The sequence below is a fragment of the Bradysia coprophila genome, unplaced genomic scaffold (genome assembly GCF_014529535.1).
Source record: "Bradysia coprophila strain Holo2 unplaced genomic scaffold, BU_Bcop_v1 contig_94, whole genome shotgun sequence".
Taxonomy (NCBI): Eukaryota; Metazoa; Arthropoda; class Insecta; order Diptera; family Sciaridae; genus Bradysia; species Bradysia coprophila.
This window is the reverse complement of record NW_023504022.1, coordinates 7,328,707-7,472,885: the sequence shown is the minus strand read 5'-3', so window position 1 is coordinate 7,472,885 and position 144,179 is coordinate 7,328,707. Positions and strand designations below refer to the sequence as shown.

The 144,179-nt window shown below is 37.0% G+C and overlaps 12 protein-coding genes and 2 long non-coding RNA genes across 15 annotated transcripts in view; 9 read left to right on the top strand and 5 right to left on the bottom strand.

The window, feature by feature from the left end:
• The window catches only part of LOC119085206 (GATOR complex protein Wdr59), an 8,581-nt gene extending 2,551 nt beyond the window's left edge, over nt 1–6,030 (top strand). Inside the window, exons 10-16 of the mRNA XM_037195517.1 lie at nt 1–75; nt 133–301; nt 397–523; nt 4,926–4,955; nt 5,310–5,452; nt 5,534–5,855; nt 5,923–6,030. The exon at nt 1–75 is cut by the window's left edge and continues 58 nt beyond it. Of these exons, the coding sequence (XP_037051412.1) occupies nt 1–75; nt 133–301; nt 397–523; nt 4,926–4,955; nt 5,310–5,452; nt 5,534–5,855; nt 5,923–5,994 (938 nt within the window). The 3' untranslated portion in view covers nt 5,995–6,030. The remainder of the gene's footprint in view (nt 76–132; nt 302–396; nt 524–4,925; nt 4,956–5,309; nt 5,453–5,533; nt 5,856–5,922) is intronic.
• Nucleotides 6,031–8,641: 2,611 nt separating this feature from the next.
• On the top strand, nt 8,642–10,884 carry LOC119085205 (cell cycle checkpoint control protein RAD9A). The gene is made up of 7 exons (XM_037195516.1): nt 8,642–8,785; nt 8,933–9,171; nt 9,231–9,382; nt 9,440–9,598; nt 9,833–9,967; nt 10,024–10,267; nt 10,361–10,884. The coding sequence occupies exons 1-7, from the start codon at nt 8,752–8,754 to the stop codon at nt 10,787–10,789; spliced, it is 1,392 nt and encodes a 463-aa protein (XP_037051411.1). The 5' UTR covers nt 8,642–8,751; the 3' UTR covers nt 10,790–10,884.
• A 4,733-nt stretch (nt 10,885–15,617) lies between these two features.
• On the top strand, nt 15,618–16,328 carry LOC119085204. Its single transcript, XM_037195515.1, has 2 exons — nt 15,618–15,800; nt 15,860–16,328. Exons 1-2 carry the CDS (start codon nt 15,671–15,673, stop codon nt 16,201–16,203), a joined length of 474 nt encoding a protein of 157 aa, XP_037051410.1. The 5' UTR covers nt 15,618–15,670; the 3' UTR covers nt 16,204–16,328.
• A 4,912-nt stretch (nt 16,329–21,240) lies between these two features.
• Nucleotides 21,241–21,930, top strand: LOC119085202. Its single transcript, XM_037195513.1, has 2 exons — nt 21,241–21,414; nt 21,474–21,930. The coding sequence occupies exons 1-2, from the start codon at nt 21,285–21,287 to the stop codon at nt 21,815–21,817; spliced, it is 474 nt and encodes a 157-aa protein (XP_037051408.1). The 5' UTR covers nt 21,241–21,284; the 3' UTR covers nt 21,818–21,930.
• A 3,751-nt stretch (nt 21,931–25,681) lies between these two features.
• LOC119085203 lies at nt 25,682–26,201 on the top strand. The gene is made up of 2 exons (XR_005089253.1): nt 25,682–25,985; nt 26,056–26,201. It is a non-coding gene; the product is annotated as an uncharacterized LOC119085203 (long non-coding RNA).
• A 2,475-nt stretch (nt 26,202–28,676) lies between these two features.
• Nucleotides 28,677–30,543, bottom strand: LOC119085199 (protein angel homolog 2). Its single transcript, XM_037195511.1, has 6 exons — nt 30,311–30,543; nt 29,984–30,231; nt 29,746–29,925; nt 29,416–29,671; nt 29,203–29,354; nt 28,677–29,137 (listed from the first exon to the last, which is right to left on the bottom strand). Exons 1-6 carry the CDS (start codon nt 30,399–30,401, stop codon nt 28,760–28,762), a joined length of 1,305 nt encoding a protein of 434 aa, XP_037051406.1. The 5' UTR covers nt 30,402–30,543; the 3' UTR covers nt 28,677–28,759.
• A 3,482-nt stretch (nt 30,544–34,025) lies between these two features.
• On the top strand, nt 34,026–36,274 carry LOC119085198 (lamin Dm0-like). Its single transcript, XM_037195510.1, has one exon. It carries the CDS (start codon nt 34,324–34,326, stop codon nt 36,079–36,081), a length of 1,758 nt encoding a protein of 585 aa, XP_037051405.1. The 5' UTR covers nt 34,026–34,323; the 3' UTR covers nt 36,082–36,274.
• Nucleotides 36,275–38,718: 2,444 nt separating this feature from the next.
• LOC119085201 (zinc finger protein 54-like) lies at nt 38,719–40,562 on the top strand. The gene is made up of 2 exons (XM_037195512.1): nt 38,719–38,974; nt 39,038–40,562. Coding segments are annotated over exons 1-2 (1,266 nt in total). The 5' UTR covers nt 38,719–38,972; the 3' UTR covers nt 40,302–40,562.
• Nucleotides 40,563–42,111: 1,549 nt separating this feature from the next.
• Nucleotides 42,112–43,404, bottom strand: LOC119085197. Its single transcript, XM_037195509.1, has 3 exons — nt 43,334–43,404; nt 42,673–43,260; nt 42,112–42,573 (listed from the first exon to the last, which is right to left on the bottom strand). The coding sequence occupies exons 1-3, from the start codon at nt 43,386–43,388 to the stop codon at nt 42,209–42,211; spliced, it is 1,008 nt and encodes a 335-aa protein (XP_037051404.1). The 5' UTR covers nt 43,389–43,404; the 3' UTR covers nt 42,112–42,208.
• A 3,219-nt stretch (nt 43,405–46,623) lies between these two features.
• Nucleotides 46,624–52,488, top strand: LOC119085195 (vacuolar protein sorting-associated protein 45). The gene is made up of 6 exons (XM_037195506.1): nt 46,624–46,834; nt 46,923–47,663; nt 47,737–47,877; nt 51,446–51,841; nt 51,906–52,030; nt 52,103–52,488. The coding sequence occupies exons 1-6, from the start codon at nt 46,742–46,744 to the stop codon at nt 52,323–52,325; spliced, it is 1,719 nt and encodes a 572-aa protein (XP_037051401.1). The 5' UTR covers nt 46,624–46,741; the 3' UTR covers nt 52,326–52,488.
• Nucleotides 52,489–52,503: 15 nt separating this feature from the next.
• Nucleotides 52,504–58,762, bottom strand: LOC119085196 (metaxin-1 homolog). Its single transcript, XM_037195508.1, has 5 exons — nt 58,545–58,762; nt 58,311–58,457; nt 57,983–58,243; nt 52,660–53,040; nt 52,504–52,596 (listed from the first exon to the last, which is right to left on the bottom strand). The coding sequence occupies exons 1-5, from the start codon at nt 58,623–58,625 to the stop codon at nt 52,519–52,521; spliced, it is 948 nt and encodes a 315-aa protein (XP_037051403.1). The 5' UTR covers nt 58,626–58,762; the 3' UTR covers nt 52,504–52,518.
• Nucleotides 58,763–61,788: 3,026 nt separating this feature from the next.
• LOC119085194 (guanine nucleotide-binding protein-like 1) lies at nt 61,789–64,058 on the bottom strand. 2 transcript variants are annotated; one of them, XM_037195505.1, is made up of 7 exons: nt 63,898–64,058; nt 63,500–63,843; nt 63,292–63,438; nt 63,024–63,234; nt 62,220–62,966; nt 62,040–62,156; nt 61,789–61,981 (listed from the first exon to the last, which is right to left on the bottom strand). In XM_037195505.1, exons 1-7 carry the CDS (start codon nt 63,974–63,976, stop codon nt 61,902–61,904), a joined length of 1,725 nt encoding a protein of 574 aa, XP_037051400.1. In that variant the 5' UTR covers nt 63,977–64,058; the 3' UTR covers nt 61,789–61,901. The 2 variants fall into 2 exon arrangements, with proteins under 2 accessions (XP_037051400.1, XP_037051399.1); XM_037195504.1 differs by having other exon boundaries at nt 63,500–64,032.
• Nucleotides 64,059–86,825: 22,767 nt separating this feature from the next.
• LOC119085192 (myogenesis-regulating glycosidase-like) lies at nt 86,826–89,366 on the bottom strand. Its single transcript, XM_037195503.1, has 6 exons — nt 89,125–89,366; nt 88,083–89,029; nt 87,750–88,020; nt 87,335–87,667; nt 87,228–87,263; nt 86,826–87,169 (listed from the first exon to the last, which is right to left on the bottom strand). The coding sequence occupies exons 1-6, from the start codon at nt 89,294–89,296 to the stop codon at nt 86,913–86,915; spliced, it is 2,016 nt and encodes a 671-aa protein (XP_037051398.1). The 5' UTR covers nt 89,297–89,366; the 3' UTR covers nt 86,826–86,912.
• Nucleotides 89,367–91,746: 2,380 nt separating this feature from the next.
• Nucleotides 91,747–102,244, top strand: LOC119085191. Its single transcript, XR_005089252.1, has 3 exons — nt 91,747–91,985; nt 97,969–98,170; nt 101,953–102,244. It is a non-coding gene; the product is annotated as an uncharacterized LOC119085191 (long non-coding RNA).
• Nucleotides 102,245–144,179: the final 41,935 nt, after the last annotated feature.

Sequence of the window (144,179 nt, the reverse complement as noted above, 5' to 3'; positions counted from 1 at the left end):
ATGACGTTTCCAAAATATTATTCGTCAGTCGAGATTTGGCGGAGAATTACATCATCGACTCAAAGAATGTTGCCTGTATGTTGTCCAACGGTAGGTGCTAACTGCTCATATTAACCTATCGATCTTTTACAGACATGTGTCGCCACAACAAGGAAATAGCTCAGCAATTTGGCTATCCCGAAATAGCGCAATGCTGGGAACTAGCCGAAATAGTCGCTGCAACGACAAACGAAACCGAATCGGAATCGGATGACATGGTGTTCAATCAAATTCCATTCCCGAAAAATATTTTGGAGTCACTGTGAGTGAGGGTGGGTCTTTGCCCACCTTTTTTTTAGTTTTTATTAATTTCACTATTTGCTGACGTGAATTCAAATTCGATGGATCATTTGTCAGGATTCTGCATCATGCCCAAAATTATGACATACAAACGGCGGCGATGATCTGTTGTGCTTTTGGTCGACATTGTCCACAGAACGAATTGTCGAGAACTTCTAGTCTCAGCAATAAGTCCAATCAAAGCGTAAGTTTTTACATAGATTTCGTTTCTGTTTCTTCTTTTGGATAGATCTTAGATCTTTTGACCGAGATTTTCATTTTTTTTAAATTTAACTTTTTCAATTAATTTTGCTCAGGTTCTACTTTATCATGTCTTTTAGTGAACTAACACTCTCATTCGTTAAACTCTCAACTTGTAATATAACATCAGGGTTGAGGTATTTGCCAATAGCGTTAGAGTTGTAGTCATTCTAGTTAAAATCACTAACCGAATTCTCTTCGTTGCTAACTTTTTGGTGTTTGGCACACGATATAAAAACTGAGCCTTCACGTTGCACATAATTAAAGTTTTAAGGTATTGACGTGACGTCGTAACTTCAACAGCTCAATTTGTAAATATTTTGATTCTTTCTCTGTATAAGAGAATCAGACGTTCAACAAACTACTTTGGAGACAATGTAAATTTGATAGATAAAACAAATGAAAGAAACGATCGAGTAATGTGACATAGCATACTACTCAGTTGCTTGTATCCAATAATTCGGAGTCCCTACTACTGGTAATGAGACATTTTCCTTATACAAAATGGGGGATGGTTTGTTATGTTCGTAAAGAAGACAATTTCGTAAACTTTTGACATTTCTTCCATATATTAAACGTCAAAATATTACGAAATTGACTTACTTACGAACTTAACAAACCATAATGGTCTACCCTTAATATGTCATTTTCCGTATCGTTGTGAATCACGCCGGCGTGAGATTCCTAGCAGCCCCAGTACTACAATCCTGTTCTCAAAATAAAATCATTTGAATGGATGGATTAATGATAGTGAACGCTTTTTGCTGGAAACATCAGCAAAGTGTCCTCGGGTACTTACTTACTTACTTAGGCGGGCACTACAACCTACTATTGGTTTTGGCCGCTTCCAGCAATCTTCTCCAGTCGGACCTATTCCGCGCCAACGTTCTCCAGTCGCTCACTCCTAGTACTTTCAGATCAGACTCAATTGCATCTTTCCATCTCGCTCTCGGTCTTCCTGGCCTGCGGCTTCCATCGGGATTTGTATTTAGCAGTTTCAGTGGTACACGTTCCTCGTTCATTCTTTGTACATGACCGAGCCATCTTAATCGATTGATTTTGATGAATTTGACTATATCGGGCTCCTTGTAAAGCTGATACAGCTCATGGTTGTATCTTCTTCTCCAGTTGCCGTTCACATTGACACCTCCAAAAATTGATCGAAGAATTCTCCTTTCAAAAACCAAAAGTGTCTGTTCGTCACTTTGTGTCATGCACCAAGCTTCCGATCCATATGCTATAACTGGTCGAATCAGCGATCTGTACAGTTCGCACTTAAGGTTGCGGTTGAGTGTTTTTGACCGGATGAGTTTTTGAAGACTGTAGTAACTCCTGTTACCAAGCGTTACCCTTCTACGTATTTCCTCACCGATGCTATTATCACTATTGACCAGCGACCCAAGGTAAATAAAGCTGTCGACAGTCTCGAAGTGTTTTCCATTCACCTCCAGCGTATGATCCGTTGGTCTGCCATCAGACAATGAAGTTGTCATGTACTTGGTTTTTCTCTCACTGACCTTGAGACCGAACTCAGCACCCCCTATCTTCAATTTTCGTGAAATTCTCTTTAACGATGTCAATGTTCCGTCCAATTAAGTCTAGGTCATCAGCATATCCTAACAACTGACTCAACTTTCTGAAGATTGTACCGCTGGTTTCCACGCCGCTCTCTCTTATCACCTTCTCAAGAACAATGTTGAAGAATAGAGCTGCCAGTCCATCGCCTTGTCTAAGTCCTTCCAAGGCTTCAAAGGTAACAGATAGATTGTTCCGAATTCTGACCTTGGCTCTCACATGTGACAGAGTCATTCTAGCTAAATGAATAAGTTTTTTGGGGTAACCAAGTTCCACCATCTCATTCCATAGTTTCCTCCGAAAAACCCTGTCATATGCCGTTTCAAAATCAACAAACAAATGGTGTAGAGCAACATTGAACTCTCTGCATTTCTCCATGATCTGCCTGATGCTAAACAACTGGTCTGTTGTTGAGCGATCGTTGCGGAATCCACCCTGATATTCACCAGTTGTTGGTTCCGAATACGCCATGAGACGCTGCCGTAAAATATCCGCAAATATTTTGTACGCTGTGTTCAATAGATTAATTCCTCTGTAGTTGCTACATTCCAATTTGTCACCCTTCTTATACACTGGACAAATGATTCCGAGTTCCCATTCTTCTGGCATTTCTTCACGTTCCCAAATCTTCACAATCAGCTCATGTAACCGTGCACACAGCGCATCACCTCCATATTTAAAAAGTTCTCCAGGTAGATTGTCTGATCCAGGGGCCTTGTTATTCTTGAGCTTGAGAACAGAAGCCCTAACTTCCTCCAGTGTAGGTTCCGCCACACCTTGTGCGCTCAATTGTGAATCCGGTTCCGCTACTTCTTCTGTTGTTACTGTTTGACTCTGGCATAGCAGGCTCTTGAAAAATTCTGTCCATCTTTCCATGCACTGTCTCTCCTCTGCTAGCACTACACCATTTGAATCCTTGCACAATTGGGGCTGTTGACTGTATCCGTTTTTAACGTTTTTTACTTTTTGGTACAGCTTTCGAGTGTCCCTTGTTTCTGCTAAATTTTGTATTTCAACGAAAACCTTCCTTTCACTTTCTGCTTTTTTCTTTCGGAGAAGTTTTCGCTCATCGTTACGTTTGGTTCGATATTCTAATGTGTCTGACCGTGTTGCTCCAGTTTGCAGAGTCCTCAACCTTGCATCGTTTTTCGCTTGTGTTGCAAGCTTACATTCGTCGTCATACCAATCATTTCGAATACCTCCAGTTTTCCACCCAATGGTCTCTGTTGCAACAATCTCTATTTCTTGCTTAATCATGCTCCATGTATCATTAATTGTTGTCGGTTCTGACTCCATATCTGCAATTATCCGTTCCTCTAGCTTCTCCACATACAGTCTCCTTGTGTCCATGTTCTTCAGATTATCGGTGTCAAATCTCCTCACCACCTCTCTGTTTTTGACCTCAGCCCTGATCCTAGCTCGAAAGACCACCCTAACCAGGTAGTGGTCAGAGTCAATGTTCGGTCCTCTGCAGCTTCGTACATCAAGGATGTTAGAGTTGTGGCGTGAATCGATGAGCACATGATCTATTTGGTTCGCTGTTGAGCCATCCGGAGATATCCAACTGGCTTTGTGAATGTTTTTATGGGGAAAGCAGGTACTACTGATAACCATGTTGTTAGATACCGCAAGATCAATCAGACGGCACCCATTATCGTTTGATGTGTCATGAAGGCTGTGCATTAGTGTCCTCGGGTTCCGGTTTCAAAAATTTAATTCGGGTTTGCTTCGAGTTTCTTCGGGTTTCAAAAATTTTCGGATCAATCTAGCTCGGGTTTTGAAAATTCAAATCGGGTCGGGTTCGGGTTTTGAAAAAAGGTCGACCCGCTGACAGAGTATGTAATCGTGAAAAGGTTTTCACGAATTTTCACGAACTTTCGTAATTTTTGAGATTTTAGAGAATCGTTAAAATTCGTGGCAATTCGCGAAGATTCTTGAATATTCGCGAAAACGTTTACACAATAAAAGACTCTGTTGGGGCATGTAATGTTACATTGTAACGACAGGTTATCACATTCTCAGTGTTGATGAAAAATAAACAGCAACAGCACTAATATAATGGTTTTTTGACATCCTACCCTTTTCTATGTGTAAATTCAATACTATCCGGCAGGGACTTTTTTTTTATAATCAATTCTAATATTTTTGAGAAAGTTAAAGAAAAAAGTAGGAAAGTCAAAGGAAAATTGAAACTCGGGCCATTTGTTGTGTCCGCGCGTCTGAATGGGAAAATCAAAGAAAAAGTGAAGACATTCAAGAAAATAAAAAAAAAAGTTTTCCCAAAAATAGTCTCTGCTATCGATTACCCTTCCACCTTTTTCTTATTCTGAGGAACAATGAGCGAAGAATCATAAATTCTACATTGTACAGAGGATTCCTTAACCGATTTGCCATCACATCCAACAAATATTTCAAATCAAGGAAATTGTTCGCCGAAAAATTGCGCAAAATTCTCACATTTGTAACAGTGTGGGTAGGATGACCGATGACTTCGGTGGAACCGATGACTTCGGTGGAATATTTATCTTTCTTTTGCAAAGATTTTTTTTTAAATTTTGTGTAATCTAGTGGAACATTAGTTTCTTCTTGTATTGCCTTTAACTATACTCGGACTAAATTCAAGCGGATCTAGAGGCAAGTGGGGCTCGTAAATTTCGTGAACTCGGCCTACACAAAACTTTTCCATTTAATTTTTCCTATAATTTATTTTTGTCAATAATTTTATTGTTTACAATTATTTTTTTTAACTTATTTGGGTGTCTTGGTTGTAGCATATACGTAGCGGTCAACGAATATTTAAGGTAAATTTCTTTTATTTCGCTTTCCATTTTGTATGATTTTTTTTGTTACCACTGTTCGTTATGTGTATGTGTGTTGATGTTGGACATAAAAACTTAAAAATTAAAATTCAAAAAAATCAGTGACATCATTGATCAACTGATGATGAACTATAGCGGTGAATTGATCAGCTTTAATAGCGACTAACACAATGGGTTTTTACCTATAAAATGCTTGAATCCCTATTAAATAGAATAAAAAATCGATTAAATCCGACGAATTGACAAAATTCTGCTTGTGCTGCCGCCATACTTAAATGTGATTGAAACGTAAGATCAAAAGAAACCTTTTGCATAACAAAATTCCCATTAAAACAGCAAAGTGGATCGCCGTACCACACAATACTTCCGGTCGATTCAAAAACAAACCAATCATGGGGAGCCGCCTTATACAAACAATTTCGCAGCAATTCATGGTCGGATTCGTTGGATGAATGCCGGACGGGATTCGAACTGAACAGGCAATTTAACCGCCAAATTTTAAATAATTTTCTGAAAACCTGACCTTCCTCTAATTATGTCCATCTCTTCCCTGTGAGCAGAACGATTCTGGGAGATTCACAGCGTCACCTCTACGACAACTTTAAGCGAGCATATTCGGAGATGCTGTACCGTTGGGGCCTTTTAGTGAATCGAACCAAAGTACTGAAATATCTGTCCAGCAGCAGTGATACGTTTCGTGGCGTTGAATTCGTCACCGAGTGCATCAAATGTGCGAAAGTTACGCAGGCGCCAATGTGCAGAGATTGTCATAAACCATTGCTGTATTGCTCGCTATGTCGGTTGCCTGTTAGAGGCTCTGCCAATTCATGCTTGTTTTGTGGACATGGTGGTCACCTGTTACATATGAAACAATGGTTTGAAGTAAGCTATCAAGTCTTTTATGTCCTCTTATCTTTCTATATCCTATAACAAAATTGATTTTTCGCAGAAAAATGAAGTTTGTGCAACAGGTTGCGGTTGTTATTGTCTTAAGGAAAGTTCAAAATTAGTGGAATTATAACAAGCCATTCGAATAAACTGTTTCGTTATGCCAAAATCTGTTTTTTTTTGAATTCTTGTCTGACCATCCAACATATCACTTCCACAGGCTCCACAGGTGACATTGAAATTGAAATCAAATTTTAAAAGCCGAAACAGGTTTGGGTACACAAACGGTCCCTCGGTGCCACGGTGACCTGAATCAGAAAAACGCATCCCTTGGTGCCAGTAATGTCTGTTGTCCCGCTGCAACCGCTTCACAAAAATATTTCAAAAGTAATGGGAAAGGGACAGTTATTGTTGCAGCAGGTATCTAGAGTGCAGTGAATTCAAACAACCATTCCAAAGGTCTTCACTACCGATCGTTAGTACAATATCGAAGGAACACTGTGACCGAGGCTGTGTCTTGCTTTTCTTGTAGGTGTACCGAAAGAATAAACATTTTTAAAGCAGCATCGATCCCTATTTAATGGTGGCGGGACATTTCGACACCGTCAATATCGTCAGGAACGATATTATCGTTTTTTTGGACGATAGTATTATCATCTAAAAAACGATACTATCGTCTAAAAAACGATAATATCGTTTTTAGACGATAGTATCGTCCAAAAAAACGATAATATCGTTTTTTGGACGATAGTATCGTCTAAAAAACGATATTATCGCTTTTTATACGATACTATCGTCCAAAAAAACGATATTATCGTCCAAAAATTTTTCATCCAGGACGATAATATCGTCTAAATTGGAAAATTCTAAAATATTGTCTGGACGATAGTATCGTTTTCTGGACGATATTATCGTTCAGAAAACGATACTATCGTTTTCTGGACGATATTACCGTTCTAGAAAATCTAATGGATATTTTCGTTTTCTGTACGATAATATTGTCCAAAACGATAATATCGTCCTGGGCGATATTATCGTTTTCTTAAACGATAATATCGTCCAGGACGATACTATCGTTTAAAAAAACGATAATATCGCCCAGGACGATATTATCGTTTAGTTTTGTGTGGTAATATTGTCCAGGACTCAATTTTACTCAGAGGTGCAGCAAGAACCGAATTCTCTTCCAAAATATCGAAAAACAATTGTCAGAGGAAATCACCTACACATCAGTGTTTAAAAAAGGCGTTTAGTTCGTCCCTAAATAATTCATCTTTTTACGAAATGAATACCAACTTAGATTGTACAAAAAAAGCGTTTTAACACGCCGAGCGATCCGGCCCATTGCCCCGGAGCGAAGCGGAGGGCCGCAATGCGAGCCGGGCGCCGGAACGGTGTCGGAACTTAGGAGTTAATTTTTTTTCTCGCATCGTCTCATAATTAGTCTGTGTAATTTTTCTATTATAAAATTTAAATTTACGGAACCAAATGAACCAATTTTTAATATATATTTGCCGTCTATAAAAAGGTGTTTATCTACAAGATTTTGTGTTTCGTCTTCAACAACCATCCAGAACGATAATATCGCCCAGGACGATATTATCGTCTAGAATTTTCATTTTAAATAAATTAAAAACGATATTATCGTCTCAAATTTAAAAAAATTAATAAATTAAAAACGATATTATCGTCCCAAAAATTATCGACCAGGACGATAATATCGTCCAAAATAACGATAAATTTGTTCCATAAAAGAAAATAACGATAATATCGTCCAGCGGATATTTTCATACAGGACGATATTATCGTCAAAAAAACGATATTATCGTTTTTTGAACGATAATATCGTTTTTTAGACGATAGTATCATCAAAAAAACGATAGTATCGTCCAAAAAAACGATAGTATCGTCCAAAAAAACGATATTATCGTTTTTTAGACGATACTATCGTCTAAAAAACGATAATATCGTTCCTGACGATATTGACCGTGTAGTTATGTCGCCTCACCCTATTTAATTAGTGGAGCGTTTAAATAGATTTATATAATTGAAATAAATGAATCTGTTCATAGAGTCAAAATTATGCGTCTCTACCTATATCGATGCTCTCTTGTAGATAGATAGACCATTGTCAATACAAGGCAAGTGTAGAGAGTAATGCTTGCTTAGTTTACTCTTTCCAAAAAAGTACTCCGCGTGAGAGACAAAATTGAATTTTTTCAATTTTTTCTTTGTTTATTTGACAGTTTGCTCTCTCACGGCTCTCTCAGGGAGTACTTTTTGTTGAGTGGAGTGGACACTTAAAAGGGAATAAGAAATACAATCAAACAACGCCATTTGCCGTACAGTAGAGAGTTTGAACCAACCAGATGATACCATTTGCCTTATGGGAGACAAATTACCCGTTATTTGCACTTGATTTATACTAGGGGCTCGTAAAGTCCGTGAATATGGCAATTTCGTAGACTTTTGACATAAAATATATGGGAGAAATGTCAAAAGTTCACGAAAATGCCATACTTACGAACTTTACGAACTATAATGGTTTACCCCTACTATACGCGAGGTAAGTAAAAGCTAAGGTCGCTGACCGTGATTTGAGGATGTAAAAATCGGTATTTAAAATTAAATAATTTTGGTTTAACTACGAAGATGAATGTCAAGATACCTTAAATCACTGTCAACTACCTAACGTGAATGTATTTTGCCGCGCACCATCCAAAAAATGACAGGACTTGGCCACATGTTATTCGGTGTTAAATGACATAATCTGTCATCATTCCTCCTGCACCGAACGTAACCCAATTAATCAAAGTTGTGAAATTTGTAAACAAAAATACCGAAATTGCGCTAACAGTTTTTGCAACGAAAGTTAAGGTGGAAGTAAAAGATGAAATGTTCTTTAAATGGTCACAACACAAGAGGTACGCAAACAACTAGTTTGTTAAATGACATCGAGTTGGTGACCATAGAAATGCTTGAGATATTTAAGAATGAACATAACATGACTGCAAGACTAGCTACGCGGTTTTTATCCTTAAGTCGGCTGAACAGATTGTTTCCTTTTCCAGTGCTATCGAAGGCGATCAATTCATTTTCTCGAATTGGCAGCGAATTGTATCTGGAAGCCACTCAAAATGGACTAATCTTGCGCACGGTGAACGATTCCCAAACGGCTTTTGCTGTGATGAGCTTTGAGACGGGTTTTTTCACCGACTTCAAAATCGATCGCTCCAATTCCGACGAATATTGCAACAAATGCAAAGTGTCGATGAAATCGTGTCTGGGCGTTTTCAAGAATACGAGACAGGTACGCCGTACGGTCTACCATGCAATTGAACGGAGAAGTTTTGAATCGTGTGATTTTAGGTCGAAAAGTGTCAGATCACATTGAATCTGAAGACGTCAAAGTTGCTGTTCCAGTTCAATTGCCTTTTTGACACAATCAAAACGCATAATGTTTCGATCTTGGAACAGGAGTCGTTGAATGCCGTTTATATGACCGACAATCCACCGAACAGGTTTGCTATTAATCAGGCGATCTGCTAGGCTTATCACTCAACTAATTTCATTCGAAGGATGACTGCGCCGAATAAAATGTTCACGGAAATTATCAGCAACTTTCGAATGTATGACAATGAAATAACGATTGAAGCTGCAACGGATTTGGTTGTTCTGAAAAACAACATCGACATGCACACGGACAAGCATTTGATGCGCACCAAATTGACGTTAAAGTGAGTGTCTGCGGTAATGCTCGGAACGGGTTGGGTTCGGTCTGACCAGTATGCGAACCTGATTTAGGGTTCAACCCGAACCGGACCCGAATCTGAATTTCAATTGCGAGTTTGACCAGAACCTGACCTGAACCCGAAATTCTCAGGATGGATCAGGTCGGGTTCGGGTCACAGCAGACTCTTTTTCACTGTTCACCTTTTATAACGATGTAACGTGCAACACTTCCGTTTCAGATCACAGGAATTCACCGACTATCATATCTCCGATCCGACGACCATAACATTCTGTTTGAAAGAACTGCGAGCAATATTGAATTTTGCCGACGCATTGTCATTGGATATGACCATCAATTTTGAGTCGGCTGGAAAGTACGTTAATGTGCAGTGCCATTTTCAGCTAGGCGTAAACGAAAATATTTTTCCAGGCCGGTCGTTTTTGCTTTTGGCAGTCTGGATACGTTTACAGCGAATTTTGTCATGTCGACCTTGCCACCGGATGATTCGTCGCAAGTAGACAGGAGCGTAACGCGTCCCATTACAAAGGAGAAACCAGCAAATCGAAGAAGCGACAAAAGTTTACGAAATCAATCCGAATCAAGAAACTTGACGATAAGCCTAAGCGAAGTAGTTGATCTGGACGCTGACGGTAATGTTCACATTCCTCCAACGGTAAGAATTCTTTCGTTGTTTTTCGTCGTATTCCGATGGTTAAAATGTGGAACGTCCGCCGTGTTTATCCTAAAGTTTCACTTCGCTTTGCAGATGACGGCAGTACCATCACAATCGACCGTATTGCCCAGCACCACGACCAAAACACACATAGAAAATGTGGCTGATGGTGTCGATAGCACCGAAGCAAATTGCATTCCAACCACACTGGCCACTACTATAGCCACCAATAACAATTCTCAGGCCAATAAGCTGAATAATCGCCAGAGATCGCGCAGTCCAATTCATGAAGCAGCTAATACAAATTCAGTACGTGCGACAGCATCGGACGAAATATGCGTCACATTTCAGCCCGAATCGACTACTGCAAATGAGAATGTCGACGAAGAAATGGAAGTAATACCACAGTCGCCGCAACCGACTAGACGTCGTCGATTTAAAATATTTCCGAGATTGTACAGCCAGACACAGTATCTGTCCGAAGGTAGAGTGCTACAAGAGAATTCGGATTGTGAACTGTGAAAATTGGCGGAAAATTTGGAGTTTGTCGGTGTGGTTCGTGAAAGTGAAATGTGAACAGTCCGATGACGTTGCGAAATAAAGGATTTTTTATTTTGTCAAATTTGTTCTCGATTAGAAGATTTGACGTGCCGATTCGGTCTTCAGAAGCTATTTAGACGCTCGAAAGTTTCCGGGATTTTAAATGCTCCTGTCGCCTAAACTCTTCTAAATATTCGAATTATAAGGCAAAACAAGTTTGTGAAACTCTGCTCCCTTACCTGAATATTGTAGGTAATAAGATGCCTTTTTGACGCTGCGTTAAAAATGTTTCTCACGTTTTCTTTTGAATTTTGGCGCAGTTGCAGCCTGATTTTTAAAATTTGTAACAAAATAAATGAAAACAAATATGAATTATTTGTGGGGGAGCAACCACTCACTGGAAAAAGGCTGTGCCAACAATTCCATGTACGCAACGCATACTATTCAATTCCAAAAAAAATCCAGTTTAGCATTCTACAGATTTAATCGTTCCACATCGTTGCACATGTTGTCAGCAAAAGAAGCGTAAGGAGTCTAGGTCGATATGTCGGAAAAAATGGCTCCGTACGATTTACGTTATTAAGAAATTTTCTTTGTCTCATCTTGTTTGCCATAAAAAGTTGCGGAACAAAATTTTTTATGGAAAATGGAAAATAGTTTTTCCGGCCGGAAAAGCCATTCATATGAAAACCTTCGAAGTCGAATATCTCCGAAAATACAATATTTTTTTGAAAAATTTCTTCCGATATTTAATAGAAGAACTTTTTTTGGAGGAGTCGAAATCGAGTCAGTATTAGGGAATTCTAACGATTTTTCTGGTTCCCTCCTGGTTTTTCCTTAAGCTATTACCTTAACCATCGAGAGAATTCAGACAGGAACCAGAAAAATCGTTAGAATTCCTTGCAGTTCTATAGTTCTGGGATTGGGAAGACAGTGTACCATGAAGACGTCTCTTATTTTTAGGAACTGACCTCTGGTGACTTCAAACTCGGTGAAAGTCCAAATGTTAGCCGAAAAAATGACCGAAAACGTAAGAAATGTCTAGTGTCTAGAACATAGAAGTGCTAGGCACGTCGGGATTCGACATTTTTATGGATTCCATATACAGTCACAAAAACGATTTCATCCTGGAACGGGATCAATAAAATAGTTATGTCGCACGAGCTTTCGTAAATTAAATTGAATTTTTAATAGGGAAAATCGCCAATAACATCCGAAATATGGAACTTTTCACAATCCTTGATCCTAAATCAAGGAGAGGGGAAGTAGATACGAAATGTATGTGCAAGAAACACTGGAATTAGTATCAGAAATTATAGCAACGTATCTTTTATTGATCTAGAAATAACTTACAAAATCCTTAAAAGGGCATCCATGACTTTCCCAGGCCATATCTCAGGCTCCTAAACATGGATCATGGCCTGAAATCAGGAGTAGTTGAATGTAGCTTCCGAATGACACCACTTATATGGAAAAATAAATTGGAAATGGCCTCAAATTTGATGAATTTAGGGAGAACCCTAATACCAACTCCATTCCGACATTATGTATCGGTAATGAGCCATACTGGTGACGGGTATTATCGCCCAGGGAATTATCGCCCAGAGAGATTTTTTCAAAAATTAATTGGTATTATCACCCGGGGAATTATCGCCCAGGAACTATCACCCAGCTCGATAGGAATTATCACCCAGGGAATTTTCGCCCAGGAATTATCACCCAGCTCGATAGGAATTATCACACAGGGAACTATCACCCAGGAATTATCACCCAGACTAACTGGGAACTTTCACCCGGGGAATTATCGCCCAGGAATTATCACCCAGCTATCTGGTAATTATTCCCCAGCTAGTTAAAGCTGAGGAATTACGGTCCAGTAAATTTAGAATTATCACCCAGCTATTAGAAATTGAGGAATTATTGCCCAGTGAACTTGGAATTATCACCCAGCTAACTGAAATTGAGGAATTATCGCCCAGAAATTTGTGTTCAAAGTATTACCGAGTCAGCAGTAACTTCTCAACTATGTTAAAAGATTAATCACATTTTCGATATACACATCTTTTACTCCTATTAATTTGGTAAAACATTATCTATAGTAGAGAAAGATAACTTCCTCAGTGTGTAAACTTTAATGCGAATTTACGTCTGATCTAATCAATTGTGCACCGTCTTGTGTTAATCTCATTCGACCTAATCGATTGTGCATCGTCTTAGGGGAATGCACATTTGATTCAATCGATTCACCTAAGACAATGCACAATCGATTGAATGAAACATTTAGGGTAACTAATTGTGCATCAACTTAGAAGCACCTACAATTAGTCTAGCAATTTGTGCATCAACTTAGAGGCATCTACAATAAGTCTAGCAAATTGTGCATCATCTTAAATGGATGCACATTTAGCATAACTAATTGTGCATCAACTTAGAGGCATCTACAATTAGTCTAGCAAATTGTGCATCGTCTTAAATGGATGCACATTTAGTTTAACTAATTGTGCATCAACTTAGAGGCATCTACAATTAGTCTAGCAAATTGTGCATCGTCTTAAATGGATGCACATTTAGTTTAACTAATTGTGCATCAACTTAGAGGCATCTACAATTAGTCTAATTAATTATGCATCAACTTAGAGTCATCTACAATTAGTCTGGAAAATTGTGCATCATCTTAAATGGATGCACATTTAGTTTAACTAATTGTGCATCAACTTAGAAGCACCTACAATTAGTCTAGCAAATTGTGCATCAACTTAGAAGCACCTACAATTAGTCTAGCAAGTCTAGTTAAACTAAATGTGCATCCATTTAAGATGATGCACAATTTGCTAGACTAATTGTAGATGTCTCTAAGTTGATGCACAATTAGTTATGCTAAATGTGCATCCATTTAAGATGATGCACAATTTGCTAGACTAATTGTAGGTGCTTCTAAGTTGATGCACAATTAGTTAGGCTAAATATGCATCCGTTTAAGATGATGCACAATTTGCTAGACTAATTGTAGATGCCTCTAAGTTGATGCACAATTAGTTATGCTAAATGTGCATCCATTTAAGATGATGCACAATTTGCTAGACTAATTGTAGGTGCTTCTAAGTTGATGCACAATTAGTTAGGCTAAATATGCATCCGTTTAAGATGATGCACAATTTGCTAGACTAATTGTAGATGCCTCTAAGTTGATGCACAATTAGTTATGCTAAATGTGCATCCATTTAAGATGATGCACAATTTGCAAGGCTAATTGTAGGTGCTTCTAAGTTGATGCACAATTAGTTAAACTAAATGTGCATCCATTTAAGATGATGCACAATTTGCTAGACTAATTGTAGATGCCTCTAAGTTGATGCACAATTAGTTAACCTAAATGTTTCATTCAATCGATTGTGCATCGTCTTAGGTGAATCGATTGAATCAAATGTGCATTCCCCTAAGACGATGCACAATCGATTAGGTCGAATGAGATTAACACAAGGTGCACAATTGATTAGATCAGACGTAAATTCGCATTAAAGTTTACACACTGAGGAAGTTATCTTTCTCTACTATAGATAATGTTTTACCGAATTAATAGGAGTAAAAGATGTGTATATCGAAAATGTGATTAATCTTTTAACATAGTTGAGAAGTTACTGCTGACTCGGTAATACTTTGAACACAAATTTCTGGGCGATAATTCCTCAATTTCAGTTAGCTGGGTGATAATTCCAAGTTCACTGGGCGATAATTCCTCAATCTCAGATAGCTGGGTGATAATTCCAAATTCACTGGGCGATAATTCCTCAATTTCTAATAGCTGGGTGATAATTCTAAATTTACTGGGCCGTAATTCCTCAGCTTTAACTAGCTGGGGAATAATTACCAGATAGCTGGGTGATAATTCCTGGGCGATAATTCCCCTGGTGAAACTTCCCAGTTAGTCTGGGTGATAATTCCTGGGTGATAGTTCCCTGGGTGATAATTCCTATCGAGCTGGGTGATAATTCCTGGGCGAAAATTCCCCGGGTGATAATTCCCATCGAGATGGGTGATAGTTCCTGGGCGATAATTCCCCGGGTGATAATACCAATTAATTTTAGAAAAAATCTGTCTGGGCGATAATTCCCTGGGCGATAATTCTGGTCGCCCGATTTTCCATTTTCAGGGAATAGTACATTCGTACCGCGGACTAAAAGTCTTTTTTAGCGTGTGAGAAGTTTCTAGACAGAGCCGAAGGCGATAGCATCAAAACACACAAATGCAATGAAACATCAACAAATTAAATTGAAGTATAGCAATGCACTTCAAGCATGAGTGATACTCTCAATAGAGAAACGGGACAATGTATCAAACACATTTTGGCACTTTAAAAAAATCTGGAAAAATGTTTCATAAAAGTATTCGTAACCACAACAATCCTACATATTCAATTCAATTTCCAGTTGAAATTCCAATTTTCCATATTTCTTATTCCCCATTCAACAGTCGTAACCCCCTCGATTATTTCGATTGGAAAATAAGTTTTTCTTACTTTCCATCCGTGACTCAAATAATAATTAGATTTTGCGATGTCGTGAAAAGGTAAAATTTCTTCATGACGAAAAAGACTCCCAACAATAAAAGAAGTCGTGCTGTTTGATGGCCGGAACATCACGAATACAATATTTCACGGTGCACTAGGGCTACCCATAAATGACTATAAGTAACAATTAGTGTTACATTGCTAATGTTAGTGTTAATCAACTGATATATTAAAAATCGCCATGGAATTCCGACCCCAATTTAGGTCTTTCCACATTGACCTGATTATAAAAGCGCTGCGACTTGTGTAACATTATTCATTGAGAAACTAGCATCCACATCGGAAGTAAATCAAAGATGGTTCGTGTTTTAAGCAGCCTATTAAGTGTACTATTGTTGGCATCGTTCGCATCGGCTGACTACCAAACTTGCGGCGATTCAAAGTATACCACATTTGCCAGTGAACTGCAAGATGGAGAAACGATAGGTTCTAATAAAATTCGAAAAATCAAAGAGATTTTAGTGAATGTATAACATTATCAACAGACGGCTTTTGTTCATGCTTGCGAAAGAACTTGGAAGCGGATAAAATTATACCAGCAGGACTACCATATAATTGTGGCGAAAACTCCGATGTTGTGGCAAAATTGGAATTAAAAGCGACGCCCCTTCCGGTCCCCCAATGTCCAGATTGTAATAATGGTACTACTACGTGCGAGAATCTTGTTGGTGATCCGGATAGAATTTGTGCAGTGGTCAAAGCTACGGAGAGCCCAACTAATCCGATTGTTGTGAAACCTGTTACCGCCGCAGCTCTGCGAATCAGAATCATAATTATAATTATTATTAGGACACGTAGGGTGGACGTTTATATTGGCATTCAGTGGTAATGACAAGCTGATGTAAATATTGTAAGCAAAAAAATTTTTGTCTACGCCTTCCGAGGTGGACGCCACTGTAGAAATAGGTGGTACATGCCGATGGATAGAATTTTGGAAATAAAATGAATTTTCTTGGAAAAAATTGGAATTTTTGGAGGAATTGTAAAGGAGGTCAAAGTATTTGATTGAGTAGGTTGATTTGTCTGGTTGGATGTTGATCCTTGCGATGATTAACAAAGAACGAAAATAAGAGTAGACAATATATTCAACCCCCGCACCGACGATAACGAGTTCGTGCGCCCAATCTTTTAACGATTTTAGGAACGCTAACGTTTTGAGCAAATATTTTATTTTTTAGCGAATTCGATTCCAGCACTCGCCTCCGGCTCGATCTGGAAGCCTCTTATTCGCTAACACTTTTCATCTTGGATTACCAAAAATGTCGCATTTCCTCACCAAATTTAGTAACAAAACAGCAACATTCTCCCCAACTTTTTTCTCTCAGTTTTCATTCCCGCTTATGTCATTTTCGATCCTATCTTTATTGTTTTCATGCCTTGGCATGCAAAGTTGTATACGCATCTGTTTTGGACGGTAGGTCTTAGGAACTTACGCCTGTCGCCCTCACTTCGATCGACTTCGTTGGGACTACAACTCGCGAAATTACCTAAAATCTTCGTCCAAAACAGATACGTAAATAACTACTTCCAGATGTATCATGAAATTTTTCTTACACATGTTACACCAGTTACTACACCACTGACTGCTTTTGAAAAAGAGCCGCTATATACAACTATAATACTTTTGACAATTGCCAAAAAATTATGGAATGTAACAGGGCCTATTTTACGGAAACATGTTTCTCAAGTTTTTGAAAGTTTCCAAAAGGATTATATTAAACCGGGAGATAAAAAAATCAAAAAGGGAAATATTTTTGGAGATAAAAAATTCACAGTTATGAAATTCATAAAAGGAGTTAAAAACAATTAATATAGGAGATATAAAAATCAAATTTCGAGATAGAAAATACAATCTTGGAGATAATAATTTCGTTTTGGAGATAAATATTTAAATTTTGGAAATAATTAAAATAGTAAAAGAGATAAATTAATTGAAAATGAAGTTAAAAAACATAAAAGAGGAGATAAATATATATTAAAATGGAAATATTTAATTTAAAAAGGGAGATACCGAAATTAATAAAATGGAGATAAAATAAATTCAAAGTGGAGATATAAAATTCAAAAAATGGAGATAAAAAAATTAGAAATGGAAGTAAAAATCGAAGATAAAAAATTCGAAATTGCAGATAAATATTTAACGCGTTTACAATTGTGGAGCGGTTTGACAGATGGAAAGTTGGTTTCTTCGGCAAAGTTGTTGTCTGAAAGTGACCACACCACAGTGTACGCTTCTATGTAATAGTGACCACCCCTCGATTTTTTTAACTTTTTGTGTGAAGCAGATGGAAAGTTGGTCTCTTCGGCAAAGTTGTTCGGTATTGAAACAGTGGTTGTGGTGTGGGGTGTAGAAGGGTACGGGTTTCACCAAATTGATGGTTTTCAACAAAGGGAAATGGAAAAATGTGTACGTGAAACGGAAAAATGTCTACGGGGAACGAGGTGTTTTTCGATAATAGGTGTTTAACACGCCGAGCGATCCGGCCCATTGCCCCGGAGCGAAGCGGAGGGCCGCAATGCGAGCCGGGCGCCGGAACGGTGTCGGTAACTTAGGTGTTAATTTTTTTTCTCTCGCTTCGTCTAATAATTAGTCTGTGTAACTCATTGCAAATAAAAAGCGTTTTAACACGCCGAGCGATCCGGCCCATTGCCCCGGAGCGCAGCGGAGGGCCGCAATGCGAGCCGGGCGCCGGAACGGTGTCGGTAACTTAGGTGTTAATTTTTTTTTTTCTCGCTTCGTCTAATAATTTTTCCGGGGCAGAAATGTGCTGAAATTACTGCGACTGGCAGATGGAGTGTTTATTAGTCACAAACCCTTAAAGGGCCTTTTTACATAAAGCAAAGTCAGCTTTTAGTGACCATTCCCTCGAGCAGATGCAGAGTTAGTTTCTTCGGCAAAGAATTATTCTGTATTGAAAGAGAGGTTGTGTGGAAGGGACCAAAGTGTAAGCTATTGAGCTATTGTGTGTTACTGACCACCCCCTCGATTTTCGTATATCTCTTTTAAGCAAATGTAGAGTTGCTTTCGAACAGGTGTTTCTCAATAACAGGTGTCTGCCCGGTCTAGCTTGCTAGGATGCGACGTGGCACGAAGTGCCACGGGATGCAGACTAGTTATTGAAGAGTTGTAAGGTTGCAACTTCATTTCAGCTGCGGTCTGTTTTCTAGTTTTCGAACTCAAGGAAGATAAAATAGTTACAAATGTGAGTCGTTGTTCAAAATCCAGATACAAACCCTTGTGAATGGGTTATCACAATTCACCTTAATATCCATCTTAAGATATATAGTTCCACTGTTCTAACTCAAGTAAACAACTTGAAGCGCTGCAGGCTAATTTTTTAAGATTTTTCGATTTACCACTCATGTGTGCTAGACTCGTCTCTAATGATAACGATCTTCAACTTTTTTTTACAAAAACGAAAAAAGAAAAAAAAGTAAGATTTTGCGGTGAGGGTCAAACTTTAAAAGTTTAGGCTTTTTATAAAGTCGAACAACTATTACTAAAACCAATACTTTAAGGTATAGATTCTTAGAAATTTTATATTGTATCAATACAGTTAGAGACAATGCAATTTCAGGATGAATTTGCTTCAGCTGTTTTTAAGCTAATCCAAATATAAAAACAAAACTGTTTATAGGTTTCTTTCATCGTACAGTAAAAACCCAATGAAAGTATACTCAATAGGTGGGTAAATCCACGTATTTTGTGACAGTGATTTTTCTCTTTCACTCTCACAACATCACCACTGTATTGTAGCGATAGCGCTCTACAATATCCATTTTCACATTTGGTAACATGACTTACGGTGTGTTTTTTCGCATCTTCTTTGGTGCATATTCGTAAATTGAAAAGAGACAAAATTCTGTTTTGGTAACATGACTTACGCTGGAATTTCCCAGGTATGGTCTAATGTCAAAATTTCTATGGAGTGTAGGAAATAGCAATTTCATATAAACAAACTCACCTTTCAATGATTTTAATTGAGAGGTGAATTTTTTAGATAAAATCGCTATTTCCTCCGGATTGTATGGACATTGGAAAGACTGACTCGAAGGAGTGACGAGAGCAATTTCCTCAATCTATTTTACATCATGAAAACTAAAAAGGTGTTTCATAAAAAGAGGCCCTAGAAACCAAAATGGTCCAGGGCGCTGAATATGCTGGATGCGGCACTGTGCCTGCCACTACAATTTTGCACAATTAGAGCGCTTGCTATGAAAACTGACTCAAGTTTCAAAAATTTGTATGCACATTACATGACGTAATAAAATTCAAAAATTGAGATAATTTTCACAAAATTTTGGAATTAAAAAAATTAATTTTGGAAACAAATAAAATAAAAAAGATGATAAAAAACTAAATTCTGAAAATGAAAAATTTAGTTTTGGAGATAAATGAATATATTTTACAGATAAAAAATTTAATTTTGAAGATAAATATATATTAAAATGAAAATTTTAAATTAAAAATTGGAGATAACGATATTACAAAAATGGAGATAAAAAATAATTAAAATGAAGATATTAAATTCAAAAAAGGAGACGGTATGACTCCAAATTTAATTTTATTATCTCCTGTTTTTAATTATTTATCTGCAATTTCAAATATTTTATCTTCGACTTTTAATTTTATACCTCCATTTCTGTTTTTTATATCTCCTTTTTTGATTTTTATATTTCCTTTTTTGATTTTTATATTTCCTTTTTTGATTTTTATATCTCCCGTTTATTACTATCCGTTTCCAAAATGTTTCTGAAAAGTTTCTTAAAGTTTCTCAAAGTTTCTTAGTTTCTAGAAAAGTTTCCTTAAGAAACTTTAAGAAACATTTTGGAAACTTTCAAAAACTTGAGAAACATGTTTCCGTAAAATAGGCCCTGGAATGTAATGTGGATTGGATTTATTTGGGTTTTAAGAATTAGACTCTGTACACTAGGTCCCGCCTTTGGCCCTTGACTGATTTTGTGTATTCGGGCTGCTTCTGAATATTTTCGGTTTTGAAACAATTTAACTGAAATATATTTCATTTCATTTATTTCATCTTAAAAAAAAATCTGTTTACATGACCTGCGTAACTCTAGTTTGCACTAAACAATTCAAAAGAGCTGAAATATATACGTGACTTGACTTGTTGACTACACATTTCATTTCCAAGTCCTATATTCCGATATTCCGATTTCAATTCTATTTCGTCACACTTCCATTCCGTGTACCGCTTCTGATTCGTTGTGGTGAGTTCCTTCAACCACTTCCAATTCTTGCGCAGTAATTTACCATATTCGTACAAAACTTTTTTTTACCAAAATCATGTTGTCGTTCGAAAATACTTCGAACCAAACACTCACATGCACGTGTGAGCGTACGAAGATTTCATTCTTCTTTCTTGCACTGCACAACACTCGTACGAGTTTTTGTAGGTCAGCTTTGTGGTAGCTTGAAGAAGCGCAATGAAAGTTTACTTTCATTTCGGTTATGATTCGCTAGACTTGTACATTTTACTTTTTCTAATACATGTTGAAGACAAGCACATCGTAAGATTTTTTTGATTTTTAAGTGCCAATAATGTCGAAGAATAAATGATGTACCGTTCGATTATTTCAAATTTTTAATTTTTTTTTAAATTTTCCATCCGTGACTCCAATAATAACTAGATTTTGATAGTCGTGAAAAGATAAAATTTCTTCATGACAAAAAAGTGAAGGAAGTCGTGCTATTTGATGGCCGGTACATCACGAATACAACATTACACGGCTACATTGCTAATGTTAGTGTTAATAAACTGATTTTCTAAATCGTCATAGAATTCCGACCCCGATTTAGGTCTTTCCACATTGACCTGATTATAAAAGCGCTGCGACTTGTGTAACATTATTCATTGAGAAACTAGCATCCACATCGGAAGTAAATCAAATATGGTTCGTGTTTTAAGCAGCCTATTAAGTGTACTATTGTTGGCATTGTTCGCATCGGCTGACTACCAAACTTGCGGCGATTCAAAGTATACCACATTTGCCAGTGAACTGCAAGATGGAGAAACTATAGGTTCGAATAAAATTCGAAAAATCAAAGAGATTTTAGTGAATGTATAACATTGTCAACAGACGGCTTTTGTTCATGCTTGCGAAGGAACTTGGAAGCGAATAAAATTATACCAGCAGGACTACCATATAATTGTGGCGAAAACTCTGATGTTGTGGCAAAATTACAATTGAAACCGTCGCCTCTTCCAGTCCCACAATGTCCAGATTGTAATAATGGTACTACTAAATGCGAGAATCTTGTTGGTGATCCGGATAGAATTTGTGCAGTGGTCAAAGCTACAGACAGCCCAACTAAGCCAATTGTTGTGAAACTATTTAGAGCTGTAGCTCTGCGAATTAGAATCATAATCATAATTATTATCAGGCCACGCAGGGTGGACGTTTATATCGGCTTTCAGTGGTAAATATTGTACGCAGACAAATTAAAAAAAGAAAAAAAAATGTTTACGCCTTCCGAGGTGGACGCCTCTGTAGAAATGGGTGATACAGACCGATGGATAGAGTTTTAGAAATAAATTGGATTTTCTTGGAAAAAATTAGAATTTTTAGAGGAATTGTAAAGGAGGTCGAAGTATGTGATTGAGTAGGTTGGTTGTCTGGTTGAATGTTGATCCTTGCGATGATTAACAAAGAACAAATATAAGTGTAGACAATACATTCAACCACCGCACACATGATAACGAGTTCGCGTGCCCAATCTTTTACGCTTTTAGGAACGCTAACGTTTTGAGCAAATATTTTATTTTTCGCTTCGTTTTGACTGGAAAATGCAAGCATCCGTAGATAATAGTTTTCGAAGTTAAAGGTTTTAAGGCCCTTAAGGCCTTAGTCATGAACGTTAACCAAGCACTTACAAGTGGAACTCTTTTACATAAGATTGTTCATCGCCAAAATAAATAAAATAAAAGTATAAAGCAGAGACGGAAGGCAGCGCCGAAAAGTGGCTTATATCAACACCGTGTCCAAATGATTTCTTCGATTCTAATTTTTTTTTTCTCTATTTGAATTGAAACGCAAACATTAATGTACAAATTAAGCTTTTATTTTCACATACTTTGGCTTCTATTTATAGCTTCAGATAGCGAATTGTAAAAAGTGGAGACGCTTGACTATCACTGATAAGTTAGAGCAAATTGGACGAGTGTAGAGTACATGGCCAACATGAGGAAGCCTTTTATGCATTGTTCTTGGCATCATATATCAGTATCAGGCCCCATAATAATGATTTCATTGTTTGATGTGGAAATTATACAACTTTTTAATTCACACTCTCCTATGAGCTTGTCTTTATATATCGAGAGTCCTACAGACTAGGCCCCACCACTTGGGTGGGTCATTTCCCCTGACTGACTATCAATACTTTCAATAATTCCAGTCCCAGTTGTCTTACCATTTTTAAAAAAGCTGTTGTTTTGAAAAACACAAAATTATAGTCAGATGAAAAAGTCTCTTAGTCTCTTTGCTACATCATCACAACGCTTTTAAAATGGCATATTTCTTGCCTACCTCTTGAATAAATTAAACTCGTGTGAATTACGGCCCTCGCTTCGCTCTGGCCGCAAAGTTCACACTCGTTCAAATATTCATAATCCTAAGCATGGAAAATAGGAAATTATAACACGATGTGATCAGGAGAGGCATTTTTGAGTATGTTATACATATACTGAGAAGAATACAAACAAACAATACTTACAACGATTGAATATTGTCTCCTAAAAAGCGCAATGAGTGGAAGGTCTAGCGAAGTACGTTTAACTCCTGATATGAGTCTCCTATATAGTCTACTAAAGGCGCTGAAAAGGTGGCGTATTTCTTGCCTACCTCTAAAAAAATTCTTTTTAAGAATACGGATTTCACGCAAAAATTGTCGTATATCCCAGATTACTAGTCCAATTAAATTCCAATGTTCGAGTTTAACCACATGAATTACGCTACTGGTCGAAATTGATTTTTGAAGCCTCTGAGAATTACTCGAGCTATCGGTTTCTCAAGCAAGCAAGCAAAAACTCTTTTGGGAAGTACTTCTTAATTGTTAGACCAGAAATCCATAATTTCACAACTCGTCAAATAAGAAATTTTTCTGGAAATCCGTTGCAAAAATGTCGTGGTATAACAAGTTATGTTTACAATTACTCCAAACTCACTACTCCAATATCATTCTCTGTCAATTAAAACAAAACGAGCCATCAGAACAGTCGGAGCGTTTGCTGCGACTGAGCCCCGTACAAACCCGTATATCTATTGCGTACGTGACCCTAGTGCGTCTGTCACCCTACTTTGACCGTAAGCCTATTGCGCCGCTTAATGTAGTTAAAGTAAAATTATTATGTAATATGTACATCTTACAAATTGCGCATAGCGCAATTACGAAGCCCCGTACGACGTTCCTTTCAAATGAAACAAAAATTTCAAATCGCCCTAAAATTTTATTTTTTTGAAGGGCCTAGTATCGGCCTCAGTCCGAGGACCCAAATTTAAAATTTTTTTCAACTACATTCTATTCGGCCTTTGATTACCTCCCAAATGAAACAAAAATTACGAAAAACGGATGAAATTTGCTCGAGTTGTATGTAAAATACACATAGGGCCCTAGTAGTGGCCTTAGTCCAAGGACCCAAATTTAATTTTTTTTACAACAACATTCTATTCGGCCTTTGATTACCTTCCAAATGAAACAAAAATTACGAAAAACGAATGAAATTTGCTCGAGCTATATGTAAAATACACATAGGGCCCTAGTATCGGCCTCAGTCCGAGGACCCAAATTTAATTTTTTTTCAACAACATTCTATTCGGCCTTTGATTGCCTTCCAAATGAAACAAAAATTACGAAAAACGGATGAAATATACTCGAGTTATATGTTAAATACACACAGGGCCCTAGTAGCGGCCTTAGGCCAAGGACCCAAATTTAATTTTTTTTCAACAACATTCTATTCGGCATTCGATTACCTTCCAAATCAAACAAAAATTACGAAAAACGAATGAAATTTACTCGAGTTCTATGTAAAATACACATAGGGCCCTAGTAGCATTTCACTTCTAAGGCCCTAACTCACGGTCCACTCAACCGATTTAAAAAAACTTTTTTTTCCTGGATTGGTATTGACAATACCTATCATTTGCCGTGTCATTAACATTTATCGTTTATTTTGCCATAAATATCACCAAAAGACCTTAAATCACTTAGGTGGCCCTAACTCACGAAGGGCCGACCCGAATATGCCCATCTTCGAACTTAGCCTCACTATTTCGACTATCTTTCAGGGAAAAAAAATAATTTTGAAATCGGATTTGATTTACTCAAGATATCGACGTGACAGACGGACAGACGGACAGACGGACAGACAAAATTTTTATTGCAGATTCGTCATCTATGAACATAGGCAAACACTTTGCCCTTACAGTCTGCTTCGAATTCCATCAATTACACACGGCATCGTAATCCTATAAGCCCCTTTGTACTTCGTACGGGGCTAAAAAATTGAAAATCGGGTAAAAATTACTCAAATAATCGCGCGGTAACAAGAGAAAGCGTCTGTGTAGAATTTCTCCCATCTCGTTGTTCGAACATTATCCATCTGCAAACTCAGCCTCAAGAGTTTCAATATACGTCGATTAAGACAAAATCTTTGAAAATCGGATAAGAATTATGGAAGTTATCGCGGTAACAAGTAAAAAATTCTCTTGAGAATTACTCCCATCTCATTACCCCAATATTGTCCATCTACGAACTTAACCTCATGATTTTCATTCTCCGTCGATTAAAACCAAAATTTTGCAAATCGGTAAAGAGTTACTCGAGTTATCGAGTCCATAAGTGTACGGACGTTTTCTGTATTTAACGTTTTTTGCCAATGTAGAACATTTTCAAAATATCAAAGTGAACTTAACGTTACGGACATTTAAGGGTATTTTCTTTCATAAGACCCTGACTTTCAGTCAAGGGAATAAAGCAAAGCGAATTGGGATAAAAGTTGTTCAATTACTCAGGGTACAACAACGATACCATCGAGCTATTAACCAGTTGGAGATGGAGATTTCGCAAATTGACTCTTAATGTTTCAAATCAAAATGCAAAAAGATTGTGGTGGTAAAACCCATCTGCGTAAATGTTTATTGTCGCTAATTATTTTGGTGGATTTCCAGAACCTCTGTAAGACATCATTTATAATCACACTTAGAGGTGATAATTAGCTTGAATTCTTAAGAATTGATATCCCACTTTCTCGTGCTTTTCACATTATATAAACCCAGCCTCATAAAGTGTTTGTTAGTATTCCCAATTCAATTCAACCAAAATGAAAGTCATTGTAACGCTTTTGTGTCTAGTTGCAGTAAGCTGTGCGCTGCCAGTAAGCGAGTTACCATCGAGTATCGCGACAGTATTTCCGGATTCGGTGGGATTGAACGACACGACTGTGTTGACGGAATTGAATAAGGAAAATGAAGGGAATGCAAATCGAACGACAAGAGACATTATAGATACACCAACTCCAGCGCTTGTAGTTGGTCCTTCTGGAAGCGTAGGCATTCCACTCGGACCTAGCATAGCAATTTCAACTGGACCAAGTAATTAATTTTTTCTTTTTTGAATTCGATTTACAAATTATTTTTCAATTTTTGTTAATTAATTTTTCAGATCCTTCGAATCCTGGTGGCCCGCCAGAGGTATTTGCATATTGAATGTTTTTTCTCAATGTAATTCAAAGTGAAATGTTTTGAAATTCTATTGTTGAAAACCGCGGTTTCTTTTAAATAAATATTAACTCGAGTTTTGCATCTATTTTCAACGGTGTTTTATTTTAACTTTGCAAGGTAGATTCTTAGACGAATTATACCTAGACTGGATATTACGAACAAAATTACGTAAAAAATGTGTCCCCGATATGAAATATGGAATGTTTGATAGTGTGAGAATTGATGGTCAAATTAGCGCAAAGAAATTGAATTTGTTTACCACACAAAACTTCAGATATTGTAGCAAATTTTAAAACACTGGACCCGCCTGACTACGAGGGTCACCCTAAAAGTTTCGGGAATCGGGTATTTCCGACGCATAAAAGTATTTAATTTGAACATATTCAACATTTTTTAAGTAAAATGACGTCTTAACATCGTAAAAAAAAGATTTTGATATGAGTTGAGAAACATTTATAAAAAGGCTTGTCGGCCATTTTTGAAAATGGAGGAATTCATTCTCTGAAGTGCTGTTCGTTTTTTATTTTTTCTTAAATAATTATTTTTTCTTAAAGTATTTTTATGTTCTCATGTAAAGTATGGTCCATCTAAATGGTAATAAGTCATATACGCGGCCTTCAAATGTTGACACTTCGTAGTAATGCGATAAATTAAAAACACCTACTGCTGACGGATTCAGAGCTCCACAGATCTGCCTCAAAAACAGGTTTTGATAATTGAAAGTACTTTGCTGTTGCATTGAACTCTCAGCTATCAGAAAAGTCATAATTCATGTAAAATAATTTGATATACGCAGATAAAACCAGTTTGGTCTTAGTCAGTGTCCCTTGGCTATTGTTTCACTAGGAAACAGGTCATGTTACATCTCAAATTTTAGAAATAAACTGATCCATTTTGTAGGGCCGCTCTCGCAGTGAAATTGCATGTGAATCTAATTCTTTCGATTTTTCCCGAAATTTCTGATGAAATCTGTTAGGATTCCTTAGATACATATTTTTAGGATTCTTTTATCGAACTATGCTGGTATTACATCGATACTGAGACCCAAACAACAGAAACCCTGGTCTAAACTTGCCAAAGTCGTGAAATTTTAGTTCATTTTTTAATGATAAGCCCTAATGTCTGAGTACACCATTTTTTCGAACTGAGTTGGCTATTTACCTTAAAAAAATGTTGAAATTTACGAATATGTTCAAATTATGCATCGGAAATACCCGATTCCCGAAACTTTTAGGGTGCCCCTCGTATCATGGTTTTAAGTTTGAAGATAAGGTTATAAGTGTAGAGTTGTGAGATCATTGTACATGACTAGCATGACATGGCTGCAACCATGTAATCGTTATAATGAAAATGCTTTTTCTCGACTCAGTGACCAAAAGTTAAACTTTCAATGCATTGTATTTTTTGAGAAAATCTTTGTATGCAACTCGGTGGTAAACGATTTTTTATGCATACGATGTGAATGTTTTGTCCAAGGTAAATATAGTGAGGAGGTAATGACATTCAGACCGGCCCAGCACAAGTTTGATGAAATGATGCCAATGACATCTTTTTTTTTAAATGGTTCTATCTAACTATCTCACAACAAAGGATGAGATGGCGTTTTTATCGAACTTTCGTGCTACCGCACATCTGATTCGGTTATATATGGCATTACCTCCACACTATATTTACCTTGGTATTGCCACACTTGGTCTGCGATCTCGTGTGACAGTTCACGCATCTAGTGCCTAAAGAAGCATTTATCACTCGATTGCATAAATAACTATTTTCTGTGTTATAAAAAATCGGGTCGTCATAAAACACCATCAACTTTTGTATAGTTAGAGTGGATGCAAAAACAACATTACCTGAGTTTACTTCAAGTTTATCGTGAGACACATTTATTCCTAGGAACGATCGTAATTCTGAGATGTGATTCCAATTTTATAAACCCTTTACCACTCTTCACTCTTCACCTTGACTCATTTTGTTCCCAAAACCATATTCGAAAAGTCAATACCCAAAAAACGGTTTTAGAATACCGGTGGGGTGTTGGTAAAGCGAGAAAGGAATGAGATGCATGCACACATATAATTTCCCGTTTTCGATAAGAAGTCGTTAAGGCACTTGCCATCTAATGATGGTAAATCCTTATCTTAGAGTTCATGTCACCCGAAGGTGCAAAACCTGAGATTGATATAGAGCGAACAACCAAGGATATGCACCCTAGTCTCAACCAAGCCGGCCAAGCCGCAAGAGCATAATTTAATATATTAAAGGGTCGATTAACGGGTGGAGCGATCTATTCTGTGCAGATGATGGTTAAGCTTGCAGTAGTTTGTGATTGCACCAACTTCTAGCCTTATTTCTGATCTCGTAAGTTTAAGGAGTTCATTACTCCTGGATTTCCTTGGTCGCTCTCGTTGGCAGGATAAATCAAATGCAAAGGTCTTTTTCCCGAGGCCAAATGAGCTAAAGGATTGCTCAACATCCAACATGAATGGAAATTACATTAGTATAGGTGTGATCACCGGACACTGGGGGCTGAATCGGCACTTGAGCCAGCTAAGACAGGCGAAATTGTAAGAAAAAAAAATTTATTGGAAAACTCAACAACAGTTCTTCTCTTCACAGCCTTTTAACGCATTTCACTTGTCATTACCTTATCTGGTATCGTCTGAAAATGACACTAAAAATTTCGCAGCTAACGCAAAATGATCCGAACCCTGCGAAGCATTCGGTATGCCACCGTATGGCAAATGGTAGTAGCACTGTTCCCGGGAAGGCAATTCAAATCGTGCCACCAATTTTATGTTCTTTTCGACCGAGTGGTTTGTCATGGTAGATTCTCTGCGATAAAATATGTAGTCCACAAGCACCCATTGGTCTTGGTACGTTGAAGCACTAACAGCGTCGTCGTATACCGAACCAAAGTTTAGTCGATGTTTCAGCATTCCGGTCTGGAATGGGAGCTGAGACTCATACAATTTTTCAACGGGTGCGATGGCTCGTTCGCTTGTATGGTTTTCATGGCTATGCAGCTGCAGAAAGACATAAGACTTCAATGACAAATGAATTGCGTAAAATAAAATCGCTTCTCACTCACCATCGGTACATTTCGGTCGAAATGCTGACAATCGTCTGTGATCCCCAATTCAATTGGCAGTAAGATGTCACCGAATTTCGGTTCGTATGGTCTGGGTATTTGCAATCTCTTGCTGAGCGAACTGTACGTCAGATAACCGTTCACGATCAAAGCTGAAACGAGTCGTGACACAACGATCGAAGTCATGACCGATCCAAAATCAATTCAACTTACAGTAGGGAGCTGTGTTAGGTTGAAAATTAAAGTCTCCCGTTAAGATGACGGGCGAGTAGCGAGCCCGGCAATGTTCATCGATTCCCTGATAAGCGATCCGATCAATTTCAGCAAGCAGCACTTGTACCTGAGCTAAACGCACGTCCTGCCGCCGGGGATTGTACAATAAGTGCGTTGTGGCAACGACAAGTTCGCTGTATGGACTCGTTCTGAGACGGAATTTAGCAACAATGGCTACGTTTGGTCGGTTCAGCACCTAATGCAAGACATAGAGAAAATGGCGTTGAGTGGTGTGTGTCACTTTCCAATTGGAGATCTGCAGCGACTTACATGAACATTCGGTTGAAAGTACTCCACTTTCTCTTCGCTTACCAGTTCCAACAAGTCGGAATTGAAAAATATCGCACATCCATCGGTGAGATCGTCCTGCGTTCGCTTTTTGAAAATAAGTTCTTGTAGATCAATGGAGAAACATTTCAGTTTGAAGTCCATTACGTGACTTTCTTGCATCTGTCGGATTGAATATTGAAATGAGTTGAAGACAAAACTTTCGTTCGGATACTATTACCTCTTGCAGGCAAAGAATGTCCGGCCGAATCCGCTTCATCTCGTTGATCAGTCTCTGCGATCGCACGTGATATGTCAGATCCGGCCCATTATGTGTGCTGTACAAATAGGTATGCTTGTCAATCAGATCTTGTGCGAGCAGGTTGTAGGACATTACGGTTATCTCGGTTTCATCAGCTTTTGGCTTATAGTTTTGATAGGATGGATTTTTAATCCATTGACGTTCAACGCCACTGTTGTCCATTGAAGCTGAAATGCATTTAACCGAAATTGAATAGTTGTCATCCTGAAGCAGGCTTGACCCCCATCTCTGTGCTTAATAACTTACATTTATTCGACGTCGTTGATCTTACATTAATGTGAAATAAGTTAACCGAAAATGAATGATTGACGAAATTTTGCCTTAGCAATTTTAGCATTACAGCGATCGAATGAACTGTGATCGCAGGTTGCGTTGTCTAAATAAATCGCTGAAACTTAGCACATAATTTAATATGTTTCTCGTAATCTATTGAGAAATTTCAAAATACTTTTCATCATACCCAGAAGCAAACTGTCATAAAATGTCAGTTTTTGTATTAACATGAGCAGTGTTGACATCCGGTATTTTTACCTTACATAACAACAGTGCGGCAAAAAAAGAAGTTTACTACGGCCAGTATATCGAACGAAGGAAAACAAAATTTCTTACACGTTTTTTGAGTGCTAGGACTCTCGCTCGGGCCTAGTGCATCAATGAAATTAGAGACTAGGTGTAAGTAATTAACCGATTCACCATGTAACGAATTACATTACAAGGCCTCTATGTGCTCCGGACCGACATTCGACCAAATCTCGTATATACTTTCATCGTAAAGAAAACCTCAAAACCTCAACTTGCCTAGATTCTCAATGAGATTACCTATTCATACATACGTCACATGCCATTATATGTCATGAATTTTTATCTGTCAGAATGGAGACTTCAATCTCTAACATGCAAGTGCAATTTTCAAGCTACATTATTCGGCGGTTAATTTTGATAATTTAAACAAATATTAGACACACTCATTGCAGATTACGTCAACTTGATAAAAATATTTTTTTAAAGATGCCATTTCATACAATCTGTAACAAAACTTTGTCAAAATTTGTGTGCGATCCACCTGCTCTTTCAGAACCTTGATCTCTAATTCCTTTATTATACCCATTGTCTCCGCTCCGCTTCGCGTCGCTCCATCCCTGGACGTTTTCACCACCTGGGTCTAAAACACACCTTTTTGATCCTTGGTATGTAACATACTATTTTCCACTCTGACGACATTTCAGGTGAGAAATGATTTATTTTCTCACCCCTTGTTTCTCACAAGTGGTGCATCTTGTATCTTTGTAACTGTCACTTTGCTTTTGTTTTGAAAAATGGTGAAACAAATTGATGTGATTGTTTTGTTGAAGGTCGTTTTCACGACTTCCTATTGTTGAATTTATACAAAATAGTATTTTACATAACTAGGGATAAACAGATGAAAAGTAGAGTTTTCGTGTGAATTTTGTTGATCCGAGGCCAAGGTCAATAAACACACTAAAACGAGACTTTTCATTTTTATCCCGAGTTATGCAATGGATTTTACATGCTGAGGGCTTCGACAGAAGTGCTTAAAACATGAAACACGGCTTTTGACTAATGTAGCATGTAAAAGAAATAAACCCTTTGTAAGGAAACCCTTTTGTCGCAGGTTTGAAATTCAGAGGTTTTTAGCCCCGTACGAAGTACAAAGGGGCTTATAGGATTACTATGCCGTGTGTAATTGATGGAATTCGAAGCAGACGGTAAGGGCAAAGTGTTTGCCTATGTTCATAGATGACGAATCTGCAATAAAAATTTTGTCTGTCCGTCTGTCCGTCTGTCACGTCGATATCTTGAGTAAATCAAATCTGATTTCAAAAAAAAAATTTTCCCTGAAAGATAGTCGAAATAGTGAGGCTAAGTTTTGGGACTTGACCGTCTTTCTGATAGACGCATTCTGAGTCGTGTGGTTTTTTTGTATGACGTTTTAAAGGGAAGGGTTAGTGCACCTGATCTTTGCGCCCAGTTTGACTCTTACCGTAATGCGCCATCTCATTCCTACGGACTTCGTGTGATTGATATGTTTCGCCCACCCCAGCACAGGACCGATTATGGCTTCAATGAGCCAATAACTGCGAGTTGCAGAGAATTCGAACCTTTCAAAGCAATTTATGAGAACAGTTATACTCGCCAAGATTTTCGTTCCAGGGCAAGATCGCTGATCACATCATCTACTTGACTCGTCCTGCACAAACTTTTCGTTTCTCACCACGATTATTGCAATGGTCACGCTGTTGGACATGAAAATAGTCTTGCGTATGGCTCATTTGGCACATAGTGTACTACATAAAGCAGAGGGTGGTTACGACTCCGACGGGTCGACTGGGTCGTTGCCGCTTCCGCGTTGCTGGTTTCGTTTCGGCTCACATGCTAATTCGTTTTAACTTACACGCATTGTCAGCATAGCTTCGTTATTGACTAAATTTTGTAAATTTGTATTCTTTATGAGGCCGTTTGATAATAAACTGTTAAAAAAAAAAAAAAAAAAAAAAAAAAGTTCGAAGATGGGCATATTCGGGTCGGCCCTTCGTGAGTTAGGGCCACCTAAGTGATTTAAGGTCTTTTGGTGATATTTATGGCAAAATAAACGATGGAAATGTAAATGACACGGCAAATGATCCAGGAAAAAAAAGTTTTTTAAAATCGGGTGAGTGGACCGTGAGCTAGGGCCTTAGAAGTGAAATGCTACTAGGGCCCTATGTGTATTTTACATAGAACTCGAGTAAATTTCATTCGTTTTTCGTAATTTTTGTTTGATTTGGAAGGTAATCGAATGCCGAATAGAATCTTGTTGAAAAAAAAATAAATTTGGGTCCTTGGCCTAAGGCCGCTACTAGGGCCCTATGTGTATTTCACATATAACTCGAGTAAATTTCATCCGTTTTTCGTAATTTTTGTTTCATTTGGAAGGTAATCAAAGGCCGAATAGAATGTTGTTGAAAAAAAAATTAAATTTGGGTCCTTGGACTAAGGCCACTACTAGGGCCCTATGTGTATTTTACATATAACTCGAGCAAATTTCATCTGTTTTTCGTAATTTTTGTTTCATTTGGAAGGCAATCAAAGGCCGAATAGAATGTAGTTGAAAAAAAATTTGGGTCCTCGGACTGAGGCCGATACTAGGCCCTTCAAAAAAATAAAATTTTAGGGCGATTTGAAATTTTTGTTTCATTTGAAAGGAACGTCGTACGGGGCTTCGTAATTGCGCTATGCGCAATTTGTAAGATGTACATATTACATAATAATTTTACTTTAACTACATTAACCGGCGCAATAGGCTTACGGTCAAAGTAGGGTGACAGACGCACTAGGGTCACGTACGCAATAGATATACGGGTGTGTACGGGGCTCAGTCGCAGCAAACGCTCCGACTGTTCTGATGGCTCGTTTCTTAGACGTTTCTCAGATTTTAAACATCATGATAAAAACGGTTAATCACGCCACGTAACGGATAAAAAATTAGGTGTTCACCTCGGAAAAATATGAAATTACAACTCAAGCTAATTAAACAAACATTCGCTCTTATACCCTTGTCCTATCTTTGGACATATTTGTCCAACCCTCAAATGCGTATTACGTGATACTTCAGTCTTCATCGATATTCAAGAAATATGCATTATCAAGAGAAATTTAAAGGCAAACGTTTCGATACATTTTTAAACTATCCAATTTTGCAATAAAAATAATTAGGTTCTAGATTGACTTTTTGAAAATTGGATTATTGTTTAAAGTTTTTTATTAACCAAGCTTTCGACAATCAACTGTTGTCATCATCAGGTAAAACTAGGTTCCTAGTTTTACGTAGATTTAAGTCATTTTAAATAAAAATAAACAAATTCCGTTCGACTACATGCAAATATTCCTGACGGCAACACTGCGTACTTTATAATAAAAATGTATACGCAATACGGGCTTGCGTTAAAGACGTCGTGCGACGCGTGGGGGCTTGTAAAACGCTTGGGCTTGGCATGACGCTTCATTCTGAAAGGTTATGTGTAAAGAGACTGTATCACACGCCCAGTCTGGAGCAATAATTTCGGTTTTTTTGATAGAAAAACTGTAAAAAAGTTAGTACAACCAAAAGTAGTGATTGAAGTGACTGTTTGTGTTATAAAAACGATTGTGACTGTTCAGTTCCGTATCGAAAAACCATTGAAAAACGTTCATTGTTTGTCGCAAGTACTTGGCGGCATTTTGTTTTTTGTTTGTTGAGAAAAGGAAAAGTTTAACAAACTATGGCCAGTAAGGCAAAGCGAGCTGGCGCAAGTACGCCAGTCCCGACCGCTCAAGCACCACCGCCACCAAATGTTCGTCCAGCGAGTCCATTGAGTCCAACCCGGCACAGTCGTCTTGTGGAAAAAGTTGAACTTCAGAACCTGAATGACCGCTTGGCGGTATACATTGACCGTGTAAGATATTTGGAAACTGAAAATGCACGGCTCACCGTTCTCATTCAGACATCGACGGAAACAGTAAATCGTGAAACCAGTAACATTAAGCAGATGTACGAACATGAACTCACCGATGCACGTAAATTACTCGATGAAACATCCAAAGAAAAGGCTAGACTGGAAATCGACATGAAGCGGTTGTTTGAGGAGATCGACGACCTGAAACACAAATACGACAAAAAGTGTAAAGAAGCTGACATTGCCGAAGGTGCTGCTCGTTCATACGAGTCTAAGTACAATGACATCAACAACAAGTACAACAACGCTGCTGTTGAGCGTAAGAAGGCTGTTGACAGTGCTAAAGATCTGGAACGTGAATTGAACAAGCTTCGCAAACAGCATGAGGAACATCGAAAAAGTTTGGAAGAGGAAACTCTGGCTCGGGTCGATTTGGAGAACACCGTTCAAAGTCTTCGTGAGGAGCTTTCTTTCAAGGATCAAATACACACCAGAGAACTGAATGAGACGAGAACTCGCCGTCAAGTGGATATCAGTGAAATTGATGGACGTCTTGCCGAACAATACGAAGCCAAGCTTCAGCAATCACTACAAGAGCTTCGTGAACAATACGAAGGCCAGATGAGAGCTAATCGGGACGAGATTGAGTCGTTGTTTGATACAAAAATCAAAAACGTTCAAAATGCAGCTCAACGGGACAAACAAGCTTTGAGCTCTTTATCGGAGGAACTGCGTCTCAGTCGTTCCCGTAGCGATGGAGTCAATGCCCGAATCAGTGAATTAGAGCAGATAAATTCATCGTTGAATGAACGCATTCGAGATCTGCAATTGATGGTGGATGGCGAACGAGCTCGTACCGCTGAAAGTGAAGCCGAAATCAGTCGTCTTCGTGAGGAAATGGCACATCAACTACAAGAATATCAAGATTTGATGGACATCAAAGTGTCATTGGATCTGGAAATCGCAGCCTACGATAAACTTTTGCGCGGTGAAGAACAACGATTAAACATTACACCCGGGAATGCGGCCACTGCCAGCGGACTATCGCAATCATTCTCACGTTCCGTTCGTGGAACGCCCAGTCGTCGTACACCAGCCGCTAAGCGTAAACGTGCAGCCTACGATGAATCGGATGAGATCACCTACGAGTACGCCGTCGACAGCACATCGACTGGAGACATTGAAATCACCGAAGCCGATTCCGAAGGGAAATTCGTCAAGCTGCACAATAAAAGCGACAAGGAAGTGGCAATTGGTGGATGGCAACTGAATCGTAAAGCCGGCGACAATGAAACCGTTCACAAATTCCATCGTTCCGTCAAGATTGAGGCCGGTGCTGATGTTATTGTTTGGTCGGCCGACAGCGGTATAACCGCCTCACCGGGTAACATAATCATGAAGTCGCAAAAATGGTTTGTGGGCGAAGAAATGCGCACAACTTTGGTTAATGGTGACGGCAAAGAGGAGGCTACTAACGACAGAGTTCGTCGTCAAGTTGCAACACGTTCATCACGTTATCGAACCAACAGCGGACAGATTCACCAACAAAACGGTCAAGGTCAAGAGAAATGCAGCATTATGTAATCGTAATCTGACACATTTTTCTTGAGAAAAGAAATTTTTCATTTCATTTTTTTGTCGACGCATTCAGTTGAGTTCATTTTTATTGATAATAATTCATTGCCTTTACTTTTCATTAATTTTTTGTCGAAATGAGGAATATTGTTTCAATTGTAAGGATTAAAAGATTTAAATAAAAATTCTATTCTACATAAGACACACTGTCTGCAAATGGTTCATCGGTTCTATCATTTTCCATTCATTCAGCATCCGGACTGTCCTCGATCAGCTCACTTCTCATTTTTGTCGAATCTATTGTGCGATGACGTATTTCCATTCTCGTCTTTCTGTTATCCAACAAAAATGTTCACTCTTAATTGATACAACAACAACGCACATCTCAACATCATCCATAAATACAAACAGGCTTCGGTGTATTACAATAAAAACTAAATTTCATGTTTGTCGCAGATAAGATTGGTGTAGTCGCGGTAAGTATGTAAGTTGTTTGTTTTTCGTTAGATACATAGGTACCAGAATTTCTAAAAATAATTTTTAGTGGAAGCACGCAACACAGAGGTTCATTGCCGCACAACATAATAATTATGTTGATACTGTCGGCGGTTAATTATACCTGGCCTGATCTGAAATTGCTCTAATGTGAATGGGATGGACGACGAAGAAAATTAGTTGAACAGGAAAAATAAAACCGAAAATCGAGCAGAGACTTTTGCATTGAAAATTTGCATTTAGACGCAATATTGGGCCAATTTTAAGGTCAGAAAAATATAATTTCTGGGTAGGATTTTAATCATTTTCTACCAAATTGAAGGCCGACTCCACAGGGTTGAAGAATTTTTCGAAGTTCGACCTGACCTGATTCAGGACCTATTTTTGGGAAATTGATTTCCGAAATTTTCCAAAATTTTCCAATATTTGCTAGCTAGAATTTGCCATTAGAAAATTTGGCAAATTTCGGAAAATCTTAGCAAATGTTGGCATATTGTGGAAAATCGATTTCCCAAAAATAGGCCCTGACTGAAAACTGTCGCTCAGGTCAATATGAAATAGTTTAAGCCCAACACACATTAGCACATTACAGACGGCTGTCATCTGTTATCGATAACGACAGCAAGAATAAACGACAAGCTCTGACTGATGAGTTCTTATATAGCACAAGTCATGTTCAGAACAAATGAAGTAAAAGATTTCTGAAATCAATCTATGAAAATCTTCGATCGAATGAAGTAATAGTTTGAATAGTAAAACTGTTAATATTATTGCCGTCTGTGACAGATTAATATACACTCATTCGACGCCTTCAGCATCAGCATGTAACATCACCTAATTACTGATAAAAGACGAAAAGTGTTGGTTTCGTGTGTCCAAGTTAGAAATTGCATTTTCTGGGGTGACTTTCTATGCTCTGTTAGTTTTCACAAATATTTTACAATACACGATCATCGCTTATTTTAGTCAATAACAGATGGCATCAGATGCTTATCAAATCACCACTGGATGATGTCTCTATTCTAACATTTTAAGGACCTAATCTGCGCCACTTTCCAAAGAAATTTTCTATTTACCAACGGACTCGCATAAAAATTTCAGATACTTTGTTGAATATTAAAGAACATATCCTACTTACTTACTTTACCGGCACTACAACCCATTAAGGGTCTTGGCCTTCTCCAACATGCTTCTCCAACCGGACCTATCCGCGGCTAACGATTCCCAACGTGTGACACCGATTGTTTGAAGATTTGATAGGACTGCATCGCACCATCTGTCCTTTTGTCGACCTGTACTCCTCTTCCCTTCAGGTTTGGCTTTCAATATTTTCTTCGGGATACGATTTTCCTCCATCCGATCCACATGACCGAGCCACCGAAGTCTATTCAGTTTGATGATCCTGACTAAAAAACATATCCTCGGCCTGTTAAACGATCAAAACATTTACAAGTTTTGTTGTTGATCGAGGGAAACTGGAAGCGTAAATCGATCATGTCCACAGAATATAATGCGGTACCCACGGTACGAGTAATATTTTGGTTATGAGCTCTGGTCACCATAACTGTCTTCTGTGATATTCTATCCTGTGCTGTTCTATTTCGTGGTGTTCGTAGCAAACGTAGGTCTCGTAAATAGTCCATTGTCATGCTGGTACCACCATACCTTTTAAAGTATCGAAAATGAATGGAAGACGCTTCAAAGACTTTATAATAAAAATCGGGCACTTCTTTGGAACGCATAGGTCAGGGAGTAGGGATAAAAGTGTGAACTGAACTGAAGCCTCTATCTAAACTTTTATTAGCAAAGTTTTGCAGAGAAGGAACACCCCATTTCTATCACTTTCAGAAAAGTGTTTGCAGTCTGCTTCACAAAATAAAATTGAACGAGCCAAAGACCTGAAACATCGGCAAGCCTCGAAGTTGTCCCTCATATGTCAATAATCTATTTTATTGCCTTTTCTATAGACCATAGCACTGTAGCTAGACAGTGCGTTGTATAGACCTATTCTAAGGCCATACGAAACGTCAAATTTCATCCATAGAGACATAGCCTCATCAATGTTTTGTATGAAAGCCGATCTCTGTGGATGAAATTGAGCTCGTTCGGCTAGTCAAAATTCGTGTTTACAGTTACTTGAAACCTATATAACTTTCTTGCTGCCAAATTTCAAATGTAGTTTGACATCTTCCGAGTTATTCCACCTGTGGCGCTAGTTCGAAAATCTGCTCGATCTGCTCCGAGTCCATCGATGACAGTGACATGTTTTCATTCTCGCATTGGTTTATTTACATCTGTATTTTCAATTTAACAATTTAACCAAGGAAAAGGGAATTTTTATAATTCGGTGAACGCACGAACGGGTTTTCTTTGGAACTGTTTTTTCGTAGAATTTCCGTTGGACAATGTAAGGAACAGTTGGTTATGGTGTCACAGTTCAAAATACAGAGACTTTGTCATTATGTTTTAGGGACTTAAAAGAAGCGGTAAAAGGACGATCGGATGCAGTGGATAGCAGCGTATTACATGCCAGTACACATGTCGGACATATGGTCAAAGTGAAACAGGAAGTGGACGACGAATTTGATGTGACTGGGCATAATTTCCAAGAAGTAACCAAAACAATAAAGAAAGAAGCTGAAGACGATGCTGCTGCTGAAATTGAATACACAAACGATGGGCCATCACCAATGCTAATGTACGATTCTGATCCACAATCACTGGACATCAACGACAGTTACGATCAATACGAAATAGTCATAAAAGCGGAACCCCAACTGGACATAAGTGACGAGTTAGAGAATGAACTGATCGACCAATTGGATCCTAGCCAGAAGTATTCGTGCAGCCATTGTGACTTTGAGACCGAACTGAAATACTATCTAGACATCCACAATGAAGTGATGCATCCACAAGATAAAGGCTGTAATCCCGTCGATCCATCCGACTTATCATGCCCGCACTGTGATCACGAGGCAAATAGCAAGTTAAGCCTAAAGCGGCATATAACAGCGAATCATGTGGTCGGCGAAAAACGATACGCGTGCTACATCTGTGATTTTAGCACTGGCAACCTTCTCATTCTACAGTCTCATCGGGCATGCCATAGAAGCGACGAAACATATTCCTGTCCACGCTGCAAAACATTCAAATCTACGCAACTGGCCGTGATGCGTGCACATGATCGCAAGCACTTGTCGAAGATGTCACAACAGAAACTATTGTTCTGTGGAGAGTGTGACTACCGAAGTTTCTTCAAGTACAGCTTGAAAATGCATTCGAAAGTGCATTTGATTGAGAGGCCACCAGAGCCAATACACTCGTGTACGCTGTGTGATTTTCAGACAAAACGACTTCGCGTCTTAAAAGTACACCACCAGCGCATACACCTGCACGAGGAACCATTTCGTTGTCGCATCTGTGAGAATACGTACTCGTCGAATGGAAGCTTGAGTAGACATTTGAAAACACACTCGAAGGAAGAGCATTTTATCAAGTGCACCGAATGTGACTATAAGACACTACAGTACAGCTCAATGAAAGGTCACATGAGAACTCATTCGAAGCTTCCAACAAGGTATACGTGTGATCATTGTGACTTTACGACACTACGTAAAACAATTATGCAAACTCACATGAAAATGCACAGAAAGGCGATGACCTGTTCACACTGTGACTTTAAGACATATGTGAACTCAGCCTTCAAGAAACATCGTTGTCCCGTCGGCAAATAAAGAACATCATCGAGAAGAGTAATGGCACAGCTCTGCTCCTAGCATAAGCATACGAAATATCATGAGTTGTTACTCATACACACTTATACATGCTTGAAAACTTTGAGTTTTTTTTGACGTTGGAAAAATGAATGTTCGTGCTAAGAGCAGTGCTATGCTACTACACATAATATAGGATCAATGAGTTTTGGTTAATGTTTTAATCGGTTAACTATTCAACCTACGATATTTTTGTAAAATAAACTTTTTTGATTTCAATAAGTGGGTTGCATATTCCATTGCCAAGACCTACTTCTGATGTTTCGTGCAGAATTCTTTCACATGTCATGTTCGTATATTGACATGTAATGTTCAACTTTCGCGTGGGACATACAGTAAGGTTTTTCTACAGCTACTTGCATTTCTGAATAGTACGTGCGGTAAGATTGGTAAAACTGCGGTGATCGTCCTTCTAAATTTTTGTTTTATTGTCAGTGTATACGGTGGATGCGTTGCTTAGGACTCGTTTCCATATTTAACTTGTTACAGACGGCAAGCATATGACCAGTATGGTTATCTGGTCTATTACGTCCATCGATCAAAGTATTTTAAATCTGTTAATTTCAAATCTTGTACTTGAATTTTTTTTAACATGTATTTTACTACATAAAGTACCATGTTGCCCATAGCTTGTCATTATTTTTGTCATCGGTATCGATAACAGATCAAACCCTTAAAGGGTAAATGTGACGCAAGTCCTTTATCTTACTTACAAAATAACTGATATCCCAAAATCTAGAAACCAATCTTGGAACACCCCACTCATGTCGAAAATAACCAAAATCCATCGAAAAATCCGATGGAAGTTAGGAAGTGCCAGAGGAATCATCTGTCATCACAAAATTTAGGAACCAACATTGGAACACCTCACTCATGTCGAAAATAACGAAAATCCATCGAAAAATCCCATGGAAGTTAGGAAGTGCCAGAGGAATCATCTGTCATCCCAAAATTTAGGAACCAACATTGGAACACCCCACTCATGTCGAAAATAACCAAAATCCATCGAAAAATCCGATGGAAGTTAGGATGTGCCAGATGAATCATCTGTCATCCCAAAATTTAGGAACCAATCTTGGAACACCTCACTCATGTCGAAAATAACCCCAATCCATCAAAAAATCCGATGGAAGTTAGGAAGTGCCAGAGGAATCATCTGTCATCACAAAATTTAGGAACCAACATTGGAACACCTCACTCATGTCGAATATAACCCAAATCCATCGAAAAATCCCATGGAAGTTAGGAAGTGCCAGAGGAATCATCTGTCATCCCAAAATTTAGGAACCAACATTGGAACACCTCACTCATGTCGAAAATAACCAAAATCCATCGAAAAATCCCATGGAAGTTAGGAAGTGCCAGAGGAATCATCTGTCATCCCAAAATTTAGGAACCAACATTGGAACACCTCACTCATGTCGAAAATAACCAAAATCCATCGACGCAAAACCGGTGGAAGGTAGGATGTGCCAGAGGAATCATCTATCATCCCAAAATTTAGGAACCAACCTTGGAAGACCTCACTCATGTCGAATATAACCCAAATCCATCAAAAAATCCGATGAAAGTTAGGAAGTGCCAGAGGAATCATCTGTCATCACAAAATTCACAGGGTTTTAGATTCTAATCGACACACGTTTCAGGGTTTCACGCACCTTCATATAATGAAATATAAACTTATTTTTAGCAGCTTGACCAGCTCTGAGAAATCTGAACAGTTTATGAAAAGGACTAAAATTCGCTTTAGACAAAATGAATGTAGAACATATCACACCTTGTTCTGCAAACGTTTATTAACACACTAAAAGCTTTATGATATTCAAATAATCACATACGAACTGAAGGTTCACGATATCACCTTCTGTTTATCCGCTCCTCCTCCATATCCGGATAGCTGAATTCCGAGGTCTAACTTCAGCGGACGACACTGTAAAAGACATTCCCCAGTGGTTGGTGGCACCGGTGGCGCCGACGGAAAGATTTGGAGTAGCAACACCAGGTGCAACCGTAATTGACGATGTAGCAGCGCTTAATGCAATTCGGCCGCGAACGCTCGTCAATCTTGGACTGCCCTCGGTTTGTATTTGTCCAAATGCTGCAGAACTTCCTCCTTCAGCACGGAAAAAGAGTCCAGCATATTGTGATGTAACTTGAGTCCACTGAACGGTTGGCCATAATGTTGATGGGAGCGGTTCATTCGACAATTGTACATAGATAAATCCAATTGGAACTATAAAGTATGAGATGCTTTGTGGTCATGTCTTATCCTGTATCTCTAGCAAATGACAGACAAAGTGCAAACAATGTAGAATTTGTGTGTGACACTCACCTGGATTCGCTTGCAAATGTGTAAGTTCTGTTTGCGCCACTTCTAACTGTCGCTTCATATCGGTAATCTCGTTTGAGACGCTGTAATCGGAGTCTCGTAGTTCCCTTCTTAAGTTCAAAAGGGCTTGCTGCACATTCTCAGGTGACCACATTTGCAACTTTTGGCAAATAAACCAATTCGCAATAACACAAGCGATATCCACCCATTCCATGTCAGAGCGTTGTGTCCTCGACAATTCCGATCGCATCTGCACACAATTTCGCCCAATACTATTGGTAGGATGTCCGGTAGCCCATGACGTGTATCGTCGAACAGTGGAACCATCATTCCAAACAAATTCCGAGCTATTGCCTGACCGTCGTTGCGCCCCTATCCAAACATTGATGGCATTGGATGAATTAAGAACTAATTCGGTCAGAACCCGTTGATGTTCTTCCGACATAACCGCGACCAGTGTACCGCCATGCGTCTGACAAACATCTTCTGCCTGTTCACGAGTTGCAAATGTTTCAAATAATCTAACACATTTCTCGTCTTCGAGTGGGATCCAACCGGTGTCACAGCGACTGTTTCTTTCAGCTCCTTGAATGAACATTGTGTAAATTGTTAGAAATAACGAACATAAAGACGATCACATATGTACATGTTACGTTACCACGAACGGTGGTGATAGAGAAATAAATTAAAAATAAGCAGAACACAGTAGCTCTCATCATTTTGTTAACAGTTCAGTAATTAATACAGCAAAATAGCGTCTTTACAACGTCGGTCATTCGTTTTTATGCTACTCGATGGCCGTAATCTGTAATCTTAATACTTGAAATCGCACAGAAAGTAGATAATAAATTTGAATAGAGCAAAAATTTAAAAGATTCAGTTTCCGCTGGATTAGATGACTGCTAATTGATTGTAATGTAACACAAAATCGATAACGACGCACAATCGATAAATTTGGAATTGTCTACTCGTTTTCGTCTTTTATCAAGTTATTAGATTACCCGTATCCACCATCTCGGAACTCGACACTTCAGTCCATCTATGATTTAAATAGTTTTGAGGTACCTATATTGGTCCTAAATTGCTTGCAAAATGTATCATACAATATACGAATTGAATAAAAGCAGTTTTACATGGTGCAGTTAATGCTCGGAACAGGTCAGGTTTGTCGGAATGCTCGGAATTTGTCAGGTCAGGTTCAGGTTCGACCTGATCCTGACCTGAACTTGATTTTCGCGCTTCAGGTTTGACCTGATACTGTCCTGAACCTGACCTGAATTTACTCAAAATAGATATTCTTCATACAATGATGCCAATAGAGAATAGTGGACGAAGTCACATTGATACCATGGTGTAATGGTCAATTGTTGGTCTGGGATGCAACATGTTCGGACACCTTAGCGCCTCAGCGTCTTAGTTGAAAAAAGGCTGGTTCATTGGCAAAAAAACGAATAAAACTAAACCGTTATAAAGAACTTTCCGATCAAGGTTATATCATTTTACCGTTCGCGGTAGAGCGCTCGATCCTTTGTGTGAGGAAGAGACGCTCGGTCTTTGGTGTGAGGAAGCTATTCGGTTCGTGGATATTGTAAGCAATTTGATCTCTGAAACAACTGGTGAAGCAAGGTCTAAGACTTGTTATGGGAACGTTTAGGGAAAATGAATTCGAACGGTTGGACGAGATTTTTTATATACTGTGATTGGTTTGTTGAGTAAGTTGTTAGACAGTTTTTTTTAGTTAAGTTTATAGTTAAGACGAATCTACACATGGCTAAATTGTTGCCTACTTTTCGGGGCAAAATTATTATTATTTTGATGATAATTTTGGATTCGTATTCTTTTTGGAAAAAGTACGACCATCGTTTGGTGTTAAAATGTGTTAGCTTTCAGTAAAAATTTAAATATTTGTGGTGATGTAACCTCAGTCTGAGAAAACTCAATATTTCACGAAAATTGACACATATTTTGAGTTTTATCGGAGTTAGGTTACATCGACACAAGCATTTAAAATTTTCCTGAAAGCTAACACATTTTAACACTAAACGATGGTCGTACTTTTTCCAAAAAGAATACGAATCCAAAATTATCATCAAAATAATAATAATTTTGCCCGGAAATGTAGGCAATAATTTAGCCATGTGTAGATTCCTCTTAAGCCTTTCTCCTGTTTCTCCTGAATCAGGCCAGTTTCCATGGTTCTGGATAAATATAATAGGGAAATTTTTGTTTAGTATAGAAGCCTCTACATGTGCTTTGATAAGAATTTAGGATATTTAGAGCGCTCACCCCTTGGCAAAATTCTAGCCTACATTTGTGCGCAAAAATATTCTTTTTTTTGATGATTTCTCAGAACGAAATTTATTTTTGAAAAAGTAAAACCATTAAAGCATGCAAAATGTTTTACTTGGGTTTCTCCAAGTAGGTAAAGTTACAAACAAATTTTTCCTTTAAAAGTAACACATCGTTGCATGCTTCAATGGTTTTACTTTTTCAAAAAAAGATTTTCGTTCAGAGAAATCATTAAAAAACGAATATTTTTGCGCAATGTAGGCTAGAATTTTGCCAAGGGATGAGCGCTCTGAACTATATTTAAATAACGGATTCCGTGTAATTCACTAAAAAATAGGAAAAATTAGTCCATTAAAATAGAGAAAATGAATTCTGTACACTATTTTACCAACATTTGTAATCATATTTGGCAAAAAATTAAATCAGATTCTGTGCATTTACATCATCTCTACTCCGAGACTTTGAGAAATTCACTTTTTTATACGACAAAGCCAAGCTCAGTTCGTACACAACATCTTTGTAAATTGCCCGCTCCGATTTTAGGTATTTAAGTTCGGAGGTATTTCAGCTGGCTTAAGAACTCTGTTGGATGAGGAGTTTGACATGAAAGTGAAATTGGAATTCTGCAACTTTATTCATGAAAATGGTTCTGTTTGAAACATCGCAGCCACTACGTTCGTGCAACGGTTGCACAACGGTTTCACCAAGGTAAATATTGTGAGGAGGTAATGCCTTTCAGACAGGTAATGCCTTTCAGACGCGCGTTGTAGCACATAAGTTCGATGCCTTCGATAAAAAACATTTTCTTCAAGTTGATTTCATTATGTGTGAACTGAGTGCGTTTATTGATTTCGGTGTCACCTGCCTGTGAAAAGCATATCATCAAAGATACTCCTGATGAAGAGGTGGCTCCGCAAACTAGTGAAAAGCATATCATCAAAGATACTCCTGTCGTGGATGTCTTAACCAAGGTTCTGAAAGAACAGGTTAAGACAACTCTGAGTTGATCACGAAGGCGGTGACACACAAATTTTGACAATTAGATGCTTTTTATTGAACAGACTCATTACAGATTGTTTGAAATGTTAATTTGAAGAAAAAAGAAGAAGTTTTTATCAAGTTGACATTTCAAACGATCTGTAATGAGTCTGTTCAATAAAAAGCATCTAATTGTCAAAATTTGTGTGTCACCGCCTTCGTGATCAACTCAGAGTTGTCTTAACCTGTTCTTTCAGAACCTTGGAGGAGATGGCGTTTTTGTATCGAACTTTCGTTCCACCGCACATCTGATTCGGTTATATATGGCACTACCTCCTCACTATATTTACCTTGGGTTTCACAAACTCTAAATGCTACAATTAGCATATCTTATTCACAGTACTATTTTACTTTTAGTGTTACTATAGCCGAGTTGAGGTCGAGTGGCAGCTATTTTATGTCTAATTCCAGATCTATGAATTCCAGGTTTCGTAAAATATTCCCCAACCTTCATTAAAGTTCTCAAGTTTCGCAAAATTTAGTTAAATCTCACAAATAATAGGACCTGGCTCGCAAAGTGATAAAACTTTTCAAATTTTTTCCACCAAATAAAGTCAAACGATAAGTAAAACTGTCAATGCGGAGTATGAGGAGTTAGTGATGCGATGTCAAAATTTAATTAATTTAAAATTACATGACAGTAGAGGTGTGTTGTTTTGCGTCTTGTTAGTAATCTTTAAAATTACATTTAAGACCACAATTGGTTGAACATTTTGAGAACATTTCAAGGGATAAATTCGGCACAATGGACGTGATAACTGCCATCAAACTTTACGTAAACAAAATGACAAACGAATCAGGTCCGGGCATGAAAATTATGCTCATGGACAAGGAAACAGTGAGTTGATAAAAAGTTACTTTACATATGGTGCAACCGATTGCAGTGTACCCAGTGTCCCGAACTGATGAATCACATTCAATTTCAGACCAGCATAATATCAATGGCCTTCAGCCAATCGGACATGATGCAAAAGGAAGTGTATCTGTTCGAGCGATTAGACACAGCCCATTCCAATGAACGATTGAAGCATCTGAAGGCAATTGTGTTCATTCGACCGACCAAAAACAACATCGCTCATCTCTGCAACGAACTGCGAAGTCCACGGTACGGTTCTTATTACATTTACTTCAGCAACATATTGCCACGTACGGATGTTAAACTGCTAGCCGAAAGCGATCAAACCGAATCGGTGCGCGAATTAAAGGAAATCTACGCCGACTATCTCTGCGTCAATCCGAACCTATTTTCGCTGAACATTCCGAATTGTTTGCATGGTATGAAATGGGACCAGGACTGTTTATCGCGCAGTGTGCAAGGCGTTACTGCGTTACTGTTATCGCTGAAACTGAAACCAGCTATTCGCTATCGGAATGGTAGCGAACCTGCCATACAATTAGCCAAACAAATCCACGAGAAAATATCCAAAGAATCGTCGCTGTTCGATTTTCGTACGCAGGACAATGGTGCTCCACCGCCGTTATTATTGATTTTGGATCGGAAAGATGATCCGGTCACTCCATTGTTGAATCAGTGGACGTATCAGGCAATGGTCCACGAACTGTTGACGATCAACAATAATCGCGTCGATTTGTCGAAAGTGGAAGGTGCACCGAAAGACTTGAAGGAAGTGGTTCTGTCGTTGGAACAGGACGAATTTTATTCAAATGTAAGCCGTCTCATAGTCCGTACATTGGACATTCGATCATTCGATGGATTCAATCAATTTTCTTTGTGTTCAGAATATTTACTCCAATTTCGGTGAAATTGGGCAGACAATCAAGAGTTTGATGGATGAGTTCCAGATTCGAGCCAAAAGTCAGAAGAAGGTGGAAAGTATCGCAGACATGAGGAACTTCGTTGAAACGTATCCACAGTTCAAAGTAAGTGATTTTTAGTGAGTTCGTATCCCTAGTTCGTCCGTGATCCTATAGCGTAGTTGACCATATTTCCCGCGTAAGCCAACGGCGACACGTACAAGTATACATTTGGAAATTTGCGGTATTACGAAAAACCGTACAAAGTGACCAAGAAAGCCAGCAAATCCTTTAAATCGCTCCGAATTCTACAACTGGGAAGATGATAGATTGGAAATCAGGGTGGAATTTTGGGAACCAACGCACCTATTAACCTAAAACTATCAGAAGGGAATCCCAAAGAACCTCACAAATCTTCCAAATTTCTTGATTTCCACAAGTGGGAAGATGGTGAATTATGGTGGGGCTGCGGAATTTTCGGCCAACCAACTCAATAATCCAAAAAGTTTAGAAGAAGAACCCGAGAAAACCTCAGTAATCTTTCGAGTTCCTTGAATTCTAGAACAGGGTAGATGGGAGGCCATGTGGAGTGCTAGAATTTTGAGAACCAACATGCTACAATGTCAATAATACCAAAACTCCAGCAGGCGCGCCGACTTTTGTTTTGGGTGTTGGGTGCTAATGCTCCAAGATAAATTTTCATTGCAAAGACTCTTAGAAAGCGTAGAACGATGGTCAGTTAAAATTTCAACAAACACAGATGTTCCTGTTATGGCATAGCGTCGCATCAATAATAGCTCTGAGTATTCTGAATATTAAAATCCGATAAATGAGTGATATAAAATTGAATACTTTAGCGCCGCAGGCGAATTTTTTACAATGGAAATTTAGGAAAAGTTCTCGGAGTACGGTGACAAAAATTTAAATTTCATACAATGATGACATTAAGACGTCACCAGACCTATTGAGCTAGGGCCCTTATTGACCCTTATTTGAGCTAGGGGTTTTACATCCGAACTTTGTAGGACGAATTGATAGGATGACAAAATCTTAGATAAAGATTAACAAAATCTTAGATTTTCTTCTACAGCTCTTGAAACGATTTTGCTAACATATAGCAAATGATCACTTTTCCATTTACTAGCTCGTCACGATATGAACTACGAGCATTAAATGCACCAACCAGCGAACTATTAAAATTCGAAAATCTGAGAGTCTGAGTATACTTTCCCTAATTCTTAAATTGAACACCATCACTCGATTTTTTGTTTGTTTTCCTTAAGCTATTATGGAAAAGATAATGAAGAGAAAAATGGGGCTGGCTGAGTTTTCGCGTGCCATCGTCTAGGTCTGATTGTCTATGTGGCTGAAGTTAGCACAACCAAGATTTTTTACAATCTCGAGCTAACACAAGATCACAAAGGATGAAATTGTTTTATCTTTTCCAGAAATGATCTAAAATTATTTTAAGTTATTCTTTAAAAATCACAATCTTAGATTTTTTAGAGTTTTCAATATCATCGATGTTTCTATTCAATTAAGTTTTTCCCAGTCTAAGATACCTTTTCGTGAAATTTGAATTCGCTAAGAGATTTTCAAATTTTGTGCCTAAATATCAAAGACTTGAAACACTTTGTTAAAACTCTAAAAAATCTCAAATATGTTCCGAACTAAAAAGAACCCATTGTATTGCTGAGAGTCCTAATGATGAGAAATGTTTAAGTCTGTTTCGTAGTTTTAGGCCACTAGAAACTTTGCTGGGTGTGGGGTCCACTACTCGTATATTTTGCCATTTCGATGCTGGGATTTTCGGATTGATTCACTTAACTTAAATGGAAACCTCAATAATGAAGGATCATGTTCCCGATTAATGAAAGTAAAACTATTTTTTGTAATGTCACGGCCGTGCAACAGGCATTTGAGTCACCATTCTTAATGTGAATAAAGTTTTCACTGAAATTACATAAGGAATGGTGACTCAAATGCTTGGCTTAGTTTGGCTTTTTTTCATGAATCGGGAGCATAATGGCTCTTCTTCTCCACTGACATCTTTAGATACTTTTAAGAAAATTTATGGAACAAAGTATAAGTGAATATACCAAAAATCTCAGCATGGAAATGGAAACATAAACATATGGGACATTCTCAAGTTAGTTGGAAATATCGTATATTATGAAGCACTCACCGGAAGCTGTTGACTAGGCCCGTAGTCTACATCTTCAAATTCACATTGTCATAAAAATATGAACAAAAATAATAGACTGACTGGCAAAACATAGCCAACATAATTCACTGAATGCTTCAATATGTACGAAATTTGTAACTTAACTAACTTAACCATATCCCATATAAGTATACTACCTGCATATTCTAGGAGTTAAAATTGTTAAGGTTGTGTCGACAAATTCTTATCGTTGCTTTCTACTTTCTACAAAAATTCTAATTAGTTGTAGTCTGTACTCTTGGTTTGATTTGTCGGTTTTGATAGAGTAGAATAAGTCATTTCAAAGAAAGAATGAATAGCTCCGATAGTGAGAAATACATAGAATTGCCTAAGCTATGACAATATGAGAATATCAGTTCTGGCTAAAGTCTGCTATTTCGTTGGGTGCTACACAAATTCTGGTGTTGGGTGCTTCGGCACCCAACGCCACCTAGAAGTCGGCGCGCCTGAACTCCAGAAGGTAACCCAAAACATCTCAGAAATCCTTCAAAATCCAAAAGTTCTAAGAACTGAGTTCTTTTTCTGCAATTTAAAGAAAATGAAGCTCAGAGTCGTTCTACACCTAGACAGGGCTTATTTCTAGGAATTTAAATTCTGAAAAATTCGGAAAATTCCGAAAAATTATGAAAAAGTTCCGGAAAAAATCTCAAATTTGTTTTCGGAATGTTTTAGACGTTGAAAAATGTTACTGCGAAAGTTTGTGAGGAGTGACGAGTCCGTGAGGAGACACTCACAGTGTGAGTAAGAATTTTTCTTGTCTAAAATGTGTGATCATCGGCTTGGTCTCGGATTTTATAGATGGTCTCGGTTAAGAGGTAGCTTGGAGCAAACAAGGCCTATTTTTAATAATTTAATTCTTACAAATTCATATAAAAATTCTTAAAATTTCAAAAAAAAGAAGAATTTTTAAGAATTAAATTCCCAAAAATAGGCCCTGAGCAAGCCTGGAAGTAATGCCTTGTTGCGCAGATGATTATTGTTTTAGGAGTTGATTTGCCAGTCTGCGAAATTCTTAAAAAAATGATTTTTTTTTCAATCGATAAGGCTGAACGGGCAAATTTAGGTCAATACATAATTACCTCAATCGATTGAGCTGATTAATCGCCTTGAACTAGGCAGTAGATCGAATTTAGTAATCAATCGCGCCAATATAGATACGGTCTACGTTATTTCAGTGCTAATTTTTCGGAGTTATTTTGTAAAATTCGGAAAATTCAGAAAAATAAATCGGAAAATTCCTGCGTCATGCTGTTTCGGCTCAACAGATTACTCATAGGAATAAGTTAATTTTAAAACCGCAAGTCATGTCACACAGTTCCCTTAAATTACAAAAGGATTCAAGACCTCACCCTGTTGAGTCGATGTTGCTAATCATTGGCTTCCCTCGCCACTGCAGTTAATTTATCATCATTAACTCATTCACACCAAAACAGGCGAAAACATTTTTTTTTAAATAAAAATTCCTTCCAGAAAATGTCCGGAACAATAACCAAACATGTGGTGGTCATCGGTGAGCTATCCGTTCAAGTGGGCAAAAAACAATTGCTGGAAGTATCCGAATTGGAACAGGAAATTGCCTGCCGGGCCGATCATTCAGCTCAACTTCAAAGAGTTAAGAAATTGGTGGCCGATGAAAATATTGCCATTCACGACGCCCTTCGCCTGATTCTGTTGTATTCGCTGCGCTATGAACGGCATGCCAATTGTGATTCGGTTGGTCTGTTGAATTTGTTGAAGAAACGTGGTGGTCCGGTTCACGTTGTACCGAGAATGCTTGAATATGCCGGGCAACATTCACGCCAAGGCGATTTGTTCAACAACGTTAAAATCATGGATGCTGTGAAATTGACTAGAAGTTTGATCAAGGTATGGCAGAGATCTTCTATCAATCGGTACCGAGAGAGTCTTATCTAAACTACTTCGATTTCAGGGATTAAAAGGAGTCGAAAACGTCTTCACACAGCACACATGCTGGTTGAAAGAGATACTGGACGATGTATTCAAAGGACGCACCATTGATCCCCTTTATCCGTGCTTTGGTTCCGAGCCATTTAGGTTAGTAGCGAGGCTATGCCCGAAATCATTCCTCCAATTATTTCATCCGTAAATCAATTGCCTTTTTCCCAGACGTCCACCACAAGAGGTCATAGTATTCATAATTGGCGGAGCTACGTACGAAGAGGCTCTGTCCGTTCATTCACTGAATGTAGCCGGATATAATTGCATTTTGGGTGGCACAACGATCCACAATTCCGATTCGTTTATCCGGGAAGTGCTGGCAGCCACAGAAGGTGTTCCAATAAAACATTCGCGATCGCTGATGAAATTCCACAATCCGGAAGGAATCTAAACGGGACTGTGAGGATGCGACGGAGGCAAATTTAATTTATTTTTTATTGTGATAATTTTGTGCAAAAATTCAGTTTTTTTATTGAAGTCAATGTTCTCTTCTTCTACTGTACACCGCAACCGGTATCATACCAACTATTATGAAATATACAAACAAAAGTTTAGCCAACCATTTTTGAGATGGATCATTTTCACTAACTCTCGTCGAACGTTTCGTCATCATCCTCATTTTCGAATCCACTCACATCGTAGTCATCATCACTTGACGAAATCTGAAAGCGAAGTCGTATTAATACGAAACCATCGAACGAAGAATCAATAGTGTGTTAACCTACCCTGAATATTCCATTCCGAATAGCAAAAGCGGTCATTACAGTCAGTGCAACAATGACGGACAGAACTTTCGGTCCATGTTTCGACAACCGATCTGCGTCACTGTTCGTCAAATCGTTTGTGCTGAGATTGGGTCGATCCTGTTCGTACAGCTTCAGTTCGGTGGCCATGAATTTTTTGCCAAATTTATCCAAAAATTGCAACAAATTCGGACATTCTTGGATGTGGCTTTTGATGGGATTGTTTGCCATTGGAATGTGATACAGAATGGATATGTACGCATAGATGGTGGCATCGATTTCCGTGGACATTTGAAACAGGTACGGTTTCGATCCGATTTTCTCGTTCAATGTGTTCAGACATTTTTTGGCTCGTACGATTATCTGAAATTGGATGAGAGAAATATGTCTATGTAATCGCTGCATGAATAACCATTGAATTGAGTAGGGCGGGTTGAATTTTCCTTTTTAGCCCCGTACGAAGTACGAAGGGGCTTATAGGATTACGATGCCGTGTGTAATTGATGGAATTCGAAGCAGACGGTAAGGGCAAAGTGTTTGCCTATGTTCATAGATAACGAATCTGCAATAAAAATTTTGTCCGTCCGTCCGTCCGTCTGTCCGTCCGTCTGTCACGTCGATATCTTGAGTAAATCAAATCCGATTTCAAAAATTTTCTTCAAAATCTTTTTTTCCTGAGAGATATTAAAAATAGTGAGGCTAAGTTCGAAGATGGGCGATTTTGGGTCGACCCTTCCGGAGCTGGCGCCCAATAAGTGCCTAACTGTTTTTCGACGATATCTCCAGACATTTAAGCACTACACTTGTAAGTGATACGTCAAATGAAAGGTATTTACAATACCGATCGACGAAAAAAAAGTTTATGAAAATTGGATGACCGACTCGTGAGTTAGACCCCTTGGTGTGAACTAGGTACAGGGCGGCAAGCCGTTTTTGCTTGTAGGTTGGCCAAATTTGAACGTATTTAGATGGATTTTGCTTTATTAGATAGGTATTGACCGTACCAATCAGGGAAAACAAGGCATCAGAACAGTCGGAGCGTTTGCTGCGACTTAGCCCCGTACGATCCGTAATCCTATTTCGTCCGTAACCATAATACGTTCGTAGCCGTAATACGCCCGGAACCCTAATACGTCTACAACCCTCTAATGCGTCTGTTACTAAAATGCAAGTCAAGTTGGGCATGGTCAAAATTACTGAAAGTGTTCATTTTTAAAATTGCGCATAGCGCAATTACGAAAGCCCGTACGAAGTACCTCTCAAATAAAACCAACAATTTACGACATTATTTTAGAAACCCAAATTTTTTTCCCAACTTTCCATTGGGTATTCAATTACCTCTCAAATAAAACAAAAACTAGCAAAATCGGTTGAGATTTACTCGATTTATGTGCAAAAAGCACTTAGGGCCGAGTAGCGGCCTTAGTCCAAGGGCGCAAATTTGAAACTTTTTTGCCATCATTCTATTCGGCATTCAATTATCTCTCAAATGAAACAAAAACTAGCAAAATCGGATGAGATTTACTCGATTTATGTGCAAAAAACACTTAGGGCCGAGTAGCGGCCTTAGTCCAAGGGCCCAAATTTGAAAAATTTTTCGCCACGTTCTTTTCGGTATTCAATTACCTTCCATAAAAAACTAAATCTAGCAAAATCGGATGAGATTTACTCGATTTATGTGCAAAAAACACTTAGGGCCGAGTAGCGGCCTTAGTCCAAGGGCCCAAATTTGAAACTTTTTTTGCCATCATTCTATTCGGCATTCAACTATCTCTCAAATGAAACAAAATCTAGCAAAATCGGTTGAGATTTACTCGATTTATGTGCAAAAAGCACTTAGGGCCGAGTAGCGGCCTTAGTCCAAGGGCGCAAATTTGAAACTTTTTTGCCATCATTCTATTCGGCATTCAATTATCTCTCAAATAAAACAAAATCTAGCAAAATCGGATGAGATTTACTCGATTTATGTGCAAAAAACACTTAGGGCCGAGTAGCGGCCTTAGTCCAAGGGCCCAAATTTGAAACTTTTTTCGCCACGTTCTTTTCGGTATTCAATTACCTTCCATAAAAAACTAAATCTGGCAAAATCGGATGAGATTTACTCGATTTATGTGCAAAAAACACTTACGGCCGAGTAGCGGCCTTAGTCCAAGGGCCCAAATTTGAAACATTTTTTGCCATCATTCTATTCGGTATTCAATTATCTCTCAAATAAAACAAAATCTAGCAAAATCGGATGAGATTTACTCGATTTATGTGCAAAAAACACTTAGGGCCGAGTAGCGGCCTTAGTCCAAGGGCCCAAATTTGAAACTTTTTTCGCCACGTTCTTTTCGGTATTCAATTACCTTCCATAAAAAACTAAATCTGGCAAAATCGGATGAGATTTACTCGATTTATGTGGAAAAAACACTTAGGGCCGAGTAACGACCTTTGAGCCCTCCCAACAAGCTCGCGTTGCATCCTACACAAAAACAATGTTCAGCAACTTTGTTCTACTCGTCAATACCTTTCATTTGATATATCACAAGCAGCTATTACGTGCGTATTTCGGTAGATATCGTCGAAAGACTGAAAAACACCTATAGGGCCCTAGCTCTGGAAGGGCCGACCCTACCATGCCCAATTTCGAACTTGACCTTACTTTTGTCGATACCAATCGGGGAAAAAAAGAATTTTGAAAAAAGGTTGTGATTTGCTCAAGCTAGAGGGGTCACGGACGGACGGACGGACGGACGGACATTTTTTTTATTGCGGATTCGTCATCTATGAACATAACCAAAAGCTTTGCCCTTACTGTCTGCTTCCAATTCGACGTGTTACAAACGGCATATTAATCTTATAAGCCCCCAGTACTTCGTACGGGGCTAAAAAAGTTTATGAAATTCGATTCACCGGAGCGTGAGCTAGGTCTCTTGGAGTGAGCTTATATGTGGCTACTCGGCCGTACAGTGAAGGTGGTGTTTTTTGTTAATATCTCGAGTAAACTTTGACCGAATTTCAAATTTTTTTTTTTGTTTGAAAGGTACTAACGAATGTAAAGCAGCCGTACTACTTTCCACCTCCTAACAAAATGGCCGTCGGCCGCCATTTTGGATTTTTGTAAAATCAATATAAATCGGTGAAAATGATACTTACTTTATTTTACGTCAATTCGAAATTTGTGTTACATTTGAAAGGTACGTCGTACGGGGCTTCGTAACTGCGCTATGCGCAATTTTTAAGACGTACACATTTCATAAGAATTTTACTTTACCGACGTTTACGGGCGCAGTAGGCTTACGGTAAGAGTAGGGCGACGGACGAACTAGGGTCACGTACGCAATAGATGTACGGGTTTGTACGGGGCTCAGTCGCAGCAAACGCTCCGACTGTGCTGACGGCTTGTTTTCATTTCTTAAACGTTTGACAAAAGGCTGCACGCAGAATGGTCTAGGATGAAGGACCGTGTTCCAGTTGACTACAACGCTTGGTTTTTGATTCGCGTGAAGGCGGGTTCTGCCGACTCTGGTGTCGCAGATTTATCGAATTTATTAGTGTTTTTGGCCTTGTTTCTTTATTCTTTACGATTGATCATATGAAGCTGTTGGTCATCTTTTCCTTCGAAACGAAAGCCAAGAGGTGGAATCTCGATGGTTGACTCGCGTTTCTATGTTAAGCTTACTGAATTGTTTTGATTACAATAAATTTCTTTGAATTTTGAACTATTTTTTTGAAAAATGTATTCTGCTCTAGAAAGTGTGGCTCTCATCGATATTTTTCTGATGAGGCAGAATAGAGTAGGTGTGAGGTTTTCCAACCAAAAAGTGTCCCGCAAAATTCAACTACTTTTGATTCTATGTTGATGGCCTTGGTAATGTCAAGCCCAATCCTTATGGGATCAGGCACCTCGTTCGTTTACCAAGAGTCAGAAGCCTTCAAAAAGTTCTCTTAGAAAATTCAGTGCTCTACCATACAAATTGGACATTTGTACCCTAAACTCAGTTTCAAAAATTGAAAGTTTTCTAAAAAATGATTCAAAACAAAGTATCTGAGTGAGTGTACCAATCCTCGGACAAGAATGAGTCGTCCGACACCTATTGTTCTCCCATTCATAAAAAAAGTTTATGAATGAATAGGTGTCGGACGACTCATTCATGTCCAAGGATTGGTACACTCATCCTATAACAACGTACTACATCGATAAAAAATATTTATTTATTTGTTTAAAGATCAATAAACAGGTCTTTCAACCTAATAGCATATCAATCTGTCAGAAAAAATATAGGTGACGGGGCGGGTTCATAAATTTACTGTAGATGACGTGTACTTACTCGGGTATAGATTGCAGATTTTGTATGAAAAATTTATCGACTTTGCCGATAATTCAGTGGACATTTCTTAACTAAACTCAAAACTAACCTAATTTCAAAACCAACTGGAGTGAAACCAAATGTTTCAATTATATTTTGCAAAGAACATTGGATTATGATCGGATTTGAATAATATTTTAGTGAAAAACCGACACTATCGGTAAGTTTTCCATGCAAAATCTGCAATTTATACCGGAGTAAAGAAGTGAGCTTTTTAGCTTTTGAGCTTTGGAACTTGGACAATCAGTCACGAACTCAAAAAATATTTTTTTGACCTGATCGTTTTTGTGAAATAATCTGTGAAGTCTGGAGATTAGATTACCATGTGGACCCAACTTTTTATGTACACTGAGCCCACCGTAAAAAATCGATATATGTGACATGGACCGAAAACGAAATTTTCAAAAATCGATCTGGCGGCAGCACAAAATTAAAGTTTGATTTTTTTTTTCTTTTATAAAATGATCAGATGGACCAGCTGAGTGGATTTCCGCCTGAGCCTTAGAAGAACTAAGACATTTTGTCAAAACCGCTACACCCTAATAAGAAAAGAGCATGTTTTCGATTTTTGACCATCTCCCACTAACCACAGAAGCATCGAGAAATTTTTTTGACGGTACTTTTGGTTTCTATAGGGACCAATACCATTCGGTGCACATAAGTATAAAAAAGGCCACAGGAAAATGCCTCTGATGTTCTGGTAACCTCATTACCGGGAAATATTTTCGCTGAAAATTTTGTTACCGGTAAATCAAACCATCGTCGAGAAAACCACCAGGAAATGAATGGACCGGAAAGTCAGTACTACGTTTTTGGTAACCAGAAGAAAACATTATTTCCATACCCGAGATACGCTCAATTTTTCCAGCATTAAACTAGAATCAAATCTCTCGAAATTCAAGAAAATATTCTCATAACCGGGACCCTAATAAAAATTTTCGCACTTTACTTACACCGATTATGCTGTGATCCTCGAATTTATCGTTCAACGAAAACTGTTCCATACTCATCATCAGATCGTCCACTTTTTTGGCATACTTTTGAGGATAGTAATAACTCAACGGGAATATCATTCGCTTGGCGTACAGCATTCTCGTATTATCACTGTTCGTCTGATCGCCCCACAGAAAATATTGCAGATATGGATTGAGATTATCGTACAGGTAACTGGTGTATGCTGGTGACAATCCATTTTTCGAGGATGTGTCGTAGCCCTTTTCGTCGAAGGAAAAGTTTCGTTTTAATAATGCAAATAACATTTGGTAAGTGTTGACCGCCTACCTTAACTTGTAGGTACTTGACGATTTTCGTGAAACCGGCAATTTTTTCATCATTACACTTTAAGTACGGTAACGAACCATTTGGTGATCTGTATGGGTTTCCATTGGATTGTATCGTAACGGGAGCGTTGATCAAACGAATGAAACTCTACAATTAACGAAAATCAATTTGCATGAGTGATAACAGGGGGAGGGTGATATTTTGATTGACTTTCTGAATGCAATTTCTTCTTACAATAGTTCGTAAACATTCAAAATCGATTGATGGAAGATTGTACAGGCCTTTGTACACGAATATTTCCATGACCTCAGCCATGCTTTTATTTATAAATTTTTGGTTTTTCTTTGATTTATTCAGCTGCTTTCTGATTGAAAATTTTAAATTAATTTTATCAGAGTTGAGGTTACATTTTTTTCTCTATTCTCTTTTTGACAAGATGTGCAGTGTTGACCGTCTTTTGTAAATAATGATCAGATTTTACGTATGTACCATCTATGAAGAGTAAACGTTAGCGAAGCACCTAAGATTTTTGGGAATAATCCAGTGATATTGCTAGGGCTGGAGTACGGAGTAGCTTCCTATGTTAAGCTAATGTCAGAAGTTACATTTGTTTCCAAGACGTTTTAGGCTACATTGCGTCAATTCTTCGTCTCAATAAGTTTGAGAAAAATCGGTTGAAAGATGCCTTGAGACTGAATAATGGTGGAATCATGTAAATTGTGATCTCTGTACTGATGTTAGATCGGCAGCTGTATCGGCTGAAAAGGTTTTGCCAACGCACTGCAAAGTGCAAACCAATCACCAGAACAGAATTTAAATTCCTCGATGCAGTAGTCAGAAATTCTCATATAAATTAAGTTTTCATAGTTGCGTTCCGATGGTCCGTACAAAATAAGGGGCCTGTTAAACGACTGTTAAACAATCTGGTGACTGATTTATAATGCGTTTTAGCTGGTGGGAAGACGCACGAAGACAACAACTCACTGAAAATTGACTAAGCCGGTAGGTTGTCCATTGAAATTTATAACTTTTTCAACTCAACACTTTGAGGTGTCAGTTCGTTGATCATAGATGAGAGGTTCGGGTCAATGAAGTGAAGATTTTAGCTAGTCGAAATGGGGTCAGAAAAATCCTCTGACTAAATCACTAAACAGAAATGTGCCGCCTGAGTCCACGGTTCTCCTTATATCCAGGTCAGCCAAGGACATCGGAGCTACATCACAACAAATCGGTCTTCTCTATTCACTGTCTAAACTGGAAAACTTAGTAGAACCAAGAAAATTTAATAGTTTTTTTTTACATTTCAGGATTTTTATGATTTAGATATATAGCCGAGTAGTCTAGGAAATTTTATCAAACTCACCTCTCATGAGAGGTCCAATCGCTACGTCCTCCGGTCTCCATGAACAGACCATACCTGGTTTATACTTTCATTGAAACTATCCCGTTCTTAGACTATAATACTCAAGGTTCTGAAAGAACAGGTTAAGACAACGCTGAGTTGATCACGAGGGCGGTGACACACAATTGCGTCAACGGCTGTGAAGTTTATATGTAAAATGGAACTTAACAAAAACAAAATTCTGAATTTTCGAGAAAAATATTTTTTTCAAGTTGATTTCTCACACTATCTGTTTATAAAATTTGGTGTCACCCGCCTTCGTCGTTGTCTTAACCTGTTCTTTCAGAACTTCGATATTACTCTCGATATTAACAATGAATGTCAACGCAATGTAAGGTCGAATGTCAAACTTTGTATGGAGTGGAGGACATCAATGAACGTCAACACAAGGTATGGTCGAATGTCAAACTTTGTATGGAGCGAAGGACATAGCGATTTCATATAAACAAACTCACCTCTCATGTTTGGTGAGTTATGAAATCGTCATGTCCTCCGGTTTGTATGAACAGACCATACCTGGTTTATACTTTCATTGGATATTAATGGATGATTTACCTGAATCACATATTGACTTTGATAGATCTCTTCCAAGTGCAGTTTGCTGTCGAACGTCATCCACAGAGCCATAACCTCAACGCGTTTCCATACATTTTGTCAACCAAATTGTTTGGTTATGTTGTCTGTGGATGTCGATTGACATTTCGATGTTGCACTTGGAAGAGACCTATAACGTTGGGAGTTGTTTTGAACTATAAAAAATTAATTCAAAATGTCTGGCATCGCTGAACCTCCAATCTAGTACAAATATCAAACAACTGGATGACTGACCCACCGGGTGAGTGCATAAAAATAAACATTGAAGAAAAGTAAACGGTCACCGCAATTCCTCTCGGCAATATTTTGAAATTATTAGCTTAATATTGAGACAAAGTAATGTCCCATCGACGTTCCAACCAACGACAAAATGATTCAGCTAATTATCCATCTGTTTACAACGGTTTATAACGGATTTTACTATTTATTTTGGACGAGTTATTCGATTGGAAAACTGATTTCCTGGATCTTCGGATCGATTCTAAATGTCCTGTCAATCGTCTGGTGCAATGCACGAGAAGCTGGAACCATATTTTCCGAAGACTTTATAATATTCCTCAAGGATTTCGTCGAAGTGGGAGCTGGCGTACTCGATGCCGGTAAAGATTCAATAGTCACGAGCTGCACATTTGTTTACTCACTTATCAGCGCAACATTTGCAACGATTGCGGAACTGTTCACAACCGGAAATGTTCATACGGCCAACGTGGGTCAGCAATGTCTCCATTCATTCGCAGCGATGATGAATGCAATGAAAAACTTATTCGTTCTTGTCGGCAATGGCATGTGGTTCGTTTTGACGCTAGTACCGACGATAGTGATAACGATTCTCACTTACATGTATCAAATGTCACACATTGCTCTACAAGTTTGCTTGGGCGTTGCTTCCGACGTGTGGGTCAATACCAAGGAAATTACCGCAGCTTCGGTGAACTATTTCCTCGATGTTCCTCTACAAGCAATAATCGGATGCATCTTCATCGGTCTACTGGTCGTGTATCGTCGCATAACGATTCGACTTATGGGTCGGCTGATTATAGGACTGTCCATGTACTTAAAATCGCGTCTGCTGACCGCTCTTGGTGCAATATTATCAACACTCCGACGCCGCAATAACAACCGATCAAGACTGAACTATCAACCAACAAATAGGCGATCATCAGGTGGCAGATCATCGACGACGACTACGTCACCGAACACAAAAGAGAACTTAACCGACGAAAATGTCTGTGTCATTTGCCGAGATGAACAGAGAAGAGTGGTTCTGATGCCATGCCGTCATATGTGCCTGTGTATGTCGTGCTCAGCAGCGTGTTCGACAACGCTTCGAACGTGTCCATTGTGTAGAAAGCCGATTAAGAATATTTTAAGCGTGTACACTTAAACTCAGTTCGATGAAAGATGTGATTTCTCAGCAGAAAAATAAATTTATCTTTTAACATCGCACAGTCTTTTAGATTCCGTCAGACCACAGGCACTTGGTTCATCGTTCAAAATTTTTAATTATTTTATCAGAAAAACAGTGAGACGTTTCTAAGACTAAATAATCGAATCGGCTCACGTACAACGGTTGAACAGGCAATCACTTCTCGGAATTAATCTGTGTTAAGCAAAGAAAAAGCATTCTCGATGGCCGGTAAAGACGTATCTGCTGGACTGTCGTCTTCGTTCGAATCTAAAAATTGTTCTCTATGAGTCCAAACAACCGCGCTACATACACACAATACACAAACCATTATCCTCCTCCGAGTAAGCTATGTCCGAGACAGTGTTATCCAGCGACTCGTCTAACTTTCCCAAAGCTTGGACCTCTTCGATGGCCGCTAGTTCTTCGTGATGTGACCAATAATCTGCAATCAGGTAATATATGTAGTGGTCCTGTCGATCATCAATCGAATGATAGAATCACCTACCTTCTTTTCCACAAAACTTTGGCGGCAGCGTAAACATGGTGATCTGTCCCTCCAATGCCATTCTCAGAATGCTATTCGCCGCTCGATTAGAATCGGGCCGTGCCGCCTTTGCCGTTAGAAATCCACGCTTTATAGCCCAGGCTTCACAAATGTCAACAGCACTCCAGACAGTCTCATTGTTACCTTGCGGATGTGTAAGGTTGAGTAATTTCCGCAAATCGACGCGTTCGGCTAAGTATTTCACGGATGCCATCGGCACTCTCAGCTGAGCAATTGGATAGCTGCCCATCAACACTTGGAACGGCCGAGGTGTGGATGTCGGAAACACTAGACCAGGGCAATCGCAAAGTCGAACAGTATTTGTTAAGAAAATGGTTTGAAAGTGTTTCGTATGGCCTGGTGTCTTGCTAACACTGACAACTTTTCTACCCATTAGAGCGTTCATCAACGATGATTTGCCAACGTTCGGAAATCCCACACAGCCTACGGTCAATACACCATTTTTATACAGAACATGCTCCTCGAAATTGAACGAAGTATCATCGTCGTGTGTGTGTTCGTAGGCCGGTCCTTCAGCTTCGTCATCCGCTGTAGATTCATGAACCAATTTCAATTCTTCGGATATTTTATTCTCCCAAGACGATAAATCGACCTCGTCTTTGGTGATGGATTTGCATGCTTCAAAGACTTGTTGAGCGCCTTCCAGAGCCATTTTCATTTTACCTCGACGCCTGCGAATTTTTAGTCCTGCAGAAAGAGCATTTGTTTAGCTCTGAATGCATGCTTAATGCAACGCTGTCTCACCTTCATTCAATCCAGACGTATTCCTCAATAAATAGCCAGGATATGACGTGAACAGCACCACCGTGACTTCTGGATAGACCTCTTCAAAATACTTTTTCCAAGCTAGCACCACAGTTGACTCGACTAAATCCACCTTATTCATCACAAGAATCATATTCTTATGGAGATCCTTTGTCACGTACTCGAAAAGTGACGGCGGAAACATTAGAGTCTGGAAACGATCCAAAGTATTACGAGGATTCGGTTAGCCGAAAAATGAGATTTCTACCGGATATCGAATGTCGACAATAATCAGCACAATATCCGAAATTTCCAAGACTCGCCACAGTTGCCGCCACGTCTCCAAATTCAATTCGAAATAGCTCATGATTTTGTTCTCGTCTCTGTGCCACTTTTCGACGATTGAAATGTACTTCTGCAAAGTCAATCCAACGATTAAGTAAACATTACGAACAGCTGGACCGTTATCCACTCACCGTAAAATAACTATTTTCATTCCGATCTAGCTGCTCCTTGGACATGGCGTACGACCAGTCCGGTCGCTTTGGAAAATTGTATCCAGCAAAGTCATCCGTTCCGACTTCTAAGCTGACTTTGTCCACAAATTGCAACGGTTTCATAGCATCTTGTCGCATTTGATGCAATCGTTCGTCGGTCTCCTTATAAAATTGTAGTGCATAGCGATTTGCGTTGGCACCACGTCCACTGCGGGAGCTTTGATAATTTATTTTTTTAACTTCCTCTCCGCCAGCGTCTCCAATTGCTCCCTCAGTTTCACTATCTGAGTAGCTGTACGATGCATTGCCGAGTGGGAAAAACTCTGAAAGGTAATTTGGTCGTAAGTCCGGTCTCTGAATAAGGGCATTGAAGTTACTTTTAGCTTGCCGCTTAGCAGCAATTTGTTGTTTTTTCTGTTTTCCACTGAACGGAACTTTCCTTCGTCCCTGAGGCATTTCCGCAAATAATATTTTGATTTTATTTCACAACATCAACACAGTATTTAAACTGACGTTTACTGATGATGACTATGACGTCACCGTTGAACATATGTTCGATAGTGTTAATGTCAGAGTAGGAATAATTCAAATTTTAGCGGTCAGATTTTTAGTGTCATTATTATACCATTTAATCAGCGTTACACAACCGAAAACATAAACCAGATAACCTCTCGGTCATGTATAGATCTGTCATTGATGCACATATACAATCCAGCACGGCAGAGTAAAATTAATCAAGCAGGAGCGGTTCATTTTCGAAACGTCAAATAAGGGACCTAATACACTGGATGAAAATGAACTCAAATGAACAGATAAATCGAAAAATTTTATTCGCAAAAAATTTAGGGCAACTAGATTATTCAGGTCCCTAGTCAACGTCCAACTGGCTCAAAATACGATTCAAGCGAATTGCAACATGAAAGTCTTACGATCCAAACTGATGAATGTGAAGAAAGAAATCTTCAAATTACGAGACAAAACAGGAACGATTCAATCGGACCGAAATACGATATTAGATATCGCCAAAGAATATTATGAAGATTTGTTTTCATCGAAACGTCCCAACCCGAATTCTACGACAGAAGAAGACAGACCAGTCGTTAGGAACGTAGGATCAGAAGATCTGCCTGACATACTTGTTGAAGAAGTAAAGGCTGCAGTCAACGAAATGAAAAACAAAAAGTCACCTGGTGAAGATGGTGTTCCCATCGAAGCCATTAAACTAGGTGGAGACTCCCTATTAAGTGCAATAACGGCTTTGTTCAATCAGTGCCTCCAATGGGAAAAAATCCCGGAAGCATGGGAAAATGCAGAGATCACATTACTGCACAAAAAAGGGGACATAACAAAGCTAGAAAATTACCGGCCCATAAGTCTTTTATCAACACTGTACAAGCTATTCATGAAAATCATCACAAAAAGGAACACGAAAAAGTTCGACTTCTACCAACCAGTCGAACAAGGTGGATTTAGATCAGGTTTCAGCACGAACGATCATTTACAAGTGATGAGAACGTTGATTGAAAAATGCAACGAATACAAGATTAGCATAGTCTTGCTATTCATTGACTTCGAAAAAGCTTTTGATTCAGTTGAAACATGGTCGATATGGGACTCATTGGACGAATGTAGAGTGGACTCAAGGTACTCCAAGGTGCTCCAATATGTGTACGAAAATGCTACGTCATGTATTAAACTTCATGAGAACACGACGAAATTCAGGCTAGGTCGAGGTGTAAGACAGGGTGACACCATCTCACCGGAACTGTTCACATCAGTCCTGGAGAGTGTTTTCAAGAAATTAGACTGGAGCAAAAAGGGAATTGACATAAAAGGAGAATTCCTTAGTCATCTCCGTTTCGCAGATGACATTGTCCTAGTCGCCCTAAATCTATACCAAGCACAAGTCATGTTAGAAGAGTTAAATGAAGAGGCTAACAAAGTTGGTCTCAAGATGAACTTATCTAAAACGAAAATCATGACAAACATTGACGACGACGGACAAATAAAAATTGGAGATACAGTTATTGAAAGAGTCGACAGCTATGTATACCTTGGTCACAAACTGAAATTAGGTCTAGACAACCAAACTGCAGAAATCAAGCGTAGAATTGGTCTTGGATGGGCAGCTTTCGGGAAACTCAGCCTGATTTTCAAAAGCAAAATGAATAATAGTCTTAAACGGAAAGTTTTCGATAGGTGTGTCCTTCCAGTGTTGACATATGGAGCAGAAACGTTAACATTAACCAAAGCATCTGAAAATAAGTTGAGAGTGGCACAAAGAGCCATGGAACGAAGTATGCTTGGAATTACACTCAGAGACAAAATGACAAACCAATGGATTCGCCAACAAACAAAAGTCGTTGATGTCATGGAAAGAATTGCGTCTCTAAAATGGAGTTGGGCAGGACATATTGCAAGAAGGACAGATGACCGTTGGACTAAAGCCATCATGGACTGGAGACCCCGCACAACAAGACCTGTCGGAAGACCACCAGAGAGATGGACAAACGGAATAAAGAAATACATCAAAGGTACATATGGACACACGAACTGGCAACAAGTGGCAATGGATCGTACAACATGGAAAAATTTAGGGGAGGCCTACATCCAGCAGTGGATACAAACAGGCTAAAGAAGAAGAAGAAGAAGAAGAAGTCAAATCAGCGCTCCTGCCTGGTTAACTTTACTCTGTCGTGAATCCAGTTATTAGTATATTACTACACAAGGTAAGGAATTTGATATTTCGTATCCAGATGAGTAAATGTGTCCGAGAGCTTTAGCCCGACGTACTTTTACTCATCGTGATATTAGACTGGTTCCTTTTTTCGATTTATTAATTTAAAGAGCAAAGCAATGTACCGAACTCAATTTCGGTTTTAAAAGACACAGTGACCAATTTGAATACGAATAATAATTGTTGTCAAAGTGACCATTTAGTTTCTGTTACAAAATAATGAAAATTAAAATCCTGTGTAAATGCAAATGTTCAATCATAAACAATCGTCCATCCAGTGCCATGACAGTAAAAAAATTTAGCCGTAATATTGGTAGCACTGAAAACAGAGATATGTCGCGTGGTAGATAAATAGCGGCTTAAATTTCAATATAAAAACGCAATCGAACGATTCAATCGATCTAGTTTTTTCATGTGATGGGTAAAATAATACAGTGGCAGCATCTATTTCATCGAAAAGACAAGTGTTCACCAATCTATAGTTCGAACGGCTAAAAAATGTTTTCTGTTTGTTTCAATGCCCTCAGCATGTTATTTTCTCTCGCTTTTGAAACAATTGTTTTGTATTACGAATTCACCAAAGGTGTGGTGAGTCAGATGAGATGAAATCGTTGTTAAATGAAAGAGATTCTGAATCTTTACTTTTAAATATGTCACTGACGTGTTCATAAAGTTTCTCCTTAAAGGTTGATTGTCTGGATATAAAAGATTGTGGTATTTGCTCTTTCAATTGTTTGCATAAGTCGCAAAAGCGTTTGAACACATCTTGAAGTTTTAAAATCTAGAAAATAGAGTAGAATATGAGATCACGTATAATTCCCAATAAAGTTAAAAAGTACCTTTCCATTCTCTGACTCTACTCTTAGTTCAGCACATAATCCATTGAATGCACATTGTTTTTTCTGAGCAGTACAAGTTTTTTGTTTGTACCGTCGTTCGAGGTCAATCAGGCATAATCCATGGTGTTGGACTTTCGCATTTACCAAATTGATATCCTTAACTTTATGGAATAACAAATTGTTGATTTCGGATAAACTTTCGATTTTGGCAGCTGTTTCGGCGGATACGGTACGCAAATGGTCCGATGATATCATCGGACATCGTCACGGTTTAAACTCAAGTATCCATCCAAAAACGAACCGTATATATGGTCACTTTTACTTTTTTCTCCCCATCCATTTTATCAGCCACAGATTGTTATTATCAATTTAGACACTCCAAATAATATACAGCCCTTAATTTACTTGCCCAAAAATTATAATTTAGCTTTCAAAACTTAGTCCATGTAATAGTGTAATACTGACGCGATTTCTAAAAACACAAGCTAAATGGTTTCGCACATATGATACATAACGATTAGACATGGTGGCGCTGACGCTAATCGGCACCCAGCATCGAGTGTAACTCTATGGAATCATTTATGTACAATTTAACTATAATAGTAAATTACTTAATCTTTGTATGCTTCGATTTAGAACGAATTGTTGAAAAAAAGTTTTTCAACGAAAAATGAAACATTTAAGTGTTTACATTTACAATAGACGAATACAAGAAGAAAAATGCTGATTTCGGTCAGACTCATCAGTATACATCTATGTGAATGAATGAATAATAATTTTATTCTCTACTATATTCTAGCCGAGTACAAGGCATACATAAGTATATCACAGATATAAACATAAACATAAATAAATTCAATAAATCCAATTAAGCGTAATAAATTAATCATTCAAATGCAAGAAGATAAGCAGGAACACAAACAACGAAAATCAATATTAATCAAAAGTCCACCAAGGTGGTACGGTCAAATAACCTAATTATCAAATTGAATCACCAAAAAGGTGTCGTCAAATAGAATAAATGAAAAAATCGAAAAATTCATCATCAGCAATCAAATCAATTTAAATCACCGAAACGGTGTCGTCAAAAAGAACAAACGAAAATTACGAAACATCTGTCGTCAGTAATCAAGTCAAAAGAAGCGAACAGTATTTAGCAGGATGAAAATGAACCAAACGTTGAATCGTCAAGTTCGATAACATTTCGGCGAAACTCTCGTGAAGGTAACGTTGGGTCAACATGGGCGGCAGCAAAGTTGAACAGACGACATGCAAAATTAAACGGAGAGTTCGTCAGGTATTCACGTCTGTATGTTGCTAAGCGAATCAGTGGGGGGTTGCGTAATGCTCTGGATCCGCTATACAACTCAATACGATCTCGAAGTGGTTGAGAGTTAACTTTCCCAGTCAACACATCGTGAATGAAGAAAACTGCTGCGTTAACACGTCGTCTTGCTAATGATTGTAAGTGCAGTTCACTGGATCTATCAACGTATGGACGTAGATGGCGGGTTCCATCATTCGAAGGGATGTATCGGTCGGCGTTGGCGTACAAAACAAACTGCCTTTGTACGCTTTCAAACGTTTGGATGTGAACATCGTGCCGGGGCAACCAAACCGGGCAGGCGAATTCTAGGTGAGATCGCACGACTGAGTTATAGAGCATTTTTGCAGTGTCGGAGTTGAAACGCCCATAACATTGGCGTTTGACGAAAGATAACATGGAGTGTCCTTTGTTCGATGATAGCTCGTAGTGTGCGTCAAATGAAAAGTTGTCTCTGTAAGTTACACCGAGGTCTTTCACGTTGTTAACTCGCTTGAGTGGCTGACCATTTATATGATAATCGGCAAGGACCGGGCGCTGTTTACGGGAGATCGTCATTATTTTGCACTTGCCCGCATTCAATTCGAATCCATTATCACAACACCAGTCGTGAAAATCATTGATGGACTGTTGAAGCGTCTGAGTATCAGTAATGGTGGAAATTTTGTTGTGTATAAGCTTTTTGTCGTCGGCGAAGTTCAGCCCTCTGGTGGCAGTAAGTGAAGCGTCTGAGTCATCGAAAAACACCAGGAAAAATGTTGGACCGATGATTGAGCCTTGACCAACTCCAGAAAGTACATCAATTACCACGGACTCAGTCGGTATTTGTCAGCTGCTAATTTGAAGAGTAGGAGCACGTATCCTATCACGTCAAAAGCTTTGTGGATATCAGCGTAGAAGGAATCTGTTTGGTAGTCGCTTTGGAACGAGTCATAAACCAGAACGGAGAATTCAAATAGGTTAGATTCCACTCTCCTCCCTGGAAAGAATCCATGTTGAGTTGGCGATATGTGTGGGTAGATGTTATATCTGAGCTGAGCGAGGATAATGATGTCCAAAACTTTTGCCAGATTAGGTGAAACATTAACGCCTCTGTAGTTGGTCACGTTTGATTTGTTACCCGACTTGTGAACAGGAGTAAGATGGCCGAGTTTCCAAATTTCTGGATATGTTAAATCAGCTAGTGACTTCGAGTAAATGATGGAGAGAGGTTGGCATAGTAGATCGGCGCAATTGCGAAGAAATAGTGGGGCCATCTTATCAGGGCTAATGCCCTTGCTCAGATCCATTCGCAGTAAAACTTGACGTACTATATCTGGTGTGACTTCAATGTTAAGATATCCCTCATCGTTTCTAGCGTTAACGAAAACAGTTTGTCTTGGCGTGATACGCTGAAATCAGTATTTTTGTACTTTATTCGTCTATTTTTTTAACAGTTTGTTCAAAATCGAAGTAATTTAGATATTACAGACGAATTGAAACAATAATTAAAATAAAATTATAATTGTAGACTTGCACTAATTGTGTGTGTAGTTAGTACCAAAAGCTAAGATGAATGCGAAGTATAATTTCGTACATTTGCTCAGTTTTGCCTACCCTAACAAAATTTCCTGCTGCAATCTAAAGGCTTTAAAACCTCAAGATGTGTTCAAACGCTTTGTGACTTGTATACACATAAGTAACGGTTTATGTCTGATTGACCTCGAACCACGATACAAATTCATAAAAAATCGTTCTGACGGCTTGAAAAATAGTAAATGCTGTTGGAACAATTTTACTGCATTTATAGAAAACAATACAATGAATAGTGAAAGAATAGATTGAACCAAAAAAATAATTTTCAAAATATATCTAAAAGTTGATTTCTTATTGTACTGAGACTATTTAATTATTAAATTTCCCCTTAATTATTACTATTTTAATTTTTCTATAAGTTACAGCAAATTAAATTAATTTAAAAAAATATATTTTCCTCTAATACTTCACAATAACGTTTCAAGTTATTCAAATTGTTTCTGAGATTTCATTTCTATGCACACAGTATTGCCAATATAACAGCGCTAACACAACATTTAAAAACGTAATGGCTTGAGTGTTTTGATTTGTACGAGAAGTTATATGAATTTTTATTGAATGCAAAATAAATAGAAAAACCCGAAAATTGAACTTGACAACATTTTCATTTAGATGCGGAAATGTTTAAATTGCATTGCAAAAATAAAAAGAAGAATGGTGTATGATTTGCTTCTAGGTAAAAAATATGTAAGGAAAAGTTGGAACAGGAACTGGTCTATATCATAGTAGATTACATTGGATTAGTTAGCCGAAAAATGAGATTTCTACCGGATATCGAATGTCGACAATAATCATCACAATATCCGAAATTTCCAAGACTCACCACAGTTGCCGCCACGTCTCCAAATTCAATTCGAAATAGCTCATAATTTTCCTATTAAATTGAATTAAAAGTTTACGGAAATTGATTGATCTCTTCGAGGATCAAGACTTTGCAGTTGATCCAATCTATTTTCGAAAACTCGTCGACTCGTTCTGTTGATGAGGCTAGTGAAAGATGTTGACTCGACAATGCGGATTACATAACTTCATAATCAAAACTAAAATATTGTTCCCTGCTATACATGTGTAGGTGTTTCCTAAAAAAATTTATTTAAACCTACTAAACTGTTCACATCATAAAACAACGAAATGGGCATGAATTATCACGAATTTGTTTTATTTTTGCATTGTTGTGTTTGTCTATGCACCGCCTCTTGATGAAAATTGTTTCTCTTCATGTTGTTTAGCGCGCAAACTTTTTTTTTGCCTTTTTTCTTAGGTAAAAAAAAATGCTCTGGTGATATGCCGTTTTCATGTTCTCTTCGACGTTTGTAATATTAAATTCCCAATTATTATTAATTTAATAAGAAAATAATGTTATTGCATCAATTTCATGTATCTAGGTTTATAGGAAATAAATATTATAAAATCCATGCAAAGTTGGTATGAGAAAATTTTATCGGAATATTATATTGGTTCGTCGTTTGAAACTATTCACTAGATGGAAAATAAGGTGTGATGCAGAGCTCTAAGGTGTACATTTTTGTTAGCTTTATACCAACCGAAAAATGAAGAGAAACATTGGAAAGTTAATAAAAATTGAGAGATGATGGTTTTGGAATCGAATAATATTTAGATTGATGTTTGTTTGTCTCTTTATGAGATATGGTATATGGCAGTGCCTATATTCGCGAAAATATTTTCACGAATTTTCTCAAATTTTCACAAAAAACTTTTTGGGAAAATTTACGAAAATTTGAGAAAATTCGTGAAAATATTTTCGCGAATTTAGGCACTGGTATATGGTATACTGACTACTGAGTAAAAGTTACAGAGGACGTTAGTGAAATTTATACATGCATTTCCTTCAGCTTTCTTTTCAGCTGGTCCAGCTGAAAAATAGTTGAAACAAATTTCCAACTAATTTCTATCGACGTCTCCTGTAACAGAAATAACGTATTCACTTGGAAGGACTGACATTTTAGGTTTAGCAAAATGTCAGGATTTCGTCCATTTCAAGGGAATGCGATAAAAATGTTGATTGTTCTTTAAATAATAAAAATAAAGCGTCAGCAATGAGAAGGTGTTGTAAATATGATTGCGGATTTAAGACGACGCGACAGATGATCGTAACTAATTGATGATAAATATTGGAACACATTGCAAATAGTTTCTTCAAACATTTTAGGGTTGGCTATTAGTATCTTAGTACATAGACAGGAGATTTCGAACATTATTCCGTGAATAATATGGCGAATTCTATACGATTTCCACAACCTTTTCTTCGTGTTTTTCAACGAAAAACGGTAAAAGTAGGATTCTTTTGAAAAACAGCCTTCCGCAATCGAACCAATTTTTAATGGAATCATTTTTATGTGCGTAGACCTGAATTGAACCATTTAATCCAAAGTATCATTGGATAGCTGAGGTCATATAGTTACAGGCCAACACAGATTATGTGGGTTATCAATGTCATCTACAATAAGAAACATCAGTTTGAAATTTTTTTGACTAAAATAGGTGAACTTTGAAGGGTGCTGTAACTCTGCAAAAACAAATTTTGATTTAAAAAAAAAGAAATGTCTACCGATACTGTACTCTGTCCTAGCTTTTTTCTTGGAGACTAGGTCCCACCTGTTGAATGGGTCATATCCCTTGACTGTTTGTATGAGCTTCTCAATAGTATTTTCATTGGCAATGAAAGTTGACATTTCAAACAAACTGTAATGAATGTGTTCAACAAAATGTATCTATTTGTCAAAATGACACATGTTTTCAATGAAACTTAAACTCGTGTGATTTGCGGCCCTCGCTTCGCTCTTTCCGCAAATTTCACACTCGTTAATTTTTGTTCTATTTGTTCGGTTTTGTATACAAGGCAAAGTCACATAACAAGAAAAATACTATTGAAATAGATACAAAAATTCTGTTAACAACATCAGCTTGTTCGTTAGACCAACATAATGTATCTTAGAACCTAACCTCAGGAATTAATTCCATTCTCCACCAAACATTTTTTTTAAGTCGGTTGAGAATTACTCCAGTTGTTGTGTTAACAAGGAGCAGAAAAGGCTTCTATGGAGAACTTCTCCCAAATGGTTGAACCGATGCCACCCATTTTCGAACTTGACCTGGGAATTGCAATACTTCGTCGAATAAAAGTTTTTGAAAATCGGTTGAACTTTGCTCCAGTTATCGTGTAAACAAAAAGCAAAAAAGGCTTTCTTCGAGAACTACCACCAGATGGTTGAACCTATACCACCCATGCTCGAACTTGACCTGAGGATTTCAATACTTCGTCGATTAAAAAAAAGTTTTTGAAAATCGGTTGAGATTTACTCAAGTTATCGTGTTAACAAAGGACACAAAATTTTAACATTTAACGTTTTTTCATAACATTTCCATACATTTTTAATCATAGTGAACGTGTTACGCACCGTGTATTTTCTTTTGTAAAACCCATGACTTACAGTAAAGGGAATAAGGGTTTGAAAAACGTTTGCTATCATTTCATCAATGGGGCTGATTGAAAAACTGATTATTGTTCCAGAGTTAAAAATGTGTGACATGCAACTGATGTTCCTCTTAACAAAATGTGACACAGAGAGCTTATGCTCCCTTTTACACAATGTGCCACAAGGAGCTTTATGTTCCCTTTTACAGAATGTGACGCAACGAGTTTCTGCTACAAATCGATAAAACAAATCGATAAAACAAACCGATGTGTTCAGAACAGCCAAACAGCCACTTTTACGTTACCCTACTCAATTTCCACACTAAATCATTAAAAATTTACCGATGCAATTAAAATGAATTGAATAAATCATCGTAGTCGAATGAATAGTTAATGGAATGGGAGGGAAGGTAGTGAATGCAAAACTTTTACATTTTAGTTCTATCGCTATCGCTTACAAGTGCAGTTTCGTCGAGAGTTTCGTTATAAGATTTGATTTGAAATGACTACCATTGCATTGAAGAATGGATTGAATGTGAGTGAGCGTACGACGATTGACCAAAAACAAACAGATGCTAAAAAAAATTGACATTTGTAGTCTGAACATCTGAGCCAAAAACGAGAGCTTTCCAAACAGCCACTGGTTGCTAGCTCAAAGAGTACAGAAGTAATTCTACCACAGCCAACCGAAGCTTACCAAATGCTTCAATCGAACCTTCAATTTGTTTCAATGTTCGGTTCACCATTGGGTTACGAAATGAGCTACGACTGGACAGATAATAATGGACGATTTATGTTTACGAAATCTGTTATGGGTCTAGTATGGCTACTGATGTTTTACAGTCAATTTTTGTACATTTACCAACACACCATGGTCAGAACGTTCGAAGTTTTTAGTTTGTATGGCATTGGAATGTCGGTATGTTAGTTCCAGGAAATACATTTTCAAACTGTCTCGCTTAAAACTTTCAGCAAGTTCTGAAAATTCGGTGTTTCCACAAGCATTTCAAAAAAATGACCGCTTTGATTAACTCTACTCTTCAAATCTGCGATCAATGTACTGGACGTCGAGCTGAAAAGCTATGCGATCGACTGAAGGCAAATTTTATGTTCTGTAAGCTAATTTTGGCCTTAGCCGTATCTGTTAGTGGCATCTACTTCTACTATCCGGTCACGAGCTACATTATTGACGAAAAATTCGTGCAATTTGTTCCAATTGAGATTATGTTCGTTGATCAATCGACAACATTGGGTTATTGTATCGCAAGTTGTATCATGGTAGTGGGGGGCTTGATCACAGTGTTCGGAACTTTGTTTATAGGACTTAGCTTTTCTATCATCATCCTGAGCTATGGACCTCGTGTGGACTTATTGGAATCAGATTTTAATGAATTAGATAAAATGTGGAGCGATGACGCGCATATAACCAGGCCGTTAGCATCAACCATCGGTTATCGTCACATGTTTTTGAGAAATATGTGCCGGAAATGCATTGATATGATACAGTACGTTCGATACACATGGATCAGTCCGTATTAGATGAACGAATAATTTGTCGTTTATACGTAACTTAGGTACGTTACTGAGATCCAAGAAATTTACTCGGAAAAGATTCTCGTGTTTTTCATATTTGCGTATCTGTCGCAGATTGTTTGCTTGTACCACATCAGGGTGGTAAGTTTCTTTTTCTTCTCTCAAAACGTTTAAAGCTTAAAAAAAGCTTTAAAATTTTACAGAGCGACTGGATTCCTGGATATTCGCTAGCAATTGGTTTCTTTTTGGAAATGCTATTCTACTGTATCCTGGGCACCAAATTAAGTTTGGAGGTAAGCTCTTTCCATTCGCTTAAATATATATTCGTCGATCTCACCGTAACACGTCAAACAGAGGTAGATACACCTTTTTGTCGTGATACCGACGATTTGTGTACATTTCCGCCATAATCATAAAGTGCTTTCAATTAAAGAACGACCGACTCCTTTACCTAATATCCCAATCGGAGTGGTACGCTTATGACATTCGTTCTCAGAAATTGATATTATTCATGCTGAACGTAGCCATAAATAAAGCAGAGCTATGGATTGGCCCATTTAAACCGCTCAGCGTATTAACAGGGATTGAAGTACGTTGCTGCTAATAGGTCCTTAAGTTTGGTTTTCATTAGAAAAGAAAATTTCAGATCGTCAAAAGTGTGTTCTCTTACTACACCGTGTTAATGGAGATTATGTGAAGCTTAAAGGAATGGATCGCGTACTAAATTATAAAAAAAGGGAATCAAATTTCATTTTACACTCATCAGGCCATTGCGAAACGATGTCAAGCCTACAGGAAAATACTTTACTTTACGCCACCCTCCATAAAACCAGAGTATATAAATACTGAAGGTAACTGATTCACTTAGCGGATGATAAAAACTTTTTGGAACCTCGTGAGTTTTTGGAGATTTAATTAAATACTTTGCATTTAACTAAGCTCGCACTCAAAAGAATTAAATTTTAAACGTTTTTGCTATGAACTATGCTCGGCGCAGTTGTGTTCAAAAATTGATGAGGGTGAAATATGAGCAAAAACCAAGGTAAATATAGTGAGGAGGTAATGCCTTTCAGACGCGCGGTGTAGCACATAAGTTCGATGCCACTGACATCTTTTTTTTAAAATGGTTGACTATGATTTACTTGTGTTTTCACAAAATATTTTTGCTATCTCACAACAGATGTCGTTTTTGTATCGAACTTTCGTTCCACCACACATTTGATTTGGTTATGTATGACATTACCTCCTCACTATATTTACCTTGGCAAAAACAGTGATAAGGTGCCCAGGTTTTAAAAGTTTAAAGTGCAGTAAAACATTTAAGTTCCGTTGATGCTTAGGTTGATTGATATTTGTCTCTTCTCTTCTAATAACTTATTACTTATTACTTATTATGGACGCGTGAATATTAAAATGTGAAATCTTACCATGATGTACACATATTATCACCTAGAAAACAATGACAAGTGGCGAGAAAATCGCCAATAGTCTGCGATGATTTCTAGTTAGTAACGTCTTATGTCGCAAAACACATGAATTATCATCGATTTTGACGAATATGCGTAAATTAGAAGAAGTAAAAGATTCGCTAGTTGTATCGGTACCACTTCTGGTACCAGCTTCTGGTACCACAAGGTTATAAAATTGTCAAAGTATTGAAGATAAATTACTACCATTCCTAAAAGATCAAAAGTGTTCAAACCTTTATTTCAGAACATTGGAAGTAGGAGTCATCCATAAAGTATGTCACTTATGTGTTTAAAAATGTTCTAAAAATTGTTTTTCCGTTATGTAACCCTCAATGGTTTCGAAGCAATCACTATCCTCATTTACTTTGCCTTGCAAATGAGGATCTAAAGTTGGAAACGTAGTATCGTCCTACCGCGGTATACCGTGTTAAGTCAACAGTTTTTTATACAATTGATTGCAAAAGAAGTTCAAAGGCCGGTAACAGAAAATACACAATTATGATTCGTTCTTTTGGCTAAACCCCTTACAGACGGCAAGCATATGACCAGTATCATTACCGGGGTCTATTACTTCAATCTCTATCGATGAAAGTATTTTTAATCTGTTGATTTCAAAACTCGTACTTTAATTTTTTAACATGTATTTTACCATATAAAATGCCACATTACCCAGAGCTTGTCATTGTTTTTTCGTCGTTATCGATAACAGATGAACCGTATGTGACGACACTGTGACAACAGGTCATCGATAATGACCATAACGACATAGTCGACCAGAGTAATGAAAAAAAGACAAAATCAACGATTGATTCGCAATAGAGTGGTTCACCCAAAAAAAAGTTCTACGTTTTAATCGCCCAAAAACACGATAAGACCAATGGCTTACTCATCCGTACACCATGTACATTTAAAACGTACAGTAAGTGTCATACAGACTTTGACGTTTATTTGTCAATTTAAAAATAGATCAAAGCTAATTAACGATTGGTAATGATACAATCATATCATATCATCTGTTTTTTAGTTTGGAAAAAGGATCACAAGCATAAATAATAAAAGAAAAAAAAAAACAAGTTTAGCTGGATTTGAACCGGGTACCTCTCACACGTCAGGCTAAGACTTTCCTGCTGAGCTAACAGGCCGTTGAGATAATCAACGTGAATTTCGACCGGCTTCTAATTAACGGTTAAAAAGTAAAGTAAATAATTGATTGGCACAGTGGTGCTTTTTTAGTTTCAGATTCGACGATTTTGTAAAAGTTTTATTTCGTTTTAAAATATTTCCCGACTTATATATCCAAAAAGTATAATTTCAAATCGAAGTTGGCAAAATCTTTTAAAAAATGACGTTCATGTTAAAAACTGACACGACAAAATTCATAACATCTTGTCAGTCATTAACATCACCTGCCAAATGACAGTCTTCCGCCATCAGCAAATAGTTTTTTCTACTTCCTACGTCTGTTGTGCTTCAAGCCTGTAGTCACATTTTAACCTAAGTGGGAATGGTAGACAAACTAGCTGCAAATTTTACGAGCAACCTTACATTTATCAATCACCTTGATCGGCCTCATCAGATCAAAGTTAGGAATTCTTGATGTGGCTGCCCTCTCCGTAATTTCGAATCAAACCCGCATCAGATTTTTTTTTAACATTTTCATTTAATTTTTTTTAATTCCACAAATAAAAATTATTGTTGTCTAAGAAAATAATTGCAAAAAAGATATCTGAGGAGCGGAATGAGGTCAAATTGGTTGAAATATAGAATTCACAATTGCAACTGTGACAGTTGAACTGTCACATGATAAGTACGGATTAAATGTACAACAATGTACGAATAAAGTGTACATCAACATACGGATAAAACCCCCAAAAACACGATAAGACAAATGGTTTACTCATCCGTAAATTGTACATACAAAACGTACTTTCTACGGGTTACGCGATTTTAATGTACATCCAAAATTTCATTTTTTTGGGTGTTGGAGTGGTTGCAACGGACACAATACCATTTTAATGAACCATGACCGAAATTTTTCTTTTGCGTTTTTCTATTTTGAATCGACGCAACTGTCCATTTTGTAAAGGAAATGATTTAGCATGCCTCTAAAACAAAGGTAAATATTTGGGGGTGGGTAATGCCATAAACAAAATCAGATGTGCAGTGGCACGAGTGGCACTAAAGTTCGATATAAACGCCATCTCCACTTTCTTAAAAATTACAAAATTGCTTAGAAACCTGGGCCATCTGTTTTGTGATAGGCACAACATTTTTGTGAAACACAAGTAAATCGTGAAAGACATAGTCAATCGTTTAAAAAAACGGTGTGATTAGCATTGATCTATTGTGCTAGGCTGCGCGTCTGAATGGCATTACCACCAACCAAATATTAACCTTGTCTAAAACGTACACTTGGAATTGCCATAAGTTCGAGCGAGACCAATATAATTCGAAGTCGTTAGAGCGAGCAGGATAGAAACGTTCCGAAAATCGAACATTTCAAGCGACTGGGAGTCTAGTCCTTAAAATAAAAATCTTCGAATTTTCAACGTTTTCTATTTTTTATCGATGTACAGGAAGAGAAAAGTGAAATTCGGCTTCTTGTCTGATTTAAGTGTTGTTATGATTTTTCTAGTTTTTTATTTTCTGAATTTTGGTTAGGCATGCACTCTCGTTCACAAACCACAACAACTCTCAATACAGCAAACATGTCGAAATTCACCTGTAAAGTTTCAATCCGAGCAAAAAATGGGTCTGGTGTAGTGCTCAAAACGTTACAATTTGTTTTGCATCTGACAACAACCTCAAACGCCTGCAGCTGTAGGAGGGTTCATTTACTGCATATCAAAACGTTTCATTTTCGACGCATATTAGGGCACCAGTGCCACAAGAGGCTAATAGTCACTTTTACAGTTGCATGACTGAGACTGTAACTGATACGAAATAGTCTTCAGATGTCATTTCGCAACACATGTGATGAGTTTGAAGTTGTCCATACAAACCGGAGGACATAGCGATTTCATATAAACAAACTCACCTCCCATGAGAGGTGAGTTTGTTTTTATGAAATCGGAAGGTCCTCCGCTCCATGCAAAGTTTGACATTCGACCATACCTTGTGTTGACGTTCATTGAGCATATTAACAGTTTTACTGTCTGATCTATTACTTCATTTGATCGATGATTTTCAAAGATTGATTTCAGAAATCTTTTATTTCACGCTTTTTGTTATATGAGACCTCATTAATAGGAGCTTGTCGTTTATTATTGCTGTCGTTGTCGTTAGCAGATGACAGCCGTCTGTAACAGGTTAAAAAGGTTAAAAACTGAACTTAGACACAAAAAATGTAAGTGGTGTCGCGTCTCTACAAAACAGGTCCCCGCGAATCTCACTTTGGAGATCGCTGTATAATCGAAAAAAAATTATTTAAACTTTAATCTAAAAAAGTAAAAAAAAAATCCGAAAAAGATTCTTTTGCAATAATTTGCATGAAACAAAACTCGTGGTTAATAATAATAGCAACAACAACAACAAAAATATTTAAAAATAGGAAAACTAACAAAACATCCAAACATTACATTGTTGTACTAAGCAAAAATAGAAGAGAAACATCACGATCACCTGTTATACAAAACTGAATCTTTTAAAATTTCCATATAATTCACTTTCTTTCAATAATAATAATAATAATAAATATTTTAATATATGAAAAATATGCGGAAATTTAATTTTTAAGACAATAAATAAATGTAGATAATAATTGGCTCTGTGTAGCACAATTCCTTGAAAGAGGTGTGTTTTAACTAAATTTAAAAAAAAATAAAAGAAAAAAAAATCGTATCTTGCTGAGCGCATCGCTCTGTTCGACTCAAGACAGCTATTGTTCATATTGGACTCGTTGTATAGCTGTATAAACCATCTTCTTGTCACGACGCGTGTTTTAGAAGGCTTGGCTTGACGTTTTTCTTTAATAACATTACAGTTTTACAGCAAAATTCATTAAACATTTCAGATTATGAATTTTTGTCAGATTTTAATTTCCAGTTCGTTCGGTAGAGATTGAAACACGAAAGAAAAAATCTTGTTCACACAGAATTTCACATTTTTATAGCAAATATGCAAATGTATAAATTTCAGAGGATGCTAATTAGCTGACAGTAAAATTAATATTTGAGAGTGTCCCCTAATTTCCTAATTACCGTTTTAATACTCTAAAAAAATATTCGTTTTTTGATAATTTCTATGAACCTTTGCAGATTACATAAATTTACACAATTCAGAGAAATCAAAAAACGAATATTTTTCCGCTAAAATATAGGCTACTTTGCAAAGGGTCCATTGCTCTTAACGCCGTAAGTGCAATTCAGAATTTAAATTCTGTAAAATAAATCTCTGATATAAGAATAACGCGAATTACACATATACAACGCAGCGTTGAACTTGGGCTTGACACCTTTAATTTTGAATTTTCGGCGCACTTACAACCTCAGTTGTAAGAAATGTAGCATTAACCATTCTTTAGCGCAAAATTCCTTCTACATTTTCTTTTGTTGGGGTGTGACGCGGAGAAGTGATAAGAATTTCGTCACTAAGAAGTACGAATTGCATATAGAAAGCAAAGACAACGCACTTCTCGGCAGCTGTCATCACGATCACTCATGCTTTCAATGCGTGCTTGCATCTGATAAATGGAAAAAATCCCATCTTTTATCAATAACAAAAAGCATTCATCTGTTGTCGACCACGACGAGAAGAATGGCGATGAGCTCAGGCTAGTGTTTATTTATACCAGCATTGAACCTATAGAAATCGGGGATGTACTAGATTTTGGAACACTCTGGAAATACGCTTGTTGTTCGTAATTATTCTTATGATTAGTTGCAAATATGAAGGGACGAATGTGGTTGTGGTGGCCTGTTCATATAGGCGGAAATCCAATCGGCAGAATATTTATTTTCCAGCAGAACATTTGTTTAAATGTCGATCGTAAATATTGTCCCACCAAGTTGTGTGCACTCGCTTGTGTACCATATAAATATTTTCAAATCATTTACCAGGTTAAAGACTTTGTTATTTCTGATATAAATTATCGAGATCGTTTTTTCATGATTTATCTAATATTGACTCTTTTCACGCAACTGTAATTTTATTCCACAAAAGTACAGAAAAAAAGCTGCATTTAAAGGCACACAGTGTTCTTTGTTGAGTATCGAAAATATCGTGATATTTTTGGCCTCGCTGGGCAGAATGATCGTAATTTTTTTGTTTAATAAAAAAAAAAACAATTTCTTCCACATAAAAAATTATGAGATTATATTGGCGATGAAGTGTGACAAGGACAAGCATGTAATTTAGTCCGTACCACAAAATTCATTTGACATGATAAATGTTCGTCAACAAAATTTTTGTTTAAATTTCATTTATTTGCTTCGATCAAAAGTTTACTGTACAGTACATACTCAAGTCGTCCGTGCATTGTAATATAGGTATGTTGTAGTTTGATGTGTTAACATGAAATGTTGATGGCGAGGTTGATGGGAAATTTTTCTCTGTGATTAATACGTCAATCATTAAATGATTGTGAAGTTTTGTCACTTTTACCGAATCGAGTTTTTTGATCAATAAGTTATGAAACCTCGAAACGACTTTTGTAAGTTTCTTGGAACAGGCTGAGCCGCTGAGCGAACCAATTTTTTAGTGGTTCATTTGCTGAACCTTAATAACATACCGCCGCTAGAGTTTTCTCTCTTCTCTTACAGTAAACTTTGTCATCGCACCCTTATACCATTGTAGACTATTGCTTCAATTGTTCTTTTCATCGATTGTGTTGATGCTGCTGGTAACTTAAAATCATTCAATCAATCAATCAATTGTTAACTTTCGTCTGGTGTGTATCGTGTTTGAGAAAAGTTTGGTTAAGTTAGCCAATGCGTATTTATTCCTCAATCATAGGAATTAGGTATTACAAACCGGTTTAAACCGAACCGGTTAACCGGGCGATTTTGGGCGTTAAAAAACCGCGGTTTTTTATCAAGAAAACCGCGGTTTTCGGGTTTTCAATGAAGCGTTAGAAATCTCTAGTTTTTGGGAGAATTTAAGCATTTATTTTGTGTATTGGTATCATTTCAGCAACGTTTTGAGCTAATTGCAGATAATTTCGCCAGCCATCAGTCTCTGTAAAAGAAAATTGTTATTCCTACCAATAGCTTTCGTCACGGCAGAGTAAAATAAACCAGGCAGGAGCGGTTCATTTTCGAAACGTCAAATAAGGGACCTAATACACTGGATGAAAATGAACTCAAATGAACACTGACATAAATTGAAAAATTTTATTCGCAAAAAATATAGGGCTACTAGATTATTCAGGTCCATTGTCAAATCAGCACTCCTGGAGCGGTTCATTTTCGAAACGTCAAATAAGGGACCTAAAACACTGGATGAAAATGAACTCAAATGAACACTGACATAAATTGAAAAATTTTATTCGCAAAAAATATAGGGCTACTAGATTATTCAGGTCCATTGTCAAATCAGCACTCCTGCCTGGTTAACTTTACTCTGTCGTGCTTTCGTAAACATGAAAAGGCTAACTTAAAATGGAAATAGTATTATAAGATAAATTATCTTAGTTCGTTCTAACAACAAATTTCCGTTTTACGTGCTGAGACTCAAAATTTTGTGAAATAGAACTAACTAAAATACGTTAAAATAAGGGCCTGATAGGTCTGATTATAAGGGGACAACGTGATCAACTCAGAGGTACAGGTTTTGTCGCCTCTGAGTTGATGACGTTTTCCTTTCAGGTCGGTATATTTGGTAAAAGTAAAGGAGATCATTTTAAGAAAATCAAAAATATTCTTAAAGTAAGCCCGAGAAGACATTTTGAAGATGCTTTAACATTTACTTTTCACCGAGTTGCATCCATTGTGCGTAACAGGGGTAATAAGAGGCGACTATTTTCCGCATTACGATTTTCAATTACATTTTTTTAAAGAAGAAAGCCCCAAAAATAGTCTTTTCATTTTGTTAATTACGAAAAGCGAATGCAATAAATAAAAGAGCACCTTCTAAACGCTAAAAAGTAGTGGAACCAATTAGACTTGTTTAAGAATTTGCTTTAGATTTTACTGTTCCGAAAAACCGCGGTTAACCGGTTAACCGCGGGTTTTTTGACATAAAAAACCGAAACCGCGGTTTTTCAAAACGGGTTCGGTTTGCAATCCCTATAGGAATGCTGATCCTGAGCGAGGATTTAGCGTCAATAAATTTGTGTTTCTCGAAATTTCAATGAGCAGCTCTTAGAAGAAACGATTGCGGCTATTCGGATAGAGTTAGAATACTTTGTATTTCTACGATAAAATGGAAGATTTTCCAATTATTCGAAAATTGCTCGTCGGCCCGTAATAGTATGCTGTGTTACAAGTATTGTAATGTTGATTTTTTCAGCACTAGCCCCAATTGGGTCGTGTGCTGAAAAAATCTCATTACAATACGTGTAACACATCATGCTTTGTGCCAACCGAGAATCGAAATAGACAAATGCCCAAAAAATCATAATTTTCATTGTAAACAATCACTCTTCAAATTTGATCGATCACATTGCTTTTCATCACACGAACTACGAAAATTGTAATTTTCGGTTCCCAAACGGGAAGCGAAAGTAAAAAAATGCAAGTTATGTATCGAAATCGGTTAATACATAATGCGAAAGTCTATGTATATAATGCGAAAGTCGATGTACATAATGCGAAAGTCAAATCTTGTCAAGATGTTTACTTTGATCAATATTGAACAAACCGTGCGCCAGTGCTCTGATTAATGTTAGCATACAAAGTAGATGACGAATAATTCTAAGGATATTGTTGTTGTTTTTACGTCTGATTGTTGTGATGATTGATAATATTAATATTTTCTTATACCAGGGGGCTACCGCCCCCTGGACCCCCGCAAATGTCACCATATTTTGGTTTAATTCATCATACGATAACGCATTTCTTCGAGTTTATGTACCTCAATTACAATTTTCGTAGTTCTCGTGATAAAAAGTTATGTGGATCACACGGGACGACGTAAAGAAATTCAACCTGTGCGATTGCGGCCCTTGCCTTCGGCGCGGGCAGCAACTCTCGCACACGGTTGAATTTCTTTACTTTCGTCCCTTGTGATCCAAATAACTATTGCATTTTCTCAAACGAATGCTGTAACAACTCATAGAAATTCCATATCAACACTGCTTTGAGTGTTGTAATATCACATCAAACGGGCGCTGAAATAAGTTACTTTACATTCGCCTTCCATCGAAAATACGACTTTAAATCGAATTCGCATATTTAGAAAATGTCAAAATGTTCACCGCTAACACATAGACAAATTTGTAATCTCTAGGGATGAAATATTGGAATTTCTAATCTCTAGGGATGAAATATTGGAAATTGTTAACCTAGAGTTAACAAACTGGAAAGCGCCGTGTATATGATACAAATCGATCATAATTGTAGTAGACATAGCAAACTGAGAGACTTCTCTCTCTTCAAAAACGAATGCTGTCAAGAATCGTTGTCGTGTTGTTGCAATATTTTTGTGTGCTATTGAAGTGATCGACATATTTTGTGTTTGTTTGGTGCTTAGTTTTCGATTAAATTGATAATTTTTGGTGTTTTTCGTGATTTTCGATGAAAGGCGAATGTAAAAGCCATTAAATGACTCGGGTCGAAAAAGATTTTTTAAAATTCTCGGTGTATGTGTGAGCCTCGAGGGTATTGTAACATTCGAATGCGATTGTGAACCTCGGTAAACCTCGGTTCACAAACACGCATTCTCATGTTACAATACCCTCTCAGCTCACACATACACCTCGAATTTTTAAAAATCGTTTTTCGACCCATGTGATTTAAATAACTATTACAACACTAAAATGAGTGCTGAAAAGAGTCGTATTTCAATTCTCGGTGGCACAATAGTATTTTGCATAACAAGGGGCGAAAGTAAAAAAATTCAAACGTGTGAAGTTTGCAGCCCGCGCCGCAGACAAGGGCGGCAATCACACGATTTGAATTTTTTTACTTTCGCCCCGAGTGATGCATACTATTTTTTATGCCAAATACTGCGGAAGATTTGTATTTTCGGTCCGAAACAAAACATAAATTTAATGAAACTGTTGAGTTCTCAACAAAATTTGATGTAAAAACTGTAAAATGACGAAAAGCGCGGGGGTATAAAAACAAAAATGATTTAACAGATAAAATTACATTAAACACACATTCACTTGCTAATAAAACATTTGGTTATCGTCAACACAACACGACACTCAATGCGTACTTTCAATCAAGTGAACATGTGCTTTCGTGACATATGAGGACCGAAAGTAAAATGATGACAGTGACATTTACTTTCGGCCCGCAAATACGCAAGCCCACGGGGCGAAAGTAAAATGATGACAGTGACATTTACTTTCGGCCCAAGGCCTGAATTTTTTTACTTCCGGTCACCATTTGAGGACCGAAAATACAAACTTTCGCAGTATTTGGCATAAAATAGTTATTTGTGCTACTTTCGCATGTAGCCCTCACTTCGTTCGGGCTACAACAAGCGAAATTGCCTAAAAACAATCGTCCAAAACAGATACTCAAAAAAGTTTTCATGTAAGGGGTCGAAAACCTGAGAAAAATATCGAAACTCCCTCATTTTCGGCCCCGACACATGAAAAAAATATTTTTTACATTTAGATGTAGAAAAAGAGCGAAAGGCGTTATTACCAAATCGAAACAAAACGAGTCAGACAAAAACGAAAAGCATAAGAAAGAGGCCAACATTCAAAGCATCGAAGCTGAAATAGCTGAGGAGACTTTAAAGTTAAAAGTCGCCGAAAAGTTAATTGATGATGGTAATAACACTTCGTCAGCTGTAGTTAGCGAACGTAAATTAAATAAATCATCAGTGGCCAAGGCACAGATGATTTTAAATGCAGGCATTACAAGTAGCAAGAAGATGAAATCAAAAAAATCAAAAAAAGACAAAAAAGTAAGAAACTAGGCTAATTTTTTCAAAAATCTAACTGCGTGAACATAGGGGTACGTTGGGTATCTTATCTAGAGTAAACATTTTTTGGAAAAATCTTCGATATTTTATTTGTGAAAAATTCGGAAAATATTTTCCAAAGAATATTCTTTGAGAAACACCAAAAAATCTACTTCATATATCCTTAAGAAGAAGAAAAATAAATAAATTATCGAAATATCCTCCTTTATTCCTTAAAAAGGAGGCCGAATTTTGAGTGGGCTCCCTGAAAAAAGCGTCTGTTTATCGACCTCAGCTACGCCTCGATCGGAAAATTTCACACAAGAAGTGCAATTTCATTGGTCTCATCGGTAAGTAAACAAATACGAATTTTGGCACTTCTCTTCCTTGCACAAATTTTATTTTCCGTTTTTTCTTGTAACTCGTACTTCTAATTTATGAAAAGCCACTGAATCCTAAATGTTACACCTTCGCCAACGAACATATTGCCAGCAAAGCCACAACCATCAGACCAAAATTCAATCTTACAAAACTCGATCCACTTTTGATGAAATAAGGCAGCACTGATAAGTCAGCTGGATAATCTTTTAGCCAAATCGGTCCGGTATGCGAGTCTCCATTTTGATCTACCCACTCACCACGAGGAAGATAAATGTCTCTTGACACTTTTCCCTCCTGTAAAACAGGAGCAACCAGAATATTGTCACCCAAAAGGAATTCTAGAAAGAATTCGAATTTTAATTCAATAAATTAACAAAAATATTCCCACGCTCCTACCATCATTTATTAGTTGGGCAATCCGGTCGTCAGGTGCTTCAATAAAAAAAGGAATCTCATTCAAACATAATTCGAATTGCACTTTCAATCACTCCTCAATAACTTACCAATCCACCAAATCGGTGGATTCACCGGATCTCCATTCGTGGTCGCTAATCGAAATCGTTCCATGATCACGTCTGTATACTCAGCATGAAGGTCGGTAAACTTATGACTGATACTGATCGTCTCATCATCGTAGTCCCATGGAACGAACGAAAATTGCAAACTTGGCATGAAGACATTTGCTTGGAGCCAACGGAGAAACAACTCCTTATTCGGAGGATTATTACCGTATCCATTACCGCCGATCATATCAGGTAGTAGTAATGGATAGCCAACCATATTCAGCATAAGTAAAGTTGTTACCAATGTTGGCAGGCCATTGTCCCAGCTCCAATCTGATGGAATGATGAGTCGTCAGATGGAAGAAAATTTTGTAGAAACCTGTTACCCGTGCATGGTGTTGTCTATAGAACTCACCTGAGTCTTTGTCGTTGATTCTCAAGAATACTGGCATTTCTTGGTTACGAAAACCGGAACGAACTTCGATCATCGGTCCGAACTTTGCCACTGTATTTAAGTAGTCTGTCGTTATAGCGAGAGGGTGACGTGCTTTCGTAGCATTCAAAGCAGGATCTGACGGACTGAAACTGCTCTCGCCAGCATCAAATTTAAAGCTATCAATTCCAGCTGCTAGTGCCAAAGCAGTTAACTTATCGGAGTACCACTTGGCAGTTGCTGGCTTTGTGAACTAGAACAATTCGGGAAATTTTAATTTCATTAATCTTTTCTGTCAATTAGACATCGTCTCACGTCAATGTAGGATGCTTCCCCCACATCACTGTTCCACCACTGAGCGGATGGGTCATTATTTTGATTCAATACGAAATGACCGTTGTTCAACGCTTCTGTGTAATAAGGTTCACACACCTTATTTATGAATGGGTGAACCCACAACGTAACACGGAAACCCTTCGCCTTCAGTGCATCGGTCAATGATTTCATATTCGGAAACTTGACGGTATCAAACTCAGTAGAACCGTAACATATCTCCCACAAATCGTCGATTTCCAATTGGCTGTTATTGAACCCATGCAGTAATATTTCGTCGGCCAAGCTGTGCAAAATCGATTCATTGATCGGTTTGTAATACCTAGCCCATGTGGACCATATGGGATGTCTGACCATTCTTTCATCGGGAATGCCAGTTGGCTTCTTCAAAAATTTATCAATCGCTACCATATGCGCCGCTCTGGCATTCGATGAGATACCAATTTTGTAATTGAACGAAATGGGTTCATTGTCATGGGCATAATACGGAAGCTTCTTTTCAGCAGTCAAGCATAGTGACTTGTTTGCTATTTGATTCAGAAACAATGGCGCCTCCGCATCCACATAGATAAAAACGCCTTGCGAATTCAACCAGTATCTCTCGGCGATGGCACAATTATCTACTTGTTTCGTTACGTAAGAATAATCGTCGAACGTTAATCTTTCAACGGGCCAGTATTGATATCGCTGCTGTGGACCCCCATACCAACTGATTTCTTGTGATTTGAGTTCAAAACAATCGTCCAATCGTTCAGCTATCTTTGTATTCCTTTCAACAGATATCAGTGCAAAGGTACTGGTGTCGTCTTCAATTTTTATCTGTAGTGATGAGTCGGATCCGTCGAATGTGAATCCATTTTCCGTACGTGTGGCTTTGACGTTCTGACCAAATTTCTGTATCAATTGAGATACATGAATGGCGTGCTGACCTATATGTAGAGGAAAAATTAATTCTCAGATTCGCTCTCGATTTCACTCATTCAAACATGCAGGTCTCTATCAACAATCAACAACTTTCCCATACCTTTCCACAACGAGTATGTCATTGAATCGTTCTCAAGAACATTATTGCTTGTGTGATATTCTACGCGAAGGTGAGACACATCCTGTGATTTCGACAAGTGAAAATCCTCGACGAAAATCTGGGCCTTTGCAAATTGCAATCCGAATACTGCGATTAAAACGCTCAACAACATTTTATTGTAACGATAGACGGAGTCGATTTATAATGTCCAACCATCGACCTTCTCAATTCACACTGAACTGACTGAATAAGCAGAATAAGCTTCAATAATCCATGAAAATGATATGACTTCACATCTTATCAGGGTATGAGTGAGTCCACAGAAGATATTCTTTAAAGGCGGGAATTTCCACAGAAACTTTACTCTTATTTTCGGCATGAATCGCAGTGTGTAGGAGCATTTTCAATTTAGTTGAATTGCTAGACTGACACGTGCCAAGAGAGTGTTCCAGGTTTAGAGGAATAATTGTTGAACACATATTGCAAACACCGACAAAATCTTATCCCGTCGAACGTATATTTTCTGAAGAGGTAAGTCGAGATAAGTACGTGTTACGCAAGTATTTTTTACTCAAAGTTTCTAATCTACAGTGAATTCCAATTAGCGTCCTAATCGTTTGTAAACAATAAAACTTAAGTACCCTTAATCATAGTACATCGTGCCAGCGCATATGTGACGCAAGTCATTTTAGCAATTTATTGAAATATGTTTAGATAGTAACTGGAGTTAATCGGTAACTTCTCGCTACTGTCAGCCATGTACAACATTTTAGGTTTTCGTTTTTACGAATTTTTATTTAAATTCTATTTTAAAATTGACCGTGGCATGCGGTGCACCAATAGTTTTGAAAAATTGGATGTGTTCTACCATTTTTAAAAATCTGAAAAAATTACGTAAAATACGTAGTTCTGTACCTCCAACGTATAAAAAAACGCCGAATTTTTCTCTGAATATTTTCACCCTAAGAGTCATATCGCCAAATCTTCAGGCGATTTTTTTAACTGCTTGTTCTCCGATTTTAATGAGTGATAGCTCGTTGGATTCGTCTTTCAATTCTAGGAAACACGTATCTTTCAGTTTTTCTAAAAAAAAAATTGTTTTCTGTGAAAAGGGCTCAAAAGTAAAGACATGTCAGAGGGTACCGAAAACAGTTTTTCGGCAATAACTCAAGAAAAAATTATTTTAAATTGTTGTAATGTTGTACGAATGTCGGCCTTGGAAAGACCTACAGGTAGAGTATACGCACTGCTTGGTGTGAGTACATCCACGAGAGTTATAACTAAAGATATAGTGAATGTTCGGAGAGTCCGGATTCTCTGCAGCATCGTTGTTCCACGGAACTGAGTATGGGGTGTTGTAGCTGGCCTCACCCACTATCGTTGCACATATAAATGAACCCAGTACTTTTGTGCTGCAAGCCCATAGATGTCTTGGAAAAAAAGTTGGTGCCAAAATGCAGATTTTTTCCTTCTTTCTGAAAGCTCTACAGCTGGAACAGCATCTGGAACGGTATACGGCAGTCATTTTTTATCGTCTACTATTCTTTTACCTTATCAATAAAAAACGCTTCGATATGTCGCGAATATATCAGATCCACTATTAAAGTGGTAGTGTATAGCGAATGACCTCAGGACTCCGGAACAGTAATTAGTTTTTCAATTGGACCAATATTTGCTACATGACAGAAGACATTACAACAATGTAAAATAATTTTTTCTTGCTATTGCCGAAAAACTGTTTTCGGTACCCTTTGACATGTCTTTACTTTTGAGAGCTTTTGATAGAAAATAATTTTTTTTAGAAAAAGTGAAAGTGTTTCCTAGAATTGAAAGACGAATCCAACGAGCTATCAGTCATTAAAATCGGAGACCGCTTGTTCCCCAATCGCCTGAAGTCTTGGCGATATGACTCCAATAAATCTGAAAAAAATGTCAGATGTTACCCTTCATACAGCCATTTTTTGAGAATTTTTACATATTTTTACGTCAACACACTAGAGAAAAATAAATGAAAAACAAAATTCACATTTTCGTCAATAACTCCACTATAACCGGCCAAGATCTTTCGAATGATGTATCATAAGCTTTAGTTCTTTTGGGAGCATTTTTTACATGCTAACCCTGTTAGGCCCTTTAACCGCAGATAAAATATAACAAGGGGTTGCCCTTACTGTTGGACCACAACTCGCCGTTTTGCAAGTACGTAGAATTACGGAAAAATGAGATAAATTAACTTACGTTGAAATTTTGTTGCTTCTTTTATTCTTATCGTGTCCATCGTCTCCATTTTTGCTCTTTTTTGTTTGAATATTCATTTTTATCACTATGAAAACGCGTAAAGTTAACTTTGGAAAAAATGTAAGTTGTTGATTCGTTACGATTTGTAGAAAGTTCACAATATTCATAAAGAAATAGGTTGACAGCAGATGGCGTTTAATGAGAATTTTCATAAAATTTCTGCCATTAGTTTCGATTATCGTTTGTTCTGCTGGTGTCAAAGGCCCACACAAAATTCCCACAAATAGGCATGTCAGCTAAATGTCCACCGTGTTGGACGTGATGATTTATGATAATTTAGCCTGTTACAGACGGCAAGCATATGACCAACATTACTATAAATAAACATTCTTTCAGTGATTCCAAACGTCCTGTATAGGGACGCACCGATTTGATCTAACACAAGATTTTTATCCAACTGAGTTTGTTTAATTTCGCAAGAGACTTTGTTCTGAATTTTGTCTGATCGAAGCTACCGGAGTCAAGGGATTTGGCTTAAGTCATTTTGCTTAGGTCAGTTTTCGAGTTTCGGTTTGTAATGTTGTGCAAGAAGTAGTCACTACTTAGTAGTGGGTGTGGACACGGTGAGTGCTTTGAATTTTTCTTTAATTTTTTGTTCGATTTTTCACTATGGATGGACTAATCTGTTTTTGCTACGATCTGGTGGTTTTTGCTTCAAAGTAGCTTTCCATCATAGTCCGAATTTTCCATCTGTAGGTGGCAACCTTTTTAAGTAGATTTTCAGCACTTGTTCAATTGAAAGTTTTACTACTGTCTTGTGAACGAGTGTGATGGAAACAACTGATGATGAATAGTTCTATGTACTATTCTGGGACCGCCATCACACTCGGAGGTCGAAATAGCGTCTCTTCTTCTAGTAAATTCACTAAACGTGAATCGATCAAAGTAATTTTAATCGGTTGATTTGAAATCTTGTACTTCAAATTTTTTTAACATGAATTTTACTGTATAAAGGACCATATTAACCAGAGCTTGTCATTATTTTGTCGTCGTTATCGATAACAGTTGAATAGCCGTATGCGACAGGTTAGGATTTGCGATGCAGTGGCACTGTACATCATGTAATCCTGGCAGAATTTGAACTCCTATTTTAGAGACAGAATTGGTTGACACACATGATAACCATGCTTACCTTCATTATCGTGAAACATTGGTATATAATGATCGGTTTCAACTTTATTTTCAGTGTTGATAACACTAATTAACAAATCACGACTCATTCCACCGCCAAACTTTTACCTACCACCACCTCAAGGTAGTCAAATGTACACCACGCCCAAAGTACGGTGAAGGTTTTTTTAAATTCAAATTATTCACGGGTTCATCGCAATTTTTACGAAATTTCATTCATCGTCTGTGAATGGTAACTGTACAAATCTTCCATTTAATTAAAACTAATTTCCAGCAGAACTGTGGTAAACGTTACACAATTCGATTAAATAGTGAATCGACAGCAAAGACGTTGTTTTGATCTCTATCGTAAATAGGACCATGGACCATATCAAATCATTTTTTCTTCGAAAATCAAAATACTCGTCGGAGTATTATTAATAAAAAGCGCACGAACATTGTTTAATAACTAAATCTTAAATCCTATTACAGCGAAGAAAAAAAAAATCAATTTCTACTAAAAACGGTCGTGAAATGTGGGTGCCGCGCGAAATATTTCATGCCTCTAATTGTATTGCGTTAACATAAAATTGATTTAATTGAAAAACCGAGTAGCATTTAAGAAACTATTTTATTGTGATGAATGATGACCTAATAACAAAAGCATTAAGTTCAATAGTTTTGATTTTATTGAGAATGGAATTGGTTGAAAATACCGCAAATAATTCATCACACGTATTGTCTCGATGTTACCGGTTATGTATATAAATGCACCTTAATACCCAATCATTATACATTAACTTCACTTTTCAGCATCTTCTTTGTGTTTACCAATTGATAGACAAAGAAGAGGAGAGAAAAAAGCTATTTTGTTATATATATGCAATGCACACTGCTATCGGTTCAATATTAAAACTATGTGTGCTGCAAGCTACTTGCAGTGAGAAGATTTTCTTAAAATCCCAACATAAATCTTTCACGAAATGTTATGCGGTGTTAATCAATTCATGTAAACTGTGCAAATGTACAAGCGAATCGTGTACGTTTTTTTTATGCCGTAGTAAAACTACTAGAAATTCAAGGAAATTAAACTTTTGTTTTATTTTAATTTTTTTCTTCTTTATTTTATAGTGCAGCAATTTCAATAAGAATAAAATTATCTTAAAGAGATGCCATGCTTTGATGGTAATTTTTTATTTCTTCAAACTTTTCAATCGCTTTTTACTTTAATTCAATCAATTTTTATAGGGTGATGCAGCACCTGATGGTAGGTGCTGTCATGACGATCAAAATTATCTTTTACGTTTCTTACAGTGATGAAGCAAACGCTTCATCAGAACACGTAAAACATCTTGAATCACAGTCCAATTTCCAGATCTTGGAAAACAACTTCACTCGTCTTGTGAAAACATGCGAAAGTAAATAATATGGAAATTAGTCGGCATCAGAGCCTATCCGTTGCATATGTCTGCTCCAACATAAATATTATTTGTGAGAATAAATTGGAAACATGGCAACTAAATACTTCGCTCTTCTTGTAATTTCTTATTTTCTTCCCTCATAACAACCATAACAACGTTTTTCATATGTGCAAGGTTTGATTATCGTGTAGAAAAAACGATACAGAAACATCAATTTGTTACACAATTTTTCAAAGCCAAAACAAAGATGACAGTTCAGGGGAGAAAATTTCTATTTTCTCCCCTATCAAAACAATAGACGAGAAAATCGAGAATAAAAATTTTCTTTCCCGAACTGTCATTGCACAAGGCGTCAACAAAGCGTCATTTTCTCATGGTCTTTTGAGGGCAGAAAATAAGGTTAATTACATCGCACGTATGAAAATATATTTTACATGCAACATGCGTCGAAAACCGTACTTTTCATGTTTGAAGCACTTCTTTCGACGCCCTCAGCATGTAAAATCCATTACATAACTCGGGATAAAAACGAAAAGTCTCGTTTTCGTGTGTTTATTGACCTTGGCTTCGCCTCGGATCAACAAAATTCACACGAAAACTCCAATTTTCATCTTTTTATCCCTAGTCATGTAAAATACTATTACATGCTACATGCGTCGAAAACCGTACTTTTCATGTTTTAAGCACGTCTTTCGACGCCCTCAGCATGTAAAATCCATTACATGTATAAAAATGAAAAGTCTCGTTTTCGTGTGTTAATTGACCTCGGCTTCGCCTCGGATCAACAAAATTCACACGAAAACTCCACTTTTCATCTTTTTATCACTAGTCATGTAAAATACGATTGTACAGCGCAGGCGAGAAATAGCTGGAACTTCGGAAGCCTTTTTTGTGAAAAACGTTGCGTTGACCTCGCTACGCTCTGGAACTGAAATTTAACATGTTTCTAGTCTTACTGTAGCTACGCATATCAACCAGGAAAAGATCTACTTCAGAAAATCAAAAGACTTAGTGACTCATTTTTGGCCAAGACATTCAAATCAACTTATTTCACCGAGAAGCCATAACGGCATATTTTTGGCCAATTGAAGAAAAATGTAGATCATGTTCATGGTGAAAAGTCGATATAAAATTTTGCGATTTTTTTTTGTTAACTTGACTGGAGAACAAAAGAAAAATGTCAAGTAGGTGTCAGTATTCTAAGTAATTAGTTCTCAATGGGGCTCCTGATTGTGAACACTCTGTGAGCTGTGTCATATCTATAGAAATGTGTATCGACAGTCACGCTGCGTTTTCCATTGTATTTCGATATTCACCACATGAGGATGGAAAGCTTAGTATAATTGCCGATGTTGTCAATGCAAAATGGCTTGACTTTACGAAAATTCATCCTCTTTGTACGTACTTCACAACATTACGTACGCTCCTTTTCAGCTTACTAATGTGCATCAAACAAACGTTTTACGAAAATGTTGAACAAAAACTTTCGCAACACCCCGTTCATTAAATAAACAATTTCGGTACACACACTGATTAAAAATACATATGATTATGGGAAAATTATGTAATGGTGTCAAAGGGGAATTTCAACATGTAAAAAAGAAGTTAAATTGTGTGTTAAAGCATTTTCAGTTTAAATTCACAATTTAAATTGATCGGATTCGTTTTAAAAGCTTACACAAAAAAAAGTTTTTTTTTTTAAATTCGAAAAAGCGAAATAAAAAATTAAATAAATTTTAAGACAACCAATTGTACGGGATTTTATTTGCTTAGAGAGTCGGATAATATTCTTCATCAATATGGAATAACGTGCAGAATTTAATTAAGTTCAATTCTGTTTTTTTTTCATCAATATTTTAAAATATTTTCTATGTTTATACAATACCTCATGGAAATATTGCTTCGAAAATTTATTGATTCCCAATCCAAAGAGGTCATACATTTCACGTTTATTTTTAATTCATTGCAATGTGAAATATCGTTTAAATTAATTTAACTCGGCTCTATTTTCGTCGATGTTGTTGTTCGTCGCCTAAAGGCACACAATACGGTCTTTATAACCTTCTTACATTTGTAAAAGAATTTAATCCGTACCGTGGATGTCGCCAATTTTGTCTATAACATTTAGATACTTATATGTGTTGAATTACATGCAATGGAAAATAATCTCTGAGATTCGCTTGATAAACATATAAAATCTATGATAATGACTTCAATAACTGTTATTAGCATCATTTTTGTTCATTTTTTATGATTTTACAGATATTTTATCGTGGTGAATGAACAGAGTCGAGTGAAATCGATTTAAATCGACCTCGAAAATCGACTTTTAATAACTGTCATCGTCAGCAAAAATCGTAAACTCACAAATCTCTAGAAATTCACAAGAAAACCAAACGACTTATTATTCGGCCTTCTAATCCACACGCTCAACTGATATAGTAACCAACAAACGTTCGATAAAGTCCAGGCCCTTGTGTCAGAAAAAATGGCCCCGTTTGGCCAAAAAGGAACTGAAAATTTCTATTTTCGAAAAAGAAAATTTGTTATAAAGCTTTTCATTAAATTCCTAACCATGTGTAACTGAATAGCTCGAAAAACGTAAAGCGAGCGGATTGACACAAGGGGCCTGACTACTACCACATTCCAACATTCAAACTAATAGGTATGGCAATGGCCCGTTGCTTAGGCGGGAAACACACGAGCAATTTTACATTGATGGTGTCGACAATTATGCTGCGTCCCATTATGTAGCCTGTGGTGAATATCGGATTACAATGGAAGATGCAGCTTAATTTTAGACTCCATCAACCCTAAATTGCTCGACAGAAAATCCTTTGTCGGTCAAAAGAAAATCCTTTGAAAACTAGAAAATCATAGCAACAGAAAATCCTCAAAATCGAAGAAAATCCTGAAGAAATCCTCACGCAACTGAAGGACATTCTTGGAAATCGAAGAAAATCTTTAAAGTCTAAGAAAAAAATCCTTGAAAATCGATGTGAATCCTTGGAAATCCAGTAAAATTGATTGGATCGACAATTATGCTGCGTTTTCCATTGTAATTCGTAATTCACCACAGGCTAAAAAATATGGGACGCAGCATAATTGTCGATACCATCAACACTGACAAAAAAGTTTTCAGATTATTACCTGTGACAGATAATCTTTCCCCAGGTAATGTAATTTCTCATACAAAAACAGCATTACCTGTCACAGATAATGTGATTTTTATATGAAAAATTACATTACCTGGGGACGGAACTGCCAACTTTTTTCTCAGTGAATGCAAAATTGCTCGTGTGTTTTCCGCCTAAGCAACGGGCCATTAGCATTTAGAGTCTTTTTGAAAATCCTTTGTTACAAATCTGCCTCTCGCGTCAAGTTGTCTAGGAACCAATGTGGGATCTAAGTTGTCTAGTAACCAATGTGGGATCTAAGTTGTATAGTAACCAATGTGGAATCTAACCAATGTGAGATCTTATAAGAATCGGCTAAAATAAGAGATGTCTGCGTCACTACGATAATATCAATCGATTTTTTGTTTCATATGCCGTTTATTTTCAAATGAATTAATTACAATTGAACTCAAACCATCTTCTTCGGCTAGTATCAGCGTTTATATAAGGGCACCATAGATACATCCACAGTAGCTGACTCACCCACTTTTGTCGAATTCGATTATTCCTTTCAATAGTTTTAATCCAGAATCCAGATATTTCAATGGTTGCTCCAAGACAGTTTTCAAAGATGTAGACTATCCAATCGCGATTCGTTTTTATTACGACGATATTAAACTAATAATTTCGAATTTTTGTAAAATATTTTGCGGAGCAAAAAAATTTCACGTCTTTTCTCAAAGCCTACCACATCAATCGATCGGGTTTTTTTTTGCGAATGTTGCTTCTTAGCTGAAACCATGATTTCCAGTAATAAAAGGCCACTGTCGGGCTATCCTCTGAGTAATAAGAAGACAAAACGTTCTTACGGCTCACAAAATTTCTTTTGTAATTTACAGGTCGCTGAAGGTCGCACCACAAAATCTAGCGAATGGGAGTCACACTCTTTTCTCGAATGAGCCCCGGAATGAGCACAAAATCAATATGATCGTTTTAACCGTATAAGTAAAAAAACAGTCAGAGTTTCTGTTCCCCATGGCGGGACCAAGAAAATGGAAAGACTGTGGGGGTGCCTTTTCTCCGTAGGCAATAAACACAATGGTAAGTACATTTAACTGTGGTTTGACTTCCATTTTCTTCATTTCTTTTGTATGAATTGGTGACACTCTGTCAGGTTTTAGTACCCAATTTATGGTGTACTTGAAGTTAATGCAGTTAATGTTTGTAATGCGTTGAAAAACCCGATAAATATTGTATACAACGAGAACCACCTCAATCGGAAAAATGCTTAATTTCCTCACAAAAGACCTACGGTAGACTAAAATTGAATTAATGACAATGAAAGCGTCAAATAAATTACATTTTTCAATATTCGAGCAATGTTGGCACAGTGTCTGACTGACCAACATAATAACTGCACTATCATTAAATTCTATTTATTATTGCAATTCCCGCACTATTATCGCCAAAGCTTTCAACATATCGCGTAAAAACACTTAAATGCCCATTTATCATACTGAAATTGCGTTATATTTATATTAAATGGCCGAGTACTTAAACTGCTCCGTTTTATATAGGAACTCATGCACCGTAAGTTGAAACCTCCAATCAAAACAGAAAAGAGAGCTTTAACTAATACAAAGAATTTTCACACTGAACGGTAGTTCATTCGTTAGCGCTAACCATATCATTATCCTTAGTGTAAGCATTGTGTACGGCACGGCGTTTTTTGTGTGTCTTTTAGCCATCATAACTAACAATAAAAATATGAAAATTACTCTGTGCCCTGCATTCAAAGCGAAAAAGACTTCATGATTTCAGAAATCGTGTGAACAATTCCTAGAAAATGTGAATTTTTGATGCCTCTAAATTGTGGCTGGTCTCTTTAATTTTGTCTTACAACACATTGGCGATATATAGGTGTTTTCTGATGCGATTTGTAATTTTTCTTCCATATAATAATGTTGCTATACATATATGTAAGCTCAACGATACCGTAAATAATTTACACCTCCTTTTACCTTATGGCCAACATCAAGATATAAATTTTTGCACAATATTGGTCACGCTTTGATTTTGTGTGTTTGGTTTATTATGTTAAAGGTTTTATGTTCATAATATTCCTGCTAAGAGGTGCATTGCATATTTTCATTTCGTTACGATTCACACGTCGAGATAATAATAAACGGTGTGACAGTCTTTCAGATATGAGACGAACGAGGAGACTGGAACATAACTAAAAGAAATTACTTTTCATTTTATACCAGCAAAGTTTACAACTTCGCTAAATATATCTGTTCCCATGATACTAAGGGATGTCATGTTGGTAAAATGAAATGGGCAACGGTAGTCATCACGAAATAAATTGTAACTAAAGAAATTACGTCCTGCAACAGTTGTTTGTTCATTGTGGAAGAGAAGTTGAAAATTCCATTACGAGGGTGCCACTGAAGAGAATGTTATTTCTAACTTTTCTTCGCAAGAACGTTATTCAAAAGAAAGGCTTCCGAAGTTTCACCGGAGTGGAGACAATGACTATTTTCTCGTCTGCGTTGTTTTTATGGAAAAAGGTTTTTTTTTCGCGTATCTCATAAAATGTCAATCTGCGTGTCCTCCCCCAAAGTTTATAGACTTGCTTGCAACCGCTTAGTTAGTTAGTTAGTGTAAGTGGGTAGGGTAAATACCCTGGCACCTAAGCCTCTAGTGGGCCTGTTGTGCGTACCCACGCCGGACTATCTACAATCTAGTAGTTTGATTGAGAAAGTCCAGGATGCTTTGAGGAGATAGACTCCAGATGTTATTGTGAGGCAGGATATACGCGCCAAATGATTTCGATCGGGCTGTAATGTACGCCGGGCACTTGCACAGGTAGTGCTCCATTGTCTCGACATCGCCGCAGTTGGGACAATGAGGGTCATCCACCACGCCCATTGTAAATAAGTGTTTGTTGAGACCGCTGTGTCCTGTTAACGCAGTTGTGATTCTTCTAATGTTTCTTCTGCTTAGAGAGATAATGTATTTTGAGTTTTTAGGGTTAATCTTAATGCTTTCTTTTGCGAATGAAGCGTTCTTAACAGCTGACCAGTGGTTTTTAAAGGATATTTGCACCCAATTTTTTATAAAGTTTTTAAAATAAGATGGCGCTGCTTTAAGTATGGGTTCGGGTCCCATAAATGAGGCTGTTGCTCCGGTTTTAGCCAGACGATCGGCTAGTTCATTACCGATGATATCACTATGTCCTGGGACCCATGCAAGAGTGACCGAATTGGTGGTAGCAAGACGATTAAGGTTATCGGAGCAATCCAGGACGAGGGCTGAGTTTATTTTATTTGCCCCGATAGCCTGTAGTGCACTTTGGCTGTCGGAGCAGAACCAGATGTCTTTGCTATTTGTATTATCTTCTAGCATGAGTTTGGAGCATTGTGAGATGCCGAAAGTTTCCGCCTGGAAAATGGAGGCAGTGCTACCTAGTGTGAAGGATTTAGATACCTTAGATTGTGGGCAGTAGATGCCTGAACCGGATCGGTTGGAAAATTTTGACCCGTCCGAGAACCACGAAAAGTTGATGGAGGGTGGTAAAACCTTATTTTGGGTCCATTCTTCCCTGGACGGGAATACTATTTTGAAAGATCTGTCGAATCTGAATGCAGGCTTTATTTTATCGTGTGGCATAAGGAACGACGGTGATTCTTTTAACATAATATTCCAGAGATTTGCAACCGCTTACTGTATACTTTGTGCAAAAAATTAAAAGGCTTTTCGCATACGGTTACGGTAACGACTTCTAGTCTTTCATATTCAACCAGGGCTTACTTTAGAGAATTAAAATTCTGAAAATTCTGAAAAAGTACCGAAAAATTCTGAAAAAATTCCTAAAAAGTATTTCGGAATTGTTAGGAATTTTTTCAGAATTTTTCGGAACTTTTTCAGAATTTTCGGAATTTTCAGAATTTTAATTCTCTAAAGTAAGCCCTGTATTCAACGACAAATTGTTTTTTTGTTGTTGTTTGATTTTCGATATCTATCGCGTCCATACGAGCACATTTTGACCACAGAGTATTTTTAACTACTAAGAACCTTCACACTTCTAAATTGAATCGCCTGTTTATTGACAAAGTTACTTTGAGATCAAAATAGTATATTCGTTAGGACCAGCTTACGACTAGTACCGAAAAATTCAACTCTTCATCACTCGTTACAAAATATACTATTTTTAGCATAGTCTAAGTACGATACGGTTCCTTTTACAACTTTATTCCCAAAGATAAAATGACAACTTAAAAAAGTTGTTTTACAAAATTGTCGGGACAATCTAACGGTTCTATAGAACCATCAGGTCGGAAGTTGTTCGAATGAAAGGTTCTATAGAGCTGTTGGTCTGGTCATTCATTCAATTTTCTATTCATGCTGGATGAACTTTTCACAAATTCATCTTAACGAAAATGGTCAGAATACAATAGACAAAGCACGACAAAGTAAAGTTAACTAGGCAGGAGCGCTTGTTTGACTAGGGACCTGAATAATCTAGTAGCCCTTGATATTTTGCGAATAAAATTTTTCAATTTATGTCAGTGTTCATTTGAGTTCATTTTCATCCCATGTATTAGGTCCCTTATTTGACGTTTCGAAAATGAACCGCTTCTGCCTGGTTTATTTTACTCTGCCGTGGACAAAGTCATAAATGTAAAAAAATATTTTTTTTTATATTCAACGGAAGTATATGATGTTTTAGCGCCGAGTCTCTTCTTTTGTGGAAGATTTTCTGGACAAGCTAATTTATTATCGTCAAAAATACGCATTGTAAAAAATTGCATTGTTAAAACAACGACGTAGCAACTACTGGTAGCTGGAATTGAATTATCGTTTCTTTCTTCTCATACTAGCAATTCTGTTCCCTATTCATAAATATCGTCCGCGTGTATTTCGATGACACTTTTATGGTTCATAACTCACAAAATGCAAGGCCAGTATAAATAGAGAGATACAAAACAACCGTGGATGCCGCCATACACATCAATAAACAAATTAATTATGGACAGAAATGAAAAGTTCAACGTTCAACTAATTCCGAAAATAGAGTTGACTATGGCAAGTTGCAAAATTCTACACCAAACTCAACCCAACAACGGTATTTTACTTACACACAATACAGTTTGGTGACTGCTAAAATCGATCGTCCAGGTCACTTGTTTGCTAAATCTTTTATCGAAATTCAAACTTTTTTTTTCTGCGAAATTCATTCGAAATAAATTTTTATCGATAAATTATGCAATGCCAACACTTTTGCTTGTGCTGCATATCTACCTATAATATATCTGAGGAGAGAACGAAAAGAAGAACCAGTTTTTGTGTATACACAACTGAAACGATAATAAACGAAACTAACCTATTCACCTAATAAAAGCTTTAAGCCATCAAAAATGGTCTTAAATCTGACAACACGAGGATACATCTTGAAACATTTTAATGAATGCAAATCTAAAAAAATGGATTTTGCCTGTATTAGAATACTTGGAAATCAAACGAAAACTTCGTCGCAACGGCCACTCATTGTTCACAATAATAAATAGTAACTTTCAAGAGTAGCCTGAGTTAATGGTGATCAACCAGTACAAAATTCTCCTAGTTGATTGTTTACTCATCTCATTCAGTTTAGTATACATAAACTAAATAACTTGTTAGAAACGGCAATCATCTTTTATTGACAGCAGCGATATGCAACGAAATACATGTTAAAACAATTCAAGGCTGTATACTTTGGGGAGGTCACGCAGATACAGATACGCGGATTACACCCCACAGTTGATGATAAAATGGCCGATTTCATACAAAAATCCACCTACTCTGATGATTCTCGTCGTCTTGATGATGTGGTGAAATTTTTTACATGTAAAATCATCAGACGTGGTGTGTTCCCGCGTATCTTATAAAATGGCGGTCTGCGTGACCTCCCCAAAGTATACAGCCTTGAAAACAGTTGAAGTACCAAACTTTTACGGATACTTTAAACATTAGAAGTATTAGATCTAATTATTCAATCGCTAGACGCTGAGAAAATATGAATTTGTGTTATTCACTTTACAACAGGTCCGATCGCGGCACTGTCTTCGTGCAAGTCTCCTAATGGAGGCGACCCACTGTAGGATAAACAAACAAACTTTGTGCAAACTCTGTGTAATAAGCTTTTACATAATATCGAACCGAATATCAGGAAGTGTACGTGAATGAACCTATTGAACTCGCGTATAAAATTAAGTTTGGACTGAGACGCCCCTATACGTTCTGTCCTAGCAATCAGCTCATGCATGGTATCAATAGTTGTAAACCAAAGACCTCTCCAGTTTTTAATTCACTACGAGAGGTTCGTCGCTTAAGACATATCTTTCGTTTATTCTGTTGTGGTGAACATGTTTCTTTAGCAGTAGGGTGTAGCGGTTTTTACAAAATGTGTTAGTTCTTTTAAGGCTCAGCCGGAAATCCACTCAGCTGGTCCATCTGATCATTTTATGGAGGAAAAAAAAATTTCAAACTTTGATTTTGTGCTGCCGCCAGATCGATTTTTGAAAATTTCGTCGTTTTCGGTCCACATCACATATATCGATTTTTTACGGTGGGCTCAGTGTACATAAAAAGTTGAGTCAACATGGTAATCTAATCTTCAGGCTTCACAGATTATTTTATAAAAAAGATCAAGTCTAAAAAATATTTTTTGAGTTCATGAATGATTGTCAAAGTTCCCCGATGGTGATTTTGAGACTTTAATCTCGCCTCGAAATTTGATGAAAATGTGCAAAAATGTAAATTAAACTTTAAATATGCTAAATGGACCGCGGTGAGTCAAATACAACATCTGATTTGATTTGGGACACCTAAATTTGATATTTATCTGACAAAAAGTTGTGTTTTTGGTACTTGGAATATTGTTGGCGAAAGTCGAATAACCTCAAATCAATAATTTTTTAGCTTAAAATGTATTCCCAGGTTCTGACAATGCGAAACCTTCAATTTTAAGCGTTTTCTAAGCTAATTTACAACATTAAATACATCAAAATTTGAAAATGTAAAGAGACGTAGCCACTGGCTCTAGAACTTGTCAACAGTACGTAAATTAGCTTAGAAAACTCTTAAAATTGAAGATTTCGCATTGTCAGAACCTGGGAATACATTATAAGCTAAAAAATTATTGATTTGAGGTAATTCGACTTTCGCCACCAATATTCCAAGTACCAAAAACACAACTTTTTGTCAGATAAATATCAAATTTAGGTGTCCCAATTCAAATCAGATGTTGTATTTGACTCACCGCGGTCCATTTAGCATATTTAAAGTTTAATTTACATTTTTGCACATTTTCATCAAATTTTGTGGCGAGATTAAAGTCTCAAAATCACCATCGGGGAACTTTGACAATCATTCATGAACTCAACAAATATTTTTTAGACTTGATCTTTTTTATGAAATAATCTGTGAAGGCTGGAGATTAGATTACCATGTTGACTCAACTTTTTATGTACACTGAGCCCACCGTAAAAAATCGATATATGTGACGTGGACCGAAAACGACGAAATTTTCGAAAATCGATCTGGCGGCAGCACAAAATTAAAGTTTGAAATTTTTTTTTCTTCCATAAAATGATCAGATGGACCAGCTGAGTGGATTTCCGACTGAGCCTTAAAAGAACTAACACATTTTGTAAAAACCGCTACACCCTATTTAGCAGTCCCTTTATTCAAAATAGTATTCGTGACGCCGGATATAGGTTAAGGCCAGGTTAAGGTGCTTTTCATCGCAAATGTTTACATTGCGCATGTCAGGCGCCTTACCCTGGCCTTAACGTAAGAAAACGCCAACGCTTTTGTCACTTTAACCAAATGAATTAGAAAAATTGCTCGAAACAACGGAAAGTCTTTGTTAGCAAAGCTACTTGCATAGTAATAGAATATTCGTGTGTGTCCGGAAATTCTAAGGAATATTTTATAATTTTTTAGAATTCAAACGTAATTTAAGATTTTTTGGGAATTTTTAAGTACAGTGAACGACATCTCAAATGTCTCACTGTAAAAGTTTTCTGAGAATTTTATTGTGTCATTGCAAATTCACAATGATATTCTCTGAAAAAAATGACAGTGAGACATTTGAGATGTCGTTCACTGTAGCTAATCTAAACACTATTAGGGAGAAACATTACGTTGCAGCACAGATATAAATTGGAATTAGAATTTTAGGTGAGTTCAGAATGCAATGACTCAGCGTGAAGATCCTCGACTTCTTTGCTGTACATAACATTCGAGATGTAATTTCAGATTTTTTATAATTTCAATCAACTGTTCACAGCTGCAGGTATTACTGCAGACATCTGCCATTTTTAGATGAAAAAAAGCAGTAATGTTTCGAGCACTACAGTAGATCACATTTTTTAACAGATTTAAATTTTTGGGACCAAATTGTATTCAACTCAGAGCACTAACAGAAATGACAATTAAAAACTTTATTAAACGAAAAATATCGATAAAAATGTTGAAAATTCAAAGAAATTTGTTTTGAAGGACTAGATTTTGAGAAGCAATATAAAGTAAACGGTACATTTAAGAGGCATGCATGCTGTTAAACAATTTTTTACTCAAAATTAAAAATACAAAAGAACAATTTCGATCTTGGCTCATTGGATGAAAATATTGGTAAAATGAATTATTTTTAACGCTTAACCAAAAATTGCCTTTCTGCGCGTTTTGGCTCTTCTAATCGATTAACAAAAAGAGTCCATTCAATCAAAAGAGAGAGAAAAAAGTGAAGAAGAAGACACATTGTCGCATGTATCATAAATTAGAGACTTTGATTCATTTAAAACGTAATTAATAATTGTGTCAAAATATTGTGAAAATACTTATATTATGTCACATAAATAAGCAATAAATCACAAAAATACTTTTTTTTTGTTCGTTGAAGTCATATATACACAAATTTATGCATACGCTTTGTGTAAGAAGTGATGTGCCATGCCATATCTAAGAAGTATTATAACGAATTCTTTTTCATCAACGATTTCACAATTATATTTAACGTACGCTACATATGATGAATGGAACGTATGGAATATCTTCGTTACAATCTCAACTAACCGATTCCATTGAATTACATTTTACGAATGTAATTCAAGGTTTCGATTTCGATTTTAAAACTAAATCAACGATAGATGATCCGTGTAAAAGATATGCTCAGAGGCTATACAAAATGCCTACAATGTAAAGCTGTTTCACACAAAATCCTGATTAATTTCGGATTTTTTTTCTGTTGTATTCTGTCTCGTTTGATCAAAGTGCTAATATTTGTAATAAATCAACATTTAACTAACAATAAATTATGATGCAGTAACCTATTAACCATTTTATACTCACTTCCCAGATAGTTACCAGTTTTATATTCACAACATCTCTATTAAAATGCAGCCAATAAACTTTATATTCAACTTTAATTACATTGCGGATATTATAATGGAGAATAAAATCAGAAGAACAAAAAAATTGTTAGCTTTTCGAGAGAAGAGATAAATGGTTTTTATTGAATTTTATTAGTTACATACTGCGTTTACCAACAACGTTTAACCATTTTTGCGACCACGACGACGGTTGAATGCAATTATTTAGAAAGAATTTTTCAGTTCAATTTTACTTTACATTTATAACTTGGGATCTGTGCATACGGTTTGCCATTATTCGGTGTGTGTATGGATTTCAATATAATAGCTAAATAGGGTTGATATATTTATGCGTTGATTCAACTGTCTAATTCGATCACGTTTATCTCACAAAAATTCATTGAAATGATGGTCTCAATTAGCGCTAATTTATTGTCTATAATTAAATTAAACGTGAATGTTTATCCAATTGGATAGTGCGAAATTTAAGTGCAACCGCATATTAAGGCACACATTATGCTGAAGTGCATATAGCTGTCCGTTTAACACTTATGCATGCATACGCTAAGTAGGAGGCTAGATTCAATGCATAGTTTTCCAATAAAATACCACCATAAATAGGTTATCGGTGTTGCATTGTACATTTTCAATAAATGGTTTGCCAGTTTGCAGAAATACTTTGGTTCGTACGTGAGAAAAACCATCGAAATGCGGTGTAAGCTTTGGGCTTTACATATGAATCAGTTGAATGTAGAAAAGAGACATATCACATTAGCGAACTGTAAGGAAAATGAACTGCTTCGAATACAGTTTGTTCACCCTAAGAAAACACAAATTTAAATTTTTCAGATTTTTAACATTATCGATGTTCTCAGTTAATTAAGTGAATCCCAGTGAATGATGTTTTGACGTAAAACATGAATTCGCTAAGGCATTTTCAAATTTTGCACCAAAATGTAATAACCTGGAAACACTTACGAGCGATTTTCTTGAAAGTCTGGGCTATTTTTTAGCGACGCTTCGTTTATACAGTGAACGACATCTCAAATGTCTCACTGTCAAATTTTTCTGAGAATTTTATTGTGTCATTGCAAATTCACAATGACATTCTCTGAAAAAATGACAGTGAGACATTTGAGATGTCGTTCACTGTATGCACTGTTGGCCCCAATAGTCTAAAACCGCAGTCATTAACTTTTAGAATTATTTTATTGGCTAGTGAGCTTCCACCAAAAGTCCAAAATGGGTGTTTTTTGTCCGTGTACTGTCGCTAGGCTAAGGGCAGGACATATACGTGTGATGGTTCATTGGATAGGTATTGGCCATGAGATTCGGGGCAAGCACAAATGCCTTACTTGTCTTGCACCATTTTTCGAAAATAACAAAAATAATGTTTCAGTCAAAGGCCGAAAATTTTGATGAACTTCAAAAGGTGATACCTCGCACCTGGGGCACTTGGTTCCTATGAAGATACGGCAGTGTCATCGGTTCTCATTTAAACACGTGCGTACCTCTTGTAATGTTCACGCACGTATTATTTTCATGTTCCATTATAAAACAATAAACTTCGAAATCAGGACAAAGATGGTGTCATTAATTGATCCATTGTATGTGGAGTATTTAAAAAAAATATTATCGGACAGAGTGTACATTGCTACATTGTACATTGTGTAGAAATCGATTACACGTTCAAATATCAAGACATAAAGAGAAAAAAAAGGTTCACTTGCACATAATTTCGTTTTTTTTTACTTTGGTGCAGTGCAACTATAAAATGCATCTCTCTGATGCTTGTATTATGGATCAGGTGAAATTTAATTAAACGGTTTTTCGTTCATTTTAATTTACCCTTTTACGGTGATATAATTTGGCGTATAAATAATTTTGATATTATTATTTTTTCGCGTATGTTTGACCTTTTATTGTCGGATGTCCATTGTCGTAATGATCTGTTACAATTTATTCTGGTTTCGAAGATGGAAAAATTTAATTGAACAATATGAAACAACGAGAGAACCGAATTCGAAAATATGCTACCGACTTCATATTACCGTATATAGAAGAGGCTTAATGTAATCGATACAAGAAAGACTATGCATAAATACATGTGCGTAATGGGTTGAATTTTTCGTATTCCGACTTGAAATCGTCTTTATGGATACATTTGTTGAAACGATTTTTTTTCAAAATCGTTAAAACCAGACCAATTTACAACGCCCGACTAACTCAAGTAACCCACGAATACATTAGAGCAAAAATCAATAATTCGAGAAAATTTGTAAGGAAAATTCGTGACAATTCGCAAAAGTTTTGTGCAGTCGACGTCAGTGAAATTTAGACATTAATTTACTTCAGCTGTTTGCCAGCTGGTTCACTCATTAAAACAATAACGACAACCGAAAAACTACACAGCCACCGCCGCGCTGAAGTTTTAAAAATTCTTTAAAACAATAAAATTACGTAAATTGTAATAATGCGTTAAAAAAATCAAGAAAATATTCTAAATTTTGTTTTCCAGTTTGACTTAGCCGCATTCATCTGTCATCGACAAAGATGACAAAAATGTTACCTTAGCAAGTATTGATTTATCATGACAGAGTAAAGTTAACCAGGTAGGAGCGCTGATTTGACGAAGGACCTAAATAATCTTGTAGCCCTCACGGGCCTGACACTATTCACGCTATTCTTCATTTTTTAAATGATGCGTCCCTTATTTGACGTTTCGAAAATGAACCGCTCCTGCCTGGTTTATTTAACTCTGCCGTGGATTTATGCTAACAAATAGCATGTTAAAACTAGTGAAGTAATTCCCTTGACTGAAAGTCATGGGTCTTACGAATGATAAACACTCTAAAATGTTTGTCACACATCGTTCACTATTATGATTGAAAATACATGGAATGTATGACCAAAAACCTTAAATACAGAAAATATTTGTCACACTTTGTTCATTCCTTGATGCCTCGATAACCTGAGCAATTCAAAACGGATTTCCAAAAACTTTTCTTTAATCGACGAGGAATTAAATTCCTCAGGTTAAGGTTCAAAGGTGGAATATAACGGACGTGAGATCTCCGTGATATTCTCAAAATAAATTTCGTCTCGTCCCTTGATAACACGAAAACTTGAGTGATCCTCAACTGATTTTCAATTTTTTTTTTATTCGACTGGGAATTAAATTCCTCAGATTAAATTCGAAGTTGGGTTGTTGGGTTGGGTTGTTTGTCGCACTTTGTTCATTCCTTGATTTTTTTTTTTTTTTTTTAATTGTTCGTTTAATCAAATCAAGTTTATACAGTTAGTTTACAAATAATTCTTGTTAAAAATAAATTTACAGTCTGCCAGACTTTTCCAAATTTATGTATGAAATTTCATCATTTTAAGTAATACTAGACTGAAAAATTTAAAAAAAAATTGAAATTTAATTGGAATAAATGAAATTGCAATAGGTTCATCACCTTGTAGATTGAAAAAAGCACGAAAAACAATCAATATTCTAAATTTTTTGAGTAAATACTTAACCTAGGGTTACAACAAAGTTTGTTGTGATCAAATCAAATTTGAAAGAAATCGTAATTCTCATAATCAGTTCGTATACAGTGGTAAATTTTGGTGATACGAAATTACAAATAGGGATGCGGTTGTGTCTATAATGACAATAGCTTGGAATTATGGCCTCCTAACAGCGAGTGGGGAGGTTTATAGGTACAGTTAGCAATTCTTTCTGCTGAAAAGCTGCCAAATTCACTAATAACGTTGTTATCATGTGAATACGTCTTGCTAAGCATATTCATAGCCAAATCGTACAGGTGTACGTTAAGCCTCGGCACTTTCGTAACTTTGTGCAGTTCTTCAGTAGATAAATACTTAAAGTTCGTTCTCGATCTTCTGAAATTGATTGCCATACGTAGGCATCTATTTTCAAAGACTTTTAACCTCCTAATCAAGTACTTTGGCAAACTATGCCAAACCGCGACGGCATAAGTTAGAACCGGCCTCAACATGGTTACATAGGTTTTAACTTTAACTTCTTGCGAAATGCCATTATTGACTTTCATGATGGGATACAGTTTATGTAAACCGGTGTTAGCTTTCAGAAGCATCGTGTTCACATGTTCGTTGTGTTTAAGGTTTGGTTGAACGTAGTAACCCAAGAAACGAACGCTATCCTTGAAAGGGATTTTTGTGCCATTCATTTCAATGCCACAAGCTTTTTCATTTTTGGGACGCCCGCGGTTGGACCTCTGAATGAAAAGAGCTTCAGATTTTTCCACATTTACTCTAATTTTCCAAATCTGATAGTATCTGTGCAACTTGTGAAGGTGGCTTTGTACATTTGACTTAGCTCTGCTCAGGGATAATCTCGTAGAAAAAGTACTTGTATCATCTGCAAAGAAGGTCAGAGTAGTGTTCATATGCGTCGGCAAATCAATCATGAAAATGATAAAGAGTAAAGGTCCTAGTATGGATCCTTGCGGTACCCCATCATTCACTGTTATTGGGTCGGAGAGCTGGTGTCCCAACTTAACTCTGTAACTACGTCCTTTGAGGTAGGAGAAAATAATTCTGATGAGATAATCAGGAAACTTCAAGTTTATAGGTATATGTCGTCAGCGCCCCCACCTTTTTGGGCGGGGGTTTTCGTTGCTGATTATTATGAGCTAGGTTTTGTGCTTTCGAATGATGCTACCCAAAAGTTTTGTGCTGCTCAGGCACCCGAGCACAAAACTACTTTCTATTCAAAACATGTCACTTTGTATGGTAGACCCCTAATATATCAACTGCACCCAAAATACAATTCTAGGACTAAAATGTACACATTATGTGCTGACAATATCACCCCACCAATAGTTTAGTGCTGCCACCTGTGTCCAGCACAAAACTACTTTCTGCTCAAAACATGTCACTTTGTATGGGAGACCTCTAATATATCAACTTTATTCAAAATACAATTGCAGGACTGAAATCTATACATTAAGTGCTGACGATATCACCCCACCAATGGTTTAGTGCTGCCACCTGTGCCCAGCACAAAACTACTTTCTGCTCAAAACATGTCACTTTGTATGGGAGACCTCTAATATATCAACTTTATTCAAAATACAATTGCAGGACTGAAATCTATACATTATGTGCTGACGATATCACTCCACCAATAGTTTAGTGCAGCCACCTGTGCCCAGCACAAAACTACTTTCTGCTCAAAACATGTCACTTTGCATGCATGGTAAATAGCTTATAGCAAATATGTTAGCTTGATTGTAGGTCAAGGTCACAGATATTTAATAATAAGTTTTTATTTACGGTCATTCAAAGGTTTGTGATTCTGCATTGTTCAGAGTTCATCAGTTCATTATGCATACAACAGAATGCATAAACAATGACTAATGTGAAATCCTCTTGTTACATGCACAATGGACTCAGGCTATTGTGCAAGCATTCTGTTGCATGCACAATGAACTTTGACTATTGTGCAAGCCTACTGTTGCATGCACAATGAGCTCTGACTATTGTGCAAGCATTTTGTCACATGCACAATGAACTCTGACTATTGTGCAAGCATCGAGATGCATGCACGATGAACTCTGACTATTGTGCAAGCATTTTGTCACATGCACAATGAACTGTGACTATTGTACAAGCATTTTGCCACATGCACAATGGATTCTGACTATTGTGCAAGCATCAAGATGCATGCACAATTAACTCTGACTATTGTGCAAGCATTTTGTCACATGCACAATGAACTGTGACTATTGTACAAGCATTTTGCCACATGCACAATGGATTCTGACTATTGTGCAAGCATCAAGATGCATGCACAATGAACTCTGACTATTGTGCAAGCATCGTGATGCATGCACAATGAACTGTGACTATTGTGCAAGCCTCTTGGTACATGCACAATGGACTCAGGCTATTGTGCAAGCATCAAGATGCATGCACAATGAACTCTGACTATTGTGCAAGCATCGTGATGCATGCACAATGAACTGTGACTATTGTGCAAGCCTCTTGGTACATGCACAATGGACTCAGGCTATTGTGCAAGAATTCTGTTGCATGCAAGACAAACTCTGAGAATTGTGAGGGGTCTACCATGCATGCAAAGTGACATGTTTTTTGACCAGAAAGTAGTTTTGTGCTGGGCACAGGTGGCAGCACTAAACTATTGGTGGGGTGATATCGTCAGCACATAATGTATAGATTTCAGTCCTGCAATTGTATTTTGAATAAAGTTGATATATTAGAGGTCTCCCATACAAAGTGACATGTTTTGAGCAGAAAGTAGTTTTGTGTTGGACACAGGTGGCAGCACTAAACTATTGGTGGGGTGATATTGTCAGCACACAATGTGTACATTTTAGTCCTAGAATTGTATTTTGGGTGTAGTTGATATATTAGGGGTCTACCATACAAAGTGACATGTTTTGAGCAGAAAGTAATTTTGTGCTCGGGTGCCTGAGCAGCACAAAACTTTTGGGTAGCATCATTCGAAAGCACAAAACCTAGCTCATAATAATCAGCAACGAAAACCCCAGCCCAAAAAGGTGGGGGCGCTGACGACATATACCTCAAGTTTATCAGTTTATATATGAGTCCTTCAACCCACATAGTGTCGAAAGCTTTTTCAATGTCTAGAAAAGCGGCTATTGTAAACTTCCCATCGTTAAAACCCATTATTGCTTCTTCAAATAACCTTATGAGAGCATGAACGGTAGAGTGCTTGCTCCTAAAGCCGAATTGGCTGTTTGGCAATAAGGCATTTGTGTCGCAGTATTGTATAATTCTTACATGCAGGACTTTTTCGAGTACTTTACTCAAACTGTTCAATAGACTAATGGGTCTAAAATTTTTTGCCTCGTTAGCGGGCTTGCCTGGTTTGGGTATCGGTATAATATGGGCTTCCTTCCATGAATCAGGGTAGTATCCTATGCTCAGAATACATTCCTTGATAACACGTTAACTCGAGTAATTCTCAACGGATTTCCAAAAAGTTTTTTTATCCGACGAGGAATTAAATTCCTGAGGTTAAGATCGAAGATAGGTTGTAAGAAACAATTGATAGCACGATAACTTGAGTAATGAGTAATAATCAACAGATTTAAAAAAAAACATATTATTCGACTAAGAATGAAATTCGTTAGGGGAACCAGATCATCTGTCTATATAGTCTACTTATCAAACGAAGTAATTTTCGACAGCTTTCCAAAAACTTTTGTACTGAAATTACTCGGGCTAAGATCGTTAATGGAAAATATTGGAGTAATAATCTGTGATTTATTCGATTTATCCAAAAAAAACTTGCTGTCTATGCTAGAAAAAAAAAACTAGTGTAATCACACGAGTTGCATACCTTGTTCATAAGCAACTAGGGCCAATTTTCAGTAGAACATCGAAAATATTTGCAGTTTCATTTGAAAAATACAGCTACGCTAATTCAATTGACAACTTTGTCGAACGAAAATATTCCTTTAGAATTATTTGCTAAAAAGTCTTATAATCTAGAAAATTTCAACGATCGTGAACTTTGCGGCCAGAGCGAAGCGAGGGCCGTATTCACACGAGTTTCAATTTATTTAAGAGCTTAGCAAGAAGTACGTCCTTTTTACAGCGTCTTTTAGCAGACAGTAATACCGCAGCATCTTTTGTTTGAAAATGTAGAAATAAAATTGTTTATTCTGAAATTTGATTTTCAATAAAATTAAAGGAGCAAACAATTTATGACAAAACAAGTCAAAGAGCTACTTTGATCAAGATCAATCTACGATATTTTTGTAACAATTACAAAAATCTATTGAGAAAATATCAGTCAGTTTAGGGACCTGACACACCCATAAGTGAAGTAATAGATCAAAGAAAACTTTGAAGAAGTAATAGATTTGACTTAATGGTTATGTATTGGCTATATGCTTTCCGTTTTTAAAAGGTTAAGGTCGGACAGCTTTTCCGCTACAAGAACACTTCACATTTTGAAGAGTGCCGGAACAAAACACTTCTACAGTTGCAGTTCAAGATGGAACTTGCGGAATTGAAGAAACACAAAAACATGCTAACTTGCTAACTATTTTGTGAACCTGATTTTTTAGCACAATGAGTGGATTATCGGTAATTGTTAGTCGTAAATCAACAGATTAGTGGTCACCAAATAATCAACTAAAATGCAGAATTGATAAACTGTCGTCTGATAAAGAAGAGACAGCAAAATAATTCGCAAATGTTTCAACTCTCAACAACTATTTTGCTGTTCTTATGCTAATATAGTTTCCCCTCACATAACCGAAACAAAATGATGATCGTCATTTATTATCATTTTAATTTTATTTTAATATTTTCCAAACTATTCGACCGTTTATTTCGTATTATGTCCGACGAAACGTTCAAGTTATTGCTTTTCGGCTTACAACATTTTACATACAAGCAATCATCCTGGATTATTTCGCAACACACTTTGTGGCTGTTGAATAGAATAAGATAAAAAAAAAATCAATCAAATGTACATATCCTCAGGTCGTGTGTCAATCGAACTCATAAGTCATAACTGCTTAGTGTGGTAATATGCATCGTGGTTAGGTAAATTCATTATGACAGAAAAATAATAATTCTGTTGGAAATTATGATAGGTTTGTTCGTGCTTGGATTTCGTATTTTGCAAATATCAAAATTTTTTAATCAACAAGACGTACGAGGAGATTTTACTTTTGATTTTATTTTCAAAATTATCGTGTCCCACAAAATTATACACAGCCTAAATTAGTGAATGACGATCCAAATGCCATAATAACATACCAATGGCATCCCTTTCATTCACACTGGCCATTATTTATCGATAAAATAAAATTGCATAATCGTTGCATATACTCTTAAAAGCATTTTCACCAATCGAATCCACCAAATCGAATAAAAACATTAAAGAGCTGAAGGCGCATTGATTAAATAATGAACCATAATCACAAACCGAGAAAAATGGTGAGCAGAGTGAATTACAGCATTTTCAATAATTTGCGAAGACGGTTCGGTGCAGGTAATAATTTCTTTTTGATGAAGGAAATGAAATGAAAATGAGAACAATACTTGAACCAGTAATCTTATTTTAAAAGATTCAGTAAAAATACACGAAAATGTTATTCGCAAACCGTGCGATTAGTCACTTCATCTGTGGCTATTGGCACACTGTCTCTTTTCGCTATTCACACACTATGAAGGTAAGAAGCACGAATCTGAATATTATGTTAGGGACAGAATTCGCTCAGAAAGTAGAAATAAAGAGACAGAGGATGATTGTTCAATTACGCCTTTATCGTATCCAGAAAAAAGATAAAGAAATAGGTGGAAATGTCTGTCGTCCTTGAGTTCTACAACAGCGAAGAAGATGGACCCTTAAGAATTCTTGGAGCTAGCCTCTAGACACTTCAATCTTTTCCCAAATTCAGAAGAGAGTTGGACAACAGCTAAATATACCAATCATCCCTAAGTTCTAGAACTAGAAGATGATGTAGGGATAGAATTATGGGAACATACCTTTGGACACCCTAATCTTTCTTCAAGTCCAAAAAAGAGTTCAAAAAAAACTGATGGAAAAAACTGATCCTTGAGAGCAGGGAAGAGCGTGGACCTTCTGGAGTGATGGAATTCGAGAAACTGACTCCTCAATTTATCCTCAACCCAGAGGAAACTGGAAAAAATGATGTAAATGCTTGTAATCCTTGAGTTCTAACTTCGGGTTGCATTTGGGAAGACTCTGGAACAGTCACAGTTGCAGATATTTCCTAAAAAAAATGTCTGCACAGATGCTTCATAGAGCTGAGGCTTCTGATCCTTTGACATGTCAGAGCTCAGCCAGCTATCGTTGATAGAGGCCAGTCTCAAAGTTGGTTTTGGGATACTTTTTCGGGAATCCTCCATAGCGCGGACTATTCCAGAACCTTTACAAGTTTTAGTTATTGAACCACTGTTTCAGAATCCGTTGAGATCGTCAAAAAACATTCAAATTTGACGGAGATAACTGAGTTTTAAAGAAAAACCGGTTTTTACCGGTTCATGGGATACCAAAAAAAAATTAGCTCGGAAACTTTGACCCCTCAATCACATCCAATCGTCAAAATACATTAAAACTCCCTAGTGAGCTAGATGACATAGCAGCAGTAGAAGTTAACTCTACTTCATTTTTTTGATTAAAATACCTAACTTGGTAATGGACGAATGGTGAAAATGTTTTTTTTTGTGTGAAATTGCCAATTGAGGCGTAAGAAATGGTAAGTAATGTTTAGTAAAGATTGGTGGATGTGGATATGTACGTAGATTTGTATTGAAAAAAGTGTGAACAAAATCATCTTCAAAATATTCACCGACTCTAGACTGGTTTAGAAGGAAATCGCTCTAACAATAACAAGAAATATTGTGGGCGTATAATATAACTACAATTTCTGTAATACAAATAGTTATTACATTTTTGTCCGAACATCAATTCCATATAAAACAAAAAGCATTTCACTGGATATACATAGACACAAAGTCACTTTAGGTACATTACAAATGGCTCAATTTTTTTTCTCTCTATCCACCAAATGTTTTCAGTTTTAATAGAACAATACAATGCTAATGCCGCCGGTGAATATAGTCATAATCATTGTTATATGTTACACTAAATTTATTTGCACATAAAATCAACAAGACTTTCTAAAGTAATTTATAATTTAAGAAGGAGTGTCCTCCTCTATGTATATATTGTGTCTATCAATAATTGTATTACTTACTATCAATGGCTCATAACAACAAATTATTGTTACAATAAATTCTTTTCCATAAATAATAATAGTAATAATGCAGAGGTGAAAAAATGTTGCTTATTATTTTCTACCAATTCTCACACACTAATAGTTCGAAGTAAGAAAAAAACCAGCAAAAAATCTTTAATATATAGACTCTGTATGACAACAGTGTTTTACATTGGAGACCCGCATTTCATTTAGTAAATAATTAACACAATCATTAAAGTTTGAAAAAGATCCGGACAAACCCGACCGAACCCGACAAAATGACGAAGTCATTTCCTAATTATTATCTGTTATCATCAGAGATGGTAAAATAAGCGAAAAGCTCTGAATAGTTCTTCTTTTATAGCAAAATGGTTTAAAAAAGTTCAAACAATTGAAGTAAAAGATTTTTTTCAAACATTAGGTAGCACCTTAAACAAACGATGTACAGAATTCACAGTGACATTTTTAAGTGAAAGTTGTTAAGACTGATGTGCAAAAAATTGTTCTAAACTCAACTCAAATAATATTTTTAGGCACGCATGCAATTCTGAATCGAATTCGCTAAAAAATCCCTTTAGTATAAACTAGGAACAACGTTTTTCCGGATCGATTGTGGCACTAATTAGTTATTTATGTAACAACTTGTTAGTAACAAGAATCGTATGGAGATGGAGGTATATTATTGCAGATTGCCAATCCGAGGCGAAGCCGAGGTTGGCTAGACGTCGTGTGTGATAATATACCAGCATAAGATTCGTGTTGCATACAACATTTTACGCAATGAAGAAAATTGAATAAATACAGAAGATAATTTTAGAGTGACTTCAGTAACACGTTGTAACCCCTTGCAAATCCTTTATCGCACTAGTGCGATAAAATACGTTCATACGACATTGCATAAAGTTATTACATCACAATGGATAAAAAGTCGCAAAGTAGAGCCTTCGTGTGAATATTGTTGATCCGAGACGAAGCCGAAGTCAATAATCACACGAAAACGAGACTTTTCATTTTTATCCCGAATTAAGTGTATGATTTTCTCAATTCAGTGACGAAAAGCACAGTTTTCGTTGCATTTAAAAAAACCAGCCGTCAGAACAGTCGGAGCGTTTGCTGCGACTGAGCCCCGTACGAACTCGTACATCTATTGCGCACGTGACCCTAGTGCGTCTGTCACCCTAGTTGAAGTCAAATTATTATGAAATGTGTACATCTTACAAATTGCGCATAGCGCAATTACGAAGCCCCGTACGACGTTCCTTTCAAATGTAACACAAATTTCAAGTTGACCTAAAATTTTAATTTATTGAGAGGCCTAAGGCCTAGTTACGGCCTTAGTCCAACTACCCAAATTTAATTTTTTTTCAACATCATTATATTCGGCCTTCGATTACCTTCCAAATGAAACAAAAATTAGGAAAATCGGACGAAATTTACTCGAGATATATGCAAAATACACTTAGGGCCGTGTAGCGGGCTAAGTCCAAGGACCCAAATTTTTTTTTCCAACAACATTCTATTTGGTGTTCGATTACCTTTCAAATGAAACAAAATTTAGGAAAATCGGATCAAATTTACTCGAGTTATATGCAAAACACACTTAGGGCCGTGGAGAGGCCTTAGTCCAAGGACCCAAATTTTAATTTTTTTTTCAACAACATTCTATTCGATGTTCAATTACCTTTGAAATGAAACAAAAATTAGGAAAAACGGATGAAATTTACTCGAGTTATATGCAAAATACACTTAGGGCCGAGTAGCGGCCTTAGTCCAAGGACCCAAATTTAATTTTTTTCAACATTCTATTCCTCGTTCGATTACTTTTCAAATGAAACAAAAATTAGGAAAATCGGATCAAATTTACTCGAGTTATATGCAAAATACACTTAGGGCCGAGGAGCGGCCTCAGTCCAAGGACCTAATTTTCAAACATTTTTCGCACCACATTCTATTCGGTATTCAATTACCTTTCATATAAGACAAAAATTAGCAAAATTGGATGAGATTTACTCGATTTATATGCAAAATACACTTAGGGCCGAGGAGCGGCCTCAGTCCAAGGACCCAGATTTCAAAAAATTTTCTCACCACATTCTATTCGGTATTCAATTACCTTTCATATTAGACAAAAAGTAGCAAAATTGGATGAGATTTACTCGATTTATATGCAAAATACACTTAGGGCCGAGGAGCGGCCTCAGTCCAAGGACCCAAATTTAAAACGTTCTTCGCCACATTATATGCGGGCTTCGATTACCTTTCAAATGAAACAAAAAATCACGAAAAAAGGATGAAATTTACTCGAGTTATATGCAAAATACACTTAGGGCCGAGTAGCCTTTCACTTCTAGGGCCCTAACTCACGGTCCACTCACCCGATTTTAAAAAACTGGATTGGTATTGAAAATACCTATCATTTGCCATGTCATTTACATTCCATCGTTTGTTTTGCCATAAATATCACCAAAAGACCTTAAAGCACTTAGGCGGCCCTAACTCACGAAGGGCCGACCTAAATATGCCCATCTTCGAACTTAGCCTCACTATTTTGACTATCTTTCAGGGAATTTTTTTTTTTGAAATCGGATTTGATTTACTCAAGATATCGACGTGACGGACAGACTGACAGACGGGCAGACGGACAGACGGGCAGACAAAATTTTTATTGCTGATTCGTCATCTATGAACATAGGCAAACACTTTGCCCTTACCGTCTGCTTCGAATTCCATCAATTACACACGGCATCGTAATCCTATAAGCCCCTTTGTACTTCGTACGGGGCTAAAAACGTGTTCTTTATCACCGAGTGATAAAAGCTTCGTAGATTTTGTGACAATACACATCGTGTGTCTAGAAAATGTTTTATCACTCGTTTTTCATAATTCAGCCGTTCGATTGTAGAGCACTCTCTAGCAGCTAAGGAAGTTCTAGATAAATCCAATTTTTGTACAACGAACGAATCAGTCTTTGGTTTTGTGTTGGTCCTGATTTGTTTGCTACAGAAACCCAATATTTTATAAGCATCTCAGTCATAACATTGTGCATACGATAGGATAGAAATATACGTGACGAAAACATTGAAAACGAATATCAGTTGATGCTGTGGTGTGGTTTCCCCCGTCTGTCTTTTCTGTTCATTCGATCACATATTCTCCTGTCCGTCGATCAGATGCGATAACAAAGACCCAAAGCTATATGCCATAAAGTTCACTTTGACAACGTGCGCGCAAATGATGTCTTACAAGTTGTCCAAACAAGTGAAAGACAAGTTGAGATTTTCTGCCGATAAGATTTAGTTGAATTTAATTTTAGCATTTTCTTGTGCCCGTACAATGAAGGATATGCTGTGCGAAATTGAAATTTACGTACTGGAAACGAGTGGCATTTTTGTTGTAAGCAGAAAAATAAAAATAATTTATTTGGTGTTGCAGTATTATGCATTTAAGAAACATTATGCACGGTGCATGGATAAATTGTTTAAATTGTGAATAAGATTATGCATGCTGATGCTGACACTGACTGAGAGTCAGAGCAAAATGCAAACATCATTTATCACAATGGAACTGAATAAAAGGTAAAAGAGACGTCCACTGTAAACATTTACTTTTATTGTATTTTGATGATTGTAGAGGGTTTTTATTGACATACTAAACGAATATATTCGATGATATAAGTCTCGGAATATATTGATGTAATCTCATCAGTGGAGATGAATGCAAAAATCTGTTTCTTTTTTTTTCTCGTTTTAAATCTACATCTCTTTACGTTTATTTAGCACATACAGTACAATGTTCAGAGTGCAGTTCATTCTTTAATGAAAAATTGATTAATAATTACAGGGTTGAAGGTAACTTTCGAAAATCTTAAACGTGTAATAATGTTATAATAATAATTTCTGGCACGTACTTGATTGATTATAATTATGAACCAATAACATTTTGATTGTTTACCTTTTCATATACTTTAGTTTCAAGATATTTATCGCTCATTTGTATACGAATATGTAAACCAATTTTTCGAATATTTAAATGAAAAATGAAACATGCAATGCATATGGAGTAATGTTCTTAATGATTATAACATTACGAAATCTTAATGTAACGGCTGATCATCATCGTGCATAAATTTAATGCAACATTAAAACGCTCAACGAATAACGTAATTTATGGTCGATTCGTTTAACTCGTAAATCAAACTATTGGACTAGTTTTTCTATTAAGCTTACCGACATAGAGGTCCAATAGTCCATCTCAACCACGTATCGATATTTTACCGTTTGGTCATCTGCTATTGACAACGACGACAATAATAAGCGATGAGTTCTGGCTTGTGTTCCCTTTTAATCAAATGAATGATAACAATATTGAAGTAATAGATTATGTTTGAAACATCAGAGAAGATACTTCACACATATGAAGTAACAGATTTACTGATCTACACCCAAGTTCTACGTTTCAATCGCCCAAAAATACGATAAGACCAATGGTTTACTTATCCGTACACTATGTACATTTAAAACATAGAGTAAATGTCAGACAGGCAATGACGTTAAAATGTTTATTTAAGAATAAATGCAATTTAATTGGTGATTCGTAATGATACAATCATATCACATCGTCTGCTTTTATGGTTTTTGACGAGAAAACAAGCAAAAAAAAATTAAAAAGTTTGCACTGGATTTGAACCCGGCACCTCTTACTTGCCAAGCTCAGACGTACTAGCTAAACTAACGGGCTGAATGCATGCATGTAATTTCGAACAGCTTATAATGTACGGTTGAAAAGCAAAGTGAACCATTGATTGGGCCAGTAACACGGTTGTGTTTTTTAAGTATCAGTTTCTAATTATCAAAATGTTTGTCGATTTGTCTATGAATCGTTTGGCAGTCTTACGCCAGCAAATAGTTTTTACTTAACAAATCTAAGCATTGGCTAACCACATCAAAATTAACTTTTTTGAGGATATACAGTGTCGTAGGTGTGTCATGTGTCAAATATAGAAATCACAACTGTCACTTGATAAGTACGTATTAATCGTACAGCAGTGTACGGATCAAGTGTACATCGATGTAGGGATAAAACTCCCAAAAACACGATAAGACCAATGGTTTACTCATCCGTAAATTGTACCTTTAAAATGTACTTTCTACGAGTTACTCTTCAAAATTGGGCGATTTTAATGTACATCCAAAATCTCATTTTTTTGGGTGTCTGTTGTTAGAGGGTGTACATTTATTTAATGTGTATGCTTTGTGTCTCCTGGTTATACACATCATATTTTATGTACAGTTATTGTCTTCTGAGCATGTATGAATTCATATTGTACATATATGATATTGATGCTATAGCTGGTAATAGTAAACCTAAAGCCAGTAGACTCAAAAACTGAAGGCAATTTCGCAAAAACTAACGGAATCTTATTTTGAGGTGAGTTCATTGTGTCGTATATTATACAATTGTGGATTATGTTATACAATGTTTCGTCATCTCCTTACATAGCGAAATAAATGATAATAATATTGAAGTAATAGATTTTGAAGGAAACATCAGAAGATCCTTCACACATGTAATGTTTTGATAATGTTTGGTCTATTTATATTCAACAAATTGATACAAATAATTTTACTTCATCGGTTTTAACATAAAGTTGACTATATAAGACCATCACAACAGGCACTGTCGCTGGTGTTATAGCAATATGGCCAATATTTATTGAGTATGGTGCGAAGGTCCTGTTGCAGCGGAATTAAATTCCCGAAAAGGAATTTCGTTCCCTAAAATAGCGCTTGATGGTGCCTCTTGGTTGTAAATTTCTTGTCCTCTGCGTATTTCCGCACTGCAACCACTTTGTTTATAATGTGTATCTTTTAACGATCGTGTTGACGATGATATTTTTAGCCCCGTACTGGGGTACTGGGGGCTTATAAGATTAATATGCCGTTTGTAACATGTTGAATTGGAAGCAGACGGTAAGGGCAAAGCATTTGTCTATGTTCATAGATAACGAATCCGCAATAAAAAAAATGTCCGTCTGTCCGTGACCCCTCTAGCTTGAGTAAATCACAACCTTTTTTCAAAATTCTTTTTTTCCCCGATTGGTATCGACAAAAGTAAGGTCAAATTCGAAAATGGGCATGGTAGGGTCGGCCCTTCCAGAGCTAGGGCTCTATAGGTGTTTTTCAGTCTTTCGACGATATCTACCGAAATACGCACGCAATAGCTGCTTTTGATATATCAAATACAAGGTATTGACGAGTAGAACAAAGTTGCTGAACATTGTTTTTGAGTAAGATGCAACGGGGGCTCGTTGGGAGGGCTCAAAGGTCGTTACTCGGCCCTAAGTGTTTTTTGCACATATCTCATCCGATTTTGCTAGATTTAGTTTTTTATGGAAGGTAATTGAATACCGAAAAGAACGTGTCGAAAAAAGTTTCAAATTTGGGCCCTTGGACTAAGGCCTCTCCTCGGCCCTAAGTGTTTTTTGCACATAAATCGAGTAAATCTCATCCGATTTTGCTAGTTTTTGTTTCGTTTGAGAGATAATTGAATACCGAAAAGAACGTGGCGAAAAAAGTTTCAAATTTGATCCCTTGGACTAAGGCCGCCACTCGGCCCTAAGTGTTTTTTGCACATAAATCGAGTAAATCTCATCCGATTTTGCTAGTTTTTGTTTCATTTGAGAGATAATTGAATGCCGAATAGAATGGTGACAAAAAAAGTTTTAAATTTGGGCACTTGGACTAAGGCCGCTACTCGGCCCTAAGTGTTTTTTGCATGTAAATCGAGTAAATCTCATCCGATTTTGCTAGTTTTTGTTTCGTTTGAGAGATAATTGAATACCGAAAAGAACGTGGCGAAAAAAGTTTCAAATTTGGTCCCTTGGACTAAGGCCGCTCCTCGGCCCTAAGTGTTTTTTGCACATAAATCGAGTAAATCTCATCCGATTTTGCTAGTTTTTGTTTCGTTTGAGAGATAATTGAATACCGAAAAGAACGTGGCGAAAAAAGTTTCAAATTTGATCCCTTGGACTAAGGCCGCCACTCGGCCCTAAGTGTTTTTTGCACATAAATCGAGTAAATCTCATCCGATTTTGCTAGTTTTTGTTTCATTTGAGAGATAATTGAATGCCGAATAGAATGGTGGCAAAAAAAGTTTTAAATTTGGGCACTTGGACTAAGGCCGCTACTCGGCCCTAAGTGTTTTTTGCATGTAAATCGAGTAAATCTCATCCGATTTTGCTAGTTTTTGTTTCGTTTGAGAGATAATTGAATACCGAAAAGAACGTGGCGAAAAAAGTTTCAAATTTGGTCCCTTGGACTAAGGCCGCTCCTCGGCCCTAAGTGTTTTTTGCACATAAATCGAGTAAATCTCATCCGATTTTGCTAGTTTTTGTTTCGTTTGAGAGATAATTGAATACCGAAAAGAACGTGGCGAAAAAAGTTTCAAATTTGGGCCCTTGGACTAAGGCCGCTCCTCGGCCCTAAGTGTTTTTTGCACATAAATCGAGTAAATCTCATCCGATTTTGCTAGTTTTTGTTTCGTTTGAGAGATAATTGAATACCGAAAAGAACGTGGCGAAAAAAGTTTCAAATTTGGGCCCTTGGACTAAGGCCGCTCCTCGGCCCTAAGTGTTTTTTGCACATAAATCGAGTAAATCTCATCCGATTTTGCTAGTTTTTGTTTCGTTTGAGAGATAATTGAATACCGAAAAGAACGTGGCGAAAAAAGTTTCAAATTTGGGCCCTTGGACTAAGGCCGCTCCTCGGCCCTAAGTGTTTTTTGCACATAAATCGAGTAAATCTCATCCGATTTTGCTAGTTTTTGTTTCGTTTGAGAGATAATTGAATACCGAAAAGAACGTGGCGAAAAAAGTTTCAAATTTGATCCCTTGTACTAAGGCCGCCACTCGGCCCTAAGTGTTTTTTGCACATAAATCGAGTAAATCTCATCCGATTTTGCTAGTTTTTGTTTCATTTGAGAGATAATTGAATGCCGAATAGAATGGTGGCAAAAAAAGTTTCAAATTTGGGCCCTTGGACTAAGGCCGCTCCTCGGCCCTAAGTGTTTTTTGCACATAAATCGAGTAAATCTCATCCGATTTTGCTAGTTTTTGTTTCATTTGAGAGATAATTGAATACCGAAAAGAACGTGGCGAAAAAAGTTTCAAATTTGGGCCCTTGGACTAAGGCCGCTCCTCGGCCCTAAGTGTTTTTTGCACATAAATCGAGTAAATCTCATCCGATTTTGCTAGTTTTTGTTTCGTTTGAGAGATAATTGAATACCGAAAAGAACGTGGCGAAAAAAGTTTCAAATTTGGGCCCTTGGACTAAGGCCGCTCCTCGGCCCTAAGTGTTTTTTGCACATAAATCGAGTAAATCTCATCCGATTTTGCTAGTTTTTGTTTCGTTTGAGAGATAATTGAATACCGAAAAGAACGTGGCGAAAAAAGTTTCAAATTTGATCCCTTGTACTAAGGCCGCCACTCGGCCCTAAGTGTTTTTTGCACATAAATCGAGTAAATCTCATCCGATTTTGCTAGTTTTTGTTTCATTTGAGAGATAATTGAATGCCGAATAGAATGGTGGCAAAAAAAGTTTTAAATTTGGGCACTTGGACTAAGGCCGCTACTCGGCCCTAAGTGTTTTTTGCATGTAAATCGAGTAAATATCGTCCGATTTTGCTAATTTTTGTTTTATTTGAGAGGTAATTGAATACCGAAAAGAACGTGGCGAAAAAAGTTTCAAATTTGGTCCCTTGGACTAAGGCCGCTACTCGGCCCTAAGTGTTTTTTGCACATAAATCGAGTAAATATCATCCGATTTTGCTAATTTTTGTTTTATTTTACCATATGGAAAGTTGGCAAAAAAATTTGGGTTTCTAAAATAATGTCGTAAATTGTTGGTTTTATTTGAGAGGTACTTCGTACGGGCTTTCGTAATTGCGCTATGCTATACTATAGTAATACTATAGTTGCTAACAGTGCAAAGTATGTAAACCTGAGCACTGAACGTATATTCGCCAAAAATTACAGAATCTTACTTTGAGGTGAAGTTATTTTATATTGACTCGTTTCACATGTAAATATTGTGATCATAATAAATTCACCCAAAGGCTGGGTTTAGTCTTGATTTTTCCTAGATTTTTCGAAATTTTCCCATTTTTTTTCGGGATTTGGAAAATGAAATTTAAGCGAAAAATGTTTTTCCAAAAATGGTATTTTTTGTGATTCGCATTATCCTTTCTTTCATAAACATTCGACCACTGTTTCGATCTGAGAGAAAATTTATATACGTCTTTCGACGTTTTGCATTAATATGCAGTTCAAAAATACCATTTCTCATCAGGCCATGGCGACAGTGGTACTCGATACAATGCTCTAAGAACACTATACCGAACAAATGAACAAATCTAGCGAATTATAGTCGAAATGAAATTCCAACTCATCACCTTTGCTAACTCGCGGATCTAAGCAAAGGTTTGCACATATGTTTGAACGTGAACAAATGAAAGTTATTTCAAACCTTCATAAGCCACACATATGCGACTTTGGTTGATTCTTCTATAGATACGAAGTGCAATGTATCTACATTTGTGAAATTTTCAACCACCAGACGACTAAGTCATCAATTATATGTGGTTGAATCGAATGCTAAGCATTCATCACATCAACAACGAATCCGTGCCATCAGACAGACACTATGTCGAATCGAACATAAACATTCGACCACTGTTTCGATCTGAGAGACAATTTAAATACGTCTTTCGACGTTTTGCTTCTTTTCTTTGTTTATATTCTTTGACAATGATAAACTCAACAACCCTATTTCTAACGCCTTTACATTTGAAGTGCGCTTGTTATAAAAGTACATATTTGTTGTTAATGATCTTTGTGTTATATACACATATATAAATATGGACTTAGATCATAACCTTTTAAATTTGATTCTCTAGGGAATTAATTCCATTTAACTCCAATTAATTAGGTCCTAGAGGGATTACAGTTTAATCCTTCGAGACCTTAGCTCAAAAATCAAACATTTTTCCGTCTGCTGTTCGATTACAATATTTTAAAAATTTCAGTTTAAAACTGCACAAAAAACCGATACATATCCTTCGAATGCCAATGTTGTACCCATCAACCTCAAAATTCGTACATGACAATCCAAATGCAACCAAACAATTTTTTTCATTAATAATATAATTATCGTAATATAATGAACATTTAGCACATAATTTGTTAACATAAATTTTACAAGAATAATGGGCGCCATGTTACACGATAAAAACTAATTTAATTTGCATTGTTAGGCGATTATGTGTTTTTTTGTTTTCAGAGCCAGCATTTGAGGTGAGCGCACACCGTTCTCCTCGCATACATTTTATATTATATGGAATCTAGATGGGTATATATTATACATACCAACTATATTACTGTGTGTATACAATCATCAAAATGATTTCCACATCAAAACCATTGGATGCACATTATTTTCATAAACGTCTTGATTTAATAAGCGAAGCATTAGCAGTGCTAAAATAAATACAGAAAAATTAATAAAACAATTTTAAAGACATGTTTAAGTGCTTAATAAAAACTAGTTACAAAATAGTTTCTACTCAATTTTCGTTACAATGATATACCATACACGAAATTAGAGATGTGTGTGCATACGGCCAATTTCGAATTTGATGTATACTTTGAATCGATGAATATAATCGTTTTCGTATAAAACACACATTTTGCAACAAAATTGCAACGAAAGATATCGTTTGGAAGAAGTTTTTTTTTCGTAAATGAAATAATAATAAAAATAAAACTCAAACAACGATCACACTGACTTCGGACAAAAAAAAAGTCTCTCTCTCTCGCTGAATATCTGGAACTCAATCCGATTTAAAGATGAAGAAACTGAACAGATCGAAATAAAAACGAGTTCTTTATAAATGTGTGTTGTTTTGTCTTTAATAAATGCGATTATGGTCGTTTCGGTTTTAATATATTTTTTAAGCAAAATAGATTTGGTTGCATTTTTACATAAATTTAATACAATTTATATCAAAATTATGAAAATTAAATTGTTTTTATTTATAGGCATGATGATGATCAACGCAACTCCTCTGTGTGTATAATAAATGGTCTCTGAATCACACAATTTATTGGTCGTCATCTTACCTCGAAACAAGTTGCAATAAAACGATAATTCTCGGGAGATGGATAAAAAAAAATCGTTTTGATAAATTATGTAACAGTCTTTTGTGCTGGGGTTTATCGATAAAGCTGCAACAACGCTATTAAGGACATGTTTCAAGTTGTAAGCAATCCACGCAAATTTCCTATACGAAATACGTGCGAAAATATTTACGAAACGGATATTTTCAATTGCAGCTTAAGACTCAAGACCGGGAGCGATTCGCATGGAATTTGTATGAGTTTGCTATACAATTAGAAATAGTCCGTGCAAGTATTGACAAAATGTTTCAAAGTGACTATTCGTCAGGGTGTGCGAATAGCATCTTATAGACTATTCGCCAGCGTGTCTGAATAGCTTTTAATAGACACGAACGACTTTGAAAGCTTAATATTTATTTAACATGAGACAGCCTATCAATTTTTTTTTTTTCGTTTTAAGCCGCAGCTGCTCAGGTGATCTTATGCATTTCATTTTGTTATCAATTTTCAGACTTAAGGACTTACTTCAAAATTTTAATAAAAAAAACGATTTGTAGGGCTTTTATGTGTTGTATGGTAGTATAGTATTCAATTCATTTCAATAACTTCTAAAAACTACGAAATGCTTCATTCTACAAAATGCCCAAAACCAAAGTTTTTGATACCGAAAATGAGGACAATTTTTGATTTTTTTTCTCGAGTTCTCGGCCCTTTGCATGAAAACTCACATGTGTACCTGCTTTGGACGATTGATTTTAGGCAATTTCGCGAGTTGTAGACCGAACGGATGAGTGCAAATCAGGTACACAAATGACTATTACAGTAGACTGACTATCATCTGTTATCGACTGGGACGACAAAAATAAACGACGAGTTCCGGCTGTTACGGTCTTTTATAGAAAAATGTATGTTAAAACTAATGAAGTAAAAGATTTTCGTCACTTCGGCAAAACGTTGTTCCTAACTTATAGTCTGGGTTTATTATGTCCATCCGCGCGCTGGGGAACTTATCGAAAATTTGACAATGGAATACGATAGAGGGTTCAAAGTTATGTAACTATTTTTTAGACCCGTACGAAGTACTGGGGTCTTATGCGTTTACGCATACATCCGTTACACGTCGAATTGGACTCCCTGAGTAAGGGGAAACCTATTGTGGTTGTCCAGAGATGCCAAATCAGCAAGAAAAAAAATGTCCGTCTGTCCGTCCGTCCGTCCGTCCGTCTGTCTGTCTGCACGATAACTTGAGTAAAACGCATCCGATTTTGAAAATTTTTTTTTTCCCGTTTGGTAATGTCAAAAGACAGGCTAAGTTCGAAGATGAGTGATTTTGGATCGACCCTTCCCGAGCTGTGGCCCAATTAGTGCTTTACGGTTTTTCGAAGATATCTCCGGACATTCAAACGTTACACTTGTAACTGATACGTCAAATAAAAGGTATTTACAATACCGATCGACAAAAAAAAAGTTTATGAAAATCGGATGACCGACTCGTGAGTTAGACCCCTTGGTGTGAAACAGGCACAGGGCGGCAAGCAGTTTTTGCTTGTAGGTCGGCCACATTTGAACATATTTCGTCTGTTTTAGCTTTATTAGATAGGTATTGACCGTACCAATCAGGGAAAAAAAAGTGTTTGAAATTATGTTCTCCGGAGCGTGAGCTAGGTCTCTTGGAGTGAGCTCTTATCTGGCTACTCAGCCGTACAGTGAACGTGGAGTATTTTGTCAATATATCGAGTAAATTTTGACCGAATTTCATGATTTTTTTTTGTTTGAAAGGTATTAACGAATGTAAAGCGTCGGTAAAATTTCCTAACAAAATGGCTGCCGGTGGCCATATTGGATTTTAATAAAAGTGATATATATTGGGAAAAATGGTACTTAGAGTGTTTCTGTTAACATGGAAATAATTTGTTATGTGTGTGGGGTGTTTCAGGCATTCCATATATGGACATCTACATATATCTATATACAGCTATAGTGAGCTATATACAGGCATATAGAGCTATATAATAGCATATTCATCTGTGAAATGTTTATTTATAGGAAAATATAGGTAAATATAGCGGTATATAGCTGTTTAAATAGGAATTTATGAAAGTTGACTTCGTACGGGGCTGTCTATATTGCCTCCGGCAATTTATTTGTATATGATAACAAGGCAAAGAGTGGATAATGTAAGTGATTTTAAAGGGCGAATTAATAGCTTTTCAGTAGAGAATGAAGTAAAAGAAATGAAGAGTTTCACAGTAAAGGCTTTTGATACGAATAGGTGTTTCGTACGGGTCGGCGTTAGCTATGTTTTTTGTCGCGAACCGGTCATACTTGTAAAATAACCGGTTTAGTGTAAAACTAAAAACTTCAATATCTCCGCTAAAAAAGCAACATTTTCTTATGGGCGTTTGTTTTGCTTAAAGCCTCATTCATTGCCGACATTTTATGGAAGAACTTTTTTCTGGGACTGGAAAAGTGTCCTAGATATTTGGGGATCCCGAAAAAGTGACCCAAAAAAGCTGCTAACTTTGACCTCAATTTCCCTGGCCAAATCGAAACATATTTCATTGATATGGGGCTCTTTGAAAAGCTGAGGACTGGCAATTTCAGATCTAGCCGGCCGAGCTTGAGCTTTTCAGAGGGACCATAGGTACGAGCCTGGAAACTGTGAGTAGCAAAAGTACATTTTTTTGTGTCACTTTTCGCATATTCTTTAACCTATAAAGTGGCGCTTTTTGATTTTTTTGTGCCTAAAATGTGGACAAGGTGTTACAATACCCACTAGTAAGTAGAACCTACAATTACTTTCAATACTGAATGCTCCACCAGTTCCCAATCCTAGAGATCACGGATTATGTTTACTTCCATCAAGTTTTTTTTTGGTTTTCAGCTGGATTTGTGGCATTTTTGAGGTGAATAGAGGTTAATAAAGGAAAATAGTTAGGAAAATAACTAGTTTCAATTTGTCGCAAAACTGTGTTGAAGAGAAGTAGCAGATTCTATAATAATACTGGCGATATGCTTTTTAGTGCGGTTTGTGAAAGGATAAAGGATTAGTTAACTATTAGCTGTAACAAGTCTATTTGTGATAGTAAACACGGAACATTCGTAACGTATTTTAGATGAAATTCAATGAAACCCTGGGCTGAATAGCATTTACTCCAATGACAGCATCCTAAAAATATTTCCCATTTGATTTTTGACACGAGTAAAGCAAATATTTCCCTTTTTTTATTGTATCACAAATGTAAACCGTATATCTTACGGAAATCATCTTCACCGCGCTCGAAAACTAACCTTGCACATTCGAGAGAACGGAAACATCTCTTAAATCCATTTCAAAGAACAATGCAAAAAAAAAAATTGAAATTAAATCAAAGCAAATAGACACGAAACACATTTTATAAACAGAAAAAAATGCGATAATCTGGTCATCATGATCGTCTCTCAATTATTGCCTTTAATAAATTTATGAAAAGCTCCACCTTGAAATCGTGGCGCGCATAATATATTTTTTTCGTATCATTTTATGTGTCACGAAAAAAATCATTCACCGTTACTAACTTAACTTAATTGTACGGCTTTGCTATTTTCATAAGTAATATACTTAGTCCAATGATTTGATAGGATTTCTATACTGTAAAGTAAACCGGTCTTGCTATACTCTGCAAATGAGCTATGAGCAACTTACCTTCCAAATTTTGGTAAAACATTTTCAAACATTTTCTTTGCGTGAAATTCCTGAAAACACTACACCATGGTAGTTGAAAGCAAAACGTGAAATTCTCATGACTTATATGACTCAAGATTAATACGTCGAGAGACCTGGTCCAAATCGAAAGTTCGAATAAAAACTGGTCTGACGGATTCGGGGTCCGGTCCATCCGAACCGAATATTTTAATAGTAATTCCTGAATTTCCGACTCAGTTCCTCTGTAACTTTTCATTTGCAAAATTCAATTTAAGAGCGCTCACCCCTTGGCAAAATCTTAGCCTACATTTGTGCGCAAAAATATTCGTTTTTTGATGATTTCTCTGAACCAAAATCTTTTTTTGAAGAAGTAACACCATTAAAGCAATGCAAAATAATTTACACATTTTGCAAAGGTTTCTCCCAGTAGGTAAAGTTTTGACTCACAAACCAAATTTTCCTTTAAAAGTAACATATTTTTGCATTGCTTTAATGGTTTTACTTCTTCAAAAAAAGATTTTGGTTCAGAGAAATCATCAAAAACGAATATTTTTGCGCACAAATGTAGGCTAAGAATTTGCCAAGGGGTGAGCGCTCTTAAATACTTTCGAATAAGTCCGAACATATTGATGCTTCTGATGTCGGAATAGCGATCAAACATCGAGCAATCTTACATATTAGAGCTGTTCTAGAAACTATTAGTTCTATTAAAATCTAGATGATTGAATATTGTTATATTAAGTACTGATGTGCGAACGTAGCTCTACATTAAGAAGAATCTGTCAAACGTCTAGTGAAATTATCCTTACTTTCACACAAACATTTTTGGAATTGATGTCAAATAGTGAAGTAATAGGTCGGCTATATAATATCAAATCAAATCAATAGGTCAGCAGGAGCTTGAAAATTGTCTATAATACACCGATTATAGTCTTGTCTTTCCGTTCAATCAGGTAGATATTGGCTTCAATCAGAGCTTATTATATTCCCGAAATCGATTCCCAAATAACAGGCCCTGGCTTCAATACCAAAAGTAGAAAGTTGAAATGAATCTAGATTCGATAAATCCTTCTCACTTCTCATGCGAAATTTTGTAAGAACCTATTACACCGTGATTTGAATTACCGTTTTTATGTGTGTTACCAAACTAAAATCATTCCGTCCAAAGTTGGGTAAACACACTTTTCTAACCAACCGATTCTTTGATAACACTTTCAATTTTTTTTTTTTTTTTTTTTCGTTTAATTCGCATCTTATTTCAATCAGGTCTTATTAGTTTTACAAAGAGTTAATGGCTTGTACACAAAACTAATAGTTTTATCTGCAGAAAACATCTCGTGGGAATGTGAGAATGTGTCGGCTAAACAATATAATAATAAGTTACATTTTAAGCTGCTACACAGAATAATGTTAAATCAAAAAGGAACAGAACAAACAAAATACCACACTTCTTTTTTCAAGACGAAGAAGAAGTCACTGATGTTGCTGAGCGCATGACCATTAATACTTGAAATAGTTTTTCCTATTAAATTAATTTGATATTAAAGAAATATTGAATCAATTTTGATACAGAAAACATTTATTATAAACTGACAGTATTATAACTGCATGATACAGAAGAAGAAAAAAAAAACTGAAAAATGATTCGAGGTTAAATACCTAACCGACATCGATGTGCTGTAAATTAGTATTGTTTTTGAATGCAAGGTTGCTTACAACGCTGACTTTTTTTTCTACTAGGATGTGTACACATAAATATATTGCTTGATTGAAGTCGAACGATTAAAGGAGATTAGCTTAGACTTGTCAGTGATCGCATTCTAAGAATGTGAATCAATGAAATTCAATTCAATTCGATTCGATTTAATTGTAATTGATATAAATTGTGATCGTAAATCAATATTCTTAATAGGCGCACTACTTATGCTGTAGTTTTACTCGATTCTTAAGATGATGAGGTTATAAGCATATGTTGTAATTACGTTGGACAAATACGTTTATACAAATAGGAAGTGTTTTCTACAGAGATACGAATCACAGGAAGGACAAAAACCTTCACAGTTGCAATTTTGCTACAAAAAACCTCCGTATTTTTCAATAGTTCATTCTTCGCGCTATATTACTGATAAAATCGTCAGTGCCCAGGTCCGATTAAAGTAACAACCTCACAGTCAAAACCAACCAACTAAGCTCGAATTTGCAGTCTCTAATCTTTCAGCAGTTGGTGCTCAAATCTATTACGTTTGAGCCTTAGGTTCCAAATAGCATTTCCCTATTGACATCGGTATATGGTCTCCTAAATCTCTGATTCATAGACCGAGACACCACGTGCATGTCGGTATCTTATAAGGCCACAGTTTGTATTTTATGCATAATAGCAACGCACTTCAAGCATGAGTGATACTCCAAATAGGGTACTGAAACTAGACATTGTGTCACACAACTGTAAGACACCGTAAAAAACCAGAATTGCGTTGATAATATTAGTTCTGTTCTGGTACTTCTTTAGCCTTAACAGCCGTCAGTGTAAAGTAAAGTTCATTTTTCTGCAGTCAAAGAGATCTAGGTAGGAACATTCTAGTTTATTGAAAAGATACAGTTAGAGGCAGTGGAATTTCAGCATGAATTTGCTTCAGCTGTTTGTCAGCTGATCCAAACCAACAATCTCAACTGTGAATACGGTTTTACCACAGCAGCTTCAACCCTATAAACAGTATTGATTGTATGTGTGGATCAGCTCAATAACAACTAAAACTAACACAAAGTGAACGCAAATATGTATTTTCATATGCAACCAATTTAAATTCAAATTAGGATGCTGCTCAACTACTACTTCTACTAAGTTTTAGTAGATCGTGCACCACTGCCGAAGGCGAGGTACATAATCCAAATCGTCAAAATAAACATGCCGAGATATATCGAGGTAAATAGTTTTGAACAGAGCGATAAATGTGAGATTGTCGTTCTAAGAAGGCCCAGGTCCGTGGTCAAAAATTACACCATTTTGGTCCCAGTTACATAATGCTGTGTTTTTTTTTTAATTCACGCCGTAAGTGCGGTCGAAATTCAAAATGGAAAGTGCAGAGGTCTTTCTAACGTAGCGTCATTTTCATACAAGAAAGCGTTGAAATGTATTTTTCGGTATTTTTCATAGAATCGTTCACTTAAAATTCAAATTTTAGGCACACTTACGGCGTAAATTAAAGATAGTAGGTAACGTCAGATTTTTCGTCCATAAATGCCGAACCATAACGCTAACCCTAAATCCTGACCATAAAGGCAAATGTCAAACAATAAAGGCAAATGCAAAAATAATTAAATTTCGACTAGATGGATTCTGATCAAACAAAATGCCACTGTGTAGTGCATGATCTCAGGATTCCGACAAAGCTATTAGTTTTCCAATCGGACCAACATCTCCTGAGAGATTTGGGTCAATGTACTCTGTCAGTCGTTCTTCGCCTGTAATTTCCCAAGTCAAGCGCATGAATTTTTCACCGTTGGGATCACCACCCACATCACGACCAGTGCCAGTACCGGCGTTATCCGTGCCAGTGAAGCGTAAGTTGGAGGAAAGTTGTGAGAAAGCTTCTGTGCATATTGGAAAAGAGAGTTCGCGTGGTGACGCAACCGAGTCAACGAATCCTGCTGTTGAATGTGGGCGTATGACCCCGAGTCAGGTGGTAGCTGGCGTCAGTGCTGGAATCTTCGCGGATTTTTCCGCTGATGATCTGAAGGTGATACTCACCTCGATCAAACATAGAGTGCAGCCGGATGATTTACTCTGAAGGCTGGATCGCTGTTCCTGCTTTCGATTATTTTTTAATTTTTGGGTCTCTATGACCCGGGCTGTGTGTTTTGTTCGTTGTAGAGATTTGGAGGTTTGAAATAAAGATTTGTTCCGTTTTTGCTTGAATGTTCTCTTTTGTTTCGCTCGGCTCTGTTTCTGTCTCACTCGTGAGTGCTTGGTTTAAAAGTTGTAGAACTAAGTCGACGTGTCAGCATGCCATGAAATTGAATTTCGTCTTGCTGTCTGGTTGTTTCTGCCGTTGAGTTTCCGATGTGGCTTTGCTTTCCGCTTTTATGAATTTTTGTGAGTTTCTGTGAGGTGAAGAAAGTCGAGCGGGGTGCGAATTGATATTGGGTCTGTTTCCGAGGCTCAACCTGATCGAGGTTTCACTGCGAGGATCGAACTAGGATTGCGTCCATGGTCACGAGTGAGTACGTTTTGTTGTTGCGTTTATTCTCTTATGCTTTGTGTTGTGCTGTTGATGAGCCAATTGCCCGTCTTTTCTGTTCGGTCTTTACGCTGCGCTATGGTTTGGGATGATTTTCTTCATAGCAGCCATCGCTAAACTAATTTCCTCCATCAGCAGATGGCACGTTGTTCTCTTCATGGAATCATTTACCACTTGTTCAACATTGTGATTCCACAGCTGTCTTGTGTAAGGGACCAGCAGAAGCAACTGAAGATGGCTAGACCACGCTAGCCTCAGACCGCTGCTGGTGCCCGAGGTCGAAACAGCCGTTCTATTTTGTTCCACTTCACGTGATGAGTGGGAAAGGGAAGGGCCACTGCCCCGTTCGTTTGTTTTTTCATTGTCTTTTCATGGTTTTGTCTCCCGTTTATTGGTGTTTCGGTTGTCTAGTCTGCCCCTGACCTGTAGACTCCCAGCCCTAGACTAAGTTGGTGGCCAATAAATAAGAAAAGGAGAATTGAAACGGTTTTTGATTTTGTTTTTATGAATAAACGATGAGGAAGTGTTCGTTTTGTCGGTTTTCATTTTGGCTTTTCTTAATAAATTGAACGGCTTGTGGTTTTTGGTGTTTTAATGTCTGTCTGATAGGTCCTGACTACCCACTGTTTTTTGTTTTGTTTTGTTAATATGTCCTGTCTGAGCTCCTTGTATGTACAGCAAGCCCGTTGCTAAAGCGTAACGTACAAAAAACCCCGGTACTTCAGAATGGTATCTATGGATGGTAGCTCGAGCTAGTCGAGCGTGCACGGAGGCCATCTGTGTGGGCATATTGTGCATACTACTACTTGTTTCTTAAACTTGTGGTTTAAGTGAATCTGCCTGTACTAGGTATGTAGTTCAGGATGTTTTGTGGTTCCAAATGTATAATCAATTTGTGATTGATTAGATGGCCCCCTAGGAACTTCCGCCTACTTTCGATAAAAGCAGGACAGTTGCAGAGGTAGTTCTCGGCTGAATCTGTATGGTAGTCACACAAATCACACTTGAACTAATGCGTTTTCCAATGGTATATAAGTGTTTGTTGAAGCCATAATGTCCAGTCATCACTCCAGTGAATATTTTTAGTCTTTTTCTGTTGATATTTATTAGATACTTTGAGTTTTTCTTAATTATATTGATACACTGTTTTGCTTGAACATTCAGAAATATTCTGCCAACATTGTGTGACTGTTTTTTCCCTTATTTTCTTAATTTTGCTTTAATGAGAAAATCAGGTATACCTATCACTGGTTCACTAAATGAATTAAGAGCTAGTTCGTCCGCTCTTTCATTTCCCTGAAAGTCAGAGTGGCTAGGAATCCAAATTATTTCTACTTTATGCTACTTTAGGCGCACAGAAAAGTCACATTCCGAACAAAAATTGACACAATTGAGGCGAAAAAGTCTGAAAAACTGTTTTCGTTTTGGCTTTCACCAGATAGAGACTGTGACGTTTTTGGACATTTTGGACCGAAGTGCATAATTTAACGTTCACTTAAAAACACTTCGAGAAACCGCTTAAAATATTGGAATAACATACAGATCGCTCGTCAAATTGACCACAACTGCATTTAATTGTCGAGGTCAGATCCCGACATACCTGTAACAAAAAAAAAACTAGAAATATTTACAAAAAGCAATGACGATATAATTCGCAAGAAAAAAATCTCTGAAATGTAATCATCTTCAAATTGATATTTTACCAAATTTGTTCGGATCTGTAAGTGATCAATTAACAGAAATAACATTTTATTATAGCCAGAGAGAAAAAAAAATGAGAAAACAAAATTGATGATTGAAACATTACGGCTGGCGGATGCTCCACCATACGTGATGAACAAAATAAGGGCCAATATTTCAAGATGTAAATTTTCTTATTAATTTTACATAACATCTATCTCTCCGGCCGGGGTATAATTGAGCAATTAAAAACGGTACGATAAACAATAATGTCTCTCGAAATGTGCAATAACTCAGCGTGCAAGGTAGGGACCAAATCATAATAAATTCACTTACCGCATATTTTTCCTCTTAAAAAGGTGATTGATGTTTATTGCAATATGACGTGATTGTATTCCCCATGCATCGCACAAAAAAAAAACTGATACGCATTGTCTCGCTTCAATATTTATTTTCGAAAATGAAAAATTCAGTGATTGGTCTTCAATTTATTCGATACATGCATGTCTTCAACCTTTCATTATAATCGATAAAAAAATCTGCACTTGCTAAATTATTCAAGAGGTTCTGATGGCCGAATTAAAGAAAATTATTCAGGTCCGTTTATAATGGGACAAAACATTTTATTTAAATTAACTGTCAAAAGTAACGTTCGGTCGGAGCGATTGATGGACCGAAAACATATGTACGTTCATACGAATGTTGAATATGAATTCGTGGATGTGTGTGGAGAAAATGAAATTATAAAAAGATTAACGAAATATCGGATTGTAAACGATTGTGGAACGAGGAGTTCAACTTTTGATTCATTAAAGTTAATAGGTTTGAACTCATAACTCGACGTTATATGGCTCAATTTTACCACATCAATGAATAGCGTTGTTAAACGTTTTTAGACGAGCTGTCACATTGACGTTGAATCTTCTCAATTTCTAGTCCGAGGATTAGTCTTAGTAGATTTGCAAATTATGAGCATTATGCTTTTAAACCAACAAAAACACAGCCCAGTGCTTCTCATCTTGCTTCTCATGAACATTTTGGAAAACATCAAATATGCAAGTGTGAACATTTGAAGTTTTCATACTTCAAATGTTCATGACACTGGTCTGTGTTTTTGTTGGTTTACACCATAGTAGTGTAGTAGTAGTCGCTACACCACAAAACCAATGTGTGTTAGCAGATGTTCACCCTTGCATAAAGGGAAAATAAATGATGAATGAATAAATGTGACCACGAAGTTTACTTTCATTTCATTTATAATACGCTAAACTTGTACATGCAACAGGGTATGACCTAGTTCGTAGTGCTTGGTTATTTTACGGCCACTGTCGCCATACATAGCTGTGGTCTGATGAGATGTGGTATTTTTGAGCGGCGTTATTATATGATCTCACAGGTAAGGGGCAGATCTTGGAAAGAAGCTTTCAATCGGGCACCAAGTCATGTTATGTGCGTGCATCGGACACTGAAACCTTTAGTGACGGAAAAATATTTTTTGGCGTTGCTTTCCTGGTTTATCTACAGCGGGAGAAAATTAAGAAGAAGCATTTTCTACGACGACAATCCAATAGACGCTATCCACGGTAATATACATACGTAAATTATTCTATACGCCTGTACGAAAGAATTTTTTAAATGTCAAATGTCAGGATCTGACACACTTCTAAGTTGGCGTTACTTGCTGATCCTTAACAAATCTTAAATGAATCACTTACAAGTTGCTCAATAAATTATCCCAGGTCAAAAACTGAAATACGATCTTTGTAAATTTTAAATCAAGTTGTTGCACTTATATATTCAAATTAATTCATATCGCCGGTGGTATACAAATATGAATAAAATATTATTAATATCGAATAAATTAAAGTGAATGGAATCAATGGTTATATGTTTGCTGTTGCGAATTTGTTGTTACATTGCCTCTTCTTTTCTTGTAGAAGTTGCAAGAGTAGCAAGAGTAGAGATCCTTTTTTGTAAGCAATTGAAAGTATTTTTGTAATTTTTTAAATTAGTTCGTCTTCAGAAACATAACTAGTTACATTTTTCTAGAGAAACGCTGTATTCAGCGACGAATTCTTAATTTTCAGCTTAGAAATACTAGAATCAAATTGGATTTGAAATATTTTGATGTGCACGGGTGAGACACGAACTCACAACCTTCAACTTGCCGGGCTGACGCACTAACTAGTTACAGATGACCAATCTCCACATTTTCCGGTATTCCCGAAAACTGTCTGGCCTTTCGGCAGTAAACATTCAGAAATGAAAGATTAGATCGAAAAATGAGTATACACCCGAACAGAGGCTATTCCAATAGTACGCACGCTATAAAAGGCGGTTTTAAACCCTATATCCCAGTTATACGTGAAAATATTTAAAATATTTGAAAGACATACTTTGGGTTCCCCGTATTGTAATACAATTATCAAATCTGGTACTTCTTCTACTTAAAGGACCATCCAGTGTTTCATAGAAAATCTTTTACTTCATTTGTTATATGACGTCTAATTTATATTGTCAGAGAACACAAGGCAGAGCTCATCGTCTGTTTTTGTGGTCAATGTCTATAACCAAACCATAGCACTGCTCCAGTGCTCCGAGCATTAATATCAAAAATATTTGGAGGCTGATGAAATCAAAACATGTAACACCGTTTTACGACTACAGGTGTCAAGAATTCTTAGTGTGAGTCAAACGTTGATCCGAAACTGGAGGCTCTTTGACGTTTGACATACGTGTGTTAATTATAAAAGCATTGCTATGCTATAAAAGTCTACCAAACGCTCCTCATAAATTCAAAGTTTAGCTGACGTACGTTCGTCAAGGTCTATAACCATAGCGCTGATCCTAGCATAAACAAAGAAAATATTTGGAGGCTGATGACAGGTGTCAAAAATTCTTGGTATGCTAGGAGCAGTGCTATGCTATAACAGATTAACAATTCACTCCTAAAACAATGAAAAGAAAATTTAAAGTTCAACTTACGTTCGAAGTAGTATGTTATAACATTATAACAAGCGATGTAAATACAGACTTATGGTTCAAGGGTTGTAAAAGGTAGGACGCGCCATGATCACCATTCAAAACGGAAGGGAAACTGTAAAAATATTAAAAAATATTATGAACACAGAACAACAGATCACCATACGATGCACATGCCAAAAAAAAAAACTTATGGGCTCACAGAAGTTGGTGAAAAATTAGTTACGGATGAAGTCAAGAAAATATTGTTATGCACTGCACAGTATAGATTGTAACTGCACATAAATGTATATCGCTCGAAAATGTATCATTATTTAAATTATGCAGCTCTTCATTGCACTGTGCAACCAAATAAAAAGGGTCAAAAAAATGAAGAGATTACATCAAAAGGAATTATAACGAACGAAGAAGAAAAGAGAGATGTTTACCTTAATTATAAACGTAGCATTAAATTTTCAGAGACGCGTAAAAATTTATGTTTATGCAAGAATGGAATTTCTCGCACATAGGTTTTTAATGGACTGCTATACACAAAATATCCAGGCTATTAACATTTAATTACAATCAGTATAATTACCGATATATCGCGGTCTTTCGGTAAAAGGAGAAGCGCAGTAAAATCTGCAATATGTGAGACGTGTATGGTACATATAATGGATATTCAATTGAGTCGGTTAGATATAATATGAATTTTCGTATTATATATTCCTTTAATGGTATACTGATGGTACTCAATCTTCATCAATATTAATATATTTTATTGGAAAGTAAAGATGCAGTCAGTTAATTTTTGGTCACAAAAAAATCGTTTGGTTTATTTTTCAATAGTTTCGCATACGTGCAGTTACCATTATACATGTCAATAAAACAGTTATTTATGACCCATATAAGTGCACAGCACAGTAAACATAAAAATATCTTCTTTTCAATGAGACTAATCGTCTTCATTTCTGGTTTAACATTATAAGAAATGTGTCTTTTCTCTAATGGAAAATTTGCATAACAATATTGAACAAAAGTCATAAATCTTTCATAATGATTTTTAACGACTTCATCGTTAAGAGTTCTCCATATATTAAAATAATGATGGCATTCGGTCGGAGTTGTATGTTTTACTATAACGAGAGACAATAAAATAAAGGCGAAGATTGGGTCATATTGCCCAACAAAACTGTTAGAGCAGATGAATTATAACCATTAACGATTCCATTTTATGGAACGTTCCCACTGTTTGGTTTAAACAAACAATTTTTTGACAAAATTCATTAATTCTGTCGCATTTTTATTGAGTTGCGTTTTTATACCCATACATAATGGGCTGGATGTATGGCGGGCTAATGCATTCGCTGTCTAGTTTGTAATGTTGATTGGTAAGTAAGCAAGTTTAGACTTAATAATAAGAATCAAAATTGGGAACGGAATCTAGTGACGATTGAAATCTGGGTATAATGATTTTATAGCCTAGTAAAAAGAAGTGGCCGATGCAGCGTGTGAAGCAGCATGTAATTGTACCTTTGGCCGTTCTTTGTCTTTAAAAAAAATTGGTTGGAGTGAAACCTGTCCAAAATCTAAAAACGAATTCGTTGCAAGACCACTCAGCCCTCCTGAATCAGGCCCTATTTTTAGGAATTTGATTCTTAAAAACTCCAAAAAATTCCTAAATTTCTGAATTTACCAATTAAGGAATTTTTAAGAATTAATTTCCTAAAAAATAGGCTCTGCTCCTGATGCTATGGAATCCTACGAGTCTATATCACTAAATGCCTGATTAGATTTTTATTGAACATCCTTTGTCGTTTTTACTGGAACAAAACAAAAAAAAAACAACATTTTATGCATGGAGGTTCGTTTGTTCACGGCCAAGAAGATGATTAGCTTGATCGTACGAGGAAATGTTAATAAATCAATGCAAGTAATTAATTTAAAAGAGACGAGACATTTTGACTATCACAACTGATTCGAAAGCAAAACAAGTTGCTTTTAGAAACACAATTTGTGCTGGTTTTAAGCACAATATGTCTCTCCATAGGATTACGAAATGAAATTGCATTCTTGCGGTTTGAAATAGGTGTATTAGACACACGCAGATCCGAAGCTCATCGCACAGACAAACAGACTCTGCAACAACATCGATTAATACGTGTATGCTTCCATGTGCTTCCCTGTGCGTTAGAAAATATTAATCTTTTATTTCTTTGTTTCATAATATCAAAGTGTGGGATGCAAACAAATAAACCAGAAGCAAAAGTGATTTTTTTAAAAGTAGTTTAGATACACATTTTTTAGATTTCATCAGTTAGGGTGATCATTTCTGATCAATGCACACAGATCATGGGATCCTTTGTACTACCCTGTCATCATTAAAATCTTGAAGCCCTTTTCAGGACCTCAACTCCTTCTCAACCTATTACCTTACGCTCTACACGAGCCACTCCAGGCGAGCAAACTGATCCCTATGATTAGGTACCAAAATGATCAGCTAATCTCTAGGGCAGAAAGCAAAGAGTGACTGGCGTCAACCTCGCTTCATTAGATTGTGATTGTCAGAAAGCCACTGGGAGGACGGCTGCGTCTCACCCCTTAGGCCTTACACTAATGAAAGCAAGTAAGGCAACATTGTCGCCCGAATCACAGTCCTTGTCATTGAGATTGACAAAGCCTGTGATTTACATTCCGCTCGATATTAACCTGATCCAGTCTCATATTTCATCAGACTAGCCCGTTCGAACGTAAGCTTTCTCTGCAGTGAGCCAATATAAAAGCCGAGCCAGGCAGAAGCGTCACTCAACAGTGTGCCACCAAATGGCCAACCGCCAAACTTTACCATTATTTAGCCCAAAAGCCCTTACTTCCAAATTAGACTGACGAACCAGCCACCTTTGAGAAGAGGGCCTTCGGTGCAAAAGGCAAGGTGACAGCTTGTCCAGATTATGACACACTACTGAATAGCACAACGACCCGACACGGCGACCATATCGTCCCTTTGCAAAGAGTTTTGCACAACATCGAGTACATTCCCCGGATATAAATTCAGAGAGCTGTACACTGATTGAGTGTATGCTGTCTCTGCGAGGAATCAAAATAAAAGCCGGTAAAAACTAGCATCTCTCAGCAGCATAACACCACCAATCCATCCGTCGACCTTGTCCACTCTATAGCCCGAAAGCCTAAGCTCTATG

Bases quoted from the DNA above. Each gene is read 5' to 3' on its own strand.
- LOC119085205 (XM_037195516.1), top strand. From the start codon at position 8,752: ATGAAATGTTCTTTAAATGGTCACAACACAAGAG. The intron at 8,786-8,932 runs GTACGCAAACAA...TTCCTTTTCCAG, and splicing joins AAATGGTCACAACACAAGAG to TGCTATCGAAGGCGATCAAT. The intron at 9,383-9,439 runs GTTTGCTATTAA...TTTCATTCGAAG, and splicing joins ACCGACAATCCACCGAACAG to GATGACTGCGCCGAATAAAA.
- LOC119085204 (XM_037195515.1), top strand. From the start codon at position 15,671: ATGGTTCGTGTTTTAAGCAGCCTATTAAGTGTACTATTGTTGGCATCG. The intron at 15,801-15,859 runs GTTCTAATAAAA...CATTATCAACAG, and splicing joins GCAAGATGGAGAAACGATAG to ACGGCTTTTGTTCATGCTTG.
- LOC119085202 (XM_037195513.1), top strand. From the start codon at position 21,285: ATGGTTCGTGTTTTAAGCAGCCTATTAAGTGTACTATTGTTGGCATTG. The intron at 21,415-21,473 runs GTTCGAATAAAA...CATTGTCAACAG, and splicing joins GCAAGATGGAGAAACTATAG to ACGGCTTTTGTTCATGCTTG.
- LOC119085199 (XM_037195511.1), bottom strand. From the start codon at position 30,401: ATGCTAAAATTGCTAAGGCAAAATTTCGTCAATCATTCATTTTCGGTT. The intron at 29,672-29,745 runs GTAAGTCGCTGC...GTCTTGCATTAG, and splicing joins ACTTTCAACCGAATGTTCAT to GTGCTGAACCGACCAAACGT. The intron at 29,355-29,415 runs GTAAGTTGAATT...GACTCGTTTCAG, and splicing joins ACCTAACACAGCTCCCTACT to CTTTGATCGTGAACGGTTAT.
- LOC119085198 (XM_037195510.1), top strand. From the start codon at position 34,324: ATGGCCAGTAAGGCAAAGCGAGCTGGCGCAAGTACGCCAGTCCCGACC.
- LOC119085197 (XM_037195509.1), bottom strand. From the start codon at position 43,388: ATGATGAGAGCTACTGTGTTCTGCTTATTTTTAATTTATTTCTCTATC. The intron at 43,261-43,333 runs TTCGTGGTAACG...ACACAATGTTCA, and splicing joins TTATTTCTCTATCACCACCG to TTCAAGGAGCTGAAAGAAAC. The intron at 42,574-42,672 runs GTGAGTGTCACA...CATACTTTATAG, and splicing joins ACATTTGCAAGCGAATCCAG to TTCCAATTGGATTTATCTAT.
- LOC119085195 (XM_037195506.1), top strand. From the start codon at position 46,742: ATGGACGTGATAACTGCCATCAAACTTTACGTAAACAAAATGACAAAC. The intron at 47,664-47,736 runs GTAAGCCGTCTC...CTTTGTGTTCAG, and splicing joins AGGACGAATTTTATTCAAAT to AATATTTACTCCAATTTCGG. The intron at 47,878-51,445 runs GTAAGTGATTTT...AATTCCTTCCAG, and splicing joins AAACGTATCCACAGTTCAAA to AAAATGTCCGGAACAATAAC.
- LOC119085196 (XM_037195508.1), bottom strand. From the start codon at position 58,625: ATGGCTGAGGTCATGGAAATATTCGTGTACAAAGGCCTGTACAATCTT. The intron at 58,244-58,310 runs GTAGGCGGTCAA...TTCGACGAAAAG, and splicing joins TCAAGTACCTACAAGTTAAG to GGCTACGACACATCCTCGAA. The intron at 53,041-57,982 runs GTAAGTAAAGTG...ATCCAATTTCAG, and splicing joins AGGATCACAGCATAATCGGT to ATAATCGTACGAGCCAAAAA.
- LOC119085194 (XM_037195504.1), bottom strand. From the start codon at position 63,976: ATGCCTCAGGGACGAAGGAAAGTTCCGTTCAGTGGAAAACAGAAAAAA. The intron at 63,439-63,499 runs GTGAGTGGATAA...TTGACTTTGCAG, and splicing joins ATGAAAATAGTTATTTTACG to AAGTACATTTCAATCGTCGA. The intron at 61,982-62,039 runs GTTTGTGTATTG...AACAATTTTTAG, and splicing joins TTACTCGGAGGAGGATAATG to ATTCGAACGAAGACGACAGT.
- LOC119085192 (XM_037195503.1), bottom strand. From the start codon at position 89,296: ATGTTGTTGAGCGTTTTAATCGCAGTATTCGGATTGCAATTTGCAAAG. The intron at 89,030-89,124 runs GTATGGGAAAGT...CTCTACATATAG, and splicing joins GACATACTCGTTGTGGAAAG to GTCAGCACGCCATTCATGTA. The intron at 87,170-87,227 runs GTAGGAGCGTGG...AATTCTTTCTAG, and splicing joins TGCCCAACTAATAAATGATG to AATTCCTTTTGGGTGACAAT.